Source organism: Vanellus vanellus (assembly GCF_965231255.1).
Source record: "Vanellus vanellus genome assembly, chromosome: 5".
Lineage (NCBI taxonomy): Eukaryota > Metazoa > Chordata > Aves > Charadriiformes > Charadriidae > Vanellus > Vanellus vanellus.
The window spans coordinates 30,322,379-30,444,274 of NC_138910.1; the positions used below are offsets into that span (position 1 = coordinate 30,322,379).

The window sequence follows — 121,896 nt, forward strand, 5'->3', positions numbered from 1 at the left end:
ACTCAGCATGGCTTCTGGTATATTCCCACTTATGCTAGGATTGTTGATGGAGCTAATGAGACTTGAGAACAGTTAGCACTGTCAAACCACAACTCTGGAGTCCAGAGAATTTCAGAAAAAAACTTTCTCTAACAAAGCTGTGAAAGCTGAAGATTTGGCATACTGAGAGGAACAATGATTCATATTGCAGACCACACAACACACTACTAAATATTCGTATGCTACAGAATTAAGACTATATACTTAATACTGTAGAACAAATTGGAGTATTTTGAACACTGCTCAGAAAGACAGAAATACCTTTTAGTAGTTATAGAAAAAGACAATACCTATAGAATAAGCTATGTCCTATGACAAATCAATGGGAGACAGAACTGTAACTTCATTGTGTGCTTCCTCCAAGTAAAGCTATAGTGATAACCAGAGGATACTTTAGTAAAACAGCTGAATTATACACATACCCCCTTCTTCAGTGGAGCAGAAGACTAGGATTTAAGGCATATTAGTCAGCATGCTACTGCACTGATCCTACTGAATGATGATTCTGCCTTGAACATATACCATGAGTTTTCCGCAGCAATGAGAGAAGGAGTTTTACTGGAGGATGATTTTCTTTGAATCAAGGTGATGATTTAAAAGGGTTTATCATGTTGAATTCCATCTAGTTCTAGTTTGGTTTTTAGTTCAGATGGACTCAGTGCAGGATTTAGCTGTGGAACTGGGAGAGCTTAACATGATGTATTTGTGAAGACACACAAGTTTTTTGTCTTTCTAATAAGCTCTTTGTCCTTGAAAGTTACATGCAGCTCAGTAGGGAATTTGGGTGCAAGCAGCTACCAGGATCAAACTCACCGCTATATGATAGTTGTTTAAAACGTGGTATGCTTCAGTATGGAATCTTTAAACAAAACAGTTCTAGCTTGCGGCTGTTGCTACACAGACTGTATGCAGATAAGTCACAAATAGCTGAGCATATGTGTGGTGCAAGGTTAAAACAATAACAAGCAGGTCGAATCATTCAAACACTGGAAATCACTTTGACTCCAGGCCAAAAGCTTAGCTTGAGATGATATCAGTATGGGATAAAAAGAGGATAAACTAACAGGCTTAGCAGCCAGCTTGTTGGAGTCAGCATATAGTATCTATACTTCCAGCAGGAGAGCAGATGGTCATATATTTAAGGAAGCACCAGACAGGGAGTCAGAAGATCTGAATTCTATTCCTGGCTGTATAGCAGTGTTCCTATGTCACCTTGGGGAGTCACTTTTTTCCCCTTTTTTCTTAATCTTTTAAGTAGTGGAAATAATATTTGCTTGTCTCACAGGGCAGTTGAGAGTCTAAATTGAGGCTGAAAAAATGCTCTGAAGCTCTAAGAAGAGTGTATGGAAGAACTGCAAAGTAAACTTGTTTGGAAGAAAGGACGCTGCATGGTTTCATATGGCATGTTTGTGCCATATGTTTACAACCTTTCCTTTCCCCAGAATGTCCCATGCCTTTTTGCACAGTTTTCAAGGAGGGAATAAATGGATTAAGCTGCCTTCCACATTTGCTAGAAAGATAAGCAGCTGCCAGTAAGAACCTGACCAAAGAACAGACTTTATTACTGAGGGAGACATTATTTATGCCCAAGAGGGCAATAGGCTTGTTGAAGTTAACTGTTCATCCCAAGATATTTTTGCACTGGTGGCAGAAAAACGTCTCTAATGGCTTTTATTCTGAAGTCAGCAGTGCTGCTTGCAGGCTGAACGCTAAATACATACTTAAGTATTGTCTTTTATGAACAAATCTTCTGCTGAAGTCCCAAAACAAGTCAATTTTTTAAATCAGTGAGAAATGTCCATGATTATTTGCACAGGACTTTAATCTAAAGCCCATTAAAATCAACTAGACTTCAAAGGAATTTGAATCAAAGACCTAGCAAGCAACTGTCATTGCTTTTGAATCCTATGCCCATTAAGCAAAATGACCCTATCTATCTTCATAACTATTTGACATCATAGGAGTAATGTTTTCACCACATAATAAACAGTTTCTTCTTTCTGTGTGGAGGTGTAAGCTTTGGGTTGGAGTTGAATTTTAGTGCATGTCATGATTTGCTCCATTTGTGCACATCTTTTTTTCAAGAGAAAAAAAAAGAATGAAGCTTTTTGTTTTTTTCCTCTATGCCTCCATTTTTTTTGTCCCTGTCAAGGGATCGAACCCCAGTTCAAAGCCAGCTCTCGTAAAAGGGCACAGACAACATTGCAGAATGCTTCAAAACATTAGTCCACCTCATAGCAGTGGTGGACACAAAGGAACCAAAAGCAAAGGTTATCTGAGCAGACGTCCTGTGTGTCAATATGGAATATGGTCTTCCAACATGAGTTTGTTTTTCTGATTCCTCTCAAATGGAGCTGCCTCTAATCCTGTAAACTGGACTTCCTTCAGCTCTTCTGGAAGTCACTTTTGAGTTAAGCTGGACCTCTTTTATACTGGTACAGTTCTGCATGTTTCCTTGTTGACAGTCTTGGTAGTAATGTCAGAAGACTTCATACTTTGCTGAGAAAGATTTATAAAGATACCATAATTACAGGTAATGTCCATTGCATGTGTACACAAACAAACTGACTTACTGGACTCTCTTCACCCAAAATCCATGCAATTTTCTGCATTAAATCACTGTGGGATAGCTTTAATATAAGAGAGAAGCTGAGGGAAACAATTTCTTTCTGAAGAACTGTGCTGTATATCTAACTGTAGTCTATTAAGGAAGAAATTCAAATGTTTACTCTTCATATATGAACTAAGCAAGAAATTAAATTTTTCAGATAGTAACCAGCCCTCTGTTTTGAGTTTATAAAAACCCTGCTCTTTTGACAGTGTAATGTTGATATTCTGTGGCCAGAGACTGATCTGGTCCAACTAAAAGTGGTTTAGATGAGACTCCAATGTCCTGGTCTTCCCCTGTTACAGGAATGTTGTTTTTTTTCTTTCATGTCCTCTTTTTGGCTAGGCAAATGACAGAATTGCAGTTAAGAGGTCAAAGAAGTGCTTGACAAAGACATAAACACAGGAAGGAAGAGAGCAAAGATGGAGCTTGTTTTAACAGTGTTCTCTTGTTTTTCCCTTCCCTATGATTCTTATAAGCTAATCTTCACTAGTTGCCATGAACCTTGCAGGTAACATTTTCTCCAATGACTATGAACTTTGTCGCATAACTTTTTCAAAGATTTGAAGGTGTCATATAGAAAAATCTTCTTAGAAGAAGTACTTTGGTGAGAATGTTGCTATTTGTATGTGTTTGTGTTTTGGGGTGTGGAACAGAGAGCTTGAAGAATTAAGAAAAAGTAGAAATATTAAAAAGTGAAGTTAATGATTCAACAAGGGCGGGTTCCCTTCCAGGATAAGTCTGGTTATATATTATAATTGTACAAATAAAGTGTTTGGTCCAGATCTATCCTCCTCCTCTCTGGTCATGCACGGTTGGGGCTGGGTTCTTTGCACAAAGATGTGGCTTTTTCTTGGGATCACCTTTTCTCTGGGGATGCTAATTCCTGGAAAACTCAGCTTGAAATTGCAATATGACAGGTGAGTGTGAATGGGGTATCATGAAGAATTGTGTATGCAGTGAAATTCTCAGGAACTGTGAAGAATAATAATAACAATTATGAACTGAAAACCTGGAGGTAGGGTTACTAAGCTGTAAGCTTTGTAAGATTTGGAAAGAAAATATAAAGATGGGAAACGAAGAAATAGTGAACCAAATCCAAGCCAACAAAGATATGTCTGCAGCCATAGGAAACACAGAATGCCCCTGAGATGGACCTCAGGATGCTCTGCTTCCATTAGCTGAAATTAATTTGTCTTAGCCTCTTTCATAATGAACTTTGAAATCAGACGCTGTAGGATAAAATGCCTTTTCTGAGTATAAAGCAGAGGGTGGGGGTGACTGAGCAAAATTATACCCATTAATAAAAGTCAGCTGAGGTTATGTGAAAAAGATGGTGTCTCAAAAAGCAGCCCAGATACTGAACCCCTGTTGGAAATCTGTAGAAATAACAAAAATAAGCTAATGAAGTTGGTCCAGGCAATCATCACCCCAAGGTGTTCAGAGAATGAGATTATCACATTTTTTTATTACTGATTAACATTTTTGAAAAGTATGAAATATCTAGTTTTGCTGTATTCTCCATTCTCAGTTCTGCTTCATAAGAAAATAAGTGATATAAAATTATGGTTTTTTCCTATCTAAACTATTTTGTTTCATTCACCCTCAACTTTATGAGGGATGATAGGTCACTCTGCCGTTACAGCATCTGGGATTTGCAGGAAGGGCACAAATAGGGTGCGGAGTCCAGCTATCCACATATAACTTTATACATGGAATTTTCTAAAGTAAACTGAGAAAGCAGCCCCATGCTGAATGCCTCTAGACTAATTATATCCCCTGAATATAGTTTTAAAAGGGAGAGAAAACCAAGCAACACCTACTGCAAGTAAGTTCCTTCATAGTACACCTGTTTAACAACTCTCCTGCCAAAACTCCTGGCAGAGCATAGAGTTACCACCTCTCTCTTTAAAATATATTATTTCACTTGGGTAATATTTAGTCTTTAGATTTGCATCAGGGACTCAGTCAGAGCCTATCAATTTCACTGGACAGAATTCAACAGACGGTTGGTAATGTAGCGTTCACTTTTCTATCTAATTGCTGTCCAGGAGTGAACTTGTTGAGTATGTGCATGGGATTTAAAAACACACTTAATAGAATGGTCATTGTGACTTTGGGTGGGCAGCACCTGCACAAAGATGAAATGACTAGTAAATCCCATTTTTGTTGTCATTTGCTCTGTTCAACAACTTAAATGAAATATCTGATCTGTGAGCATTCAAGGAAACACAGCTTCTGCTGAGAAAAGTCCTTTAATTTGGTGAGAAAGCTTAACTGTAGCATTTAAAAAACTGTTGTTCTCGCATGGTCACATGGGCTGACTTTGCACTTCTCCACTGAGAACCCTAGTCCATAATCATAAATGAATGTGTGCTTTCTAATCTTAGTTTACTATTAAAAATTATTTGTCTCCACACTGGCTATTGTAAAAGGTTTATCAGTAAATAAGAGCTGGCCATCTGGCAGCAATCTGACTGTCTGGCATTTCTTTCATTTGGTGTAATTAAGACATAACGTCAATGAGAATAGAAAGATATTACAGGATATTGTTTCCCTTCCTGATAGACAAAAAGCAAAGCAAGCCCAGGCATTTAGAGAGAATAAACTCTGAACTGCAGCTGAGATGTTTATTCTCCTAGCAAAGATGTTTATCCTGCATCTACAAGGTTCTATTACAAAGATATCATGGCTGTTGTAGCAAATTGTTAGCAATGCAAATGTAATCACTTTGCCCCATAGATAAGGGTGCTATATGCTAACAGCATCTCCTGAACTAGTAGTAAACAGCCCATTTTAACTATGAAGTTCTACATTTCTCTATCAACAAAGGTGATATTTTCAAGAGAAATGTAAAAATAAAAAACCAATCAAAAAAAAAAAACAACACGCAAATCCCCCTATTTTTCAGTGAATAATGTGAATGAATAGTGAATTCTATTTGCATGTATATTAAGCTGATAATTGTACATTCGTGTATGGAAGCACAAATGATAGCAGTTGCAATTCAGATGATGAGAGCATATTATATTGATGACCATAATGATTCATCATACAAGGCCTTTGCAACAAGAATTTCTGTTACAAAAGCTTTAAAATGTAAAATGTTCTTTTTTTGTACTTGTCCCGTAAAGGTCCATTGAAGTCACTGAAGGAGACTGTGAAGCAGTGGTTGTTGCTTACTAACAAATACAAATATTTCTAAGGTTCCTCATTCTGTCACATGAGTAGTGCATAACTGTTATCTCACCTTTCAGTAATGTAATGTAGTCATCAAAATCTACTCCTCATTATGAAATGCTTTCATTAGAGATGTCACACTTGCTATCAGTTCTGGAAAACTGATCTGAATGAACACTGAAAAAGAATTAGAAAAATAATTACAAAGGGTTTTTTTAATAGAACATACAGATTTGCTTTCTCTGCATTTCCAAGCATTTGTTTCCTGCAAATTGATTAAGAATATGCAATTCTGGAGACTACACTATTCACTATTTGTGGAATAAATTGGCTATTTTCATGGCAAGTAGTTTGGGAACATCTCAAGCTCCTAGCAATGTTCATTTATCATGACTATCTAATGTTTTTGCATGCTCAAGTAAATCAGAAAAGCACCAAGTCTATCTGGAATAATTGAATAATTCCCAAACAAGAGAAAAAAAAAAGTGACATCTTATCAAATAAATATTTTATTACATATTACCAATGATCTTGGTTTGGCCTTGGTCCTGCCAAGGCAGAAACACATACCAGGGCTCATGCAAGCAGTTGGCTTCAGTGAAGCTGGTATGGTGAATAAAGAATTGCTACTGTCAAGGAAGCAGAGTTAACCTAATGCTCCAGCAACAGAAAATCCACATTGTTTCATTCTGTTTGCAGCTAAAACATTCCAGGAATTCATCACTCAGATATGCTTTTGTTGGAATAGCACTCAGTTACACGCTCTGTCTTCGTTCTACATAACAAAGTATCTCCTTTTGACTTATGAAATCATGGATACTTTAACAGACATTAAAACTGATCTTATTTCTCTGCTGAATTTCTAGGGATCAGGTTTTTCATATTATGCCAGAAACATTTCAGCAAGTCCAGCATCTTCAGCAGCTTTGCAGCACTTTACTGGTGAGTAAGGATAACCACGTGTGTCCAAAAAGCAGAGTGGGGTCTTGTGCTGTAAAACAGATTTGCGTGTAACTTTGAACAGGAATGAAGGTTAAAGTAAACTTGAAAAAGCTTTACATAACTTTTTTTTTTTCTTAGTGTAGGGTGGAATTGCCCTTCCACTACCCACAGGAATTTATGGGAAGAAGTTAGCTTCCTTGTGTGGCTGTGTGAAGGTGCTGCTCCTTATCAGTGGTGCCTGAGTCAATGGAAACACTAAGCCTGTGCTGCATACTCTATGAACAGATGGCTGGAGAATAGTTAAGGGGAGAATTTGAAGAAAAACTTCTTCCAGTTACTGATATGCAGCTACTCTATCTTAAATATATTTTCTCGCTTCGAAAACAGAGCTTCATTCATGCTTTTCTTTCTTCTCCTCTGCACAGCTGGATTTGTGGAAGCCCCAGCTGCCTGAAGACATCTGGGCTGGAGAAGACCTGCACATAAGGGTCCCAGCCTCTCTGGTGCAGGAGGTGAAAGACAGCTTAGATCATCATATGATCTCTTACAAGTATGACTTCTAATTTCCTGATGGGAAAGGCTGGTTCTAACAATCTTTGCTATCACAAAAGGACCTAGCCCTTTCCAATGAACAGTCAGCAAGTATTAACAATAGGACCCAATCTTTGTTCCAAGTACCTCCAACTTACCTTGACCTGTCCAATGCACAGATGCTATATATACCTTTGAGTTTTAAACGCACATTCCCCTATGCCCTGTTTACTCACCTTCCAGCTAGCCTGGACTGTGAATTTTGAGTTGGGATCCGAGACAGCCCAATTTGTCCTGTTTGCTGCTGTTGCCTTCTCAGTGGCAGATGATGGCACTCAGAAGTATGATTCAGTTTTTTATTCTAAAAACAGGATGCCAAGCTTAGTACAACCACTTCTTATAGGAACATGTTTTGCTCTTGGAAAGTATGGATACTTGAACACAGGGTTCTCCCTATTGTGGAAAGCCCAAAGATTTAAGCAGTGTCACTGCAGAGAAGCAGTTTCTGTAGCTGTCCTTTTCCCTTCCCTGTGTTTTGTTGCTCCTCTGGTTTGGAGAAGAGCCCTTTCAAAGTGAATATTCAACCAGTTTCTTCAAAGCTGTAGTTTCCACTTCCTGCCAGTCTGGTGAGAATGTCCTGGCACCATCCAGCCAAACAGAGATATCCCTGCCTGGGGCAAAGGTCCTGGTGGCAGGTACCCACTAAGCACACAACTGAGAGCCACAAGCTGCAAATGGCCCATGATGTTTTATCACATCTAACCAGCCACACATCTTCACTAACTGCCATGCTTCTACTTCCAACCAGAAGATCTAATCCAGATTCAGAGAGTGTTTATAAAGCCAAATTGGATTAAATAATGTCTATTCTTCACACAGTCCCATTCCCATTTGGAACTGACTTTTTCAAGTAACCAGTAGCTAGCTATATTTCATATTAACAGTCCTGTAGTCATTCAGGGCTGGTGACAAATGGCCTATGGACATACACTGACATTTACCAATCAAAGTTAAAGGAGGATTGGTGCCACTTCAAAGCTGTTTAGAGTTAAAGCTGATCTTGACATCCTGCATCTTGCCTGACAAATTCTTTTTAGTAAGTGTGATGCCCTGACAACCAGAGATGGAGAGAGATGAGGTAGGAGCTAGTACAAATGATCTAGCATCAGGTTTATGTATTCACATTCCAGAAGATATTTAACCTGTTATATATATTAAGGCTCTTCATTCTCTAATGGTTTCAACTGATTACAGTGGAAATTTAAAGACTAAACTGAAGTTAGCAGCTTATTTTTTTTTCCCCTTTGACTTTTTTTTCCCTTGGATTGGGGCCAGAACTGTATCCACCTTGTGTAAGGCCCTAAAGAAAGAAGTGGGTAATTTAATAGCCAAGCTGAAATTTTGGCTTTGTATTGCAAAAGGGTTGAGATGAGTACAGCAATGTTAGAGTTAAAGTTCCTATAACAGATTCAAAGCAGGAACCACCTTTTAGAAGGCAGTTGACATGCAAGGAAGGTAACGTGACAGTTAGGTATAAAATGATAGAGACATAAATGACAAATTATAATCAGGACATCAGTATTCTGACTGTGTCAGACTCTGGGATTTCAATTCTCCAGAGCTCTGATAAGACATTTTGCATGTGTGGTTTCAGTTCATGGGAATTTGCACTGCCTAAATTTTGGTTTGAAGTTCAGATGTGAATAAACATCAAAGCTCAGAGTGAAAGTCAGCTGTAACTACTCTTAAAAGTTTCTTATGTGCAGTTTCCAGAAATGCTACTGTCAGCAGAATAGCCTATTAGCACTTACAGTGTTTGAAATCAACAATGTTTAAGCTACCTTTGCAATTGTCTTATCGCAAGTATTTACAAGCAGCACAGATTTGTAACAGTGTTAGAAGGGGCTGATTGCAGTGAGAAAGCACAGTGTATGATCCAAAGTCCTCTGAAGCCAAGGAAAAGGTTTTATTGACTCCCTTGATCATGGAATCATGCCTGTGCTATGCTCATTTCTGAACTAATTTGCAGCTAAAAAGCAAGAGCTTTTTGAAGGAAAGAGTGTGTTTCTTCTGATTTTTGCAGATTGCAACGAATACTTCTATGAAGTCTTTGCAAATTAAAAAATGTCTCCATAAACCACAATGAAACATTAATCTTAAATTTTTCACTTTCCCCCGCTTCTCCCAAAAGATGGTATTTTACTGTTTTGCCCAGAAGTAGGAGTGGTGAAGAAAAGAAAGATATTGAACATTTTTTTTGTATAAAATTGTCAATCTTTAAAAATATACCTGGTAAAATGATTACTTTATTGTTAAAACTCACGGAAAATCTCAGTAGTTTCAACTTTCTCTTACACGAAAGTAATGATTATGCTGGTGGTGATGAATTTGCCAGGCAGTCCACAACAGAAGGGGCTAAATCCTTTCATTTGTTGACATAAACAATGTACCCACCATAATAGTTTTGCAGTAATTGTTAGGGCTTGTTTTCTTTTTTATCTCCCTCTTTTCCCTCCTCTCAGAGTCCTCATACCTGATGTGCAGGAACTTGTAGATCAGAGCATGCCAAAGGAGAGGAACAGCCACAGTCAAGTCCCAGAAGGTTATATCTACACCCAATATCATCCAATGGAAGAGGTAAAGAGGAACCCAAGTCTGTTTGCTTTCTTTGTTGCTGCTATTTTGTAAATGCCACAGCAAGCAACTCTGTGCTTGCAGAAAGCTCAGCTGAAGTCAGTGAAGCTTTTTCTGGCTTTCTTTGCAGAATCAATCCTTGCTCTTTGACTGGAATCTTGGCCTGGCTGAACATGAATCTGCCACTGATTTTTATTAAATCCTCAGCTCCTCCCTGACCAAAACCTAAATGTTCTGTGTGAAACAGAGTTCTGGGGCTCTGTTGATTGGATTACTACCTTTCTACCCTATTATGCTTTATCATTATCTCTAGTGTTTGTTCATTTAAGACTCAGTATGTTTGATGCTGAGCCAAATGTGGAGTGCAATGACTATTGTGGTCTCTGCAATCTCAGTGAGAAAGAAGAGGTGAATAGTGGGAGACCTGTAGAAAGAAGTAATTTAAGTTTTTGACACTTCAGGAGATGATAATGGCATGAGGTTGGGCAGTGAAGACTTCTTGGTGCTATGTTTCACAGAAGAGTGAGTAAGCAGAACATGGTGGTATTCTTCCTCCTAGCCAAATAATAAGAGTGAGAGAGCAGAGTCAATTGTCATGTATATGTTGTTTGAGCTACCTATTGGGGATGACCGCTGCTGAACTCAGATGGGAAAAAACTGTACTGATAGGAAAGAAACTGTAATACTGTTTTGAAGATTTGATGGTGTGCCTCCATGTCTGGTGAAGGCAACACAAAGATGCTCAAAAGGATAGGCATGTTGAATGAGTTCCAGGACAGAGTATCAGTGTTGTATTGCAATTAAGTTATCTTTTAACACCCAGTGAGATATGACCATGACTTTGCTCAGAGGAAAGTGAAAGACCTTCCATGAATATTAAGTGGTATCACAAGTTGAAATAAGCTCTGAGGAAAATGTTGCTTGTCTAAGCAAAGAAAAAAAAAAAAAAGATTTAATCTGCAAATGGAGAAGGGAAAGAGAACAAAAATCCCACTTGAACCAAGAATTCTCTGCAACTTTCAGATTTATGAATGGATGACTCAGATCCAGAAGAGCAACAGGGAGCTGGTGACTCAGCACTACCTGGGGAAGACAGTTGAGAATCGACCAATGTATTATCTGCAGGTAAGGGAGTAATTTCTTAAAATTAATAAAAAGGTATCTTCACAAAAAAGTATACAGAAGACAGGATTCAGATCTTTCCTAAGACAGTGCTCATCCCAGTTCACTGAAATAACAGGAGATGGTTTTACTCCTCTACACTATGGTAAGATTTGCCAACTTTCATATGTGCTATCACCATAACCTTGCTATTATGCAGTGAAAATAAATCTAACTGAAATCTTATTTACAAATACTAATCAAGCTGAAACTAGCTTGGTAACAGCTGTGTGTGAGGATAAAGAGTTTTGTTTTGTTGGTTTTATTACTTTCTACAGCATATAGCCTTTCTGCTAGGAGTATTCCATGACATTTTTAATCAGACACTCTAGTAAAAACCGTAGTCTTAATAATTGGTTTAGTTATTGTCTAATCTGTTCCTATCACTGAGTAAAATGAAATTCCCTGCCTTTTTGTGCTTCCCCTTTTAAAAAAAAAAAAAAGAATCTCAAAGTAAGAACAACCAGTCCTGTGAAGGACTAATATAAATGAAAAAGGGACTGTTTTATTGACAGTCCTGCTCAACAGTTTTTCAAAACTCTTGCTTGGTGATACTACAGAGATGGGTTTATTAGGACAGAGAGCTTGTCCTAATGATGTCTGTAGTAATAATAATCTCAGATGGCTTAATGTCATATCAAGGCACATCCCTTTCTTTCTGTGTTACTCTAGGCTGTTTTATTGTAATGTAACAGTTTTCCAAAGGATCATTTTTACACTCTCTCAGATTAGTCAACCATCAGGTAAAACCAAAAAGATCATTTGGATGGACTGTGGGATTCATGCCAGAGAATGGATCTCTCCAGCCTTCTGCCAGTGGTTTGTGAAAGAAGTGAGTCCTCACTTTTCCACTTACATAATAAAAAAAACCCATATCACTTTGGATACTTCAGTTCTCCGTTGTTGTACCAAGAATTATGCTTTTTCTGTTAAAACACGATTTTCAAAATTAGTACATAGTACAGATACCTGTGGAGACCTAAGTGCAAACCACAGTTTGAGATGAATACTTGTTAGTGCATTGTTTCCTCCACCTAAACTGATTCCAAAGCCACTGAACATGATAGCAATCTCTCCAATTGCCACAGTGGCTTTTGGATCAAGCCTCTCTGCATCACAAAGCCACAGTTGCCCTGGAATAAAGCAATCCTAAGATATGGTTTAGCAATGTTCCACATGTACTGAAAGTACCTAGCGCACAGGTACACTATCATGCAGCTTTCATACCTGCAAGACTGTATCCGTATAACTATACACTGTCCCTTTGTTAATGGCAAAAGGTAGATATCTCCACATATCTGGGGATCAAGTAGATCTTGGACACCATGATGATATTCAGGAGTGAGTGATTCCCTGATGGTAGTTCTAAACTAGCTCTTTCCAGTGATTACAAGTAGATTCTCTGCTTAGTCCTCTGTATTTTTTCTTTTCAGATTCTTCAAAATTACAAATCTGACCCAAAGATAAGCAGATTTCTGCAGAATTTGGACCTCTATGTCTTGCCAGTCCTCAATATTGATGGCTACATCTATTCCTGGGAAAAAGTAAGTAGTGAAAATACAGGAACTAGATTAAAAGTTAGATGTGCATAGCATGTTTTGTTAATTTTAGATAAAATCATAGCAATTATATTTAAACAGAGAACAGTGACAGAATCATTACTCACACAAATCCTCTCATGGCAGAGAGGTTTTGTTTCTTCTGGTAAATCAGCAGTCACTTGAGATTACAGGGCTAAAAATTCCTAGCAAATGTCATGAGCCTTGGGAAGCGAGAAGGAAAAAACCACAGGATCAATTGTTTTTGGGTTTCTGGGGATGAACTTACACCCCTGATAACAGCTCAAGGCTTGGTTGATAGAGTTAAGCATGTCAGGAGGAGTCAGTCATTCTTCGCAAGAGATGTCAACGAGCAGATGGGTCTAAGCACATTTGCAGCATGGGACAGGAGAAGAATTGGTCAAATATTGGGGTATTTGGTTTTGAAATAGGTGTACTCTCCCAAATAATCTTCCTTTTCTGATATGGAGGATAATGCAAAACGCTGGACTTCAGCAACTCACATCATGCTTCCAGCCTAGTCGAAACACATTTTAATGCAGGACCTCAGCATGGCACAACAGGCTCAGCCTACCATCATGTGGATCCTGCTGTCTCCCAGCTTGCTTCTTGGCAGGTTTGGGGCATACCACACATTGCACTTGGATGCACAGGTAATTCAGCCAGGAAGCTCATACAGGCAGTGCAGTGAGGTCTGCAGAGAAACAAGTATAGCAATGAGTATAGTAGGGAACCAAGGAGCAGCTGCAAGATTAGCTAACAAAAAAGCATTCATCTTCTTTAATCTGAAACAAACATAAGTTCAGTTACCGTGTCTTGGACACAAAGGTATCTCTCACAATGCCAAGACTTTCTTAGGAGTGCAACACTGCATGGAAGCAGTTGAGTACTACAGAAAAAGCATACTTTTTTTTTTTTTTAAAGCTCGTGAGGCTCATTTCAAGGTGCATGCAGGCTTGTGTAGTATGACAGCCTGGCTGTAGTAGACAAAATGTTCCGTCACTAAGCTTTATCACTCTTGCACACAGAGTTGCAATCTTAAAAGGCAAGAGTTACTTAGAATGCAAAGGTCTAAAATAAAGGAGTCTTTACACCGTATTACCACTAGGCCCTATGGATCACTGAGTTGTTATAATGTAACTGAAGTTACTTTTGTTTAGGATCGTTTGTGGAGGAAAAACCGTTCTCCACATATGAATGGCACCTGCTACGGAACAGATCTCAACCGAAACTTCAATTCCTCCTGGGGCAGTAAGTTCAAAGTATTTCAGATAGCAACACAAATGTAAAGCAAGAGTAATAACTAGTCTCTGAAATAAGATGAAGTCCTATGAGAAAGGAATACTCATCTTCTTGTCATCAAGACATATGTAAAAATAAAAACCTGGTTTGTAAAAATATTATCAGTGAGTTTCAACTGGTATTTATTCTTGTGAGCAGAAAATTGCTGCTTATGTAACTATACCTCCAATTCACCACAGGAGCAAGCATCAGCTCTAGGCAGCAATGTTAGGAGTTAGTCACTTAACAGCCAGTAGTTGTGTTTGCTGTGAATTTCAAGGAGCCTCTATAGCTTCCCTGGCAGGTGGTACACTGTGGTGGTGTCAAAGTGTTTTTGTTGCAGCCAGCCTGTAAATGTGCATTAAATATTTCAGTCTTAGCAAATTTTAGTTTCTACCTACAGAGTAAAATGTTAAAGTCCCACTGAGCTGTCTAGTCTCCCTGCCCGCATAAACACATGCCGTAACACTCCAAGGTAAATTTCCCTCTTCCCTCTGAACTGATGTCTATATGTATCTCCTTTGATTCACATTTTGTATTCTTCTCCAGGTATTGGTGTTTCTTATAACTGCAGCAGTGAAATCTTCTGTGGATCTGGACCAGAATCAGAGCCTGAGACAAGAGCTGTGGCTCAGTTTATTCAAAGGAGGAAGAGTGACATTTTGTGCTATTTAACAATTCACTCCTATGGACAGTACATCCTCACTCCGTATGGTTCTACAACTAAACCTCCAAGTAACAGTGAAGAACTGGTAGGGCAAAACGTTAATCTTCTACACTTGTAGAGAACAAGTACAGTCAGTACACTGCATGTGGCACAATTCTATTTGCACTCTTGCCTTTCCTTCAGAGGAGCTGGTCTTACTCAGGGGCTTGACTTCCAGAGTTACTGCCACTCCTCACATTTCCCACACAGTGAGAACAGGCTATGGGCTGACATTGGCCCCTCTCCCCTGCTCAGCCACAAAAGCTGGAACCATCCTGCACAGAATTTAATATCTGCATTAGCTCTGTGTATTTAGAATATCTTCTCTGGGTTTACAACTCCTCTCATGTCTATCTAATAACTTATTGAAGTTCTTGGCTTCTATTTAACACTGCTTTCCTATCCTCTAAACAGAACCTCTTGTGACAGTGATTTAGTGTTTCTATGGAGGAAAGGTCAAGTAACAAGGAAAAGAAGTAATAAGTAACTTCTTTAAAGAAAGCTTCCTTTGAGGCAGGTCTCCAGGGCTTTAGCTGCTCATTTCTCTAATGTAGGACTGTGGTCTCTTCATCTTCCTTGGTTGCCTGTTGTATGTGCAGTATCAGCAAGGTTTATTTGCCTCAGAATTAGTCCGAATCCTTCATCTTAAATGAGGAAAACTGAATTATTACAGACAGGGTTACTGCAATGCAAGTTAAATAGAGAAGAGCACCAAGTTCCTGCTGCATACAAGAATGCATTTGCACTTCAGGAGGCCAGCACATTATACATACATGGTTGTCACGATTGTGTCCAGAAAGGGTAATCCAAATGTGTTCACTAGGAGGATGGGAGCAAAGTAGGCACCTGCCTCTTGGTTACTTCACTGAATCACTGAATCACTGAATTTTCAGAGTTGGAAGGGACCTCTAGAGATCATCTAGTCCAACACCCCTGCTAAAGCAGGATTGCCCAGAGCACATTACTCAGGACTGCATCCAGGCGGGTCTTGAAAATCTCCAGGGAAGGGGACTCCGCAACCTCCCTGGGCAGCCCGTTCCAGTGCTCTGTCACCCTCACCGTAAAGAAGTTTTTCCGTGTATTTGAACGGAACTTCCTGTGTCCTAACTTGTGCCCGTTACCCCTCGTCCTGTTACTTGGAACCATAGAAGAGAGCCTGGCTCCATCCTCCTTCAACCCACCCTTTAGATACTTGTACGCCATAATAAGGTCTCCCCTCAGCCTTCTCTTCTCCAGGCTAAAGAGTCCCAGCTCTCTCAGCCTTTCCTCATAAGGCAGATGCTCCAAGCCCTTAATCATCTTAGTTGCCCTTCGCTGGACTCGCTCCAGCAGTTCCCTGTCCCTCTTGAACTGGGGAGCCCAAAACTGGACACAGTAGTCCAGTTGTGGCCTCACCAGTGCAGAGTAGAGGGGGAGAATGACCTCCCTTGACCTACTGGCCACACTCTTCCCTATGCAGCCCAGGATTCCATTGGCCTTTTTGGCAACAAGGGCACATTGCTGGGCCATGGATAATTTACTGTCTACCACAACCCCCAGATCCTTCTCCTCTGAGCTACTTCCAAGCAGGTCCGCCCCTAACCTGTACTGGTGCCTAGCATTCTTCCTCCCCAGGTGCAGGACCTTGCACTTGCTTTTGTTGAACCTCATTAGGTTCTTCTCTGCCCAGCTCTCCAGCCTGTCCAGGTCATGCTGGATGGCAGCACAGCCCTCTGGGGTGTCAGCCACCCCACCCAGTTTGGTATCATCAGCAAACTTGCTGAGGATACACTCTGTCCCCTCATCCAGGTCACTAATGAATATATTAAACAAAATTGGACCGAGTATTGACCCCTGGGGGACACCACTGGTTACAGGCCTCCAACTAGACTCTGTGCCGCTGATCACAACCCTCTGAGTTCTGTCCCGCAGCCAACTCTCAATCCACCTCACTGTCACCTCATCTAGCCCATACTTCCTCAGCTTCCTAATGAGGATGTCATGGGAGACAGTGTCAAAAGCCTTGCTAAAGTCAAGGTAGATGACATCCACGACTCTCCCCTCATCCAGCCAACCAGTTATAACATCATAGAAAGCTATCAGATTGGTCAAGCATGATTTACCCTTGGTAAATCCATGTTGACCACTTCCAATAACTTCCTGTTCCTCAGCGTGTTTGGAGATGACATCCAGAATGAGTCGCTCCATTAACCTTCCCAGGGACAGAGGTGAGACTAACTGGTCTGTAGTTCCCTGGGTCCTCCTTCTTGCCTTTTTTGAAGATTGGAGTGATGTCGGCCTTCCTCAGGCACCTCTCCTGTTCTCCGTGACCGTTCAAAGACAATGGACAGTGGTCTAGCAATAACACCTGCCAGCTCTCTCAGCACTCGCGGATGCATGCCATCAGGGCCCATGGACTTGTGAATGTCCAGCTTGGCCAAGTGGTCTCTGACACGGTCCTCCTCAACTGAGGGAAAATCTTCCTCTCTCCAGACCTTCCCCTTTGCCTTCAGAGTATGGGATTCATGAGGGACAGCTTTAGCAGTGAAGACCGAAGAAAAGAAGGCATTCAGTAACTCTGCCTTCTCTGTGTCTTCCACTAGGGCACCTGGCTCATTCACCAGTGGGGCTACATTTTCCCTAGTCTTCCTTTTTCTATTGATATACTGAAAGAATCTCTTCTTATTGTCTTTAACTGCAGTGGCCAAGCTGAGTTCTGATTGAGCTTTGGTCCTTCTCATTTTCCCCCTACATAGCTTTGTTATATCTTGATAGTCCTCATAAGTTGCCAACCCCCTTTTCCAGAGAATATAAACTTTCCTTTTTTTCCTGAGGTCCAGCCAAAGTTCTCTGTTTAGCCAGGCTGGTCATCTTCCCCGTCTGCTCGTTTTTCGAGACAAGGGGATGGCCTTCTCCTGCGCTTTTAAGAGCACCTGCTTGAAGTATGCCCAGCCTTCCTGGGCACCTTTGCTCTTCAAAACTGCCTCCCAAGGGACACTCTCAACCATGCTCCTAAACAGGCTAAAGTCTGCCCTTCGGAAATCCAAGGTGGCAGTTCTGCTGGCTCCCTGCTTTACTTGATCAAGAATTGAAAATTCTATCAATTCATGATCACTCTGCCCAAGGCGACCTCCAACCTTTACATCCCCCACAAGACCTTCTCTGTTAACAAACAGTAGGTCCAGTAGGGCACTTCCCCTAGTTGGTTCCTTCACCAGCTCTGTTAGGAAGTTGTCTTCCACACACTCCAGGAACCTCCATGACTGTTCCCTCTCTGCTGCATAGTATTTCCAGCAGACGTCTGGGAAGTTGAAGTCCCCCACAAGAATAAGGGCAGATGATTGTGAGACCTCTGCCAGCTGCTTATAGAATACTTCATCGGCTTCTACATCCTGATTAGGAGGTCTATAACGAACTCCCATCATGATGTCTGCCTTATTGGCCTTCCCCTTAATTTTTATCCATACACACTCAGTGTTGTCATCCACACTGTTAAGTTCCAGACATTCAAAACTGCCCCTAACATAGAGGGCCACCCCACCACCTCTCCTTCCTTGCCTATCCTTTTTGAAGAGTTGGTAGCCATCGATTATAGCACTCCACTTGTGTATGTCCTCCCACCACGTTTCTGTGATGGCAACTATATCATAGTTTCCTTGCTGTACAATGGCCTCCAGCTCCTCCTGTTTATTCCCCATGCTGCGTGCATTAGTATAGATGCACTTCAGCTGGGCTAATTGTCCTGCCACTTTCTTGGGGGGACAAGCCCTAATTCGCACCTGATCATACTCAGACACTACTGTAGTTACCAAATTATCACTACCCCTCATGTCTTTGCTGTCACACAATTCACTGCTTCTTCACTTAGTTTCTGAGTGTTCTAATTTGAGTTCATTAACATTTGTATTTATGAATATTTCAGTAGCTGGAGCACTAGTCAAGGGCATAAGGCACTTGGGTTCGGACTTCATATGAATCATTGGAGAAGTCATGTAGTCTGTCTATGGCTCACTTTCTGAAGATGGTGGCATACAGAGTCTATGGCAATATAAGATGTGTAAGGGATCAATCACTGCTGTAGTCAGCACCAGTATGCTATACAGCATAGACTCTAACTCTCTAAAACACAGCCCTCTAGCTTTACAATAAAGCAAATACCTTCTCTACCTAATAGCAGAGTAATTTAAAAAATTTTAACATAATTTGTAAAAAATCAAGAACAACTTGCCCAACTGTTTGTGATGGGTTTCTCTAAAGTTCTGAACTAACAATATCAAAACTTAAAGATGATCATATGTAAATGTAAAGCTGAAAGAGACAAAAATTTTGGTCCACTCAAAATAATTGCCAAATGTACTGGTCCTGATGACAATGCTGTTCCTATTTTGAATGTACAGATGCACGTTGCAGAGAAAGCAGCTGCTGCCCTGATGGGAAAGTATGGGACCAGTTATAAAGTAGGATCAACCTCTTTAATTTTATGTAAGTGTCTTTATGTTTCCCTTTGATTGTTCTGTTTTTCAAAGAAGAGAGTAATTCTTGTGTCACAGGCATCAGTAAGTACTGTTTTGCTGAGTTTCCTCTTTGAGTAATATTTAATGGGCTGGTTCGGTGGAACATCTAAGCAGCAGTCATTTGAATACAAGATAACACTGTACATTATAAAGCTGACTGCAGGAAGGAAAGAAGCATTGATCAGAAGCTAGTTCCTACATGAATTCCTCACAGATACATCACAGGGGACAGAAGGAGATTGGTGATAGATCATCCTGACCCTGCTGAAGTCAGCAGCAAAACTCCTATTTGTCTTCACTGGAGTCAAGCAAAAATTAAAATCCCAATCAGGTCTATAGTTACTCCATCAGACATTATCACACGGCAGCTGCTTGCAGTTCTGCATGAAATATGTTGGTTTCAGTCTTCTTCCTAATGACTGGACAGCCACATCATGAACACACCATCACAGCTGATACTAGTTGACAGCCTTTACATGGAGTACTATAGGGCCCTAGAGACTGCCTGGTAAACCCAATCTTTCCCCAGTAAGCAATAAGTCATGCTAGTCACTGAGAACAGTAAGTAGTTGGCTCCAGTACCCATGTGTTTTTGCATATTCACAGCAACTGTGACAGTCCTTGAGTCACACAAGTCACCTACTGCATGAGCAGTGTGGTGCAAGTATAAGGTAACTTGTCCATGCCTAGGACTGCATTTTGCCAGGGTTTGTACTTATACTGAACAGGTAAGAACAAAGATCCATGAGGCAGATGAACAGTTAGTAGCCAGAATCTTTTCAGACTTGACCAAAATTATGCTTAAAAACAAATATACAAAGAAATTCCAGGCAGTGTCAATGTAGGAAATCAAGTACCAAAACAGACAAATGGCCAATCCATCTTGTACTCCACACTAATCACAATAAAACACTAAAACCACAGAATCCCTGGAACTCACCTCCTCTTATTGTACAATACCATCTTATGGAGAATCATTTGACTTAGGAAACTCCACAGAAGACTTTTAGTATAATTAAGAATTGTAGCACCTAGAAACTGCTCTCTATGTCACAGAGATAGATGGTTACTGCTTAGTTCAGGGATTTCTGTATAATCTTGCATTAACTATAGCAAGAAGTCTTTTCAAAGAACTGTGCTTAATACATATATCTCCCCTCTATTTTTAAATTCACAGACAATAACTCAGGCTCCTCACGGGACTGGGCTCACATGATTGGCATTCCTCTCTCCTACACATTTGAACTGCGAGATAAGGGTACTCATGGATTTCTTCTACCCAGTTACCAGATCCAGCCCACATGTGAGGAGACTATGTTGGCTGTGACAACTATCATAGACTATATTGATCAGAAGTACTTCCCCGGTGGGGCTCTGATGCTGACCTCCGGCAGCCTAGGCCTGAGCCTTTGCCTGAGCGTTGTACTTACGTGGACTGTTTCTTAAAAATGGCTTAGATAACCCAGCAAGAGACTCCCATGCAAAGTATAAAGTCCCTTTGAAAAGACAAGATTCCATGAGCAGAGGAACTAAATGTCAAGTATTTCAATAAAGGCTCATCCCACAAAACACAAGCATCCACTTGGGTTTTTGATAGCTGTGTTTTATGGAAGGAGAAAAGGATGAAGAGCTGTGACAATTTCCCAAGCTCCCCTTGCTGCCTCTGCAAGAAGCCAGATTGAGTACACATGGGGACAGAACGCTATTAGTCCCTGGTTCTTCAGTGTGTTTTCAGGGGCTCACCTGGGCCTATGCAACTCTTCTTTCAGTCACAGTCCTGCCCCATCACATTTCTCCCCACTGCCTGATCCCACTGGCTGCTGGGTCTTTGCTGTCATCCCCAGTTCCCACAACAGAAAATTGAACAGCTTCCTTGACATCCACCCTCCTTCCTTAAATTGGCACATTGGGATTTACCAGAAAATACAGGGCCTCAAAAGCTGGTGAAAGGTCTTAATCAGGCAACCATCAACAGCAGCATGAAACAAGTTGAAGAGTTGAGCTCGTGTAAAGCGTGTGGGGACAGACAAGAGGTGTAGCCCTGTCACTTAGGTGCAGTAAGATTAGCGATGACAGAAACTGCCCAAATCCTTCAAAAATACAAAAGGGAAAGGGAGAAGGAAGATGAGGACGGGGTGCTAGTCCTATCTCACAGAGCAGACCAGAGTGATTTCTTTGCATCCCGAACTACCAAAACTGTGTGACCAGTGGCTACAAATACTCAGGAGAGTCAGATTCCTAACTGATTTCATTACAGATGGTACATAAAGTCTATTTATAGAGGTGTGCCTTTCTTACAAACCACCTTAATCCTTTGGGGCCAACTCTGCAGAAGGATTGGGGCCCATTTGCATTGCTCTCCATCACCTGGAGGAGCCTGCAGCTTGCAGGGTTCTGCCTGGGATCCCCATGCGAAGCTGGAAGCTTAGTGGAGTGCCAGAGGAAAAGGAAACGTTTCATCCCATTGCGCAGGGCCCCTCCGCCTGAGCCACTTGAAAGGAAATGCCAAGGAAAGAGCTTCTGTGTCCTTACAGCCAACACCAGAGGGTGCAGGGCATTCACTGAAATAGTGAAGACCTATTTTAACCTGTACTCTGCCTGCTTTTGAATCCAGGTGTCCCACATCCCAGAACTATATCCACCAAGCTTGGCTATTACAGATAATAGGATAGATTATTTTTTTTTTCTGATAGAAAATGAAGAGTCCAGGGGAAAAAATAATAATTAAAAAAAGGATGTTGTATGAAGTGTCTGATTTTCTTAGCAAATTTCAAGATTCCGCTTGAAAATTGAAAGTTCTAACCAGAGATTTTCAACAAAATATTTCCAACTTGGGAGAAGAGAATGCTTTTTCTCCCCCCCGATTGCTTGAAGGCCAGTGATGGCAAACACAGATCAAGTGCTTCTGCCAGAAAACCCACAGAAAAAGGACATTAAAAGAACTGTAATATTACTGTCTTCAAATTATAAAGTACAGCAAGATTTAGTGACTTGACTAAGATCTCAAAGAGGGTCTGTGCCAGAACCTGGAAAATTCTTTTCCAATGCTGCCAAGAGAAGGATGTGTATCACTTGAACACGGTACTGTTAAAAAAAAAAAAAAAGACGAAGCCTTGTGGTCATTTTTCCAAAGCACATCTTATTGTCATTTTGTCTGTAATGTTGGTTGACAAATATTCAAATATTAGCTCCTGTGTTCATTGTCCACAGATTATTACCAATTGGTGTAGCTAAATCTGTCTGACTCCTGCAGGTTCCCCAGAGGATAGTCCTTCCAGACCAACCACTCATTTACAGTAAGACCCGTCTGTCGCTGTGCTCTGTAGCAGAAGGTGTCACTAATTAGCACTTCTTCCCACAGGAGCATCGCTCCCTAAACTTATATTTAGTTTAGGATGTGACTTGTAAGCCTTTAAATTTTTATTTGTATATTGTGTCTTTGGAACTGTAAGAAACAAGACAAGTCCATCTGGCCCATCACTGTGAGCTATCTTTAAGCTTCTGCCAAGAAAGGTTGGACCAGATGATCCTTGAGGTCACTTCCAACCTGGTATTCTATGATTCTATGATTCTGAGTGGAGTTTGACCATAAGTGTTTCGTCGCCATTTGCTGGCATGCAGCAGTGAAGCTCCCAGTGCCACCAGCAGCAGATGGCAGTGCTCTCTGGGGACCAAAGTCCACACGCTTGCCTTGCCAAAGCTAACTGAAGCTTGGGCTGCCACCAATCACTTTCCAAAACTAACTCATGACTACACTGGTACAAAAATGCTGCTGGCCAGGGCTTTTTTACTGGATTCAGAGACATTGCACAGCCTGGATGTCTAGAGCCAGAAAGGAAGGGAGCTGGTTTTGCTGATCTTGAGTATCTTTTGATAAAATTGTTTACCACTACAAGATACAACCAGGTATGTCCCAAAGGTAATTAATAGGTTTCTGTGGACTGGCTCAGTCTGTCATTAGCTCCTCTTGTTGCAAAAACGACCACCAGGCAGGGGAAGATGCCCCTGCACATGGCACGTAGGCAGGGGGATGAGAGGAGATTTTGCTTCCAGCATTCCCAGTATTCAAGAATCATAGAAGTAGAGAGGAAGGCTTCTCCAGGATTAAAAAAAAAAAAAAAAAGGAAAAAGAAAAGAGGTATTTGGCAATAATCATTATTTAGAAGAAAGTCTGCTGCTGTCAGCACACTGATCATGCCTGGGCTTACAGCTCCTTGGATCTGTCAGCAATGACTCACTGACTTTGCATAGCAAAACCACAAATGAAGGTTGTGTGGAAGCAGCACCTTGCCTCCCATTGTCACTGCAGAACAGATGTTCTGCAATGAGTGCTTACAGCCGTTATCATTGCACAACCACTAAAAGGCCAATGCTGCAGCAAATTGATCTTTACAAACATTACACAGGCTCTATATTTCACACACCCTCCCAGTTTGCTAAATTCTCTGTACCTTTTGTGCTCATACACGAGTGATATGTATGGCTGACAAAAATCACTGCAGAGAGGGTGTATTTTATCAACCATGTTTTACAAAGGAAGATTTTAAAGAAAAAGATAGTATGGATGCCTCTATTGAAACTCCCCTTATGTTATGAATCCATTGCCGGGCTTTCTCTCTCCCATGTTCCATTGTTGCTTTTTCTGACCCTTGCCAGGTTTTGTTTTATGATGAAGTATGGAAAGACCTGCTTTCTGATTTCTTACACGTTAGCAGAAGCACAGCATTATCCTACTGAGACAACAGTGTGACTTTCGATTTACTTGTGTAAACACATGCAAAACTAAAAGTTATCATGCAAAACCAAAAGATTCTTTTATTCATTATTGTTTCTCCTCAATAATTTTATGAAGACCCATGCCCCTTCCCTTTTTTTCTCACAGTTAAACACCCAAATTATGCTTGCTTTATTATATGATTAGTATTGCAAAGGATTAATTACTTTTGGTCATTCAGGTTATTGAATAAAAACAAGGGCATCCCAGTTCTTACTAAGAGTGTTCTATATTATCCTTGTTAGCACTTTGTCTGTAGTACAAAAATAAAGATTGAAGAATGGGCCATCAGTGATCTCATTCTATTTCATGCAAGGAGCTCCTCTCTCTGTTAATTTCTCCTCCATGCTATGTTAATTTGATACAGTCCTCAGGCTCCTAACAAGTTACCAACACTGCCCTCATTAAGGAAAGTGAAGATATCACAAGGGAACTATAATATTAAATGAACGTGTGTAGCCTCATTTCTTAGAGCATCACATGATGGAAGAGCAAAAACCTACAGTTTTGAGGGGAGAGTGGAAAACACCTCTGTCAGTCGACCTTTGTGGGTAAGCACTTGCAATACAAGTTGTTACTTCCTGGTAAACTGCTTATGCTCCAGAAATGCATTCAAACATTTTTCTTTTGTGCAGGTTCTATTCCAAGCGAAAAACTCTCAGTCTTCAACATCTTAGACTGTGTATGAGAATTGGAAGCAGTCTTAACTGGAACAAACCTGCTCAGAAACACAGAAAGATGTTCTCGGTGTGTTCCAGACATTATTGTAGATGGAAATATATTGATTTATGACAGCTGAAGACCTAGTCATTTGTGTCCCAAATCCCTTTAGCCAAAACTCCCCTTTTTCCAAAGTAGCCTGGGGAACTACTTCAGACAGAATGGTCAGGCTCTGTATGGAAAAAAAAGTATCCTGAGCTGGTCTTGGGTTTCCTCAGCCTACAACCTGTTAGGTATTCACAGTCCTGGTAAACTTTGTCTGATTCCCTGTGTCTTCTTTTGGCTTCATCCAGAGCTGATTTTCTTGACTAGATGGGATGATAGCCAGTTATACCATACACAAAAAACACAGAAGAGACCATTGCTTTGATGACATGTATCGTGCTCACAATTTCCTTCCACATAAATGGCTGGCCAAGGCTGCTTTGTTTTCATTGCCACTAAACTGAGAGGGGACCAATAATAAGAAAAATAAACAGAGGTTATGACTGAGCATTAGAATTAGCAAATTTGGGCACTCTTAATGAAAATCTTGTCTAAAATGCATTTTATATTTCCTGCATCCTGCTTCCAATTAATCTGGATGATCCTTGTCGGTATAAAGGAATAATTTGATGACAACCTGTCATCACTTGTGCCTGTCCGCCAAATCTCACAGTGTCTGTTTATGTGCATGGTAAGCATTCATAAAACTAGCTTCTTTTCTGCAAGTTGGCAAATAATACGAGTGTGCTATTCACAAGGCAGCAAGAGCAAATGCAGTGTCATGCTCACACCTTTTAATTCACCTCGGTATATTGACCCAAGGTACATCCAACCACAGCTGCACTCTGTTGTGTGGGAATGCCTAAAATGAAAGAAATGTAATTTAGGGAGAGGTGGTTAGGATCGCACAGTACCAACTGCAACGGAAAATCCCTAGAAGAGAGAGAGCATTTGCAAAAATGATGGGAATTTATTGTGTTGACAAAGATGTAAGTAACACTGGCTTTAGCTGTGGGAAAGAGGAAATGGGTAGGTCACAGATGGACTAATAATGCCATTTCTTTTGCGTGAGTGTCTAAAAGAGACAGCCCTTGTTTTGAAAATACAAAGTCTTCCTGTTCTCAAACACCCATACAGCTTTACCTGGGAGAGGGCTGAGGAGGAAAAGGATTATTGATGAATGTTAGTTAGCTCTGATTAGTGAGGCACAGGCCGGAAGAAGGAGTAAAACTAACGAGGGAGATACTGAGCACAAACATAACCAGGCAGCAAGGAACACATGAGTAGGCAGCACACTCCATGATAATTAGGTGTAAAATTCTATTTGACAGAGTCACATATCAGGAGTTTCCATTCTGACACTGCAGTGTAGGCTTTTATGTCATTTACTGCTAGTGCCAGGGCAGGTCAATCAACTGATTGTAGCAAGGATCCCCCATCCACTTCCATCCTCTAACACACAAAAAGTAAGTCTGTATTTAATGTCTGTGTTCCTAGTTTCTAAACACAAAAAAAGAAACACATTAATCTATGAGAAAGGCCACTTTACTCCAAATCCTCTCTTCTCACTTCAGTCATTGTTTCTGCATACTCTTTAGATTCGCATGTTGTGACTTTTTTTTTTCCCTAGCTACCTAGTTGGAAACAAAAGAGCATTGGTGGGGTTTTTTTGTTTCGTTTTGGGGGGCTTATGCTTTAGCTTCTACTTGAAAAATGAATCTTCCTTGGGATAAGCAATGTCCCTTGTGGCGGAACACTTGTGACACTGGAACTGTCTCTGAATTAACTGCTGTTTGCTTCACCAGTTACCTATGACATTGACCTGAACCAATTACGGTGTGATTTTGAAAACACTTAAAGGGATCATTATCGAGAGGTAGAAATCTGGGAAAGTCAGCTCTGTGTCAAACAGTTGACTAGGAAATATTATAAAAGGGTCATGCTCAGGGGTGACAAACCTTCCCACACCAGAAGAATGTAATTCTCCAAGGGAAATGATTGCACAAGAGTTTCACAGCCAAAATGCATTACTTGGCATTGCTCCCTTCTCAGAGGCAGGTATCAAGCTACTCATGCATGGAGAAATCTATCCAACTGTCTTTTGTCTGCTACCTACAGGATCGCATTAATTTCATAAACTTGTTATTGCTTTAAATCCCCAAAACATTATCCAGGGATATTCTTAGCATCTAAGCAACTGGGAATCAATAATAGTCTTGGGAAGGGGCAAGAAGGGAAATAAGGGTTAATAGCAATTATTCATGGAAAGCAATCTAAACCATTTTTAAATTTAATTTAGAGTGCCAAAATTAAAGGATTCTTGAATGCTAAGGTCATTTTCATCATGCTGATCCTGTGTCTTATTGAGTAGGACCAGAGTATTACTCATTTTTTGTGACCCTGAGTTACCAAGGACATGCTGGGCAAACAGCCAAGGTAATACGAGCTCAATAATAATAATCTATACTTAAAGTTAACATGATGGCCATTACATGATGGTTGTGCTGATTGGAGGAAGGTTAGATCTTCCAGCTCTGGTAGCTGCTTGACTTAGCACTTTTTTTAGTGCATAAGAAACGTTATAAAATAAAGCATATATCTTACAAGTGGGAGAAAAGTCATGCAATGTAAGCAGCAAAGAAATGGGAAGAGGTAGCAGAATGATGGGGGTGGGAAGCAGTGAATCCAAAAGCAGTCTGGACATGTTTTTTAGGAAAAAAAGGCAGTAAAACTCCCTTGGCTCCATCTGCAGATAGGACTGTCGTGTGTGCCAGGATAGCAGATCAAGAGATTGATAGGAGCCTTGTTCTATTTAAAGGGCATGGAAATGTGTGGAATCAAAGTTAGAAATTACAAAAAAGGCCAATGAAAGAACATCTCTCTCCTAGGATTGCTCTCTGGGGTACCTTTCTGGGGGTAATTGTCTAGTTGAGTCATTAAAGTCTCAATCTCCCCTCTTACATGTCCCCCTTGAAGCTGTGGAGTTGTACTTTTACCTTCAGTTTTCAACCCTTTCCAATATGTATGACACTGTTCAGCAGAGGAAATAGATATTTCAAATATATATGTTTTTTTCATATATATACGTTTTGTTTAGCAAGTCTTACTTGTCTTAGTTACTTCTGCGGATCCCAGGAACTCCCAAGGATCCAGAGACAGCCACTGGCTTCACCCATTAATTAGCTGTCTTGTGACCCATAGTGTCCCAGGGACTGAAAAAGAGTAAGTTCCAAAAATTGTCACTTCCTTTAGACTATGTGGATAAGATGGTCATGAAGCTTTTTTTCAGCTGTAATGTAGGGGTTTTGTCCAGGTTACCAGGAATCTGGTGTTGTATCTATTGTATGCTTTCTTTATAATATCAGCAGAAGATTGAGCTCCTCCAAGGAAAATCATGAACTCCAGCTGAGTTCTCTAGACCAAGATAGCTGTTGAGACAAAGCTATTTCTAACCCTACACCTACTCCATGCTCAGGCTCACTCAAATTAGGCGGTCTGGTCAGTCCCACTGATCTAACTATCTTATCCTTCAGTGATCTGCCAGGTGAAGATCCTCTCAGAATGGCTATGTTGATGAAAAAGTGACCAGGAAAAAACAAGCTATTTATTTTCTGAATAGGCTAAAATGGCACTTTCCCATACTGTAAACTTTCAGTGCAGAACTATTCTGGAGTTCTATGTTATTGAACAGCAAAAATATTACCTTTTATGTGACTATAGTACCTCCAGTGAGGCAAACACAGTGAGGCCCACATGACTATTGAAAGTCTTACTCTTAGCATCAAGAGAAACTACTCAACAAAGCACACGTGAACTGAGGGGAAAGAAAATCACTTGCATAAGGGTACCTAGCAAGATGGACTGCAGAACACAGCATGGGCCCAGATCTTTGGAGTCACAGTCAGTGACCTACTCGCTACCTTGTAGCATTCAAACTGAGCCACAGGCTTTAAAATAAAAAATGGCTTCAAAGGAAAAGAAATTGCTTCTAAGCACAGGTCTACTTTAAAAACCCATAGCATCCTAGAGCTAATCAATATTTTTTGCCTATCACGTTTCTCTTACACAGTATTTTAGTAATGTAGTACAAATTTCTCATTTTGCTTTTCTACAGAAAAAACATGAAAAGTACTTGATAGTATGTTTAACAGGTATGCTAGTGAAATACACCCTGCTTAAAGGTCACGTTTTTTTGAGAGGGAGCTTAGATTTCTATATGAAGTGCAGCAGGTTTTCCTTAGAGGACTAAACCCAAATGTTGACATGGTGCTACAATACTCTGTGAAATTACTGACTCCACCTCTTCCTCAGCTTCAAAACACACAGCCATTTTAGAGAAACCCACCAGCAACGTTAATACAATGATGTGTCAGGAGAAGACTACAGCAAGTGGGTGAGGAGTTCTGACCTCACAGAAAGCTGAGTGTCTCAGAGGGCTCTTCACTAAAGAACAGCAGCATTTTCCAAACACAAGAGTGGAAACAGAACCTGCTTAAAAGGAAATCGTGATCTTTGTTGAGCAGTCATTTTTTCTAGATGAAAAGGAAGAGAATTTGCAAAACCACATTTTAGGATAAAAGATAGTTGACTATAATTTAAATGGCAATGTTAAACTTGCTGTAGAGTATTCCAAATTTAGGCTTGAAATTAGTCCAGCACACCAGCAACATCTCAGAAATTTCTAAGGTTTCTGTCACCATGGTAGCTAAGTGGCAATGGGCTTAATCCTGTACTCACTGAGTCCATAGTCAAACTTCTCCTGGCCTTAGCAATGCTGGATCTGACCCTGTAAATCCTAACGTGCTTGAGACCAGAGTTTGATTTCTAAAACCTTTTTACCCAGTTTCCCACGACAACTTGGGTTGGGAATTCTGTGGGGACCATTCACTTGAAAGATGTCTGGGGGAGATTTCTTTCATTCAGCAACAAATCCCTGACTGATTAAAAGAACTACGTTGACAGCCCGACAGGAAGCCATGCCATCCACTCCTTGGGCAGCGAGCACTTTTGGCAACATGAGCCAATTTAGAAGACAAGGAACAGTAAGGGAGGGGAATCAGGAATCAGGCAAGGTCCCTGGAAACTTCCAAGCTGTTTAAAAAAGAAGGGAATTGTTTGGTTAAATGTAGTTTCCAGTCTCTCACAGCCAAATGGACAAATTAACCATTATACTAAAACATTTCTATTGTCCTCAGTGGATGATGGCAAAATGTAATGATTAGATAATATGTGGGAATATACGCAATAAGTCATCAACAAAATCATCAGCTCTGTGGGATAAAGACACCCCTAAAAACCCAGGTCAATAGATATAAAGACTTGGGCTTCTAATAAAAGAGTTTTATCCTCTTTTCCTGAAGAAAGGGAGAGAGCTCATACTGCCTATCTCTCAGCCTCTCCTTAATAACTTGTGAACCAGCTGACTGCCTTCAGCCAAACTGGCAACGTGAAAGAGATCAGAAAAGTAAGCATTTCCTACAAGCTCTGTAAAAAAAGGTGGCTGTGTGGAGTACAGACCGCACGCTAGTGCCTTTAAAAGGGAAAGGGGGGTGTGATAAGGTCAGTAATTAGGTCTTGTCTGAAAAGAGCCGGGGGTGGGGATTGGGGGGTGCCCTCTCTAAGAAGAGAGCAGAGGAAACTGAGGGTGGGTTTTTGGCACACTTATGATGGAAATTGAGGGTTACAGACTGTGTGTGGGTGGGGACACAATTTCTGAGGAAACTATACTTCGTTAATTCTGCTGCTTGGTTGTATTATTGTTTTCTGTTAAAATGATGAGGATTATTAGACATAGCTGACTCAATTGCATTATCAATATGAAAAGGCCTGAACCAAATGACAAGAGGATGATGAGAAAAGAAGCTCGAATGCTGAGAAGCCATGTAGTATGTAGTCATACACAATAAGAGGCAATATCAACGTATCACTGCATGTTAATTAAAGCGATGCATGTACTGAAAGCCCTTGAAAATAGAAAAGAACCTGCAGGGCATTTAGAGCAAGGGTGGCACCTACACAAATCAGTGTGCATTTTCGGATATACCTGAGTTCAGTCAAAGGCTATTCTGAGAGTTCTTTGATCCTTCTGGAAGTAGGACAAACCAAAACACCTGATTATTGAACTGCAGCTTCCTGTGGAAGTGTTAACTCAGAACTGACCATTGTATTCTCCAGAAACACACTTGGACAGTTTTCTGGTTTGTAGGAATATGCTTGGAACATCAGCATAAATGCAGATAAAGCAAGTGTCAGCCCTAAAAAACCTCATCCTTCAGATAGAAGACATCTCATATGAGGCCTCTGTAGAGAAATGAGGAAGCTATAAGCTATACAGGAGCTGCCCTTATGGAAGTGACTGAAGAGTCAGATTCTGCTCCTACTCGTGGCTTGAAAAGCAAGAGCAAGCCTGTAGAAATGCCAGGCTTTTTTCCCATTGAAAGACAATCTGGGAACAAAATCTGGCTTCTATGTGAATTTAGCTCCTGATGAAGTGAGGACTGCATCGCTCTTCAATTGTTAAAATACTGCTTTATTAAAAGCAAGCAGAAGGCAAGGCAAGGAGAAAGTTTTGCTCTACAATTAGGAAGACCATTAACAACATACTCCATATCTTCATCAGGTGACAGGATGATAATCTTGAACAACTTTTTCTGTTGAATAAGTGTCACAAGTCTCAAGGGGACTGCTAATTCCCTATCCTACAATGACTCAGGCTGGGATTTTCCCTAGTTTTGTTATTAGCCTAGTTGCTATTTTTCCTCCTACCCATTTTGTTGCTTAGGAGACTGCCAGTCATAGAAACAAACAAAACAAACAAACAAACAAACAAAACAAAATAAAAAACCCCAAGGCCCAGTCCTGCCGCTGGGATCCCAAGTTATGAAATGCTGAATGCTCTTGCCTCCTGGGATCTGCCTGCACAGAAGGAACATGCTTTGTTAGTATAAAGAGTTGCCAGGGAAGTAATTTACCAGGTACAGCCACTGTTTGCTCTCCGAAAGCCAGGTAGTTTAGATTCATTTTTGATGTTTTTGGGGCAGTAACAGAAGTTTCTCCAGCAGAACAACTGGGCAACAATTTATTAGGCAGAGGGTTGGTTATATGACAGTTATAGGACAGAGAAGCAATTTCCCTGTCATTATATAAGGACTGTGCAGTCCTATAATAATTATACTTACATCTGTGTATAAATATAGGAAAAAATTCAGGGACCCCTTTTCCTGGGGAGCTTCTGACAAGCCTATTTGTACACATTCTAGTCCAGCATGAATATGGTGCCCCATAATAACTGCTGGCTCTTCTGTCCTGTTTTCATCAAGAGTTCTCAATCTGCTTCATAAATCCGATCACCATAATTTCTTCTTTTCCCCTTACATTTTTATCCCCCCTCCCCACCTTTCATTTTATAGAAAGTGAAACTGCAACCGAGAGAACAGGTCAACAGTAAGAGGTGCTGAAAATTCCTGGACCCTGGTCCAGTCCTCTAATGGATGGATATCACTCTACAGAGAAACCAGTGTAAAATGCTGTAAAACACTTCACACAGGGTAGAAAATGAGCCCTGCATTACAAGCCCTGTCTCTTTCTGGCTTTTCAAAAGGACCAAATACATCATTGCTTGATGTGTGTTTGAAGCTATTTAGATTTCATCCCTCCTGAAAATGTTGGTGCTTATTTTTAGGATCTCAGCCACAGGTTTAAGAACTTAATGTCAAGATCCTGTGCTTGACATCTGAATGTGTGGGTTTCTGGCACACATATTTAAAAAGAGATATGTTATAAATTGGCTTCCTGGGGCCTGAGGACTTTGGAAAAAAGAGTTATTAAAAGATATGCAGCATTAGAAAGCAGAACACCTTCAAAAAACTGCTGCTGTACAAGATGACTCATAAGGTGATACCACTGATTTTGCTAGTAACACCAGAGAAGAATTATGTTCTAGATCAAAACCACTCACATGTTGTGGACTTGTTCCTGGGGAAGACATATGACACGTTTTACCAGACTTATTTCCTCAGCTGAATAAAGTGACTGAGAAAGTAGATAATACCAGCATATTCAGTGCAAGTGGCAGGCAATGAGGGGATAGGTTCTCATGTCTTGATCTTGCTCTTATTTGTAGATGCTGACACATCTCCCTTGGACTTTAAAGAAAGTACGACTGACACCAATATAGCTATGCTTGATTTCCTATCTCTTGCTCACTGTGACTGGTCTTTTTAGATTCCCTCTCCAGGAAGCTTGTTCATGTCTTCCTATCTGTTTGCTTAAGCCAGTGGAGTAGTCTATGTAGCTCTTCACCCTTACATACCATTTGATTACTGTTCCGCAATACCTTTGGCACTTTCATTGATCTATCAGAAGCATGTACAAAATGATAGACTGTTAATGTCCTTCCAAAATTATTGCCCTCCCGCTGGCAGAGGCAAGGATATAAGATGGGTTCTATCTGAACCAAAAATATGATCAAGAAAGAACAAAGAGACAGAGGCACTTTCCCACAAGGAGAAATCTGGTGATGTTACATTCAAAAGATGGTAATATGTGTTCCATCATGGAGTGGCAACCTAGGGTTGAAGACTCCTAGGGAGGGTGGGAATATGCATCACGGGGTCATGACCAACCCACCCTTCCTTTATTGTTAAGGTGGGAGGATTTATGTATTAATTTCTATTTCTGTAGCTCTTAAGACCAATACCAAGAGGTCAGGGCCATGCTGGACAGGGTATGATAGTGACATTTAAAATAAAGACAGCGCCTCTTCCACAGTGCACATACTTTGCTACCTAGACAGTACGCAGCACAAGGAGAGAGTGACACATAATGGGGAGACAAATGGGGGGCAAAGCAAGAGCCAAGCCAGGGGCACTAGAGGAGGCTTGCTGCTCAGTCACAGGCAGAGGCAAACATCCTGATTGATGTCTGCTGCAAGTTAACTGGGTCATGCTGGCTGAGGGTGTGAAGAGGATCTCATTTTCAGTACCATACTGCTTGTGCTACAGACAGCAGTAATAGCACAATTCAGCCTATGTGAGTTCAGGAACCCAAAGATAAATTACTGGAGCCGCCAGTACAATCCCCTTGCCTCCATCAAGGGGAGGGCACCTCCATCAGGTACGGGTGCTTTAATCCCCCATCATTTCAACATGAGTGAGAACAATTGAGTCAGATTTGAAAGTCAAGTCTTCTGGCTCTAGGTCCTGGCCTTTGAGCTCTCCTCTGTCACCTCCCTCAGTTAGGAACTGCTCAGCTCAGCTGGGAATACTTCACATTCATTTTCTCCACTAATTTCCTTTGTAAACCTGTTTTGCCTCATCTCTTTAGATAAAAAGCTCTTCAGTATCCTCAATATAGTCTGTACATCCAGTGCCAAACATGACATGGCACCAGATACCTACTTGGGGTGTCCATACTTTACTAAAATGCAAACAGAGCCATAGGAAAGGCAGAGTAGAGAGAAACAACTCCAAGAGGCTACGGGAAGCATAAAAAGAGCCAAATTTACCAGTGTCCCATTAGCTTCTGCCATGAGGAAAGGGGCAAGAGCATGTGTGGGAGCAGCTATCAGGAATGTCCTTGGTGAGGGAGGGGACATGATAATTGCGGCAGTCGGTAAACTAAAGGGACCAGTATATCTCACAGCAGCATTCCTTTTCTACTCACTTTAGCTTCTTTTTTGACAATTCCTAGGTTTTTCCTTTTATTTTAATCAAATAGAAGCAGTTGGAACTGGGGCCACTTCTGAGTGCCCAATGGTTTGTTTTGGGAAGCTAGGGAAATACAGTGTCACCTCCATCTTGTCTGAAAGGGATAAAAGACATCACAGACCTAACATAGGCTCCTGCATCCTTGTCTGTTATTGCAGGGTTAAGCCCTGTGTTTTAAAAATGGAGAAAACCTTGTATTAAAAGTGCCTGGGGCTTTTGAACTGGTTTATAAAAATAGCTGCCTGAAGAAGAAAAAGAAGAGAAAAAGAAATCTGAAAAACAAATCCAACACCAAATAGTTTCTAGTGTGCCCATCTATTTCAACTAGTGTGATATTAATAGAACACACAACAGCAGGGAGTGGGAAAATAAACGTATTTTCACTCACATAAAGGGACTGCCTAAATGACTCACAAATACAAAAATAAATAAATGGCTCCCCATGATAATCGGAAACTATATCATATCCACAGAAACAACTCAGCTTCTTAACTGTAACCTAACGTGTTAAATTCACTCAGTTTTATTTGAGGCCATGGACAGATTGAGTGATCAATCTCTATTACCCTGAGCTTTTTTTTTATCCCATCCTTACAGTGCCATTTTTCTTCTCACTAGACATTTCAGTTCATTTCCCTGAGCCTTCTTCAGCTTAATAGCTGAATTTCAGACTTACTGGAAAAAAAATAAAAGGCACTCAAACTTCCAGAGGGAAGTGAGCAAGTAAGTGCATGTTGTGCATGGGAGGGGGCAATTTGGGAGGGTGGGGGTGGGAAGAAAAGAAAAAAAAAGAGCAACTGTTAGCATTGCATATGCTGCACTTAGTGGATAACAGTTATGTATTCTAGTTTCATAATGGAGATGTTCAGTGTCAAACAGGTGCTGCCTTCAGATGTTGTAAAATCAAGAGGTGGTTGGTTAGGTTTTTTGTCTTGTAGCATTGGCAAACAGGTATTCCCCTAGAGAAATGGAATGAGGACATAGCAATTAACTCTCCTGTTCCTGCAATCGGAGTGTTAATCACATCCTTAGCAACTGCATGGTCACTATGGTACCGACACCATCTTTTGCTCAAATCCTTTCTGATTCATTCTCCTGGTAACTTTGGTGATGGTCAGAGCAGAGGTTATGTACACTTGCTGACACTGTGCTGAATGGTTCCATCAATCTCCATTCTGCAATATTGGACTCAGTTGCAAATGAAAATCAGCTGGGAGGCTAGAAAGGAAGCCAGTAAGTGTCCAGAGAATCTAGCTGTTTGCTTTTCAGAAACACTGTGCAAATGACAAACACAATGTTCACTACAGCCTCTCTGCTCTAATAGTCTTAAATGTGAGGCTAATGAACTTTAGCTTTCAACTCCATTGAACCTCATTATACTGTAAATACCCTTTGTGTAACATCTTCTTGTGACTCAGCTGCCAAAACCAATAACGAAGCTATCAGAAAGGAAGGAAAAGAAAAAGCTACAATCTTAAAAAAAAAGTCAACTAGATTCATCTTTTCACAGCAAATATTTGTCCTGGGAGAAGCAGTGACAAATTATAGAGACTGTAATGGAAAAATGCTAGATGTTGAGATATTTGTGCATGCTAACAGAATCAGAAATTAGCATACGGGAAACAGACTAACGATCTGTCCCTGATGGAGTCACTTAGAGTGTTCACTGAATCTCTCTTGTAAGAAGTTCTGTCCCATGCATTGCAGACACTAACAACTGGAACCAGAATTCATTCACTGAATTTAGGGTTAGAGTCACTAATCTCCTCTAACTGCTTTGAGTGCTCCAGTGACACACAAGACCTGAAGGTCCAGTTCTCACAGACTGAAGAGGCACTGCTGGTTCCCTTGCCTGCCTCTCTGGTGGTCTAAAGTGGTGAAGAAGAACTTACTCAAGATCCCAGCCCTTTATTTTCAAATGTCTATGTTTTGGTACACAGGAAGGCTAATCTTAGCATCAGTCAAGCAGAGAGAAGGAAACAAGTGTTAGCAGGAAGACAACGGATGTCATGTAATCAAAGTATATGAAGTCTATGTCAGAACACCATACAGTTAATGGGAATAGGAGGAAACTTCTCTGGGAGCATATTTTCAATACCTCCTCAGCTGCAGTATTATGTCCTGTGATAGAGCCGGTACAGAACAGGTGGATGCTGTGTGGATCTAGAGTGACAAACATTTATTTTCACATGTGGGAGATAATGTTAAAATGGAAAGTACGGATACTGCGAGGTAGTCAACTAGAGGGAGTTTCAACTGAGAAGCTGATGAATGCATACCTTCAGAAAGATTCAGAGTGGACATTTTCAATAATGTCAGCATTTATTACATAGTTCTAATTGGAGGACCTCAATTCTCCATTTTCCTAATTGATTCCTGTAACAAAGATGCCCTGAGTGCTGTATACCACTCACTGATTGCTGGGCAAACATCATTGGAGTGCCAATATTTGCTTTTTCTTAGAGCTATCATTGTTTGAGAGGGTATAAGTCATTTGGGGTAATGCTCTACTAGTGCTGTATTAAACACGCATGTAAAACATCTGGTATGCTCACTCTGTGGGGTTTTTTTTCAGTTTTTGTTTTAGTTTGCAGTGAAAATAACTGCTAGTCAGTTGACAAAGCCAGAAGACAAGACAAGGTATTTCAAAGGAAAAAAATTTTACCTATCCTCTTGGTATCCCATTACTGGGGCCTTAGGTTCAGAAAGGATGAGAATTCTAAATCTTTACCCATTTTACATTCTCAAAGCTGGTCTCTATAACCATGTATTCCTCTAACTCCCCATCTCCTTCTACCCTGGGTGCTGATGCTTTGTCTTTAGAAGTCAACATCTTTATTACAGATAGTTTCCTTCAGAAGTTTGTGCAACACCTAGCGTAATGGGTACCCTGTCCCTAATTATTTCTTCTTGGTGCTACCATGACACAAACCTCTGTTTTCATGTAGGAGGTGAAGGTTGTATTCTTGGATGGGTAAAATAAAGCCTAACTGTGTATCTGGAAAGAACAAGGAGAAAAATAGATGGTGGTTTCTTGTTAAACAAGGAGGAACTATTTTCTGGTCTAGCCACTATATAATGAGGCCTTCCAGTTTTTCCAGGGGCTCATCTTTTCAAATACCACATAGATTTTCTTGGTAGCCCAAAGCCTTCACCACAAACTTTATGAAAAATACTGCTCACTATTTATGTGAAAGTTGTAGTACACAGACTATGGTACTTTTGACAGGCTGACTGAGCTGCATAGCTCTGGAATAATACTTCAGATGATCCTATTGGTTCTTTGGTCATTCAATGTATAAGTAACTGCATTTCATATAACACCATCCCAAGGTTGAAGATCACTATGATTTCTGGTAATGAAATGCCTGGGGAGTCTCCTGCTGTGCTTGGAAAGGTGACAGAAGAAAAGTGGATTGCAAAATCCAAATGCTATGGTCTTGGCTCCATGACATAGCTGAAGAAGATGTTGGATGGAGGGTGACTGCATATTTCAGATCTAGAAATCCACACCACAGGACCAGAAGTGTTGAGAGGACAGCTTTGTTACCCATGGTTGTTTTGCTAACTTCAATGTTTTTCCTTTATCCTGTTCTATAATCAGGATAGATTTTGACCTTGTATATGAAAAATGTGCCTGTCAGCGCGTATTTAAATTAGGTGATGATTTTTGCGCAAGTCAGGTGGAAAGGTGTCTAAATCCACTACACATTGTCTTTTTACATGTGCAGAAATTTGGTTTCATGAATAGGAACTCCAGGCATCCAGAGTAGATAAAAATCTATAGTAAGGATCTGAGAAGAAACTTTTGCCTGTTCTGCACTAGAACTTATATTCATATGAAACATTACCAAGATCATGTTGAATAGAAATTTGTCTTATCATTAAACTGACTGTTCAGTAACCGCTGGTCAGTGTAAGTCATGTTTTTCTTTTCTGTATAATCTGAAGAGACTGAGAGCCTCTCACAGCTCCACTTGCAGAGGGTAAGTTCAAATATAAAAGCTCATGTTTCCATCTCTCTGTATGTTCTAGGGACATTCCCCAATGGATCAGCTATTTCAATGGCCATCACAACACCACAAAGCTCCTTGCTTCCTCTTTTTTTCAATTCTGATGGAACTTCCTCTATCACAGAGCAGAGTTAATGGTCCAGATTTAATCAACAAAAGCATTTACATTTCAAAATAATGAGACCCACTCAGCTGGTAACTTATTAATTGGTTCTAAAGCATTCTCCCTTTATCCTCTTGTGCTGCAGCTCCAAATAGACACGGCTGCAGCCCACAATCCTTCCAATAATAAGGGAGGTAACTTGAGCAAATGTTATCTCAGAGTCCCGTCTTGTTCCAGGCTCAATTTACACCAATCTGTTGATTTCAGGAGATTTACCTAGGGGTCTTAATGTATCACATGGTCTTACTTTTCCTAACAAGTTTTTCCCTTCTATTTTTGCATGAGGAATGTCTGCAAAGCAATTACATGCTGGATCTTAAGCCTCTCTGCCCCTTTATTTTTTAACAATGCTATTCTTTCACTCTGGAGCTCCTAATACTTGAGGTCAGATTCACACTTACAGAAAAGTTATTTATAGCACTTTATAGTTCAGTACAATATTTTTTCTTTATTCTAACATGAAAGCCCTTCTACCCAGCTATACGTAGGTACCAGAATATAAATAAGAATCTATCGATTAATTTTTTTCTAGCACCCAGATACCTGCAAGTGGGGATGAATGTAAAGAATGAGGATCTGTTCCCAGTTTCTGTCCCTGTACTAATAAAATCAGAAATATATATGCTGTCTTTCCCAGCAGATTTCTTAACAACTGGAGAACTCCACCAATTAGCCCCCAACGCAAGATATGCTACAGCTGACCTGCTGGCAATCAGTTGCTCCAAAGCCTAGATCGATTTTGTCCTGTGATTATCAATTCTCTGGTCAGACAGAACAGACAAGATCTTAAAGACAAGAAGACATTTTAGGAAATAAAATCAGGATGTTTCACTCAGCACACAATTTCCTCCTATATCCAAATTTTGCAAGGCACATAAGTGTGTGCTTAACTTCAAGCACATGATTAATAACCTCTTTGGGAACAGGAAGTCTTTCCTGAACTGGAGACTATGTTTTCTCTTCTGCATCTCTATAGAGGAATGCCTTATTTTTTTTCTGGTTTTCAGTCCTTTTTTTTTTCTCCCCCCCCTCGGCCTTTTCCCATTTTCTCCTTTTTTTTTTTTTTACCTTTCCCCTTTTCTTCCCCTCCCACCCCCCCATATATAATGCATCTGTGCAAAGTTCCTCACTTTCCTGAATATGGCGGGTGGGTGAGGGACTGTAGGAGGCAATTATTTAAATAAGGTGGGGGAATAGGTTATAAAAATAGCAGCACATTCCCAATTTTTTAACTGGAATTTGTACTTCTGAATAATTTAAATTTTTCTGGAAGCCTGAGGACTAAGTATATATAAGACTAAACCTGGCTTTTTTATTGATGTTTGTCTTCTATAAATGAACTACTTAACTATGTTTTTGAAAACCATATATTAGCACAAAGGAGCCTTGCAAACAGCAAGTAAAAGAAAATTAAACAAAACAAAAGAGGAAGAAATAAAACTGCCATACAAAACTTCATCCTTCCTAAGTCTCCAGGACGTCTTTTGAATACCCATCTAATTTTATGAATTTGTGACCATGGCAAAAAATGTTCCCACCTGTTGTAAATGTGGAAAAATGTTGCAGATACTTTTAAAATGTTTTAATCAGACATTTAGAGGCTGCATGTCTTGCCTGTAAAGCCAATGCAACAATTCTGATTTTCACAGAAATATGTCCCAGCTGTAGGGTTGGCAACAGTCATGATTTTGGATCTGATTTTGGAACAAAATTCTAGAAATGTAATTCATGAATTGGAGGATCTCAGGTTGGGTGTATTTCACTTGAAATACTTGAAAGGAGTCTAATCACTTCCTTAAGGGTAATCTCATGGGTTTATAAGGGTTACTCACAAAGCTTCATTCTTTTGCAAGGTTTCCAGCTTGATAATCCATAGGAGGCATAAAACCTACAGAGAATCACCTGATAGCCAAACTTATGACAGTCAGTGTACTAATTGCCTGTATCTGAAAAAAACATTCATCTGGATAAAACTCCCTGATTAAATAGATGGTTCCCTAGAATAAAGAAAAGAAGTAAGAACTCTGTGTGTGTGTGTGTGTAATTAATTAAAAAAAAAAAATCTTTTTAATTAAATATTTTTTCATGCTACTCCTGTTTGTTTTCTTCCTGGCTCCTTTTTCTGTACTTTTAAAAAATATTCATACTCCTAGAATCAATAGCACAAGCATTCATAACATATTAGTCTAGATGGGACCTGATGCACTTTTGCTAAGGCAAAACTTCCACTGATACCAATGAGTTTGACCCTGGTATATGCATTCGAATTTGACTTGTCAGAGCTCAGCTTTGCTGCCTACTTGGCGTGATGCACACCGTGCACCTATTTACTTAGGACCCAGAATGAGAAGTGAGAATTACAGAAAATCTGTTCTGAACTTCTTTAGTTTAATTTGGATATTTGTGGGATTCAGTAGGGAGACAGAAAGACTAACCTAGTTATGGAATAAGAATATTAGCCATTGCAAGTTGGGCTTTGGCCAAATTATTTTTCAAATACAAATAATGTTTATTGTAACTATGAATTTACAGGTTTGGGGTTTTGCTGTTGTTTTTTTCTCTCTCTCTTTTGCATGAGATTTGGAGGCTCGGTCCATACAAAGACTTGTGCATATATTTGACCTAACCCTCTGTGGAGTAGCCTACCACCTCCCCCCACGCTCCACACACACACACACACACACCCCGCACCACAACTTTAATTAGATTCCTTGATTTAGGCATGTGCAAGGTATAAGGTTAAGCAGCTCAGCGATGCTTTGGGGCATTCTAATCTATCATCTGTACAATGGTGTGGGAGTCTTCTGCATATATTCACAGCAGTGAGAAAACAGCTGGACTATTGCTATAACAGTTTTGTGGGAGATATATATAAAGGGGAACAGCAGAAGGAAGAATATCTTGGAAAATGGTTCAGTGTAATGTTAAGGTGTGAAGTGGGAAGGTAGAGAAGCAGGCATTAGATAATCTAGTCTTTAAAACCTACTGTATGTGGTTTGTAATCACTGTGAGTTACTCAGAAAAAGCATCCTTGCTCAGCCTAAGGTTCCGAACATCCTTACTTGCAGTTTTATGGCTTGTTCACCAGCTTCTCTATTTGATTTTATATTTTTTAATAAGAAAACTCCTCCTTTCCAAATTCTAATATTGGCAAGCTGCTCTTACCATTCTTACCATGAGGTTGCTCAGAGTTATACTGCAGTTCCTTTTATTTACTCCTAATATAGAGTGGCTTCTGTCAGCCATTAATAGATAAATATTTTACTATCTGTTTTTCTTCACCTACTAAAATCTTATCTATATAGAGCCAACGGTCTCTTGCAGCTGCAGAGTCCCCTTCCTCCCACTCACTCTGTGACCTAATGTGTCCTTGCTCTAGAGATTATAGTAAGTATTGCAATATCCCATTGATTTTTGACACTCCCTCATTCTTCAGAAATACCCATTACGTCAAATTCTCCTTCCACTGTCATACACTCAGCTTTCACCTGTTATTATTTTTAAGCTTGTGGTATGTAGACATTGATAGCATTTATTTTTGGTCATCTACTTATTTTTAAACAACTCCTCTGCCTAGCTCCCTATTTCAGAATATACCACTGTGATTTCAATTTAGTTATCCTCAAGGTCATCTATCATCCCTGTTCCCATCTTTTAGAACTGAATACACAATCAACATGTTAATGGAGGAAAAGGAAGGTATGTGGAAATGCAGGCACTCTTTTACCCAAAGACTTCACTATCCACATCCTACCCAGTGCAGACAATGGGCTGCCTGATCCTGCATGGTGTGATGAGGTCAGAGCTGTGTGGCTGCAAACCCCTTTCCATAATTAGATCAGGGCTGCATTTTCCCTTGGAAATGCTTCTTCTTTATCATCAAGACATTTCAAAGCTCACTTCTATTTTTTTTTCCTTTTCTTTTCTTTTTTTTAAAGCAGTGGGACAGCTGATTTTTCCTAGCAATTTTTTCCCTGTCACGAAAATGATAATGAAAAACAATTTCTACTTTGAATTTTTTTCAGCTGTTCCATTACTGATTTTTCCATTGGCTCATTGGAAACTGTGAGAGAGGGTTTGATTCTTTTCTGTGGAAAGAAATGGGAAAACCTTGTTAGGCTTTTTGTAGAAAAAGAACAATTTTTCTTTTATTCGGCATTTTGCTTGCAATTTTGTATAACATTTCTTTGAAAATACATGCCCCAGTTTCCTTTTAAATTTCTTTATTCTGTTCTGCTACTGAAAAGGTTGCAGATGGAAGGGGGGAACTAGGAACTCCCCATGTCAATCAGCTCTATTCATTCACTGGCTGTATTTATTAGTTTCATTAAAAACATATTGAGCAGCCCCGGTTCCTCAGTTCTGCACGCCTACACAATCCCGACTGCCTTGTCGTCCCCCTGTCAGTTAGCTCTCTATCCTGAGGCCTCTCTCAGCTTGAGATTCCACATGAAACATGAATCCAAGAGGATATCACATGTTTTTAGGTCTTGCTGGAAATATTTCACACAGCTTGACGGGAGGGGAGGGGGCTGGGGGCGGTTAGATGAGAAAAAAGAAGTGCTCAAGGTGAACTGATAATTAACTTTAAAAAAAAAAAAAACACAAAAAAACAACAGAGGAACGGGAAGAAAAAGCCTGTGTAAAGCTTGGAAAATATCTCCATTGTTACTGCCATTTGGTAATCTTTGACATAGATGTACGTGTAACATCTGACCAGCGTTTTAGTTATGAACTATGGTTTTGTAGGAAATATGGCACACTGGACTGTCATCATTCAAAGGAGCAGTTCTTAGAGAAGACTGTTAATTTGCTACATTATTAATGCCGAGGCATGGACTGGTCCCCTGCAGACGATGTTACGCTTTCTACATGCCTCCTCCTGTTCTTATTAAAATCAGACCTATGTGTAATAGCAGAACCATGGCAGGAGTCTGCTCCTTTTGGGGCCAAAAGAACATGTGCTGACAGAAATATTATAATTGGATTTGCTGTCTTTTAGCACTTTTGTTGGTGTTGTTTTTTTTTTTAATCTATTTTATTGTACAACAAAATAAAAAAAATATGACATGAAACAAAAAATCTCCATGCTCAGGACTAAGAATTAAGATTGCAGTATAATACTTAAGTTGAAAACCCACCTGGTAGCTTTAATGGTCTTTGGATCAGATGCCAGGCTAGGGTTAACTTTTCAGAAAAAGGATTTTTTTCTGTATTCAGCCCTGGAGAGTGATCCATAAAAATCTATCTGCTCAGACACAATGGAAATTAATGTCTTCCTCTCTTTGGAGATGATCTCTCTTTCAAAAAACATCAGATTGAATAACTGTTACCTAAATACCCTATTTTCCTTTTTTCTCCCTATATATCTGTGGACCATGAACTCTAATGCCTCCACCCTACAAGTCTCCAAGAAAGGAAGAGACTGGAGTATGCACTGATGCTCTCAAGCACTCCCAAGGATATATAGTATACAATGTCTACATATCTTCTTTTTTTTTTCCTAAGTGGGTCACAGTGTGTTAGCACTGGTCTTAGAGTTTCTTACAGAATCATGATACATTTTTACCTTTGATGGCAATAGACATTCAGGGATACAGCAAAAAACTGCTTACTACCAAACAAATAATATTCTTGGCAGTTACTTCCCTCCCTCAAAACATTTGATCCTCACAGTCACCCTTGACAAGGAATTCTTAGTATTGCTTCCAGTTTCCAGATGACAGAGCAAAGGTGCACTGGCATCACAAAATAGGGATCAGTATCACACAGAACACATCAGCATGGCCCCAGCCAAGACTCAAATACATACGTTCCCTTAAATTTACATGTCTCCATGTGAAAAGAAACAAGTCTTGCTGAGATGGAGAACTCATCCAGTTCACAAGTGCGTGCTTGGCCCTTCCCAGAATACGCACAGCCACTGTGTAATGCATCACTCAAATCCAATAAAGAATACAATATAGAACACAAGGCAGAGAAGGAGAAGAACCATGGTAATGCGGTACTTTCACCTATTGTATTTGAATATCATGGTGTTGCCACTGAAGCTATCGCTTCATGGTTTGGCAGTTAGCTAAGGAGAAGCTGGTGTTTAACAGGATATAACTTGATTGAAGGTGATATTAACCAGGCCCAACATGGTCTTATAAACAGATTAGCATACAGGTGACACCAGGGAAGTCAGTCTGGGGCCTCTGTCTCCTTGGAATCTGATAGTCTCATTAATACAGGTACCCCTGTCTAGTAGAGGAATGCTATCATTCCTGGTTTAGGGAGTTGTTGGGAGGCCAAAGCCTCCCAATACCAATAAAGATATTTAGGCATTGAATTTCACCTATGAATTTGGACTGAAGTGACAGGTTTATAGTGTCACAGGGATATCTCTTTTGGCAGACAAGGCCTCTTAACACCATACTAGTATTACTCTCAGAAGAGCTTTGTTAATTTCCTCCTCTCACATCGCTTAAGTATAGGGATGGGGGGTAGGAGAATGTTCTTAAGGATTGTGTTATAGTACCACCAGGAAGGTCAGGAGGGAACATAAGAACTTGAATATGGCTAGATACATGTGTGTATACACATATACAAATGCATATGCACATGGGGAGGACAACATATAAAGCAGTAATCATGCTAACAGTGATTACCTGTTCACTCTGACAGTTGCTAGCACACACAATAGAAGTTAGTCTGGTTCTTAATAGATGTCTATCCAGCTCCACAGCTGGCAATGCTTGGCACAGCTAAAGGCAGTTAGAATCAATAAGCCCTGAATTTGAGAGGTGCACAAGCTGTTTTAGTCCTCCATTTCAAATAGTTCTTCTGGGTCACGTGTGAGGCATGTGGCATGTGAAGGAAGAATCATAAACTTCCTTGATTTATCTAGTATTTTCACCAGCCATAATTTTTCCCTGAGCAAAGCAAAACCAAAACCATCATGAGCAGATAGTGATTTTGGCATCAGACTCTTTTTGTTTTCAGTCCCATCACACTGTAAGATAATTGACGCCATAATCAGACGAATGAAAATTATGGAGCTGTCTAAGGGTCATTCTACTGGAATTATGTTTTTTTCTGAAACTATTTACAAATTCTTTTCAGAAAAATCAACACACAGTAATGAAGTCACTCCATGCCTTAGAGAAAACTGGTTGCTGTACTTATAACAAAGTGTAACCAATGTAACCAATGGCTACAGTTGCATGAATTTGGTTTTGGTCAAGGAGAGATGCCTTTCCCAACTTGGTGTCAAAGTCAACTCAAGTCCTCTGCAGATTAGGCTGTAAATTCCTAGAGTCTGGATTTAACATAGAATTCAGTAATAACAAACCACCCAAACATCCTCCTTGGGCTTGGCTACTGTCAGTAAAAACCTTCTCTCCACTGCTTATTGCTAATGTTTGAACTTCTATTAGTGGACCATCTCTACTTCCCTTGTGGAAAGAGGAAACCAGCATTAGCCTTTCACAGCAGAATCACCCAAGCAAAATGTCTTACACAGATATTAACACCTTGCTGTGCGTCTGCTAGAGCCATGGAGCAAATGAATTCCATGGGCATACTATACTTGTGCTACATAGGAGCATACAGAGGAAAAAGGGGTGCACATCACTCTAACTGAGCCAATACAATATTTTATATTTAGTTAAATTTACCTAAAATGTCTGCTATGTGTGGCATAGGTACAATCTGGTACTTCCAAATCCTGGTATAGTTCCTCTCCATACAGCTCACTAACATTTTGCTCCATTTAAAACCAAACTTGAGCCAAGATTTTCTTTGCATGTTTTGCCTTCAGTGTCCTCTTCATCCCTTTCTCTTCTGTAAAAAAAAAAAAGTAAATCGAGAAGGCATTTAACTGAGTGTGTATTTCTCTTTTAAATTGACACAAACATACAGGCAATTTTCTCAGAGTTGTTGACTGTTTTTCATCTGTTCAAGCCACTTCCAAGCAAGTCCTTCCCTGTGTGGAAGTAGGGCTCTTCTGAAGAGTGAAGGACGAGTAGCCAAAAGCCTTTTGATGCAGTGACTCGCTGCCAGTGATTTCCAATTAATCAGGGGCACATTCTACCCTTGGTATGTTTACAATGTAATTCCCACTAACATCAAAGGGAAAACTGCCCTCCTTAAGTTTGTCAGACAGCAACTACCCAGGGGCTGGTCTTTTGTTCAGGGGGTGAACAAAATTGCTCAGCCCCTGGATGTTTTTTTTTTTTGCCTGCTCACTGTGGTGGGTCAGCTTCCTTCTGGAGCATGAGCTTACCTCTCCCTGCCCAGTACCACCAAGCACATGCAGTGGCAGGAGAAGAAAGAGGTCTGCCCAGCCTGGCGGCCATCCCGGCTACTGTTGGCACAGCCACCATCTTGAAGCTTCTGCACTGTGGCGGACATCTGAGGCACTGAGCCAGAATGGCCTGGCTGCCGGGGGCTGTGTTTAGAGAGCAGCACAGCTACCTTCTCCCCACAAATCAATTAGTTTTGGGCAACACCTGATCAGAGTGACACAGCTCCCCTGAGCCCATTGTGATTTCCTCACAGACAGCTGTGCTCAATGAAAGAGCCCAACAGCAACTGCTGGAGGGAATGGCCCTGTGTGGGAGTGCTGTCAGTGGTCATACAGACAAGTAAATGCTCTTGGGATCTGCTCTGGCCCTGAGGCTATCTGGCTCAGCACGTCTCACACCACTGAAATCTCTTTCTTACCTTTCCCCACGTGATCTCCGAAAACATTGCCCGTGTCTGGGCTGTCTTAGGGCACCTGCTAGGCCTCAGCCATACCCAGGCGGTGTTGTGACAGGGCCATACCAGCAATTTAACAGTACAGACAACTGGGCTATGGCCCTGTTGGGTTTACTAATGAAAATGTGACCCATGGATGCCCAGGTGGCTGGTTTTCATCCGTGCCATGGCTTGGGAGGGCAGGCACCCAGCATCAAAAATGCTGAGACAAAAGCAGACAAGGGGTTAATAGCAATCCCCACCCTGAAAAACATGGAGGCATTTTAGAATTCTTTGGTTACCAGCACTGTGAAAAGAAAATCCTCAAGGCTAAGCAGAAAGCCTGGCCAGCTTTGCAAGAAGGACCCCAAAACAGTGAAGTATGTCGAACGGACAGAAAGGTAACAGAATCACTGTTAACAGAAGGCAGCATGGCCTCCATTTGCTGGGAAAGGACCCACCTGACGGGAGGAGAACATTTCCTCCAGCGCTTCCCTTAAACCTTAAACCGCCTGCTGTTGCTGCCACCGTTTCCAGTTGCTTAGCCACTGAGCAGGGCTGGCACTTGCAATCGATTCCAAAAGGTGCCTGAGGAGATAGGCTGGTTGCTGCCAGGGGAGACCTGAGGGGGGAGAGGCGCCATTTTGAGGGGCGCTGTGCCTCTCCTCAGTGTGGCGACCGGAGGGGCCCCTGCCTCCATCCCTGTCCCTCCAAAGGGCAGCAGCCTGTCCTCTGGGGGCCAGGGAGAGCATTTCACCCCCTCTCTCTGAGCTTGGGCTCTGCTGTGCTGGGGCCCAGGCACAGCACTTAACTAACGTTTTAGGAATGGGTTCTTTGAGCAAGGGGAGGACAACACTCCACAAGGACATTTGTCCCTTGGATGTCATACCATTGACTCACCAGTATGCAGTCATATTCTCCGAGGTCCACAGTGACCCAGCCACAATAGTATTTCTTGGGTCTCTGAACAGTGACCACTTTAGCTCCCTGTAACTCATCCTTCACTATGAAGAAAAATTAATTTATCATTTGATAAATATTTAATCAATAAACATCAGTTAACCAGTTAAATGTAGAGGGGTGATGATGGTCTTGGGCTAAGAAGGCAAACTGTCATCTGGCAGCATAAAAACCTGAGAAAGGAGAGAGATGAGAAGGTTCAGAGTGGGCTGAGAGGATTCAGGGAAATGTTTGCAAGATCAGCTTCAGGAAAAGGAAAGCAGAAGAGACACAGTTAAGGTTTATTAGTAACGGTTACTTGGGATTTCAGGGTATTTGTGGCGATGCCTTGGAGCTACTCATGTGACTTTACGTTGAGATAAAGATCTGTATCTAAGACCTTCCATTCTGTGCCACAGCTCATGAGCCGTATTGAGGTTATACTCCAGCAGCTCGTGCCGTTTCCCAGAGCATTAGGTGTTGTTCTGATTACAAGGGCTGTGCCCTCCTTCCTCTTCCAAATTACCTTCCTTGTAGCAGTTCTTTCTGCACCATCAGCTAGCCATAGTATTTCAGGGTCGTGGGAAAGAGGCGGAAAAAAACGTATATTTCAGGGACCAAAACATTCACCTGAGAAGGCCAAGGTTCTCATCGCTGACTTTTAGGAACTGGTATTTATTTTGCAGCTTTCTGTCAAAAGGGTAAAAGGCTTTTGTTGAAAGGCAGGAAAGCTCGTATTTCTCAAAGATACTTCCTGAATATCCCAAAATACTTTTTAAATGGTATCACTCAACCATACTTCTCTTTACTTATGGGATTAGTACTGGTCCTAGATTAGCTAATACCAGTTAGACTGGATCCTAAGGGCAAAAGTGCCTTCTGAGTACCTTGGTAAATTAGAAATATTAGATAGGAGCCTCGGACCAGAAGGTATTTGCCTGGATTGGGACTCTGGTTTCTAGTCCAAACTCCATAACATTTGGGGAACTCAAGTTGAATTTCAGATACAACTACCTGTTCCACTTGTTTGAGATGCTTTTGTCAATTCAGCACCACAAAAAAGTCCAGGGGTAATCCAGCAGATAGAGGTAAATTTGACTGAGTTTGGAAAAGCCTCCAAAGCCCTGAGGAATTTTAAACTCAAGACTAAGTAGGTATAGTACAGCTTCATTATGCTCAGTTTTCCTGCCTCTCCATCATTGAACATTAACCAGCCAGAACATAAGCAAGCGCTGAATCTGAAACCATGTGCAGGGGTACATGAGGAAGGGTCTCTGAAAATAGGATGTGTCCCTCAGTTTCAGACAAAAGATCTCCAGAAAATTGAAGTCAATGGACAAGCCATGGACTCAGAAGGTCCCTAGAAGCAATAGTTCCAATAACCCTCATCAGGTCTCAGCACCACAGAAGTACACGATAAGGCACAGAATGGAAGGTCTTAGATACAGATCTTTATCTCAACGTAAAGTCACAAGCTCTCAGTCAGAAGACATGGCTTGCAACTGGGCCTCTGGAGAGACTTTCAGCCAGGTGGTCAGAAATTGTTCATGAAAAACTGTTTATTTCATATCACAACTGATTGACATCTTTAAAAAATAATTAGACCCAGAAGTATTACAAATATTTGTAAAAAGCACTAAACTGGCATAATTCTGGTGGCAAACACTCATTTCATTCACTTTTAATTCTGCTCTCATTATTTACTCTCACTAAGAAAAGGTAAGGTACACCTAAAAATAAATAAGGGGGGGGGGGGGAATTTATATTTTTAAGTTTCATAGGAAGCATTTTTCTTTTTTCAGCTGAAGTAGTTTGGAAAAGAAGACAGTTGAGGAAACGTGCATCTGGCAACCTCCTCTGTTAGAGTAAGCTGCCCACCAGACAGCCATATGCTGCAGAGTCATGCCTAGACACAGATGAACTCACTCAGCCTCCTACAGCCCTAGAAAGGGGTAAGGACTCCTCAGTCCCTCCCTGCTTCACCTGAGATGCGTTTGAAAGAGAGGAACTATGTCTGAAAAGTCATGTGAAGTTTGCACACAATGAGTTTGCATCAGATGAGCTCAACAGGATGGTCATACCCAGTCTAACCCTAGAAGTGAGTAAATTTTTCTTTTGTTTCCTTAGAGAACTCCGCACCCTGACAGTGGGAGTTGCCCAAGCTGCATGACTGTGTGTTACCTGAACAATTTCAGAAGGAAGTTCTTTCACAGTATCTCTTTTCCATGGCCTCCAGCCCAGGGAAGTGTCTGACAGCTGTTCCTGCCGACTAATAACCTACCTGCTTCTAAGAGTAAATGTGTGATAGTAAAGCATTATATTTTCTGAAAGTTCCTGGAAAAGAAACTGGTTGTATGTTTATATGTAATTGATAATCCTCCCTCCAATTCATTCCAGTTGAACACACACCAAAAAACCAGCTGTGCTGCCCCAAAGTTTCCTTCAAAAAGGTTGTTCCAAAGCTCTCTGGAAGTCCCTCTCACAGGTGGAGAGCAGAATACTAATTTACACTAGACGTATCTTTGTCTAGACACATAGACATAAAACAGCTTCCTGAGGTTTTCAAGGAACAGAGAAAGTGAAGAACTTGGACCTCATCTTTACAAGAAAAAAGCTACAAAGTCAAAATTCTATTTGCAGAAAGAATTCTGTATCACACATAACTCCATTCATACCTACATCACACAAATACTTCAATCTGTAACAAAGAGACCATTTTTTTTCAGCCTTGTATTTTCATGGTAGGATGCAAAAAACTTAGATGAGTCACTGCCTCGCTTACCACTTCATTTCAGTGACCTGTCCGGCCCAAACCACGACAGCTTTGTAAGAGTGACACCAAGGTATCACTGCCATACTGAAGCAGCCAGAGCACTGTGCAGTTTTGACCATTTGGAACACAAGCCCAAAATGTCAACCTCTGCTGAGCCCTTTTCCAGTGCTCAAGAGCTGTTCATTAACATAAACCCAAACACTACAAATTACGTCCATCATCAAACATCTGGTACGACCTGAGTGACCAGAGCAGCCATGGGGATCACTGGAACTTTTGTCTTCCAACTTACAATGTGGCTTTGCAGAAATGTTTGACATCACCTCAGCTCCTTTTGCATTGAACTCATCCCCTGGACTAAGTCACTTCTGGATATGGCTCTCTCCATTAGCTACAGAGGGAGTATAAACAAGTAGGTTAGAATGGTCATCTGGCTTCTAGACGCAGATGTCAGGAGGGGAATCCTACCCTCTGTCTGTCTGACATGAACAGTTCTAGCAGGTCTCCCAACAAACGAAGTGAGGCATGTTGTCCTAGAAATAAAAGCTAGCAAGTTTTCATCAGATGAGCCCTGTAGGATGTTTGTGTGCGGTGTCCACTGAGGTCGCTGCAGTGCATGAGCACAGGACAGCAAAAACCTAAAGGGATACTGGCCTGACTTGAAAAAGTAATTTCATTTTATGCCATGACACTGCAAAGTAGTTGTGCTCAGAATGACTGTTTTTACTGCCTAAATATATTTTTAGTACTTGAGCATCCAGGTAGATTCAATTGTGCTTGTAATTTTGCAGACATTAAAGAGAGAGACTAAATGACTGAGGCAGGGGAAAGAGCACTCCTGTGAGACAGCCTGATACACAGACTAGAGCATAGCACTAGTGCTCAGGAGCCTCAAAGTCTAGTCCTATTTTGACCACTGACTGACAAATGTTTTAAAGCTAGGCATGGAAAATGCAATGCAAGTGTTCTCTGTGTCTTTTACAAAAATAATACTGGCTGAAATCTTCAACCAGGGTAAAACGTGAAATAACAGAAGACACTGACTCCAACAGAAGCAGTATTACGAGCCAGATGGAAATGTGGTCAGCTTTTAAGAATGAGAATTTCCTTCTTGAGCATCTTTTCCAAAAGCAACACCTGATATGTCATGAATATAAGCAACACTTGAACTGTTATAAAATACATTAAAAAAAGAGAATTATTTAAATCCAAAAATGTTATTCTGATAAGCTAAAGCATACTTAGAAGTTATATATTTTATGTCGATAACTGTTTACAGAACCGTAGCGTCAACTGATATTCAAAAGCCATTCCACTGTTCACAGAAGTCTTCATTTAGAAATAATATACAAGGCACACTAAATACTGTCGGGCCAAACACATTCTACTGTTTATTACACATATTACATTCTTAAATAAAAATGCGTCACATAACATTTTTGCATAGATATCTTACAATATACCAATTTAAAAAAGAATTATGAAACAGACCAGTAACAAAAATAAATTTTTCTTCATTAATAATTTTGTAACATTAACATACCACCATCATATAATACAAATAATATTTTTAAATCTTAAGACTTTTTGTACAGCAAAAAAACTGACAAAGTAATATATTTATATATATATATATATAAAAAGCTTAAAAAAAATAAAATGTCAAAAAAAGGCAGAACTGAGGGCTACAAGATTGGGTACTTCTGTGATATATTAGAAATACCAGAATAGGCCTGAGAGAACGTGACCGAGGGCATCTCCAAAATGCACTTGTCAGACACATCTGGTAAAAGAAAAATTATAGTGCAAAATGAAAGTCCTTCAAGCAACATTGTTTGTTTTTTGTTTGTTTGTTTGTTTGTTTTAATAGGGAGCATTCATACTTTTTTTGTTGTTGCTAAAAAAAAAAATCCCCCCCACAAAAATCTAATGTGTAGTAGAGAGCAAGGAAGGTTTCAAACAACAAGAAAGAAAACAGGCCGCTTTTCAAAGCTAGGAAAAAAAATATCTCAGCCTGCATTATTATTTTTTCAACTAGATGAGTAGACATGCTAAACTAAGGCCTTGTTTCTAAGAGAAAAGCTGTCATGGTTTATACGCAGTGATTTAAAAACCAGGTACTTAAATTGGTGCAAGAACCCAGAGGTATCTTAATCAGTTGGAGCATTTCTTACTCTTTAGCTTAACTGCATAGGATGCCAATGCAAACTCAATCCAGGCAATCAAGTAATAGGTGCAGCTAGAAAGTGATTTTAACTAGACTGATATTTTAACGTGGGGCAACTTCCCTGGTAGAGACATGGCCTTGGTTACAAAGTAGTGTTTAAACCAGTGTTTTGATCTACTTCCAGAATCTGACAGGCCTGGAGTTTAAAATACAGAGCGACGGGTAAAATGTGTGTTGCAAAATATAAAGATCAGCCCTTCAGCCATCAGGCTTTCCAGGGACTGTGTGTTAGCTTTTCATTTCCCCGAGCGCCCAACAACAAAGGTCAAAATTGTCACCTTTCCGTCCATTCTAGTTCACTTTTAGTGTGTACATGCTAAGCCCTCGTCCCCTTCCCTTCCCACCTCCCCTCCCAACCCCCAAATTTGCAGCCTACTCATTCACAGTACACAGCAACATATATTTCCCAGCATTGTTGAAAACTTTCCTACAGAAGCTGACATGATTCCTAAAATGCAGTGGCAACAGCAAGTGCCCTCCCTAAATCAAAGCAATAGGCACAGTTGGCTACTACAAACTGTAGGTCAGTAGCTCAGTTTCCTCTTCTGTGTAGGTATATACGGTATACTGTTTGTACATCCACATCCACACAGAGACAGGGTGGAGAACCTGTTTTCCGGCAGTATATAGAAGTTAGGACCAAAGCACTTAAAAAAATCATCAAAGCTTTCGTTTTGAAAATCGCAGAGTTCCAACTTTAATTATTACACCAAAAATGCCATTAACAAGCATTAAGGAAAACTATAAAACCCTGTTTGAAAAATGACACCTGCATTTGAAAGCTTTCAGGTAGGGAAATCCATTCTTGAGGTGATAAAGGCAGGCTGACCCCTATCTCCACATTTTTATGTATATAATTTATATATACAACTATATAATTATATATATAACTTATATAGCACAAGTATGTCTCAGACTTCTTCCTCTAAGGAGGGATGAAAGTCTCAGCTTTACAAGACACATCTTAGTACCTGGTGGGCCAGATCCTACAGTTCTTACAATGCTAAATCCTGCCACTGAAGCCAGTGTAGGGCTGGAGAGGAAGAAGACTGCAGTAGTCATCCCTAAACTATTAATAAAAAGAGATACAAATATGACAAAAGGAAGAGGAATATCCAAGCTTGATCTGGAAATGATCATTCAAGAAGGCGTAGATTTAATGCTAATGAAAGACAGGCAAGACTTGTCAACGAGTAGTTGTAATATCTTGGGAGGAAATTATTTTCATTTTTCAAGACAGAGTTAAATAGAGTTATTGTCAAGCATCATTTTTTTTCTTGTTGTTGTTCTTGGTATGTGGGGATCTTTGCAAGAGCAATTCTATATGAAATCAGCAAAAAGTACTTTAAAAGAGTGTTGGGTTAGAGGCGTCACCCAGGATATAAAAGCTTAAAAACAGTCTTACTGCATGGAATGACAGGATATGCCAAGTCCTGAATGAAATCAAGAATAAAAGCCCTTGATCCACTGGGTGCTGGCCTAGTAACATTAAATTATTTACAAAATTTTCCTCTTTTAAATTTTTTTTTTAGATTTAAAGATTTTGACACACATTAAGGGAACAGGCAGAGAAAAGGAAACATTTAAGCAAGTTGAATTTTCATCAGTTTTGTCAAAAGCACCAATTATGACCTCTTTTGGACACAGATAAACAAACCAGTACAAATTACATAGGAGTAGCGACCTTTGTGTTGGAGACAGCTAAAAAGCCCAAATTGTCTAGGGCATGGTAAAAATGAGGGAGAAACCCAATTCTGTAGATATCACAAAGGTCACAGATAAGATACACTCAATCACCGAAACTATCATATTGATCAACTCCATTTTAGCCACACACCTTACTGATTAGTTATCTTTTTACTCCTTAAGTTAAAACAGTTCCAAAAGCAAGGACCGGGGGCCTCCTCTTGCATTCAGGTTCTTCTTCCCCATCTGTGTTGGGTCAGTGTATTTTCCACATGTTAAGTGAAAATGTGTGAGCCTTAAAAAACAGTAAACCCAATTCCAAAAAGTATGAGGAAAATAAGAATGAATGAAAAAAATAAAAAGAAAAATTTAATGTTAACCTTTGTAGAAATATATGTTGGCTTAGATTTCAGGTCCTGGAAACCATTTTTGAGACATCATATGGGTCTTCCAGACTAGCAAACCTGTTTCCATAATATCTGGTTGGTCCCTGCAGCTGTGATACATCTCATGGTATGATATTGCTTCAAACTGGTTTGCTAAAGGTTTGGGTTTTTTTTAAGATTTGCTCCTCTCTAAGTCTCCCTCATGAAGAAGCATTATAAAGTTTAATAAAGATGAAACTATCAGAGTTCGAGAGAAACCCTACAGACCTGTCCTACAGTCTGTTCCACCAGCACTAGACTGGGAAGAACTAGAACCAGTACGCACTTAATCAGTGAGAGCTTTGAAATAAACCAGTCATAGAAACACAGAAAAATTAATATTGGAAGGTACCTCTGAAGGTCACCTAATTCAACCCTCTGTTTAAAAAACAGTTTAGTTAAATTGGACTGCTCAGGGCCTTGTCCAAGACATTGAAAGAATCTAGGCTTTCAGTCCTTTCTTTTCTTCATTTGCCAATTTATCCAGGTAGTATAATTTTCTAGACTGAGTACTGGCTATTGAAAAAGAACAACTCCGGGATAATGAAAAATACTCTGGACTCCAGAATCCCCTTTTCTGTTAGACCAATCTTTATAAAATACATGTGATATTTTCGGTTGCTCTTCATCTCCTAAGTGGAAAAACAAACAGAAAAAAAGATGCACTGAAGTGTTGTTTTGGTCTAAAAACTGACTAAACAGTATCATGTTTCTTCATATTTGATATAGCATGAGTGAAACAATATTTTTTTTTTAGTTTTAGGTAAAGCAGCAATGATTATGTTGGAAAAAAAGAATTTTCCTTGCCAGGCCTCAAGCTGGCAGTATAGAAAGCATATATCTATAAGTATATTTGTATACATAGATTCAGCAAATCTGATTTGAAAAATCTTTATACTGGTGCTTCCTAAATAATTTTTCGTAAGTCAGTTTTCAAAATAGAATCTCGTCATAGAGTATAGCTTGTCTCAATTAGATAATGGAAAAATCCAGAACAAATAAACTATATCAACGTTGTAACATATGAAGTACATCTTGATCTAGAATATTCTGGCTAGTTTTGGTTTCCACATTACAAGAAAATTATTGACATATTGGAGTGAGTCTAGGAGACAGCCACCCTGGAGATCAGGTTCTGGAACACATGATGGATGAGGAGAGGCTGAGGGACATGGTTCACCATTAGGAACAGAAGGGTAAAGGTAGATCTTATTGCTGTTTACAAATACCTAACAGAGGGTATAGAGAAGAAGGCAGACTCTTCTTGGAGGTGTACAATGGAGGAGGCAATGAGAACAAGTTGGAACATGGAAAATTCCTACTTGACACACGGATTTTTAAATTTTTTTTTAACCATAATGATGGTCAAATATTGGACCAGCTTGCACAGAGGTTGTAGAAATTCCATCTTTGGGGATATTTAAAACTCAGCTGGATATGGCCCTGAGCAACCAGCTCTAGTTGGAGGTTGGCCAAGACAGCCTCTGGAGGCCCCTTCCCACCTGCATGATTCTATGATCGACTGCTCTGCTCCAAAATACTATTTAGCTATTCACAAAAACTCACATTTGCTTTTGTTGCTTCCTCTATGTACACTAATTTTTGAGACTTTTGTCTCAATTTGTTGCCATCCTACAGTTCCACGGACTTGGAAATCACAATCTGACTTTCTTATAATGGCTTCTTTTCTGCAAATAGGCATAAATCTAGCATGAAGGAAACAAGGTTAAGCATCTCCTTTCTGCAGCTGGATAACTCAGTCCTCAACTGTTACCAAATCATCTATTTATGGGTTTGCTTCCAAGAAGCCTTACAGAGAGTATTAGCCTTTCCTCATTAGTCTGTTTCTACTCATAGTTTACAAAAGAGGACAACTGTACAACTTTAGCCAGGAGGCACAGGCCTAAAAAGGATCTAGCTATAAGAGATTACACAAGTTTGAAGTGTACAGCCATTGTAAAAAATGGATCCTGGAATGTGTCACTAATTATGCCTTTCAAAAATGGAGACTTCTACAAAATACCAGCCATGGTTCACAATTTTAGTAATGACTAAGACACTTGCATATGAGCACCCAAAAACTGAAGTCCAGAGATTGACTGAGTACACCAGGTATACAGGTGAAAAATATCTCCCTTTACAAACAGAAGAGATGGTCCCAAAGCCCAAAATTTGGCTTCAGAGTTCAAGACCTGCTACAGAGAGAGCCTGAGAAATCTGAAATATGGTTAAGTCTTCTATCCCCCTTTTCTCTGTGTTTTTCAGGCTATTTGGATCCATGATTTAGATGTAGGCCTGCCTCTAGAACATAATAATCAGACATTTCCAGCATGTTTTTTTTCCATGGGACCCTTGTTCTGCCATATTTAAATAAGATGTCAACAAGACCATAAATGACAACTAGAAGTAAATAAACAGTCTTGCTTGATTTTTTTCCATTTTAAATAGAGTCTGGTACTTAAACTGTCACTTAGTAATTCAGGTTTGTACACTATTGATAGCATATCTAAAGGCAGGTGTGTTCAGAGGTCAAAGGAGGATATTTATGCAGGTTCACAGCCAAAGAATATCATAGTGGTGGGTTTGAGAGCACACACTTTAGGACACTACAGTAAGGAAATTCTAGGATTCTCTTACCCTTTTTTCAACCTAATGCACTGACTGGATGCTCTACAGTTTCACACAGCTGAGGTTTCAGTTCCCATTAGACATCTGGCAGGATGCTCTATATATTCCAACACAAATTGGATTCCAGGGCCCTCAGTCCCAGTGGAACAGCTGGGTGGAATGGCCATAAAAAGTATGCAAATACAGAAGTAGAGAAATACGAGATTGTCAGCAAGCAGTGCTTTGCAATTTTTAAATGTATACATATATATAAGCATATATATATACACATATAGAGTATGTTTAGTTTTAAATCTTTGGAATAAACTCAATTTTCCATCTCTCTCTCTTTCTCTCTGTCTGTCTTTTCTTTCTTTCACTCTCTCTCTTGCTCTCTCTCATGCTCTCACCATGAATGTTACATCACTGTCCCTAAAAGATGGTTGGATTTTGGTCCATATTTCATGCCATATGGGCCAGACATCGTATTTCCCCCATGTCCCCAAAGTGTTCAGTTGACAGTCACAGTGTTTTGTGAAAACTGTGAGGGAAAACAGCATCTTTTGAGTAAATTAAATCTCTCACTGGAACCAGAGGTTGCAAAAGGCTGAGAATTCAAGTGCCAAGGATCCCGGTGACGGCTCTTAAACATCTATCAAGTTTCTTGTTTGTTCTTTTTTCCCCTAAGAGTACAGTTTTACCTCTCAAAACATAAATTAAGGGAAATATTTAACAGTCAATAAGTCAAAACAGTCAAAGAAGGGCAGTTGGCTAATACAGTATAAAAGAGCAGCAACCATTTGTGGACCACGCGCCACTTTGTTTCATTTCTAGACACATCTTGTAGGGATGGTCCCAGAATATACAAAATATACAACCTAATGACCACCTGCCTGCTTGCATAGGCCATTTTTAGGGTCCTAAATGCAGTCTTTGGCGTCAGGGCCAGTGCCAAATAGTTTCAAATGCAAGTAATGGCAAGATACGTTTTTTTGTTTTTCTTTTGTAATGAAGACTTTAATCCATTTTGAGCCAACGAAATAAAATTATCAATAGGACTGAAGGGGGAGCATGAGATCTCCACTTCTCCTTGACAGTTCACACAGTAGGCCAAAATGGACCTCTAGGTTAGTAATACTTCAGACCAATCATTTGGAAAAGCCTCACTGTTGTATGCAAAATCCAACCCTTCCTTCACCATTCACACTGTTACATTTTTTCATATAGGAGTGGGCTACAGCATCAACTTGATGAATGGAAAAGGAGGACTTTGATAATTTCTTTAAAAGGCTAGTGCTGAATGAAGCCATTGTACTTGGAGGAGGTTCTCGATTTCCCACTCAGAGACTGAAGTAGGGTTTTTGGTTTGGTTTTTTTTTTGTGTGTAAGATGCTCAACAAACATTCGTTTAAATTAAAATGTCTGCAGGTGCTCTTTACACAAACAAAAGTCTAATGTTTTAAATTGGTTAATAGAAGAACAGCAAGAAAAAGCAACATAATTCATCACTAAGTCACTGCAGGTTGTGGCTAACATGCTCACATGATGTGGAAGGAATCCTGTAGTCATGCCTGTGTGGCCTGTCCCAGACTGATATCCAGGTGAAGACAAGGAGTTCTGAAGATCACTTGTTCGTGGAGAAAAGAGAAAAAAATGTTTAAGCTTCCAAGTAAGCTTTTAAAGTTTTCTGTTCAACATAGAAACAAGAAGTCCTAGCTATGGCAATACGGTGAGGCCTACAGAGATATTAGGTGCTGTTTCTCAGGGGTTTATCCCTTGGCCACTTAGCCATCATGGCAGCAGCTTCCAGAGTCCCTAGTGCATATGTTGTGCAATAGCCAAAACAAAAATTAAAATAAAAACAACCAACAAAAATATAGTCCTCCGTGAAGTCTACATAAACTCAGGCCAAAAAGAGGATATTTGTGTCACAAGTGTCACTCCACAGTCCACTGCCATTAAGGCCACTGGTATTGACTTAAAAGGATCTCAATAGCTCAGTTCTAGGAAGAAGAACCAAAACCAAGACAGGTCAAAGTGTCTGTGAGAAGTCTGACGCACTGAACATTAGGAATTCTCAGACAAAGAACAAATGAACCAAGAGGTTAATTTTGGCTACCAAACTGGGATTTGGTTTTCTAGGTCATTGTTTCCCCCCATCTATTTAAAAAGAAAGTTAGTGCTACAAATATGCAACTTCAAGACGACATATTATCCTATTGAGTTGCACTGAGAAGCAAGTTAAATAAGCCCCTCCTACTGCCGTCCACCTGCAGGGAAGCCTCCTCTGTTTTCTTTGATTTCCACTGGCAAAACCAGGATACAAATCCAAGAGGAACGAAGTACTGTAAGCAATTGTTCCTTATCATTGACTTCACCTCTATACCATCTCCTCGCCTGCATCTTCTCCCATCCAGCTGGGGCAAGGCATAAAGAACCAATGTACGTATTGAAGTATAATTGGGTGCATGACAGTGTGAGTGTGTGGTCTCTGTACAGAGGATTACACGTGATCAAGTTCTCTTCTCCTGCAAGGCAGCACATTGTAACTTGAGTTCCACTTTCATCTCACAAGACTTAGCCCAGACGACATCCACGCCAAGCTGACTGATATTTAGATGTGTCTCTTCATGTGGAGGGCGAGGTGATCAGACCTGGAAAAACACCTGCAAAACAAAACAATTGGGAAATGAAATAAATACAGGATTTGGGAAAACAGGGTTCCTGCTCCTTCCACCTTATGTACAGGAGGAAATATATATCTAGGTTTAGGGACATTCCTTAGATTATCCATGGATCGCCACTAAACCCTGTGTAATTGACCTCTGTGACCACAGATGATCAACTATCCTGGCTCTTCAGCAGCTAAACAGACTAGTCTTCTTTCTCTGTTCCTCTCCCTCCCCCTTCTTTCACCAAGTCCAGCATCATGGAAGAGGGCTCATCTGTAGTATAAAATCAAATATTTAGTATAAGTGTGTGTGCATATAAAAAAATGAAATAAAACAAGTCAGTTTTGCTCAAGTACTCAGCAACACCAGTTTAAAAAAACACCAGCTTTCTCAAGTGGCCAGTATCTGCAACGAGCACCAAAGTATGATGCCAGTTTTGAAAGGTAAATTCTCATTTCTAACTCCATACTGGAAGGAAAGATGATTCAGAGTTTGGAGGCTGACAATCCATCAGGCTACACATCTCTCCCTTTCTTTCTGCTGGGAATTTGGGTGGTAATAGGTGGATGTTGATGAACACTATCTCCCTGAAGGATGTTGAGAGAAGTTAAGGTATTATACTTATTTTGTAAGAGTGAAAATTGAGAGACATAGAAGGCAAGGAAATTGTAAATCACACAAGAAGCACAGTAAAACCAGGAAAAAAATGCCAGGAGTTCAGTTTTCAACTTCTGTTCTTTAATGACAAAGTCATTTTTCTCCATCTCATAAGAAAACGTAATGTTTTGACATTCTGAACATGTAGATGGATGCTGATGAGACTGACTTAGAGCGGCAACCCTAGAGAACTAGTTGAGTCTAAGGGCTGGTCTAAACATGCAGTTAATTGAGAATAAGGTAGGGCATGAATTTGAAAAGAAGCGTCTATTCTCGATTAACTCCCTCTCTAAAGGCTTATGACTGGCACCTTCTCAAATGACTTAATCCACTTGGGAAGTGGCTTAAGATACTCAGAATAAAACACACTTATTCGAGGAGAAGAGCAACCCCATGAAGTGTTAATTGGTAACTACTATTCTAGAATAGCTGCCTTGCAGTAGACATGCTGCAGGGCACTCACAGCAGCAGGAACAGCAGCCCAAATTCAGGCACTTTACACCACCAAGATATTGTCAGAGTGATCAGGGGAATGCGTTCTCAGGAGAACAAATGCTTTTCTTCCCTGTCCTTCAATATGGACCCAGTTTTATCAAGACTGCCAGTAAGCAAGAATATTTTTTCAACTTCATACTCATTAGAAATGGAATTGAAAGCACCAAGCCGTTTCACACCCACCATCAGAGTGTCATTAAAGATATGTATGGCACCAGCGAGCAAACCACAGGACAAGCGGGCACTGGTTCCAGCTGCCTACCCCAAAGCCCTAAAATGGAGCCTGACTGTCAGTGTGGCAGGACTCACAACACTCTCAAAAATTAAAATTCTACTAGATACTTCAAATTGAGCACTAAAAAACAGGAGGTTTCCAAGTTCCCTGCAAATCTTGGCTTGCCTTCTTTTGACCTTAAGCCATAAGACACTGGCTTATTTATTTTTACTAATATCAGAAAACATCTATTATAAATATCACACAGACCCCCACGTATCTGTGACTTTTGAGTAAACTGTTTTTGTAGGCTCCAAGGGCACCAAGAAAAGCTACTTCCAGAACTGACTTGACTCTAATGTCTTTTCACTGCCCCACAGATTTAGGATATAAAAGAGCCACTGACACTGCTCTGAAGAATATCCAAGTGGCTTATTGTGAGAATCTGGATAGCTCATATGTGGGCACTGAATGTATTTCCAAAAAAGCAGTAGTTGAGCATTTTGTATTTTTCAGAAAGAAAGTAAAAGAACAAATTGAACTACTCAGTAAAAAAAAGCCCAAAACCAAAGATTAAAAAACCCCCACTCAATCTAAACACCCCGAGGACAAACACCCTAAACAAAGGCTGAGAAAGAGAAGGACTATAAAAATGAAGAGATTTTAAATAGTTAGGGGGTCTTTTCTGTCCTACTGGCAGTATTCCCCTGCATGAGCAATCTATCTGCATCTACATGCAGAGATGAGTGATCAAGAGGTGCATTTTCAAGACAGAGAAACTTCATAAGATGGTGACTTTCGCAAAAAAAGCTACATACTCATCTTCTGTATGCTCAAGTCAGCTGTTCCCTACTGATTTGTAGCAGCTTACATGGGGGTTAATACCTTCAGAGTGGCAAAAATTAAGAAGAAAGACTTCAAAATGGGATGGAGACTGCACTCCTTCAAGCTCCTACATGAAGCACAGCGAGACAGACGCAAATCTGACAATGGACACTCGGCTTTCAACACCGCAGGCTCAGCACAGCTAGAATTTTCTAGCCCTGGGGTGCCAAAATACACCCTTGGACCAACATCTCTCGTCAGTCTAAACTGAGAAAGCAGCATGCTCTGGCTACAAGGGATGCCAAAACAAAACAACAGCTTGAGTGGCTGCCAAAAAGACATGCACCAGCTGGCACTTCAGTCTAGGACTAGTCATAAGACCACCACCCAAGCACGGCTTTTCCTCTTCAATTGTCTTTATTATAGATGCAACCCAGGAAAAAGTATGCTGAGTCACAGCACAGCAAGATCTGTTAAAAATATGGATTCAATAAATTGTTTCACATCAATAAACACAGTATGATCATCTAGTAATTTTTTCAGCCCTAGAATATTTTTATAGCTAATAAAATGGTACCATATTTGCTAATTTATAGCTAATAAAATGGTACAATACTAATTCTTCACATTCTCCTGCTGACTAATTTGATTAGTTCTATCTCTTGGTAAGACTGCTGGATGCAGACAGTTATTTTCAAAAGTAAAACAGTCCCTACAACATTTTGCAGCTAAATCACACTGCCAAAAAAAGCTATTGATCAGTAGACACATTTTTTCCCTTCTGGAACCAGAGGCAGCAATGGAAGAGGCTCCACAGGATAAGCTGTCAAGGGAAACTCCTTTCTTCACAAATTAAGAAACAGCAGCTTGCTGCTCTCTAGTCCTGCCCATGAGACAAGACCTTGTTCCACACCTCTGGCTCTACACCTCTTCCAGTTCCAGACTAGCTCTGCACATTGTACGCGGGTCCATCATAATCTCCCCATCATCCCTCCCCGAGTCCAGGTCTTCCTAGAAAGGGTCAGTTTAAGCTAGAGTAAGATACTCTAATTCTGAAAGTCATACAGTGATGCGTGATGCATAAATTCCCTGCTCCCAAACACAATTCCTTCCTTTCTCTTTTTGCTTTATCTCCTTAGCAACACAGTACTGCTCAGCACCGAAGCCTTCTGCAGGAGAAAGAGGGAAGAACAGAATATATTGCTTAGCCATTGTTCTTACCAGCTGTGGATTCTCCACTGTGGGAAGTGTTCATTCCAGCTCAGTGTGCTCTTAGCTTGCTGTCAAAAAGGAAACCACGCGTGCGCGCGCACACACACACAGAGGAATATATACCCCAATAGTCTGGCACTAAGCTCCTATCTCCTAAACACATATTTATGCAGAACAAGCGAATGCCAATACCCTGTCATCCTCTTCCCCTTGGAGTGCTGAGGGCTTACACTGTCTGAGGAACATAACCTTAGCCTGTGTTTCTGAAGACCATAATTCCTGGGCAATGCTAATAACCAGCATATCCCTGGTGTCTGGAAGGCACTAGGGACTTGTATGCTGCTTTCCACACCACTTTAGCTGATTCTCCTTTCTCCCCTGCTGCCATCAAACCACACACCATTTGCAGTACATATGGTGCTACTCAAACCAGTAGGAGTTTGCCAGCTATAAGTAACAATGTGATCTGTGGGCTGCACGGCGTTGGGATAGGGCTGGAACAAAAGAGGAGAATCAATTGACCTGTAGACAGAGGACATTAATACCCCTTTGATGTCAGCCAGAAGGTCAGAGACACAAACATCTGAAAACAGCCTGGAAAGAGAACTACAGCCAGACTGTGCACAACATTCCCCTCCTTTGCTATTTGATTCACCACTTTCATGCTCTGATTGCCAAGGTATGGCCTTCATCCCTGAACAACAGGCATATCCTTTGTCCTATGTCACTGTTGTTAAAAGTAGCTCCAAAAGGCTCCCTAAAGTTTAGCAGCCAGGATGCCTTAAGTGAGTGACCACAACTCCTGTCAATAATAGTGGGTGCAATAAAGGGTTCAAATACGGACAAACTGTTCTCAAGCTGGGAACCCAGGCTCAGGAAGGAGCATCTTTAACATTAAAAGTGCCTAAATAGCTAAGGACAGATTTAGGCACGTGTTTCAGTGCTTGCTTGACGTGACATCTGCAATAGGTAGTAGTAGAGAGATCTGTGAATAAGAAAAGAAGGAAAAATAGTGGTATGGCAGTGGGTCAAAAGAAGAACAGACACTGTCACTCTGTGAGCTTGCAACAAGTGACTGGGAGAGCAGACATACCTGTTTCCTACCACCACACACAGATGGTATGCTCATGGAGTTAAAAGTGCACAATCCCCACCACTCAACTTATTAATAAAGATTTTTCCTTCATCTACAGATTCAGCTGAAGGGCAGAAAATGCATTAGATGACTGCAGGAATATATCTCTCAACTGCAGTGACTGAGTTGTCTGCCAAAGAAAACACCGAGGTAGGAAGAGATAATATGTAGAGGGAGAAGAATGAATACTTAACAGAGGGCTGAAAGAGACTGAGGAGTTGAAAATACTGCCTGTATTTCTTTAGATCTCTGCTAAAAATATTGTCTGTCCTGACACAGAAACCCTGGGGCTTTGTGTGTGTGTGTGTGTGTGTGCACGTGCGCGTGTGAGTGTGTGTGCATTTGTGAGGCCAGGGTGGTTAGTTTGTTCTTCAGAGGAGAGAAAAGAGAAAGGCAATGCCTTACATTTAAAACAGGGGACATAAATGTTCTCCTTCACAGAGGTGCTTATACAAAAGCAGAACTCCAGAGGTCCCTACTTGTCTTATCCTGTTCCTCATTCTGAGCAAACAAAAGATAATCCAGGGATAAAACAAAAGATAATCCAAGAGGAAGCCCTCTGTGGGGGAAGGGGGATGGGAAGAGGGGAAACAAGGGGAGAAGAGCACTCAAGGAGATGAAGCTCTTGGAAAGGCAGGATGTGAAAATGATCGAATTTCCTTCCCATAAAAGGATGGGGTCCCTTGTTTATGTCCCACACATCCTCTCTCTATGCATGTTCTCTGCTGGTCTGGTGTACCCAGAGGCTTCCTAGAGCCTTTATTGTATTACAAAACGTTTCCTTATCAGAGCAGAGAACCTTACTGCTGCATTAAAAAGATGGGTAATTTTCTTAAGCCTCCTTTAAAAATACATATAAATAGGATTAGCTGGATAACATGTTCAGATGCAAGCACATTATTTGATTACTCAATAGTGGATCCAGGTTTCACCCAGGGCACTGCCAATCTCCAGTTGGGGGGGTGCGAGGGGGAGAATTGCTCATTGTTCGATCCTGTCAGTGCTGTCAAGAGTCATTACAGGGGTAATTGCTTTTGCTCCACCCTAATTTCTTATCAGTTGGGATTGGGGATGGGGAGGAGGGTTTTCTTTTGGTTTTGTTTCTAAATTCAAAGAACTCAGCTTTCAAAAACACTCAGCACCAAGCAAGAATGATCAGATTTTTCAGATGAGTTCATCATTCATTCAAGCAGCTAAAGCGGTAAGGACTGCAAAAAGGAATCGGCAGAGAATGGCAGCAAGCATGGCTCTCACTGGGAGCTGCTAGGTGCTCAGCTCACCAGGCAAAACTGGTCCCTCATTTCTGGGTGCCCAGAGGAGGACTGTTGCATGACCAGCTATTCAGGAACCCTGGCTCTGGGCACCTGTCAGGCTTTTAAATCTGGGCCCACACAGAATGAAAGTGCAGACTATTTCCCACATCAAATAGATGTCAAGGGTGAGATTTAAAACTGCAGGAAAAGATTCACTAATTAGCACGAATGTGCAGAGATGAATGATCCTACACAAAACAATCTCATGAACTTGAATTGTCAGTTGTGCCTAAATCACTCCTGTGCTTTTGAACATGAAGCCCTTTGCTGCTTTCATTGACTCTCTTCTGTTTCATCTGGGGAAGCATGGAGCCCTGAACTCAGTAAGAGAAGACAATGATCATACAGAAATTAAGTGCTTTTTTCCTAGACATTTCCTATAGATTTGTGGCACAACAGCCACTCATGCTCCCCACCCCCCTAGTTGTACACCCATGTATTTGTGGGGTGCATCAGTTTCTGCTGACCACCCTGCTGAAATGCAGGGAGCCAGCGGTGGTGCTTGGGTTAAGCCCCTAAAGCAGAGCAGGTAGAGGGAGCTCTGCCTTTGTGAGGGCACCATGCTTAGGCGACCAGGAGATGGAAAGCTGTGGAGATGCTTTTTTGAGAGGTCCATCAGTGAAGTGGTCTAGGGCCCTCTGTACTTCTTTTCTGCTTCAAGAGTACTAAGAACAGCTGCCCAATGGACTGAATCCTGTGCCCACAACAGACACCAGCAGGTTTCAGTCAGACCTACACCTGGTCCCACATCTTTCTCTGTGCTGCGGAATGGAAACAGCTTAGGCTGTTAGGAAGTGTTCCCCCTCTGCCAGCCTGCCTGGCCACTGAGGCAGAGAGGACAGGGGCAGAGTGGAGGGTCCCTCCTTGGCTCGGGGATCAAGGCAGTAAGACAGGAGGCCAGAAGGGGCCCCTCTGCTGGGAGCCAGGTCTCTTGTCTTGGGGAGCTGGCGGCTCCATGCTACTCACGAAGTCCACATATTGCTTGAACACCGTGTTAGGAGGCTGCATTACCTGTCACAATGGTTGCATTTAAAGGGCTTTGCACCCGTGTGCTTTCTGTAATGCCTCGTGAGCTCGTCACTCCGTGCAAAACGCCACTCGCACCCTTCCCACGAGCACTTGTAAGGCTTCTCACCTGCAGAGGGGAGGAGAGAACAGTCAGCGTGGCAGCAGGATTACTGAGCACTCAACTTGCAAGCCCTGTGTCCTCCCACCTTGCCTCTGTCCCACTTGGACAAGTTAGCCCATCACACAATTCATGGCCAGTATGGCATAGGGACAACTTAGGGCTTATGATGCATTGTACTGAGGATGGATCCAGCCCAAATTTTACCACTAAAATTCTTGCACAACCTTATTTCCCATTTCTAACTAAACCAGTCAACTACTCTTCAAAGAAGCCCTCAGAACATCCCCAAATGCCTGTCCTGCTGTGTGTCTGAAGCCTGATTTTCAGTTGGCTTTTCAGCTCACTCCACCCTGGCCAGAGGAATTACTGTGGTATGTGTGAGTGGCTTTAATAACACCTTAACACATTGCAGGTGTGCACCCCTCCAGAGTGACCACCACCACTGCATCGCATGTTTTTATCCTGGCTGCCATTTACCACTTGCATGGCCAGACTCACATCTGTTCCCCTCAAGCTTTCACACCCACTACCCCCTAGGATGGCAACTTCTTTGGTTGCTTCTGACAAGAAAACCTGTTCCTTGATTCAAGAAATTATGCATCGGGACAATGAGTGGGAACAGAGAAATGTTTTCTTCTTTGAATCAGCTGTTATTCTGCCCTGAAATATTAACCATACCACTGAAGGCAGCAGAACAGTGCAGTAATAAGACAGGAGAGATTCTGGTCTGCCATGTTCACATTTCTTCTAATGCAAACCAGTCTCTGTGGATCAAAGTCTGCCATGGTGTAACATCCGTGCAGTCACTAACACCTTCTGATGGATAATTCCAAGGTCTCATGCCTCCCCTTTTCTTCTGCAGTGCACATGTATTCATGTGCATGCAAATTTATCATCTCCCCCCAGAACAAATGCTCCAGTGCATCTCCTCTGATATAAACTGCATGTCACTATTTCCCACGCAGTCAGCACTGTATGGATGCATTAGAAGAGGAGGGAGTTAAGATAAAACGCGGGCAAGAAATCACTTTCACTACCAAGCTTCTAAGCTGGGAATTATAAACAGAGACGGGATTATTACTTATTTATTTGTTCTGAAAATTGCTAAGAAAGTGATCTTAAAAATCCCACCACTGACCAAACTGAAGTTGCAGTCTATATGACCTCCCTATGCCAGTCATGTGAAACAATCACTTGGCCACAGCAGACAAATTTCTCAGTGCACGTTTCTATATTTAGCATGTCTATTCAGCAAGTAAAGGAGTGAGATGAGATTATGGGAGACCTATGAATTTCAAGGTGACAAACTGGGGAGGCCAAAAGAGCAAGAAAAGTGAAGAGGGCAAGAGAATTGCATCAAAATACATGGAAAGAAAAGCTGTTCTCTGGTGAGTTTCTGTGGACTTCTTATTGCACAGGCAGCTCTGCTGCACACTGGTCATCTGCCCCAGAGAGAACAGCAGAGTGGACTGAGACATTAACTGGAGTCGAACCATTTTACTGGCCTCTGAGAAGTTTCTTTGGCTCAGTAGCTCAACTAAAGGATCCACTGGGGTGAAGCAATGAAGAGGGGGCAGCAGCTGGCAAGACTTCACCAAAATATCCATTTGCCCCTCGGTCCCTGAATGCAGAAAGGGAAGCCTGGATGTCTCTGTTGTGTGCCACAGTACACCACGGGAAAATGCCCAGCAGGGCAACGGACTGAGCCAACAATAACACCACCCCACTTACATTGTGCCTGCCTGATCATCTCCGCAGACTTGCCTTTTGTTCTTTTTTTCTTTTAATAGGATTGTTACAGAAAAAAAAAAAGGCAAGAAACTTCTTGTTAGTGAGCCAAGTGCTGGTGTCCTGTTTCTGTGCTGGTTACTCAACCGTAATTCAAGCACCATCACCAGTGCTGGCCCTAGATGCTAGAGTTGCAGTTGCTGCAGCGCTCTCCCCCTCCCAGCCCTTGATGTCCTACCTGGCATACCGCACCTGCTCTCCCCTCTCAGAGAAAAGGGACTTCCCCAGCCCTGGTCATGTCTATGATCACACACTGGTTTTGTCTGAACAGTTCATGCATTATTTTTAAAAGCTGTCAGTAAACAAGCCTCGATGATAATTCAGCTTCCTCGGTTCTCTGACGCTCTCTAGTGCCTGCCTTACAGTGGAAACAGCAAGGCTGTATGTTTGCTACACACACTGCAAAGCAAATGCAGAAGATGACTGCTCAGCCAAATCTGGCAGGTACAGCCAGTCTGAAGGATACAGTCGCCTACAGAACAGAAGGGTGAAGGAAAAACATCCTGGGCTTTCTGCAAAACAAGGGCTATTAGGACTGAAGCCGAGTTTGGTTTGTTAACATTTGTCAAGAGCTTTGAAAATGTATAATGCTATATATAGGTTACAAGAGGCAGAAATGCCAAGCATGATTACTGGTAAAACCCATGGGATGCCACATATCTCTGTTACTTGCTGCAGGGGCTCCTCTCTTGAGTGTTCCTGGTCTGGCCTTGCACAGCCCTGGGCTGGGTTTTGTTTTCAGATGCTTTTCCTCTGTAACCCAAGCCCTGTTCCACAAAATGTCAGACAGTACCTCTTTGTGTTCCAGACAACATGCTGGCATACAGTGCTCCACGTGGCACAAGATAAATGCAAAGGAGCACGGTGACCTTTAAAGCCATGCCAGACGGCTCCTTGACCTAGAGACCTTGAAGAGGTTAGATTTCCTGCCCTCCTGCAGCTACTCAAAAACAGGAGGAGAGATATCTCTGTATCTCTGCACATGAAGACTATGAACAAAATGCTTCTTTAATGGCTGCTTTCACCTTACCCGAAGATGAAATGAAAGCGTATCTTGCCGAGGTGCACATATATAGGAAGCATGGGCATGGAGAAGGGGGGGAGGGTCTTCCTACCTCGCTACTGGCAATGGCAGGGAGAAGAAATGGGAAGGATCCTTTCCACGTGCCAGGCTGCTCTTCTGTTGTTGCAGAGGATTAGTGAGAATAAAAAGATAGATGGTGAAATCCTCCTCTGCTGAAAGCAATGGCAAAACTCCCACTCACTTATACAGGGCCAGGATTCTCCCCCTTTTTAGCAAATTAATTACGAGCTTCAAAATCCAATTAAAAATAGGAACATCATGGAGCTGTGCCACACTGACTTTTTTTCAGGCTCTAATTCCTCAAAATTAATAACCGCACTTAAAACTCGTGCCTGTGAGCCACTCCCAGGAAGGAGGCTCTACTCTGTAAGTCACCTTTGTTCAACACAAGGATCTGTGCAGTGCTTAAACAAAGCCATAACTCCACATTTATACAAATGCACTCAACGGAGGAGCCAATGCACATCCAAAAAGAAGCTGATACCCAGATATGCAGCTGTTAAATACTCAGCTGTTTCGGTTCAGAACATGCTCTGCACCGTGCGGTCGGTTCAGCTTTCACACATCCACAAATGCACCTGGAAGGGCAGGCAGCCAGCAATGCAGACATATATTCAAGCAATCAATTATGCAGTTTTCTGACATGAGCACTGGTGTTAAAACAATGTACACATGCTTATGGAAAATCTTCTAGAACCGACCCAGGACAGTAGCTTTCAGCTTTTTCTGAATTTTTGCCTGGGAGGTGGAGACCACTACCTAGTGATTTCAAGCTTACTGACCACACTTGTTTCCTTGGGCAGCATGTGCATCAGCAAGCACTGCAGCACAGTAAAGGCGAGCTGATTTGTGAAACAGCGGGTACACAGGACCCAACATCTACATGGTGTGCATTTGAAGGGTGTTATTTCTGGCTAGCCACAGCCTGGTCCTGTGGCCTGAACCCATCCGTAGGCAAAGCGTGCCAGCTGTGCACTTGCGGAGCACCTCCCGGGACAGGCCATCCAAAACCATGCGTGCACTCCAGTCAGGCTGAACCAAAGCACAGTGAATGGGGGGCAACCAGAAGACTCACCTCAAAAGGGGACTCTTGATCACCAGAAAACACTCACATAGGCACATCCCTAGCTGCCTGCTGAGGATCCCAAAAAAGCAGCCTGAGCATGCCTGCAAGCGCACAGAGCGCTGTGCTGAAACCTACTGATCTAGAACAACCCTATCATCAGAAAAGTTAGTGGTACAGAAACTCTTATTAGCTCTTCAGATACTCTTTAGCATTTCAGTCCATCGTGACTGCATACATGTGAAGCAGCCTCTCTTCATTCGTGGCTCTGTCCTGTAGTCCATAGCCCATTTTAATCTTTTCATCTTCCTGGAGCATACTTTCATACCCTGACACTGGGATGCTTGAGGAACAGGGTCTTTGTTCCACTTCTGTTTATGGGACCTCACACAACATAGCTCTTCTTCTAAAAGTACCTCCAAAGCACACTTAAGTACAGTCTGGCCCTCCATTCTCTTTGTTTCATCTAGCCTGGTCCAATCAGGTATCTGGAGGACAAAGACCTTTGCAAATTGTTGGGAAACATGCAATAGTGAAGCTAGAATTTATGAGTCATAACAAAAATCCATTAGACTTTGGCAGCCCTGAAATCACAGAATCACAGAATCACAGAATCACAGAATTATCTGAGTTCGAAGGGACCTCTAGAGATCATCTACTCCAACTCCCCTGCTAAAGCAGGATTGCCTAGAGCACATTACTCAGGACTGCATCCAGGCGGGTCTTGAAAATCTCCAGGGAAGGGGACTCCACAACCTCCCTGGGCAGCCTGTTCCAGTGCTCTGTCACCCTCACCGTAAAGAACTGTTTCCGTGTATTTGAACGGAACTTCCTGTGTTCTAACTTGTGCCCATTGCCCCTCGTCCTGTCACTTGGAACCAATGAAAAGAGCCTGGCTCCATCCTCCTTCAACCCACCCTTTAGATACTTGTATGCCATAATAAGGTCTCCCCTCAACCTTCTCTTCTCCAGGCTAAAGAGTCCCAGCTCTCTCAGCCTTTCCTCATAAGGGAGGTGCTCCAAGCCCTTAATCATCTTAGTTGCCCTTCGCTGGACTCGCTCCAGCAGTTCCCTGTCCCTCTTGAACTGGGGAGCCCAAAACTGGACACAGTAGTCCAGTTGTGGCCTCACCAGTGCCGAGTAGAGGGGGAGAATGACCTCCCTCGACCTACTGGCCACACTCTTCCCTATGCAGCCCAGGATTCCATTGGCCTTTTTGGCGACAAGGGCACATTGCTGGGCCATGGATAATTTGCTGTCTACCACAACCCCCAGATCCTTCTCCTCCAAGCTATCTCCCAGCAGGTAAGCCCCTAACCTGTACTGGTGCCTAGCATTCTTCCTCCCCAGGTGCAGGACCTTGCACTTGGTTTTGTTGAACCTCATTAGGTTCTTCTCTGCCCAGCTCTCCAGCCTGTCCAGGTCACGCTGGATGGCAGCACAGCCCTCTGGGGTGTCAGCCACCCCACCCAGTTTGGTATCATCAGCAAACTTGCTGAGGATACACTCTGTCCCCTCATCCAGGTCATTAATGAATATATTAAACAAAATAGGACCAAGTATTGACCCCTGGGGGACACCACTGGTTACAGGCCTCCAACTAGACTCCGTGCCGCTGATCACAACCCTCTGAGTCCTGTCCCGCAGCCAACTCTCAATCCACCTCACTGTCACCTCATCTAGCCCATACTTCCTCAGCTTCCTAATGAGGATGTCATGGGAGACAGTGTCAAAAGCCTTGCTAAAGTCAAGGTAGATGACATCCACGACTTTCCCCTCATCCAGCCAACCAGTTATAACATCATAGAAAGCTATCAGATTGGTCAAGCACGATTTACCCTTGGTAAATCCATGTTGACCACTTCCAATAACTTCCTGTTCCTCAACGTGTTTGGAGATGACATCCAGAATGAGTCGCTCCAATACCTTCCCAGGGACAGAGGTGAGACTAACCGGTCTGTAGTTCCCTGGGTCCTCCTTCTTGCCTTTTTTGAAGATTGGAGTGATGTCGGCCTTCCTCCAGTCCTCAGGCACCTCTCCTGTTCTCCATGACCGTTCAAAGACGATGGAGAGTGGTCTAGCAATAACATCCGCCAGCTCTCTCAGCACTCGCGGATGCATGCCATCAGGGCCCATGGACTTGTGAATGTCCAGCTTGGCCAAGTGGTCTCTGACCCGGTCCTCCTCAACTGAGGGAAAATCTTCCACTCTCCAGACCTCCCCCTTTGCCTTCAGAATATGGGATTCATGAGGGACAGCTTTAGCAGTGAAGACCGAAGAAAAGAAGGCATTCAGTAACTCTGCCTTCTCTGCGTCCTCCACCACTAGGGCACCTGTCTCATTCACCAGTGGGCCCACATTTTCCCTAGTCTTCCTTTTTCTATTGATATATTCAAAGAACCTTTTCTTATTGTCTTTAACTGCAGTGGCCAAGCTGAGTTCTGATTGAGCTTTGGCCCTTCTCATTTTCCCCCTACATAGCTTTGTTATATCTTTATAATCCTCATAAGTTGCCAACCCCCTTTTCCAGAGAATGTAAACTTTTCTTTTTTTCCTGAGGTCCAGCCAAAGTTCTCTATTTAGCCAGGCTGGTCGTCTTCCCCGTCTGCTCGTTTTTCGAGACAAGGGGATGGCCTTCTCCTGAGCTTTTAAGAGCACCTGCTTGAAGTATGCCCAGCCTTCCTGGGCACCTTTGCTCTTCAAAACTGCCTCCCAAGGGACACTCTCGACCATGCTCCTAAACAGGCTAAAGTCTGCCCTTCGGAAATCCAAGGTGGCAGTTCTGCTGGCTCCCCGCCTTACGTGATCAAGAATTGAAAATTCTATCATTTCGTGATCACTCTGCCCAAGGCGACCTCCAACCTTTACATCCTCCACAAGACCTTCTCTGTTAACAAACAGTAGGTCCAGTAGGGCACTTCCCCTAGTTGGTTCCTTCACCAGCTGTGTTAGGAAGTTGTCTTCCACACACTCCAGGAACCTCCATGACTGTTCCCTCTCTGCTGCATAGTATTTCCAGCAGACGTCTGGGAAGTTGAAGTCCCCCACAAGAACAAGGGCAGATGATTGTGAGACCTCTGCCAGCTGCTTGTAGAATACTTCATCGGCTTCTACATCCTGATTAGGAGGTCTATAACAAACTCCCATCACGATGTCTGCCTTATTGGCCTTCCCCTTAATTTTTATCCATACACACTCAGTGTTGTCATCCACACTGTTAAGTTCCTGGCATTCAAAACTGCCCCTAACATAGAGGGCCACCCCACCACCTCTTCTTCGTGTCACTATTCCTTTGGTGACTAAGACAAATGCAAGACTCTAAATATTAGGCACCTAGTTATAAACATAAACAAATGATTGGTATAACTTTCTCATGAAAGCCAAAAATTTTTCATTTGAAAATATGAAAGAGCCAAGCACACAATCCAAGCAACACTACCATGGTAGACACACACCAGGTTCCCAGCAAAACATGATTGATAAAGCTGGGCTGGTTCTGTGATGGAGATGCTGCACTGATCCTTGGTACTTCTACCTCCATTTTCCAGCCTTGGGCCATCTTGGTGAGTTTCATCTCATGCTACTTGAAAGCCATCATCTGAAATAGCCACCTATGGCTCTTTTTCAAGTTAATGGAGATGCAAAGGCATGCGTGGAGTGTGACACTCCGAATTTGGAGTTTGGAGGAATTGGAGGCGAATTTCTCTCCTTTGATGGTACAGGGGGCTAGGCAAGCAGCTCAGCTGCAGGCAGCTCTATCTGCTCTCCAGGCACAAAACAGAGAACAGGCTTTCTCTCCAACACATACTTAGATTGCAAACCCTACACAAGCCTTCACAATAAATACTCCCTCACAAAACACAGCAGTGGGGATGTTGTCTTTTCTCAAAATCCAGAGATCCCCTGTCATTGCCACCTACACCCCGCAGTCACCCTCTAGGTCCCAGGGATATTTCTTTTGTACGAGGAGTAAGACAGGTTTGCTACAGACATCTCGCAGTGGCTGTTTCAACAGAGTGATTAGTAGAAACATTAGGTTACAGGACGCAGAGGTACATAACTGAGATCAGCTGAGGACACCATCATGATCATAAAACTACAGCACACAACAGACACTGGGCATATTATACATCTTATAACTGCCTTATTTATTGCCAACCCCAAGGGTTAAAAAGTCACGAGTCCAGTCTCCCATAGAAATAATGAGATTTTAAAGAAGAAAACAATAATATTTAGAGAGACTTCTGCTTTGTAGATAACCTAGGGTCATGATTTTAAACTTCTCTTTGCAGCCCTGCAGGATAGAAACATTTATTATGAAATACAGAGAAAGGAGTTTGCTCTCTACTCCCAGGATTTCAAAAGCGGGGACTCTAAGAAGAAAGCCCTCTAGATTTTGGTATGTGCACGATAAGATCACACGAGTTGGCAATACTGTGGGGTGAAATCCTGGCTCCATCAAAGTCATTGGAAAAATGCCCATTAAGGTTTGAGTTTCACCCTGTATCTTTACAGAATTAAAAGTAAACAAAGATATTATGATTATCCATCTGTATCTATTTCCTTATCCCTCCCCTGCACTCCACTTTAAACACCACAGCACAAACATACGTTGATTACAGTACACTTAGTAAAACAATCAAGTAGTTTAAGTCTCCAGTCCTGCAATAAACTTCAGTAAGACAGACCAACCCCAGAAAGTAAAGAGAAGAATCACAGTCAAAATCCGTGCTGGTATCTCTCTGTGCTATAATGTGGTACAGTTGTGGGACTCCTTTTGTCAGTATGACCAAATTCTGCCAAAAATGCTTAAAGAAACTGAGGGAAAAAACCCAAATCCTGTCTGTATGCACATCTTGAAGGCCATTCAAATAAGACATTTGTTGTACTATGTTTTAAGAGCTCCTTAATATCATGTTACATAACTACACAAAACTAGCCCGAAAAAGCGTCTTTAAGAAAACAACAGAAACACCCCCTGAAAAATCACCATGTGTTCCAATCCACCGTGAAATATTTACATATAGTTTCAGGATCCAAAAAACCAAAAAGTTTTATGAAAGAAACACAAAACATTTCCTTCCTTTTTAAAATCTGTGATTTAAAAACTATTCAAAATGAAACTAGTTCTAAAAGCCTGAATGTCTAAAAATATGTATTGAAAGACAGCTTTAGCTATGCTTACTCCAAGACTGGTGTTCCTGGAGAACTAGACAAACTGCAAATTACAACCGAAAAAAGGAATTAAATGTAAGATTTCTCGCCTGGATTTCTCCTATAAGAAAGCTCTGGGGGCCTGAGGCATGCAAAGAAACGTGTGAAGAATCAAGTAGTCGCACTCGCTTTTTAAGAGGGTGTTTTAATAACTTTGCTTGCCACCTTTTCTGGGAAATCCTTTTGGGACCTGCTGTTCCTGCACTGGTGACTGGGACCGTGCCACTGCAGCAAGCTGTGGTGTCACTGCGAGATGACCCAAGGCATCCTTCATAGGCTGGTGCCCATGGGGGTGTCGGTGCAGACTCAAGTCACTCAAAAATACCAGAAGCCAGTGCGGATTTTCGTGAGAAGCAGCCCCCCAGATCGCTTTGCACAGAAACACTAGGCAGGCATTTGTATTTGCTTTGCATTTTATTACGAAAGTCTGCACAGCACAATGGGATGCCTAATGTGGAACATCACATTAGCAATATTTTATATTTATGCAGCGCTCTTCATCTCCAAGGGTCCCTGAGAGCTTTACAAGCTACATACATGGCATACCAATGAAGCCAAGCCATAATTCTTCTAATTAGCTGAACATCAGCACACAGCACATAGCACAACAGAAAATGTTATCGGTCACTCCTCTCTTCCTATGGAAAGAGCTACATGATATTTAATAGAAGCATGTTGCAGAAGGACATTTGGTTTTAAGGACTCCTGGAAAAATGAAACCTAACCAGAACAGGTCTCCTTAACACCCATGCCTGTCCTCCCTCATTACATACACACACTTTGTCAAACATGAAACACAGAAGAGGAGTAGCTCAGGACCTGCTTCTTGTTAAACATCCCCACTTTCGTACTAGATTCATCAAGTTACCACCACACGGCTCAGGCAGCTGCTCTGCTGGTGAGGTTAAAGAAAAGCTAGTGAGCAGCTGCAGTTCAGCACACAACCACATCACGCTCTTTCTAAGATTAATAAGTTAATTTCTTTAGCAAAAAGGAAGAACAGGCTATTTAATACACACATCCTCTGGAGATCAATGCTAACATCTAAGCGTATGTGCGTGCAACCCATCAACCAGTAAAACTAATTACAAAAATCAATTTCAGATACTTTCTTGAGCCTTTCATTCCTCAATATACTCCTAATTGATTTTTGTTGGAGAACGGAAAGCCTAATTATTATTTTTATTATTACAAAGGAATGCAAGGGGGGCCAGTGGTCAGTGCTTAAGTGGCTCACCCCAATGCTTTCCAACCAAAAGAGAAAAAAGAAAAAAAAAGCATTTTATTCACAGTTTTGCCACCTGCTGGAAAGATGGAAAAGCCTTTGAAAGGGTGACAAAGCACAAGAGAAAAGCTGGCAGGAGACAGTACAGGGCAGAAGAGGAATGTGACAGAATTGTGAAATACACAATGCAAGAAGGTTGTACCTATTTTTAGATGGGCAGGGATGATCAAGTGTAAAAGCAGTACATTTCCATGAACGATGTACAGCTCCTTTCATCCAGAAAGGTCAGCGGTGCCCTTACAGAGAGATGACTCTGATCATGTCTATATTAGAGATGGGGGAAAAGAGGTTAAGAACCAGACCCAATGTCCAATCAGTCTTTTTACAAACTTCAAAGCTCTGGATTAGTCCCTAAGGGCCTTGCCAAAGCTTGTCTACCAAGCCAGCAGCAGTCTTCGGTATGGAGCCATTCAGGACACGAAAAGAAATGAATTTTTGCAGCATTATGTCTTACACACACACAAGCACCTAACACACATCCACAAAGCCCACTTGCCTTGCTGAAAAGCAGAGAAAAGCAAAGCATGAAGCAACATTCAAAGAAATGGAAATTTTCCATTTTCTACTCTACTTAAGAGGACGCATTTAATGAATGCCCATTGCCATATGTGCCAAGCACTGAAGGTGGGGAGGAACGCCACACTTTATCTCCCCGGGTCTATGCAAGACTCCCACGAGAACGATAAAGCCTTCGAAACACCGCTCCCCATTCAAACCCCTTCTCTGCAGCTCCTCTCCGAAGGAAGCTCCCGGCTGGCAAGGAGCAGGGCCGGGGGACGGATGCTGGCGCCAGCCCCGGCATACAACCCGTGCTTCTGCCCCATTAATTGTCGGCGCATCCTCCTCCAGCCCTGGGCCCTGGGGACAGCAGCTGAGCAGCAGGCCCAGGCGGGGGCCCAGCAGCAACACCAGCAGCAAAACTACCCAATTAAGCCTCCAGAAGGAGAGGGGGGCAGGGGGGAGGAAAATTTAAAATAAAAAAAAAAAAAAGAAAAAGAAAAGAAAAGAAAAAATAAGGATGGGGTTGCTTGGCAACAGGAGGGCAGAAGCAGCTGTGCAGCAGGTCGGGCTGGTACCCAGGCGGCGGGCTGGCCCATTAGCACCCTGCATCTCATGCATTTTGTGCCGGGGTCTCCTAGTAACAGCCTGTGCACGCCGGGCTGTTGCGCACTTCCCCTCCTCTCCTCCTGTTTCTCCCCATCATGTGAGGCATCGCTGTTTGCCCTAATTACACATTCTCCGCTGCTTCAAGCTGCCATTACTTCGGTCCCCAGAGGAGAGGGAAGAACTTTAAAAAAAATCTCCTCTAATAAGGCCTTTTAGTTTCAGATTCAGTGGAGCTCTGTGAGCTCAAAGATGCAAGGCAAGGTAGCAGCAGCAGAAGTAACAGATGAAAAAGGAGAAAAATTCTGCAGTTCACTGGGTCAGAGTTTTCCAGGACCCTGAAATATATTTTTTCCCTTTGTTTTTTGTAAGTTATCCCGGAGGGTGAACAATGAAGACAGCCCTTTATGGGACATGGCACATATTTACATTAGCTGGAGCAGTGCACCAAAGATGTGCTCTTTGGCCACACGCGTTTTAATCCAAGAGTTTCTGAGAAATTCCAGGCAAAACATAAAGGTAAATATTCCAGGCAAAATATAAGAAATATGTATCAGGGACTAGAACCGATGAAAAGTTAAGGAGGAATGGACACTCCCTTTTCCAAATGCTAACATTTAAAATGGTTTTACTCCACATTATTGCTAATGAATGTGGGTTTTTGCTTATTCAAACTATTACAGTGCTGATGTTTTTCACCACTTCCGTGTCACTTCATTTTTTCCCTGTTGCCACTGAAAAATTGGAGAAAGATGACCAAAAACAAAGGATGCATACTGGCAGAGACAGCACAGGAATAAAACACAAGGGGAAAATAAAATACATTCCTTTCTGTTTCCCAGTTTTGTCAACAACCAGAAGAAAAACAGAAGACGACCCAGGATGCTTTCATTCACTCAGATATTGGATTTGATTTGGGGGTGGAGGTGGAAGGGCAACTGTGCTTGGGCTTAAAAAATATACAGGCAAGTTCTCCCAGTGAAGGCTGTGCTGGTGTCAGGGCAGGGCCACCTACGCTGCAGCCAGCGCGCGATGTTTCTGAGTGAGATTGCATCCTTCCTGGTGCTCTCCCCCTCTCCTGGGGCTGGAGGTTGCAGGCTGTGCCCAGCAGCGCGGGAGCTCCTCACTGCTTCACGCTGAGCAGGGCTCAGTAAAAAGGTCTTGGCAACACTGCTGGGCAAACCTTGGTGAACCAAGCAGCCCACTCTCAAGAGCACAAGGCAGTGAGTAAGGACAATTCATTTTACCAGCTAGGAAGTTTCGTCATCTGGATTTTGGAAAAGGCATAGATGATTACCTGTCCTTAGCTCTAAGGGAGGTACAAGCACCCAGCTGGAAACCACCCAGGTCATTCATGATGCCAGATGAGTGTAACTAAAGGAGGACACAAATGTTCTATGAAATTCCGTTGCTGGGTGATGCTGCACCTTCAGGGAGAAAATTTTAAAAAACAACAAGGTTTTCTGTATGAAACATATTTTTCGACACATTGAAAACCAAACAAAGCCCAGGAAAAGAGCTGTCTTTGGGATTCTATGGGTTTTGCAAAGAATTAATGAAAAAAATGTATCACATATACCACACTCACACAAAAGTTAGTTTACAACAAATCATAGCTTAGTATATTCAAGTTAATTTTTACCCAGATATTCACAGAAGTCTTCTACTCAAAGACTATTTTCTATTACATAGGCCACTTTTTTAGCTAAACTTGTTACACTGAGGACAGCTCTTTTCTCCCTGCCCCTGTCCAACACACATGCCACATTCTCCTAAAAACCAAGTATTTTTCCTCCAACTTCTAAAATAACAAACAGTAGCCACACTGGAATAGGATCAAATGTTGAAAATTTCACTTTGAAGAAGGAAAAGCTTTGCAAAGCTACGTGTGACCAACAAGAATATGTCCAAAAGGAATTTTATGCAAAATTAACCGTAATACAGTTCCATGCAGTTACATATTGAACAAAAGATGTGCATGCCTGTATTTTTATAACATTCATTTCCAAGAACTAATACAAGCTTCTAGTGCACTAATGATCGCTTATGGTCATCATAAAAAGCTAGAATGACATTGCAAAATTGTCCAACTGATCTATTAAGTTCTCTCTGTCGGCGGTAAGAGTCCAGACGTTCAGGAGGAAGGAATAAATCCCCTCTAAGCCCCTGAATGTGCACCGCCATACAGTGAGGACACCTTTCTTTCAGAACTCAGCTGGGCATTAGCTTTTATCTTGAAACACATGCTCGCCATCGTTAGCTTAGCTAGCATGCCTGCAAATGTTTTTTCAGCATTCAGTTTTTGCAACTCCAGCTTTCAGTCCCAGGTTTTTAAGGCCAGACACCTTCGGGAGCAAATCTGCCCAATGCAACATTTGGGTGCCTATCTACAAATTGGGACTGCTGGGATTGTGAACTGGCCTGCAGTGTTTTAAAGACTTTTCATTCTTAATAAGCCTTCTTATGATGTATAAAGCTGACCTATGGAAAGATTTTAGTTCTGCAGTGACACAAAGGTTTTGGACACTGTCAAAGACCTGTGGATAAAGCAGGTCCCACACAGTATGTTGTCTTCCCCTTTCCAAAATGGCTGCACCAGTCTTTAAACTGCCCTCACTTGATGTCCTTGTCTCTCTCATTTCCATCTACTGCAGCACATTGCCCTTCACTGCTTGACATGTAGTAAACAACCGGTTTTTGAGAGTGGTGTTACACAGAATCATAGAATGGTTTAGGTTGGAAAGGACCTTGAAGATCATCGAGTTCCAACCCCCTTGCCATAGGCAGGGACACCTACCACTAGACCAGGTTGCCGAAGGCCACATCCAGCCTGGCCTTGAACGCCTCCAGGGATGGGGCCTCAACAACCTCTCTAGGGGCAACCTGTTCCAGAACCTGCCCTCTTCTAGTTTAAAGCCACGTAGTGGACGTAGTGCCCTTGGCTTTTCCTGCCCAGAGCACTTCAGCTCTCCCAGCCTGCTCAGGCACTTCTCGTCCAGCAAGCCCACCTTAGCCTAAACCAGCATCTCTGAGTACATATCTCTGATTCAGGTCTGGTGTGACTTCAAATACTTCTTAAGTGCCAGTGCTTTGGACAAATGGACAAAAAGGTCTTAGCTTGTCATCATTAACCTGCCGTTTGTATCCAGTGTGGGACAGCAGCAACATAAAGAGAAACCGGCAAAAGATAAGCTGAGCATTTTTCCTTCAAGTCTTTCTCTGTGATCCCTATCATTTGCCCCCTTGCTGGGTGCCTCACAGGGGCTCAGGGGTGGATGAGTATAAAGAAAACACTAGATGACAAACTAGAGATGGCTCCTCTGTGCCTTACCAAGGCAGCCTGCCATAATACTTGGAGGCGCCTGCACTATCCCTCCTGCAGCTGCTGAACAGACAGCAAACATCCCTTTCTAGGTTTCCCTTGTGCCAAAAATCATCTCACATGGCAAACAAACAAACAAAAACCCAATACCTATTTATATTTTCAAACCCAAACAGTAAGACTCTCCTGTGCTATTGATTTGGCAAACGACGGAGCAGAAACACAGAACTGAGAATTCAGGTATTGGCAACTAAGCAATGGATGAACACCACCATTGTTTTAAATGGCAAGGGCTGCTTTTGGCAGGGCTTCTCCTCCTGCCGCCTGGGAGGTTCACAAAGCTCGTTCCCTCAGCCTAAGCTCTCACTGTAATAATGAAGTGAGGCTCTTGCCCTCCACAGTCAAATCTCAACACTCCCCTCCAAACTTGCCAAATGGCTAAAAGGCTTCAAAAAGAAAGTTCTAAAAGTTCTAAAGAGCTCATGATCAGGTTTGGCTTATTTTAATCAGCTTTGATAAATTCTTGTTATGTTTTTACTCAAAAAAAACTCAAAAAACCCCCAGCCTTGCAACAAAACACTAATTTCTAATTTGGCAATGCAACTGTACCCCAAAACAAATTCAGCCCTGAATGAACGTCTTCCTCACACGCCCCTTCTCCCTCAATTCCCTTGCTCTTTTTTCCAGTGTCAAATTCACCTGTCACTTCAGCTGCTGCCATGGGAACTTCAGCATCCTCCGTGTCCCCCCCATGTCCCCTTGCGGGGTTGCAGCCCTGTACACAGAGCTGGGGACTTGCTACAAAGCCATGGGTCTCCGTATAACAAAAAATCTTGGAGTTCGGCTTTTGTTTCTCCTATGCTACCTATACTGTTCTCTCAAATGCTTTTCCCTAAGTCATTATTCAGTACCTTGCATCCTGCAGAACTGGTGTTGTGCTTGGCTATTTGATTTTCCTTTCTCTTCACTGCCTTTCTGTTCATGGGTTCTACCACAATACAGCAATGCAGCTTCCCATTCATGTGCTATCACTGGCACAGATAGTCTCATTTTCTCTATTATTCCTTTACTTTGTATTAATCTTCTTTATCTATCATCCAGTCTACTTTCCTCAGTTTGGTCTTTTCTGATCGTTTCCAAATTCTGGACGTTTACTCTTCTATCTCCAACACTTTGGGAAAGCTCTTCTCTGTTGTTTTAAATCCCATCTCAAAAACCTTCCTGATCATTAATGCTCTTTCTAATACTCTTGTGTGTCTCGTCTTTTTCTTGCAAACGTAGTAATTTGTTTTCCTGCAGGGTGGATTTGTTTGTTTTAGTTACTCTCACCCAGCACTTTGGATTAAAGGACTATATAATTTAAAATAAGATGTCCTGACAATGTGAAACAAACTCCACTTAAATAAGTGTTATCTTAAGATGGCATGTAGACTCGTAACATCTGTTTACATGGGTATTTCCCACTTGTTTTAGGCTTTAAAAATCTAAATATAGACATGAGGTGCCCACCTGCTGTTTCTCAGACTTGATCTTAGGTTGTATCAGATCCTAGTTTTAGACGGAAAAAGAAAAACCCAAAACCTTCTGATATGCATAAAATGCAAACCCCAGCAGAACCCCCTAGGGTCATTTTTTATCACTATCCCAATCTTAAGGATTTCCTGGTCAATTTATATGTGAGGCTTTATCTCTGGCCAGAAAGCACCCATGCCATCTCATACCTTCCCCTGTACATTACTGCAAGGAAGGCTGATATGAATGGTTTTGTCAGGAGATAGAAATCTCCTCCAGAGGTCTTTGATCTGGGAGACACAGCGACGTCCCATGACTAATCTTTCCATAGGTCACAGGCCAGCTCACCCTTAGACTTATTTGCATCCAGACACTCACCAGCAATATCCTGTTTTCTAATTTAGGAAGTACTGATGACTATGCCCGGGTTTTGGCTCATTCTAATTCCTTCCCTCTCCACTCTCCATTACATTGGCGATTCATCTCCATGCATGTGTGAAGGCTGGATGAAAATTTCTGTCTCTCAAAAGAGACAAAATGTCATTGTTTGCACTGATGTCTGCTCCATGAATAAGCGTGAGAGAATGCACTAGGGCTGGATTACCATGCCAGTCCTGGTGGCTCCTTCTTTAGATGCTTTTACCTCACCCTCACATTGGCAGCATGGCCTTTCCAAACCTACAGCTCACTTTTTCCTCCTGTTTACAGCTCCAGATGCTATTTTACCCCTGAGTGGCTTCTTTGCTGCCCTCTGACAGTCAGTCCCACCACTGCTCTTAGCTCCTTTACACACCCTTCATTTTAGATGCCCCAGCTTGCTTTGAATTCAGTCAAATATTTTCATTTCCCTTTCCATCCAGATAATGTTTTTCCCTTTCCCTTCCAGATTAAATTCTCTCCCACACAGATGATTGTTTTTCCCTCTCCAAAGGTCATCCAGAAGGTGGTTTCATAACCAGTTCAACCATTGATGGGCCCTACATCACTGCCCTGATTCTCTTACAGATGAGATGCGGGAGAGTAACAAGAGAAGTGTGCACAGCACCAAGTACAATGTGGGGGCTGACTGTCTCTGGGCTCCCCTGGTGAAGCAAACCCCTAAGAGAAGATCGGCTCCAATCTAGCAAGCTGCTATCAGTCTGTATTGCCTCCAGCCCAGCCTGGCTCATCACACAGCAGCGAGGAACGCCAGCCAGTGTCTGTCTGGTCAGCCTTACATACGAACGAAAGGAATGCAACCTCCTTCCGCTGCCTTCCACCCTCCAGCTCCCCAGCCCATGGTTTTCTTGTTTTCATGCACTGCAGTAAATCCCTTTGATCCAGCAAGTGGACTTTGCATGTGCAAGTTGGGTGACCAGCCCGCATCTCCCTTCCTGCCTGTGCACCCCACACTGAGAGCTCTTTGTCTGTCAGGGCGCTCACACCCTTTTACACAGAGCCCACACTGGCAGGCTGTTCTTGCATGACATACTAACAAGCTACCAGCCAAAGGAAAATATCTTGCAATCATTTCAGACCCTCTGGCTCAGCCACTGACTAAGCCAAGTGGCTACTAGCCATTGGCACTGCTGGGTGCATTTGCAACCCACAGCACACTCAGCTCACGGTGTGAAAAAAACAAAGCACCGATGGAGAAAAGGGCTCCTTGTCCCTAGCCCTGAAGGCGTGCACGGGAAAGAAGGCAGCCTTGCCATTTATAATTCAGTCCCAAATTTCCATAGCTATTCCTCTCTGTCCCTCTCTTTTACCAGAGGCAGGAGCTCCATGTGGGGAAACCCCAGTCCAGAGGTCATTGTGAACAGCTTTAATGTCTTGATTGTACTAGCTGATTTAAGGCATCCCAGCAGTCAGTGATTTTTAAGGGATGAAGAGGTCTGAACAACTTTGTGTTTTAGACTCAAATAAGCTAGTAAGATAAGCCTATCACACCCCTCCCCTCAATTCACTCAGATTGCTCCCAAGATGTAAATGTTCAAAGGTATTTAGGCAATTTGCTTTCCACAGAGAAAAATGGTAGCCAGGTGCCTACCTGCTTCCAGGTTCTGCATCAAAGATGTATTTTAACAACAAGGCTGCATTCGGTCCTCATCACAAAATGAAACCATGCTTTCTACACAGCTATGCACAGCTAGGAAGTGGTCATGTAGAGGGTGCTTATATGGCTGCAAAGACAGGAGAGCTCTTCATCCATGTTCTATTCCCTCTTGTATTTTGCCTTCCTGCTTTCCTAACAACCTATGCTATCTGCTGAGGACTTGGTGGATGGAAACAGGAACACTCCCATAAAGTAGTAAATGGTTTAGTGGCTGGCTCAACCACTGACGGTTTAACTGGCAAGATCAGAAGGGTAGCTGAACCCACTAGGTGAGGTGCTGGAAGTGGGAGGTACGGGCACTGCACTCTGGCAGCTGCGGTCTCATCATCTCATACAGGTCTTCCCCATCTGCCAGCAAAGGTGGACTTGCCTTTCTCACAATGTTGAGCATTGCTGTGGATGGGCAGACACATACACATCCACGGCACCATGTACAGTCTAAGGCTATTCAACAGAAGTATCACAAGGTCAATGAGAAATATTTCTCGCCATGGATTAATTTTAAAAAATAAGATTTCACATGCTGATGTTACCAATGGGAAAGGTTTTGACCTCAGATACAAAATTCAACCAGACCTAAGGCTGGGTTCAAAAGCACACAAAATCTTGCAAGATTTTGGCTCCAAAAGGTGGAGGTGTTGAAATAGTACACTCCCAGGACTCTTTGTCCACATCCCCACCTACTGGGTGACAAAACCAGAAAAACTCCACAAGTTCACCCTTTCTAGGTGATCATGTCACATCCCTGACTAACTTCAGGAAGAGCCATATAAAACCCACCACTCCCAGCTCAAGGAGGAACACAGGGGTCACATGTGAACAGACAAGACCACTGCGTCAACAGCTCTCATGCTCTGCATTTGTGCCTTCACAGGAGCCCCGTTGCCTGCTGTAAGGCCAGGGTTGGGAGATCGCCCTGCACAGCCCTGGCAGGGGCCAGCCTCACAGCAGCACCAGTGCTACATGGAGCGTCCTGACCACGTTGCTGCCAATTTTAAAATGACTGCACTACTTTCACTGGTTTTCAAATCACTGGATCACAGTGAGGTCACTTCTGGCAAGGTGGCTATCCCCAGTAAAAGCACTAGAAAGCCCATATAAAAAGATCAAAACCAATGCCTTTTATGTCTCAATATGATTGATACTTCAGACCATGTAACTTTTACAGGGCTGTCTAGTATTTGATGGATGCAGCTCTCTTAACAATCCACACATTTGTTTGATTTACTGTGCTGGTCCAACATGTTATTTTCTACCTTGCAAGAACAACCTCGCTATTAGGAATCTGCCCGCATGATAAGATCGTGAATTAAATGTGCAGTTATCGTAAGAGACCACACATTTTACAGTAAAATTGAGAAAACTGATTACAGCAATCCCTCTGGAAACAAGAATAATCACATGATAAGACAGTGCTAATGGGAATTTATCATCTCTCATCACATGTGAAGCTTAGAACAAAGCAGCAACGTGAGCGAACTGCACAGCTATTACTGCCAATGAACACCAGCCGAAACGCTACTGGGGACTATGAACAACTGACAGGAGAGTGGGGATCCTGAACAGCCAAACCTAAGCCAATTTGGTATGCCTCAAGAAGCTTATGCAGTGGAGCTTATATGCAACATTAGTAAATATTACTGAAAGTAACAGCCTGACATCTTTCCATACATCCTATTCCCTCTCCACTTACACTACTCCATTCAAACTCCATGTCATTCTTTAATTTCTCCTTACTGTATTTTAGACCATGAGTATCTCAAGCGCATCTATGTGCATCTATTCACCTACATATCTACATCTACACACACGCTCTCTCACGCACATATTATTCCTAAACTCCATATCTCAGATCTGAAATACATTTTTCTCTTTCCCCCATACAAAAGGCAACAAAAAACTACCCATTTCTATTTTCTACTTGAAGCAATTAACACTTGACTAAAATTAACATTTTTAAAGTTGTCTTGAGGAAGTGAGTGCCAAAACCCCAAACTGGCATGCCCACAGTTTTAACATGAATAATACATCTATACCCTTAGGTATCCTAAAATTATTCTGCATCAAACCCCATAAGACATATGAAACTCCAACAGTTTAATGGTAGACAGTGAACTCCTCCGTTCTATTGAATAATGGGTACGTTTGCTAGCCCACCGTATTTTTCCACTGCCCTGTTTCACAGATAGAAGCTTGGACTTTCAGAAGAGATTTTTTTTCTTTTCTAAATGAGAATAAAAGGAGATGGTTACGGTTAGGTGGCAGGAGGACAAGATGAGAGAAGCATCCTACACAAGTACCTGTATGAGTCCTCTGGTGAGCCTTTAAGTGGGAGCTCTTTGTATAAACCTTCCGGCACCCATTAAATTGACAGCGATGAACCCTCTTCTTGTTTTCTGGGGATGCTTCTGCCCCTGTACCTCCTTGTTCACTGTCACTTTGCCCGCTTTTTATTGTCCCCGCAGTCGCTGTTGCTACACCCACTTTCACAGAGCTGAGTGAAGTCTTCTTGGCCACCAATTTCAACGTCACAGTGCCATCCACCGCTGAGAGAGTTTGTGAGGTTTTTACAAGGTGGCGGCTGAGCTCTGGAGAGGAAGGGGGCGTTAATGAGGTTACTGCATTGAGTTGGGCCTGGTTGACAGCTGTGTAGCTTTCTGTGGAAGAGCTGGTGGACTGCAAGTTGAGGCACGTCTCAGACAGCAGCTTGTCCCGTGAGAGGATAATGTCCATGCTGGCACTTTTTTCGCATGTACTCGTCTCCACTGGTAAAAGGATGGGGTCCAGCCGTCGGATATTGTCCTCTGCATCTGGGACTGAGGAGGCATGAAGGAAGCAGTCCAAATCCTCACCAAAGGTCTCAGAGATCTTCCGTGGTTCAGTCTGAAGGTATCGCTCCAACTCCAGGCATGTCTGTAGGAGGGGAAGGGAAATGGGAAGGAGAGAAACCACTGTTAGAGAGAGGTTACAGCACAGCTCCCACCTAGGGCAGGAGAACAACATGGTCCAGAGCCATTCAGAGACAGCACTCATGCACACCAGCACCTTCTTGCAAGGTGGTCACATTTTGGGAGACATGAGGATTTGGCACTTGCTTGATGCTGCTCCGAGACAGAGTGTGGGAATATTCATGTATGGTAGTGGCTATTATGGTAGAAGTGAAGATATGATGACCAAAAGCATCCACTACATTTTCATGAAAGTCTGTACATTGTCCCATGGATACCAGGTCCTTCCCAATTTTAAGTGCAATCTGGCCAACAGTTACTTCCATATGAAACTATCCTAATGGCCCCAACACCTGGCCACGTACAAACAAAAAGTCACCTCTCCAAAGAACCACTTCCTCTTCCTTCACAAACATTAACTTTCACTCCAAATTTAACTCAGCGTAGCTAGCTGACGCCCAATCTGTTCCTAAACCAGGACAATTCTGAAACGTAGCATTTCAAGATAGGAGACAAACTTCCAGTGACACCACAGCTTGTTTAAAGGGCCTGACAGAAGGAAAGATGTGACAGAAAAAAAGGGACCTACTGTCAGTTTTAGAGGGGTTTTGGCATATCTGGTCAAATGGGGCTTGCTGTGTAGAGGACACCAGACTTGCACACAAACACACCTTATTAAAAAGTAGGTGAAGATGCAGTCAAAGAGGCTACCACATAAAAATGTGTTCATGCATGTCCACAGCAGTGATCATCAGCACGAGGATGGGGTGAGCCTCCTACTTGAATTTACCTTATTATGAGGTGCCCTGAGCTAGCCCCAATAAAGCCTCCAGGCACCATCACACTGCCCAGTGTTCTCCATAACCAACATTATAAACTTTTATTGTTTATAGAAAACCGTTTGCTGTAGTGTGAGGAGCTTTTAATGGAGTTTATTAGTGCTATTTTTCATTTCTCCCTGCCTGAAAGGCTAGCTGGTTTAATACCACCACTGAGATTTTACAGGACTTGGAGAAAGAGACATTCTAACTAATACTTTTCAGGAACCTCTGAAAACTACTCCTCAATAGAGATATGCAGCACCAGATCCTTCAGACTGTACAGTCTTCAGCCTGTGGGAGCTCATGACCCAACTACATCTCAACCTGGAGAGCCCAGCATCTGATCACAAGAAACAAAAGCTTCATACGACCAGAGGAGAGACAGACTCCTGCCTTCTGCATATAAAGGTCCCATCAACACGAATGTAAAGAGGCCCCACTCACAGCTCTCTAGGAGCTACCACATAACTCAAAAATATTACTTTCAATGTAGCACTGCCGGTTGCAGACACAATTTGCTGGGATGATTTTCAGAGTTCAGAACTGAATTTGTCAGAAAGTTGTCTTTTGTTTCTTTTTAAAATAATAGCTGATTATAGACCTGAGCTGTAGAGTTGGACTTTGACAAAAAGCTATGAAATGGCAACAGAGGCATGCTATGATTTTAGCATGTAGGTTATCTTCAGAGGCATGACACTGTATATACGATGTGTATGCACACAGTCCTGGAGCTGGGACACTTACCAGTTAGTGCTCTGGCTTAAGCAACCTTTCCATTTTCTTTTTAAAGTGCATTTCTGGGATGGTGAGGAATGGCTTTAGCTTGGGATCTGGTGTCTGCCCAGATGAATCTTAACAGGTTTTGGGGGCTGTGTTCCAAATGTGTTCCACAGGCTTTCAGGAATAACCGTCGTCACCAAAAGAGGTGATGCTTTTGAATTCCCCACATCGTGTAATTTGGGCTTTCTGGCCCACTTAGCTTTCACTCAGTGGGGCAGAAACAGGTTTAGGGGCCAAATAAATAAAAGGATTCCAAGGGAAAGAGCAAGCGTAATCGCAGATTAGGGATAGAAGGGGGCGGGAGGGGGGAGAAAGAGACAGGGACTTGAGGCCATTAAATCTGATGACAGTGACATGAAATTTCAATTGCTGCAGGATCAGAAAGCCGCACGCTGGCGCCGGGCTGCCCGTGGAGGGGAGGCAAGCAGGAGGTGCTGCTCCTTTAAGGCATCACTACCCCGTGACAACAATAGTGGGCCTGACAGTTTTTTCCAGCTTCACCATTAATTTTCCATAAAGAGCAGTTTCTCGATGAGCCCTTTTCAGGCAAAGCCTGATGCTTCAGAAACCTGTAATTATTCCTGGCTCCCCCCTCCCGCAGCCATTGCACCTGTGCCATTTCAAGACACCAGCTGGTCATGTCTTGCCTTCTGCCTCTGAAATCCAAAACCAGTGGATCAAGCCCATCTCCCCATGGGGGGGGGGGGGGGACGACGGGGGACGGGACACAACTCAAAGAAACAATATAATGCAGTCCCTCCCTCTTGCCCCCCCTCAGCCTCTCCACCAAGTCAATAGGGGGGAAGAGCCTAGCAACGCTGAGCCAGAAAAGCCCTCCACCTAATCTGCATGGCAGACAAAGCCTGTCGAGGGGTTACGGCCACAGCCCTTCCTTTAACCCCCTGCCAGGGCCCTACCTGCTGCTGCATTTGCCAGACCAGGCAATTGCCGGCACAAACAAAGCGTCTTTCCCCATATGCACTTCCCAGGTTCTGCCAAGTACCTTATGCGACCTTCCCTCCTCCTGGCCCAAATCACCCAGGGAGTGGTGAGGCAGGGTTTTGAAACCAGCTTGCTTTCTTCACTCCTGCCCTGGCAAGACAATTTTTAGGCCAAATAAGCTCACTGCCTCATCTTGAGCTCTGACCTGGAGAAACCAGTCAGGCTGAGACCATCACTCAGCCCAGTGGACCATCAGGAGGGGCAGGAGAGTTCTTTGGTCTCCATTCCCACAAAGCCATTTGCCAGCGAGCACATCAAAAACTACCATTTTTTTGTGGGAGCAGCAGGATATTGACCACTATCCACAGAGATATGCACCCAAACTGCTGGATTCAGATGATGGTGAACCCCTGTAGATTTCCTACTTCCACTACCAGCCTAGTAGGAAGATGGTCCAAGGATACCCAAGACAGGAGCGAGCTGCTCTTGTCATGCTCTCAGCATAGTTCTGTTGGATGTCGAGTTTCTCCTTAACCACTTATGCAAGAGAGAGGGAGCTTTATGTAATGGATGTAATACATGTCACATGCCACATCAAGTCTGACTATCCTTTGGTTGCTACATTGCAGGCAACTTGGTGGGTATTGAACTTTCTTACCCAGTGCCTGTAGGATTTACAGCTATAAAGACTTCAAAAATTGCAATGGAAAGAGGAAGATGGCTCCCTTTGGGAGCACAAGAAGATTCATAGGATTGCTGTTTGCTGTCAAGCCAGTTTCGCAAGCTAGGGATAAAAAGTGAGCCACTACTTCAACCCCTCTGCCCTGATTAACAAAGGTCATTCTCCTTGCACCTTGCTCCTCAATTTAGCCAGTTAAAACAAATGATGATTCATGGCTGACAAAGAACAGAATCTGATTTTGCGAGACCCCATGTACTTGCAGAAAGCCAGCTAGAAAAGGATGGCAACCTGGCACGCGGACAATCCTAACAAGGCCTCGGCCTGATTTTTCAGTTTTGGATACAATTGCAAAAAGGCTCACTTTTCCATCATCTGCAAGAAACACTGTGTTTCCTGCCTACACACTGTTAACTCTTAACATCTCTTTGCTCCCCAGATCATAGAATCTATGTCTTAGAATAGTTTAGGTTGGAAGAGACCTCAAAGACCATCTAGTTCCAACCTGCCTGCCATGGGCAGGGACACCTACCACTAGACCAGGTTGTTCAAAGCTCCATCCAGCCTGGCCTTGAACACCTCCAGGGATGGAGCTTCCACAACTTCTCTGGGCAATCTGTTCCAGTGCCTTACCACCCTCAGCGTGCAAAATTTCTTCCTAATATCTAATCTAAACCTACCCTCTTCCAGTTTGAAGCCATTCTCCCTCATCCTATCACTACATGCCCTTGTAAATGTCCCTCCCCAGCTCTCCTGTAGGCCCCTTTTAGGTACTGGAAGGCTGCTATAAGATCTCCCTGGAGCCTTCTCTTCTCCAGGCTGAACAACTCCAACTCTCTCAGCCTGTCCTCACAGGAGAGGTGTTCCACCCCTCTGATCATCTTTGTGACCCTTCTCTGGACCAGCTCCAACAGGTCCATGTCTTCTCTATGTTCAGGGCTCCAGAACTGGATGCAGTACTGCAGGTGGGGTCTCACCAGAGCAGAGTAGAGGGAAAAAATCACCTCCCTTGACCTGCTGTCCACACTTCTGATGCAGCCCACCACAACCTCTGAGGCATATATAGCAACAGAACACACGTAAACTGCACACCATGACACTTCCACATGCAGCATCAGATCCTTCAGACTGTACAAGACAGCCACTGTTGTGCTGTCTTGTAGTGCTTTTAGAATTTGTGGTACCATTGATCCAGGGAAATTCAGCGTTCAGTACGTGTGCCAATTCAGAAAGGTATGACCTCTAATCTATCTGAATTCTTACCTCTGGAGCTCATCTAAAGTTCGTCTACAGGTACAGATTATTTACCAAACACGTTGAGTATGCTCACCACTATGAAATACAACACAAGCACGTGCCTCCAATAGCAGAGATGTGATCCATGCGTACCGTTTTCAGCAGAGTTCAGCACTCACCTAATTCTGCAACCAGCAGAAATCAAAACAGTTTTGCTACAACTACAACAACAAGACAAACCCCAGATTTTCCAATCCCTCACAGACTTGTAGATACTCGGTTTGGCTCAGACAGCCTAACTTTTAGGGTGCTTGTCAGCTGTCCAGGTTAAAGTGCAATCCAGAACATTCAAAATCCAGATATGAAGGAGCTGGGGTCACCACTCATGATGCTGATGTTTGACTTCCCCCAGAGAGCAACCAGCAGGAAGGCTCTAGCTGGGACCACCACCATCATCAATCTGTCAAGCCTCGAGGCAGTTTAGGAACCCGACGTCTCTGTCTCTCCTTTCGAGAATGATGGGGGAAAGATGTGCCCATAGGCCAGGGACCTCTGCAGGGACACAAGTTTGGCATCTGGGTTCAGGTCCAGACAGCTCTGGAAAACCAATTCCAACTGATGACCCAAAATGAACTTTCAGTTCCCAGGGTATAACTCTACACTTGCTTCAATGAACTGCAGAAAACTGGTTTCGATTGGCAGCCATGTTGTTGATCAGAATTTGACCCATATATACAGGCTTTTGAAAAATCACAGGTCACTTCAGAAGCACCTGCCTATGTTGTGAAGTCTTTACAACACTCAAACTCCTGGGTGTTTTGCACAGCTAAAGACAGGACAATGTGGCAACAGTAAAGTTCTGTCAAGGGTGAAAAAAAAGCCCAAACACAATGATTTGAGGACAAGAAGTCTGGAAAGACACCTCATCAACATGTTCACTGGGTTCCCTTGTTTTATTGATGCAGAAGTATTTTATAACATCTTGATTTTGAATTTTTCTAGCAGATCATAGGAAGTTCTTATCTGGAAGAGCTAGTTACTTCTAAGTGCCATTTCACTGCAGATATAATTGGACATCAAGCACTAATCTTGGAAGTGATCCAAAACCTAATTAAGAAGCTAGATACTTAGATCAGGCTGTGACAGAGAATGAAAATGTCGAATGTGGTTGACAAGCAGGTCTGATCTACCAGCTCTGTTCACAATACTTGAAAGAATTCTCTTTGCAGCACAATTTATACAAGCAAAGCAAAATTATACATGCAATACTCAAGGCCAAATTCCAACCTTCATCATTCACTGGCACGTAAAAACAGGGTCTCATCTCTAACTTTAAATAATTGTGAAAGTCTCAAGACTGCAAAGGAAGAGAAAGTATCCTCAACCTGAAGGTAACTCAAACCAATAATTCTAAGCCCAGTGCCACCGCACTTCACTCAAGCTCAGAGCAAACAGCACACCAGGTCCAGTGCCCGGTGTCAGTATTTCACCCTTCAGCAGAACAGTGAAAGCTTTGAGCTACGGTGGCACTTGGCGTTGCTGATGCCAGAGGGAGATATTGAACTGGATGTTCTGGGGCAGCCCTGAAGTTGAGAGGAGTAAGATATTCAAAACTCACCTGCCTTCCCTGAAATGCCATGCTATTTTTGTCCTTAACACTAAAACAAGGTTTGAAAGATGCATCTGCTTCCCACTGCCAAAAGCTTTCATTACTTCCTGAACAACAACAAAACCCAATACTCTTGCCCATCTATTCCAAGATTGTCATCTGTTCCCACCCAGCTGCCAAAACCTCCAGCTTTTCCTCTTGGCAACCTCTACTGGGCAGTTGCTAGTTGTCAAAAAGCTGCAGCACATCAGAAGCTTAACATTTGGGACAGCACAAAATAAACAGAATTTTAGTATTAAAATAAGGAGTTTTGCAAAATACACTTGGGAAAATGGGAAAACTGCAGTCTGAAACGAACAAAATTTTTCAGGCAATAGCAAATCATTTCTATTGCAAAGGGTTTAAGACAAAAGTCCTAGTCATAGAATTGTAGAATCATAGAATCATAAAATAGTTTGGCTGGAAGGGACCTTTAAAGGCTATCTAGTCCACCCCCCCTGCAATGAGCAGGGACATCTTCAACTAGATTAGGTTGCTCAGAGCCCCGTCCAACCTGACCTTGAATGTTTCCAGGGCATCTACCACCTCTCTGGGCAACCTGTTCCAGTGTTTCACCACCCTCACTGTAAAAAATTTCTTCCTTATGTCTAGCTTAAATCTTCCCTTTTTTAGTTTAAAACCATTCCCCCTTGTCCTGTCGCAACAGGCACTGCTAAAAAGTTTGTCCCCATCTTATAAGCCCTCTTTAAGTACTGAAAGGCTGCAATAAGGTCTCCCCAGAGCCTTCTCTTCTCCAGGCTGAACAACTCCAACTCTCTCAGCCTGTCGTCATAGGAGAGGTGTTCCATCCCTCTGAACATTTTTGTGCCTCTCCTCTGGACCTGCTCCAACAGGTCCATGTCTTTCCCGTGCTGAAGGACTCGAGAACTGGACTCAGTACTCCACGTGGGGTCTCACCAGAGCGGAGGGGGCATAATCACCTCCCTCAACCTGCTGGCCGCACTTCTTTTAATGCAGCTCAGGATACAGTTGGCTTTCTGGGCTGTGAGCACACATTGCTGGCTCATGCTCACCTTTTCATCCACCAGTACCCACAAGTCCTTTTCTGCTCAAGCCCTTCATCCCCCAGCCTGTATTCATACCAGGGGTTCCCCCAACCCAGGTGCAGGACCCTGTACTTGGCCTTGTTGAACTGCATGATGCTCACACAGACCCACTTCTCGAGCCTGTCCAGGTCTCTCTGGATGGCATCCTGTCCCTCAGGCATGTCAGCCACACCACTCAGCTTGGTGTCATCTGCAAACTTATTGAGGGTGCACTTGATCCCGCTGTCTATGTCACTGATGAAGACATTAAAGAGCACTGGTCCCAATATGGACTCCTGAGGGACACCACTTGTCACACATCTCCATCTGGACATTGAGCAGTTAACCACTACCCTCTGGATGTGACCATCCAACCAATTCCTCATCCACTGAATGGTGCACCCATCAAATCCATATCTCTCCAATTTAGAGAGCAGGATGTTGTGGGGGACCATGTCAAAGGCCTTAGAGAAGTCCAGATAGATGACATCCGTAGCTCTTCCCTTGTCCACTGACGTAGTCTCTCCATCATAGAAGGCCACTAGGTTGGTGTTATGATTTGAAGAACTCACAACAATTTATTGTTGTTTAGACAATTATTCTATCACTTGATGACCCCTCCCCACCCAGGAAGTGGAATCAGAAAAACAAGGAAACCCAAGGGTCGAAATATAAACAGATTTAATAGAATAATACTAAATAATTAACATTAATAATACTAAAGAACCAATATCGATCCCAATACCAATATAAGACACGAGGATTATACTCAGCCAATTGTATCAGTAGGAAGCTGTGCACTCCCAGCAGTGGACAGTAAATGCTGGACACTGTGAGCACTACGGCTTTGGGAGGAAGGGAAGGCCTCAGGGGTCTGGCACAGGGGCAAGAAATTCTCAGGATCACAGCCATCACAGAAGAGAGAAACTCCTCAGCAAACTTTCTGATTTATATTGAATGTGATGTGCATGGTATGAAATTATCCTGTTGGCCAGCTTGGGTCAAGTGTCCGGGTCTCGCTCCTCCTCATCCCCGCACCTGGCTAGCTCAAAAGCACTGAGACCTTGAAATCCACATACCATAGCTGGCTATAACATGAATATTTTCATTGATTCAGACACTAGAGTCTTCTAGAAATGCAGTTTTCCCAAGCATTAGAGGAGACCTTACTGAAAAGTAAAATTACCGAAAGAGTAATTGGTCAGAGCAGTTGGTCAGGCAGGACTTGCCCCTGGTGAAGTCATACTGGCTGTCCCAAATCACCTCCCTGTCCTCCATGTGCCTTAGCATAACTTCTAGGAGGATCTGTTCCATGGTCTTCCCAGGCACAGAGGTGAGGCTGACAGGTAGTTCCCAGGGTCCTCCTTTCTACCCTTTTTAAAAATGGGTGTGCCAGCACATTTCGCTTATGTGTTGTATAGTTCATTGAAAAAAAAGACAGCTTAAACCACTTTTCAGGTACAACAACAAGACACTTAATGACAGCTAACTTGTAAATATCTGCATGCGTGTTCTTAATCCCTTGTATATATGAAGCAAATCAAGTTAACTGTACACTTAACGAACAGGTTTTTGCCAAGAGCAAAAAGCAGGCACACACATAGTCAGCAAAGATCCTTTGATACACAAAGACTTGTTTTCCTTTGGTAACTTCACCATAAGCCTGAGCCATCAGGCTAGTCCTCTCTAACACCGGCTGGACAGGTCTCACTAGCCACCAGAGTTTACAATGGACAAGTCTATTAACTCTTGACTATGCTACACAGGACCCAAGCCTCTGTTTGCAAATTTCTTCAATATAATAATGGCCCGTGCCCATTTTCCCCCTTGGTCTCAGCCTAAAGAATGAACCTTTAAGGAAATGTATTTAGCCAAACCAGCCCATTCACTGTTATTCATGCACAACATTGCTCTCAATGAGCACTCTCCTACCACGACCTGAACAGCTTTCTCCCTGGATGTTCTCCACAGCATTTTTCTTCAGAGCATAAAAGATGTTCAAAGCAGAAGCCTCAACCACGTTCAGCAAAGAAACATTTTAATGTGAAAAGTTATGCGGATTTACTTAAAGGACAGAATCACAAGCCATTTTCCTGTTGCTCTGGGGCATAATGTAACCAGGGTTATCAAAGACTTTGATCAGCCTCTAAAGCTCAAAGGATCAAACCCATTTTTGCCATAAATAAGCAATTTTCACCAGCAGAAATGGGTGGTAAAACAAACAACTCAAACAGAAAAAAAGTCTGAACCTATAAGTCTAACCAAGGCGTCAAAATCAAGACTTGTTCCCAAATGTAGTGATAATGAAATACATCTTCTCTAACAAATATTCTTTTAAATGGACAAGCAAAATTTGTTCACTAAAAATCTGTGGTATTTGGGCTCTAAGCACAGATAATTTCAGTGCATGGTTGTGAGATACTGAACAAAGGACTGCAGCTAAGCATTGCTGAATTTGATAGGCATCTAGATTAAAAAAAAAAAAAGGATGAAAGAAATCTGCAAACACTGAACCAGGGCTTTGGAGGCCTTTTGTTGTTTTTTGACTGTTTAATAAAGACAGAAAAAATATTTGCAGCCAGTCACAACAACGAAAAATAGCATTGGTGTCAGCAAAGGATTAAGGATTGCCAAATCAAGAATTCAAAAGTGCAAGCAGTGCATTGTGCTACTATAAAATACGATAAAACCCATGTGTGCTTGAACACCAGCACATGCCCTGCATGCTGCCATGCAATCTGTACAGCAAATAGCCACACAATGACCATTTGAGAAATTATATATATGTAACATAAGTGTGGCTCAAAATCTTGCTGAAGAGAGCATTTATTTATATAACAACGTTGAATGGCTTTGAGTGAGCTGGCTAGTGGCCCTCACTCCAAACTTTTCTCCAACTTCATCAAGTGTGTATTTAACCTGTTGCCATCCAGTTTGGAAGCAGCTTTAATTTAGCATTATAAATAGCAAAAAGGCACAATTAGCTCCTTGAATTGCCGGTCCTAGCTCCCGCTGAAATCAAAGGATCAGGTTCAAAGCATGCCCCAGAGTGTGGTAAACTTCTCACAGGAAATGGATATGCAAGAGCAAATGCTGACGGCTGTGGAACGTACAAAGCAGAGCAATATTTTAGGTCTCGATCCTCAATTAAGATTCATCCTTACAAAGTATTGCAGTGGGGTTGCACAGCAGAATTGGATTCCTTGTAATTACTCTGGATAGGATCATGAATGAAAAAATGTACTCTTTAGAGATGTTTCATTAACATCCAGAGATGTCTTAACATTTCCTCCTCAGCAGCTGACATAAACGTATACACCAGTTGTGTTCTCACACTCTCAGACAACAGCATATTCATAAGCACAATTCTTCACAATTATCTTATTAAATCAAACGTGGAGATGTGATCTATACACTCAATATATGCTACATTTCAAAGGAGTCCTCAGTTGCGAGTAATCTCTTCTGCTCTGACCTAAAAACATATTAAACAAGAGGATGCATAACACTGAATTCCTATCCCAAAACCATGCAATTCCTCATCTAGATTTTGCCTGTTCAACATTTTTGCACTGAGACTACTGTATCTACCCTGTACATGATGCCCATTCATTATCACATCTCATGGCTCAAAAAACCTTTTGTATGTTCCCTTTTGTATTATTTTTGGCTGTGGGGAGGAAGAGGTGGGGACCTGTCTGGGAAACAGGAAGCAGGAGGAAGGAGGGGAATGTGTTGTAGAATAAGGTCAGAACAAAAAAGAATAAAAGAGCATTTATACCATTTCTAAATGATAATAAACATATAGGACCAAAGCCTGCCTCCAGCGATGCAGGGAGCAGTGGGCTGTTTGGTTGAAGTTTGAACTTTAATATGAGCACAGCAACTGTTCAAGCACATTTACAAAAGCCATTTGCTGCTTTTTTCTTTGATTTTTTTTTTTTAAATCATTCAGGCAATTTGTTATCTTACAAGAGCAAGAAGACGCATGTGCTACTGTGATAAATATGCCAGTCTGGGCAAGGAAAAGAGAAGACAACAGACTTGAGTTTTGCACTGAGAAAAAAACCTCAGACTCAAAACAAAGCAATGGGAAACACAACCGGATTCTCAGCTGGGGTAAATCAGCACAGAGCAGCCCTGATTTCATGGTTCCTGTTTACATCAGCTGAGGACCTTGCCAACACTCAAACTCCACGAAATTCTGCTTTTGATTAGCGCCATTTAACTCTGTAGCTTACGTGAAGCAGAATTTGATGTGTTATTTGATGGCTGGAGATGGTTATTTTATATTACAAATCTTGTCTACTTTATTAGGAACAATGTGACCCAAATGGAAAAATGGGAAGAATTTAAAAACATCAACTTCAGACATCTTGATACTTGGATTTGTTTCTTTTTTCTCTCTCTTTTTTTTTTTTAAATTTGGGCAGTCTATATGGTGTTATTCACAAACTGGTTTCTGCCACTTCTAGGCCAGAGTTTTCATCATCTATGCATAGAAACAACAGCCTTTGTGCTTGAATTTCTCACTGCAGATAAACTTGCCTCTTACTCTAAAGCCAGATACCCTCCAAAGGATGCTCCCTTACAGCCAAGGATGTTTTTCCATTGCTTTTCTTTTCTACACTGCCTTGCCAAAGCGCTTGTCCCAAAACTCTAGCCACCAGGGATTTTGATCAGCCTCAGAGGCAATGCACTTGGGCTGCTACACACCCTGATAAAAGCAGCATGGTATTCTTTAAAAGCAATTTGCCAGAGCACATTGGTAAAGCGCCTGCCAGTCTTGGCCCAACCACTCAGCAGCAACCCGGGCAGCTGCCCACAGGCATCTGAGGAGACCTGTATCCCCAAAATGCCTTAGATCAAACAAAAGGCAGATCTGGCAGGGCCTTTTGTGGATATCATTAGCAACCCAAGGTGCACTGTCAGAACTGTTCCAGGCACCGCTCACTCCTCATGAAAAGATCACGAGATCAGTCTCGTGTCAGCGTGGTTTCCAGCAGGCTGTACAGCTACCGTCGGCAGCACGGCATGGGAAACTGAGAAATCCCATTAAAAGCCCTGTGTTTTATTGACTTGAGAAAGCTCGGCAGGTCAGATCACCAGCTGCTCAGAGTCAGCACACCTCTGTGAGCCAATTTACACAACCACGGCTCTCGTGCTGGCTCGCTTTCTTTGGTCTGTTGACTGTGGACACCCACCCAGTTGTTATGGATTTTAATATGCTGCAATATGAAAGTGCTATTTCAGGACAAAGTTATTAATAGCAGAGCAGCCAGAAAATAGCCTAGAAGGAATGCAGTGTTTTGGTATTCCTGGAAGATACGGCAACTTCCCAGCATCCAAATGTCCACCATGGTTAATTCAAGATGTTTCTGTGCACAAGACTTCCTTTTGTTAGAGGAGGTAACTATATGATAAGCCATCATGACCTGCCTTCATAGAAATGCCCTGTATGGGTACCTGCAGGCTCCCAAGTCTGCAGAGACTACAACACAGAAAGGCCTGGAGAGTGGTACCCTGTTACTCCAAGCAGGCTGGTAAAAAGCAGAGGCTGGGCTGTGATGAAGCATCAGCCAAAAAAGAGGCCAGGAGAAGCTCAACTCTTCCAGAAGGTGGAGAATGGGATAGGACCTGTTTGAGCCCTGCTCAGAAACCTATCGAGCTCCAGGACCTCAGAGAGGCTCTTCTTTTCAGCTTCCCTTCCCTACGAGCACCCTCTCCATCGCTTGTTTCTTCATGCTGCATCTCCTCAGCAACACTCTTTACAAACGTATTGGAGAATACTGTGCAAAACTGCTAGACCCTGCCTCAAGTTTATGTTGGCACCTTTCCCCCTAAAATTAATTGGGAGGGTTCACAAATTAATTCCAGGTACATCACGGAACACAACGCTCAGCACCAGCTTGTGGAGATGATACCAGATGAAGGCATCTCTCTTCTGGCGAGGCCTTTAGCATCCCATCTGCCTGCACCCACATTGCTGAGAGGATCTCCATGAGGCCTTCAGCTTTCCGGCCCCATCCTCAAGTACCCTCTTCGAGTACACCCAATTAAACTCAACACTACATCTTTTCCTGAGATGAAAAGACCCAAATGATGATGCTGGGAATTTTAAGATGCCGTGTTCACAGCACTACAACCTTACCTATTAAACCGCCACAGACAGCTCCAGCTCACTACTGAACATGCACTGCAGGGAACTGCAGTCCCTCACCACTGTCCAGAAAGGAAACAAAAAGCCACTTGCCAACAAGGAAAAGAGGAAACATATTGTAGTCAGCATAATCCCAACAGTGGACATGTTATCTGGCATATGTCCAACTCAGACATTTAAAAAATGTAGTTAGTTTACCTTAAGTGTCCTATTTTTCCCAATTTCCCTTTTCCACATCTATTTAAGCCTATACAGCATCTCACAAGATAAGCCTGCCTTTGTGGGTTGGCTGTATACCACTTCTTCCCTCTATTGTCTTTTTTGAGATGGGATGGAAGTCTCCAATGTCACGGCTTGGAAGACTGCAGCCAGGCTCTCTTGGCTCTGTTTGTGGGAAGGGGAAGAGCAGGAACTGAGGAAGGACAGCCTCTCCTGCTGCAGGAGGGGGGTCCTCTTCCTCACGGTACAACCAATCCTCCTTGGCATTTTGTTTATCATCAATACTGCTTAAGTAAACTTGTTTTTAGTAGCCCCCAAAGGCGGAGTCTGTTGCCAGCTCTCATCATCCCAAACACTTCCAGACCTCTGTCACCGTGCTTTGGTACAATCCCTGCAATAGCTAAACACAAACATTATGTTCCCCCAAGTACAAATTATAGCTTTCAGGAGCTGCAATTTTATTTTGGTTATAAACATACAAAAGTAACCTTTATGCTGGGAGAGGAGGAGCCACACAAGAGACCACAGGCTGAGTCTCTGCTCCGCAGGGAACATTCCTGGGAGCACTTTGGTGCTTTGCCTCCAGCTAGCTCTGCTTCCCAAGTGGTTGTGCTTCCCAAGCAGTTGTGCTTCCCAAGTGGTTGCATGATATCAGAGCTGAAGCAAGAGCCAAAATGCCTTGTGGTGGCTGGGGCTGCTGAAGGAATCTGCTCCAGTCCCTGCAGTCCATGAACTGGGACTCAGAAAGGGAGAGAAATGCACTCAAAGCATTCTGCTTTAGCCATAGCCGACGCTATTGGCAGCCTACTCATTCAGGACACAATTTTCCACGCACAATTCGTGACTCAGTTGCCACCCTGAGCCCTTGCAGAAGACAACGCAGCACTTTTAAACGCATGGGTTCTGTTCAGGGCACCCCAGGGTTGCTCCCGCCATCACCAGAGCAAGGTTATGGGGTTTTCCTCCATTTCAAATGTCTCTAACCCTTCCCTGCTATGCAGATGTCCCATCACTACCCAGCACCAAGATCACGACACCTGTCAAAGAAACATGATGTCAAATTGCCCCCGCAAGCCCCTGAGTGACCCTAGGCATTTCAGTCCTCCTGTCAAGCCTGCTAATGTGTCCCTACCCCACCACGAGTAATGGTGCATTCCTGGAAGCAAAAACTGCATTAAAAGTCTTCTTTACATGCGAGCTAAGAGCTTTCTTTGCCTCGTACCATTTTTACTCATAAATATAATATCAAGGTGATTGTGTTCTCTTCAGACTACTCAGAGCGTTCTGTAAGTAAAACCTGCAATTGGCAATTTATCAGATGGAAAAATAAAAAGCCACATTCAGTTTCTCCCTACACTTAAAAGTGACCACGTGCAGTCTCTGAAGCAGACTGATCTTTTTAACAAGGTCATGAATATTAGGCTGGGCGGGGGAGGGAGGGAACAAAACCACCCTGCACATGTTTTTCCTTCTACGTTGCTTTCTTACCGATGTTTTGCTCACTTTCTAAGCAAAGAGGAAGCCTCTCCTGTTCCCGTCACCCTGTGTTTATCCACATTCCAGCAGCCAGCGGCTGCTCCTCCATGATGTCTCCAAGGGCAAACAACTGGATCTAGCTGCAATGCATTTTTGAACTTGAGACACATCCAGCTCTGAGTGGGAGTGAGGTGGGAGCCCTGAGAGCTGAAACGATAAAGGCAGCGGATGGTGGGACACCATGAAATCTTTTGAAAGCATCACTCCTGCAGGCTAAGACAAAAAGCACAACACGGCCTTTGCCTAGTGAAAGGACTGGAAAATGCACTTTAGGAGGCACAGCCTTAGGAGTCAGAATAAATCCTCCCAAATGTCCCTGGTGATAAAGCAGCCCAATTTGATCAATACGGCAGCATTATTAACATTGCGCTACCTTACATGAGGATAGTCATATGTTCTTGCCTCTGCTGAGTGTGGGGGAAGGGGTGCAAACTCCTACAGCAATTCACAGGGGAAACGTCTCTCTCAAAATCATTAAGATTGCACAAAGAATCTCTTACCCATTTCCATGCAAGCTGCTTTTTTGGGAGAGCTCTGCTTCATTAGTATTGAACAAGCTCAGGTGGAATCCCAGAAATAGTGTGTGCTTTATGGTTTTCTCAAAAAGAAATTTTGTTTTTAACAGCTTTAGGATCCCTACCTCCAGGCTTTTTTCTGCAGCCATGAAAACCCTTCCTTTTAGGGGATCACTACAGACACATAAATGTAGGTGGTTAACAACAGAAGGCAGAACTTTATGATTAGCAAATTTTGTAAAATGATTATGAGGATTACAGGTTGAGTTAAGTGCATTTGGATTTAAGCAGAAGTAATGGTAGTAAAAGGGTATATATTGCGGCCGCTCCTGAGCCCCAGCCAGAGTCATGGCCTTTCTGTATTTGGCTCTTGATAAACACAGTTACAGACAATCCTGGTGAGTAACTCGGGAATTGGCAAGAGAATGGAAGGGGAAGAAAATCAGTCCTATCTAATCACCTGCTTAACCACAGCCAGCAAATCTGAGGATTTTGTAAAAACCAGGTCCTGTGCGTGTCTCGTGATGAGTTTGAAGAAGGCTGGAGAGGTACCACCCCTACGCCAGGTGACTTAGTGTGGAAGAAAACATAGCAGAGAAGCTAATTGCCGACTGGTAAATACTGGTGGCATGGGAGGAAGGACTGACTATAATAATAAACACAAGACCAGAAAATGGCCTTTAAAACCAGGAGAAAGACCTTCTTGCCCACAAAGAGAGGTGTGTCATCCATTGCTGGAAAGAAAAACTACAACAGAAACACTGCATTGGCACCAGCCATCTTTCTTCAGCAATCATCTGGGACAACACATCATCAAAATGGGGGGAAAATGACAGACTCACTCCCCCTCCACAGGGAAGAAATGCTGCCATGAACCCCCTCTGCCACCCCTCCACCAAAACCCACTGAGACTATCAAAGCCAAACCCTGCCCCATGGAGGTGTAATGCTGAGTTTGAGCACACCAGGCCACCTCCACACTGTATCTGCTAAGTGTTTCTCACCAAAGAAGTGTGGTGCTGCTCCAGAGCTGCTGGCACAAAGTCCTCCCAGAAAGGGGTGCTGCAAAGCTGTCTAGACAGACTAAAATTAAAAAGAACAAATTATATGACACTGCCCACTGTCTGCAAACCAGGGCCAGATTCTCAAAGGGAGGAGTAAATCACTAGTGCTGTAATTGTAGCTAGCGGAGTCATCTTAATTTACACTAAGCAAGGATCTGACCCAGAAAAATATTCCTGTCAAGTTTGCAGCCAAAAATTCCTCTGCTAGACCACATTCCACCAGTTAAACTGCCAGGGAAGACAACTGCAGAAAGGATTTAATTAAAATGGAGATCAGGGAGCTGGTATCCTCTTCAAGCTCTGGTCTTGACTTCGTCTCTCCAACAACTGAGTGCTTGGGTGTCCCAGTTTCCCAGCCTGTAAAATGGGCGCGCTACAGTTTCCCTGCTCTCTAAGGGCAATGGCTGCGAAGCATCTTATCTGTTCAAAGCCCAACCATCAAATCAAACAGACATCCGAATGCTCTAAACTTCTGGGTCTTGGATGAAAGAGTATGTATTTTTCTTTGCTGAAACAGCTCTGTCATTGCTCTTCGAAAATTTGAGCCTCAAAAAGGCAACTTGCAAGTTTTGCCTCCAAGACTGGTAGGTGTCAGGTCCTCTGACTTAACAGGGTACTGCTAATGATTTTTGCTGCTCCAGACTGCACAAATTTGGCGGCACAGTCCCTGGTACTGAAATAGAGGTAGGCAAAGAGAGTATTGCTTTCCCACAATTTTCTCATTCACATTTTATTTCTGAACTTCACCTTTGGTACTGATTAACACCTGGGTGAACAGTGGATTTTCTGCATACCCCTTTGTTTTGAACTCTTCCAGGAAGTCATTAGATGGAAGAATACACCCAGGATGTAGACCAGTGCAATCACACCATCAAGTCATAAGGATGGTGCCACATGGTGCCTCATTGTAGCAGGTCCCTTCTTTGTTTTCACTCCTTAATTTCTGCTAAAACATTTGGCTTTTTAGATGCTGGTCTGCAGGATTACTAGCAAGAGCCCATGTAGGGCCTGTTTCTTCACAGTCCTCACGTTCCACACAAAAACCCCTTATGGACACCCACAGCCTAAGAGCATGCTGAAAAAGGGGAGAAAGATGACAGTTCCTGTGAGAAGTTTTCGCAGAAGCAGAACCAAGCAAAACCCAGCACAGCCCTGCTGCCCGCAGCCAGCTGTGCACCTCACTGCTATTTGGCAAGGCCCCGCTGTTTTGTTATAACCCTGGCAGACCCTTTATAGGGCAAGCAGCTTTTCTCCTGCACAGGAAGAAAAGGGAATCACCCATTTTTTGAAACACCAGGAAAATATTTCTTTGCCATGCGAGCAGCCAAAGCTGACTCAAAGGAGCGGAGATGGTTAAAAGCAGCACGGTGGACAAACACAGCAGGAAGGTCCAGAGCTGGGAGTGACCCACCAAGTAAACCAAAGAGCACCTGCAGTCCAAAGCAGTTAATGCTCCCCCCAGCTCAGTCAGGCTGCTTTGCCTTACGCTGGCCCCTTTGGCAAACCCTCCTCTAAGGTGGCCCAGCCAGGGTGGCAGGGAGGACTGCCTGCTCAAGGACACCACAGCCACCCACCCCGACAGGTGGTGGCAGAGGGGGAACCTTCCAGAGGGACAGTGGTGGGACCCTGCCGCTGACCCCCCAGTGTTTCACGCAGGCCTGCTCCCTGCCCATGTCAGAGCATCTCCCTTTGCTGAAGAGAAGGGCAGATACGCTGGGTGGCCACTGAAATTCAAGGGGTCTTTACCTTTTAACCACGATCCAAGTTAAAAACCCACCTCACACCCATCAAACACAAAAACAGTGGTCTTCAACTAACTAACCAGCCTATAGATACTGTTTCCCAAAGGGCAGCAACTCACAGCAACCCTGCTGCATGATTTTCAACTCTACAGTTGTATTTGTGTTTTTAGGCTCTTCAAAATGCTGAGATCTTCCACGACTCACAGTCAATAGCCAGCACTCAGAACCAGCTACTATCAAGTCAAGTCATCAGCACCAACGTGACTTCATCCCGTTTAAAGTCTGATCTGTTTCGTTAAACAAACAAACAAAAATTTGGCATCAATTTTTTTGTTTCCGTTTACTTTGATGGATCACAGCCCTCACTATAAAAACATGCTTACTAAAAACAAATCGGAAAACTAAGGAGACTGATAAAAAGCTTTCATTGTGAAGAAAAGCAGGGAAAAGGGCTTAAGGCGGAAATGTTAAAATTTTGTGTGCTGCCAGCAGAGAGAGGCAGTATATAAAGAAACCCACACAGGGGCAGGAAATAAATCCTTGAGATTGAATTTGGAAAAAGACAAATTAATGCATTTATGGAAGAAGCAGCAACACAACATGCACACTCAATACAAAGCAGAGATCCAGTAAGGCTGAAAAGAGACCTAAAACAGATAAGACACAGAGAAGACCAATATAGCTTCGAGGAAACATTCTTAGCATCTGATATACAGAAAAATTGAAAGGAATACAGAGATGGAAAGCATGACAAAATTGAAAGGGACATGCACATTTATTACTATTTATCATGTCTGTTCCACAGTCAGTGTTATAATCTCCAGTCATTGAGCAGGGGTCTCATTTCACATTTAGATAAAAATCCTTGAAAGAGTTAATATAGATAAAGATGGGAAAAAGCGTCACAGACTGTGCAGTTATGAACAGGGTGAACGCAAACAAAGCAATGGATTTGCTCACGGAGAAAAGAGAGAATATGGGAAGGGGAGGAATTAGACTCAGATAGGAGAGAGAACAGCCATTCCTCCCCTAAATTAGGTTTTAGCATGTACTTCCAAGGAAAGCACGGCCTCATGCTAGGTGGATTTCAAGTGAGACTGGAAAGCACCACCGAGGCATACAATAAGAAATGGCACCTGGGCAGAAGAATTTCATGATCCAACAGTGCTGATTTCTGAGCTTATTTGTTTCTGGACCAGATCTGCTTATATGCATGGTTTATCGTTGCTGGATGAAGGCAGTGACTGAAAATGCCTTTTCATCATGTGCACCCTACTCCTGAACCTCATTTGCCTTCAAAATTAGCCAGTAAGACCTCCTTGCTGAACACAAGGTCTTCCCTGACCCTTCTCTAACCTTAATGGCCAAGCTGCAGTCAGAATGAGGCCCCACACCCATGACATGACATGACATGACATGACATGACATGACATGACATGACATGACATGGGCTCGCTTTTGATTCTGGCCAGCACAGGAGGAAGCCCCCACCTCCACAAACCTGGTCTCTCCTCTGAGACAGACACACTTCCAACCTGACCCACAGTATGCGTGTGATGGATTCTCAAAATGAAACATGTCTGGCCGCCCATATGTGCACACGCAGGGACCCTTCGTGACTCATATTTGCACTACAGCTTTTGACATCAGTAAAACAGAGCAAAAAAAGTCTCAAAGAGGACAGACTTACAGAAGCAGATTTTAAGGTCAAAAAGGGCCATTCTGATAATTTAGTCTGACCCCTGGACGACACAGCTCACTGAATTACACAAAGGGCTCCCTTAGACACTCATTTACACCCACATTTAGGTTGGTTTCCACTGCTGGATATGAAAGCCTGAGGGTAAATCTGAATGGGATACTTCCTTCTTCCTATGCACTGAGACTGTTCAGAAACCTTTGTCATTTGTCTTCATTTCACAGATCGGTATTACTGTCCTGGGGGAAGCAATGCCCACACCAGACATCACCCTACCTTGCAGTATTGGGGAGAGCACATTTAACGCTTAGAAACATCTTCTCTTTCCCTCCAACCCCCACATTTTCTTCATATGAAAAACCAAAGAAAACAAATCATGCTACATTCTTTGTTTTATAGAGGGCAGCTCAGGACCTCCCACTCTTTCATGGAAAGAAAATTTCTTTCCGGTACAGTTTCCATTATTTATTAGCTGAAGGTGGAGGGGAGAAATGGTATTTATAGGATGCCTAAGGCTACACTCACTATAAAGCTGAAATAAACCAATCTAGCTAGAGCACAACTTAGTGGCCTGTTGTGCAACATTTTAAAAAATGCACTCTCTCATTACAGCACTTGAGAATATCTCCTCCCCTCAACACCAGTGGAAATACATTTATGAGAGCCATAGAGCGGCAATATTGTTTTAATCAAATCATTAAAATGGGTGTGCTGGTTTTTGCCCACATCCAGATACTTATTCCACATCCTGACAAGACCTGGAATTTGTATAAACCATTCTCCTGCAAGGTGTCAAGTGATTTCGTGGACACTGGGCCAGTGTAAATCCATGTATCGCCACTGTGACTTTGGCACATCTGCATCAGTTTGCATCAGCCCAGGATCTGACTCACTGACCGATCTGAAATCTACAATGTGGTGTGGGTACTGTTCTTCCTATTTACGAAAAGAAAAAGCATTCATAAATGAATATCAAAGGTTTCCTTGACCTTTCCTACTTAAAGAAATGGAAAGGAGACAAAATTTTCCATCTTATATCACAGCACAACAACATCTGACCAGAGAAGCAGCTTGCTCAAACAAAACACTGACTGAATTCCCACGCCTTCCCGCTGGTATAGCTCTCACTGCACAAAGATAATCCATGTGAGACAGTCCCAATGAGGAGGAGTCTTCAACCTAGGGCATCCACTCAGTGTCCAGCTCGACAGGCACTCAAGAGTTGGAAGATGAGTATTCAGCATTTTCTAAAAGTCACATGCGCTGGATGTATTTGGGAGTAAGAAACCACCCACGCCTTGCTTCCTTTGCTCTCCTTCAAATTTGTTCTTCAAAGAAATGTAACATGAATTTCTCATGTCAGAAAAAGAAATCCCAATGCAGCTTTTGTAGGGGTCTGTGCACCTATTGGTATTCTTCTCAGCACTGAGAAACTATGCTGGGAAATCACCTGTTTACCAAGTCCTTCACACCAGAAAGTAACGCTGCACTGGCATTCTTCTGTTCCCCCTCAAACAACTGGGGCTTATTCATGTTTTAAACAAACCACCAAAGCTCAGAAAGCCCAAGACAAGCTAGGCGCATTCAGTAAAGAGTATTTAAATTGGGTACCCTGAAACTCATTGGCCAGCATCCAAGAAAGATTAATAAAGGAGTCAGTCTCGGAAAACACAAAACTGTGTTGACTGAGCAGAAAATCAGGGCTGCCTGAAGAGAGAGCACAAGCTTTGCAGCCAACTCAGAAGTACAATGTGGCACCATGGGACCAGGCTGTCCTGGAGGCATGCAAGCCGAGCAGAGCAAGGCCCCTGCATTACCTTCTTTAACCCCAAAATCACCCCAGCTCCTGAGGCACTGATTTAAGAAAACATCTTCATCCAGGGAAGCACTGGAGAGAGATTTCAGCCTGTGTCTGGAAGGTTTCATCCTGTAATCAGTGGAGGAAACACCAAAGCTCCTCCTGACCTTAACTATACAATCAAACACCAAAAGACTCGTTCCCTCTAGAAAAAAAAACTCACTGGGCCCTTCCATTTTCAAACATTGTATACAACAATCTTTCTTTTCATTATAAAATCACAGGAGAGCTAAGGGATGTGCTGATATGAGAAGTCTATACTGTTTTCCTGCAGTAGACAGCAGGAAACTACCCCAGGTGACATCCATTTACTCTGAAATTCTCAAACCTGCAAGAGACACACCTTACAAACTCTTTCACTGGGTCACATCAGCCCTTACAACAGTCTGTCTCTTCCTCCAACATAATGGAGACCTCCAAGACTGTGCATGTTTTCTTCACCTGTGCATGGTCTGATCAGACAGAAACACACCTTACTCTCACTCTGACTGGAACCCTCACATGTTTCTTACAGCCACAACTCTCAGAGGCTTCTGGTTTTATCAGAAGCACCTTTCTCAGAACCAAAACCCAGCTCCTGGTTTCCTTGATTGTGCAGGAAAGGCTACAAACATGACTTCACACTATCCTGAAAGATCAGCAACTAAAAACAAACAGAAGGAACGTGCACCTTGCTAAGAATCTGATGTACAGAAACCTTCAGATGTTCACAGCCACTCTGAGGTGCTGGCACAGCTTATGATCAGCTGGGGGAGGGCTGTGACACCACCAGAGTGACCTGGGACAGCAATATCAGATGGAGACAAAAAAGAGCTATTTTCCCCAACCTGGCTGTATTCTCAAATCAAGTCAGTCCAGTGCCCTTTGCTTCTTATTATTTTAAAATACAAATTTAATAATAAAATCAAGAGACACCAAAGTCCCTCCCTATCTGATCTAGTCACTAATGAGGGAGGTTTCTCTTAACCGGCACAGATTTTCCATTGAGCAGCAAACGCAGCCTCTCCACTGTCCACGTGTCAGAAACAAAGCCACTTCTGGGCTGATGCTTTCCATATGAAACACCAGCTCCCATGTTTCTTCTCCCTTCTCCCTTCCTTCTTTCCATATTTTATTACTCACACGGCAGCTGTAGTAGGTTGCAGATGAGTGCAATGTTTTCTTCGGAGCAGCATAAATTTTCTAGGCTGACAGGGGAGGCCAAAGAAAGAAAAGAAAAAACCAAACCCCAAATCAGGATTATTTAGTACTTTTCACCAGTTTGAAGCAGGCAGCAAGCTCTCCAGAGCTTCAAACTGCTGTGCAGCCACAGGAAAAGAACAAAGCCCCTAAGCCGCTCACCTCTCCCTGCACCCTGGCAAGTGGGGCACCTCAGACCCAGCGGTAAGCCAGAGGTGTCAAGGGAGGGTGAGTGCACTGATTTCTCACCAACAAACCAGCACAGCACCTTGCTGGCAGCAGCTGAACAGAGGAGAGAGAAGAGTGACCACCAGTTGCGAGAAGCCAAGGAAAATGTATGACTGCACCACTCTTGGGCATCTGGTGCATCAACACACTTTGCCAGACCCTCGCCCAGAGGGAGGGAGAGCAGGCCCCCAGGTCAGAGACCACAAGTAACCTAACATTGCTTATGACATCACGTAGCTTTGTGGCTGCAGTTCTCAAAAGATGCAAGAGAGTCACAGGATGCAGAGAGTCTGGATACCTTTTACTAGCCAAATTGCTAATAGCTGGGAAAAATTAATCGAGCTTTAGGGGCGCAAGCCCTGAAATGGAAAGCTAAAATTGACAACAAAGCTGAAGATGTTAGTCAAACCAAGTCTTTCACACCAAAATCAGGGCCAGGCTCTCAGGAAAACTTCAAGAAAGTAGAACTGCTTGAAACATTTCTACCAAATATTCTAAAACAAATATAAAATACATTTTTGTCCAATCAAAAGTGTTTTATTGGAATATATTGGTTTTGGAGCCACCACGTCATCCACTGAAATTTTACACACCCAAGATGTAATCTGGAAGGGCAGACCTGAATCAAGTAAAGCAGCGACTCAAATCTGGGTCTCTAACATCACAGCTAAGTGCTGTGATGTGGCCAATGTCCATTTTGGGTGTAAAAAGCAAGCAGACAGGAGCACCTCTTGCCCCCTCTACTCTTCTATCCACTGAACATTTTTCACGACCTTTGCTCACTGGAACCTTTGTTTTCCATACAGCGCTGGTGGAGAATAAAGGCAAGCGATTAAAGGCAGTCCCCTACTTCACCCCCACCAGCACAAAGCAATTCAGCGCAATGCTGATTCCCCTCCTGGGCTGCAGTGAAGACAAGTCAGCAGAAATCGCAAATGTTTACAAACCCAGGAACTTTCCTTATGCTTGAAAATGAACTTTAGCCACTCCAGAGTCATGATTAAAAACAAATGCCTAACAGCATAGTAGTCTATTAGTAGTGAAAGCATTTTTTAAAACTAATTTACTTGTCATGCTGCATGCATTTTTCCTCACTGCACAATCCAAACAAACAGTCATTTTTACTTTGATTTCCAGTCACTTCACTTCAGTTGCACCAGAAGAACACTGCAGCGTGAGAGCTGCAAAGGCAGCAGGTGGGCAAGACGATCCTGTCCAAAAAAACACAAACGCTACATCCAGGGCTTTTTAAATTATATAGATGGAGATACTTCCATTGAATGCAGCTTCTCTCAGAACACGTTGGTTTACAAAGATCCATTGTGGTCAAATGTCAGCCCTATGCCAGTGTCCCTTTAAAACTGACCTTGGGAGGCTGCAGGTTTAAGGGCAGAATTTGTAAATCAGGACACTAATTGGAATGTCTCAGAAGGGCCTCTCACAAGCCAGCGTCCTTCTCCTTCACATCCCTCCCCATCAATCACACTGTCTCCCAAGCTCACCTGTGTCACTGCCTACTTCTCTATCCCTTGCAGAGTAGGAGCCGTTAACCCCCACGCATGATTTAAATGCCAGCTTTGCACTCGGGTCCACAATGCTGGGAAATAACCAAGAGGATTAGGACATGCGAGACATGGTCCGTAAGCACCATGTTCAAACCTGTTATGACACTTAAATGAGTATGCCTGCTGGACATTCAGCAAGCATTAATACACAATCTGTGCGTAAATGACTCAGACTCTTTAGTTTATGTTGTAAAGTATACCACATGCATCTTAATAGTTCTCCAAACAATAACACATGTAATGAATATACAGTTGCACTGAGCAGAAATGCTCTGGATTGGAAAAGATCCTTCACATGTAAGAACAGGGAGAGGACAGGTACCTGTTTTAAAGGATTAAAAGCATCAGAGCAGCTTAATATATCAGAACTGATATATTAAACCTTTTAAACAAAAAAAACAATCCATGCCTTCCTGACTGAACTTGCTACACCCAACACCTTTTAAAAACCTAGAGAAGGGGTCAAATTAGTGCTGCGCACAGGTTGTCTCAAAGACAACACAGACGTCTGGGAAGTTGGATTTAATCTTACCTTATCTTCCTTATTTTCATTTTTTCAGAGAGGCAATGCTGCACCCCGCGGAGGGCTCCCTGAGCAGGAGCTGTCCTGCGCTTTCAGCACCTGACGGCTGGTGTGGCAGGATTTGGGCCGGCAGCTTCAGAGGGGTCGGCTGCCCGTCTCACCCATAACCTAGCACAACCCCCTCCTGCCCCAGCCCCTGTGCCCGAGCACCACAAACTCCTAACATGAATCCTTGCCGGCTTATAAGAAAGAGCTGCCAACTCATCTTGTAACTGAAGAACCAAGAAGCAAAGGATCGGTGTCCTGATGAAATCCAAGATGTCTAACTATCTTTGAGCGTAAAGGCTGAAGCGATTTCTTCTAAGAAGGGAAATGAGACATGAACCCTGCTCTCACAGGCAGCCTAACAACCTGAACAGCTGGGCAGCCTCCCTCACCAGCTGCTGCCAGAGCAGGGGTGGCAAATACAGCCTGGTGAGCGCAGCGATACGCGAGCTATTTCTGACATACACACCTATCTCTGCACTGCCAGCTCTCAAAGCGCCACAGTAGTGGCATTTTCTTAATGCTTGCTGGAATCAAGCAACTGTTGGAAATCCCAGCTTTTTTATTTTTGAGAATAAAAGACAGTAAAACAAATCTTCAGTGGCTCAGAAGGAAGTAAAAAGAACATCAAATTAAAATATAAAAAGTCCGTGACTTTAAAGACAATATCAGTGTCTTGGGAACCAGGCACACCATTTTTTAACTCAAAGTGGCGATGCTGGGAAGGAGACACAGCCAAGAGAGCACCAAACTCAGACACTCAAACTATCAAGGCTGAAGCCGATGGAGGAAAACTGGGACACGCTCAAATACAACAGCATCAGGCTGGGGAATATACCTATGTAACATCTATACTCCAAATATGTTCTCTGCCCAGGAAAATTTGGGAGGAGGGGAGGCTCTTTCCCCGGCAGGTTTGTTTTGTTTGTTTGCTACAGAGTCAGCTGAGCCCTGCAGTTGAAGTGAATACAGATTTATTTGGACCAAGGCAGAGGCACCCATAGTACAAAGAGAACTAGCAGGGAGAAGAAATTCAGCAATTCAGGTAGGTGATTCCTGCTACTTGAGCCTGAAAGACACCACAAAAACGGCACTCCCAGCTCCTGAGCACTGCTTGGAGTTGGAAGTGGTGGGGGCATTGTAAAGGAATACATAAGGGAACGGGCAGGAGGCATTTGAGAGTCCACAGAAACAGAAAGGAAAGTAAGAGGGACTCAGCACCATTCTTGAAAACACCTTTATTAACTCTCCAGAATTCAGGTTTACCATCAAAAAAGAAAATCGCCACAATACCTGTGAATAACTTTTTATGAGGTTTTGAGCATGGTGATCAAAAGCCTACAATTTTTCTTCCCCTCTGCAGAATGTGACAAACTTGATAGGAGATGAGGTGTATTATTACCCCATTGCTTAATATACTGAACACCAATGCTGCTCAGCCAGTGAGCAAAATCCCTTTGTTTTATAAGGACAACTGCAGTCAACGTCAAACAGAAGCAGCTTCCTTCTCACTTCCCTATAACATGTTTCCCAATGCAGAATGGAGAAGCAACACACTGGTTGTTTCTCAGTGGAGAGTCATTTGACAAGGCCTCAAAAAATATGACAATATCCAGAAGATACCATTTGCCTCCACCCTGGAGAGCTTAAGTGTGAAATTACTGCCTGGAACTGAAGACCCTCTGCCATTTCCACATGGATGTATCACATTGCAGACTAGCTATATATCATGATTTTTATGTAGCCTACTCTAATCTATGCATTGCCTATTCAATAGGACATACAGAAACGTGTGGGCTTGGGGGAGGGGAGGTTAAAGCATCCCAAGCAAACAAGAGAAAATATTTTCTATTTGAGTACCCACATTATGATTGTGCATTGCTTAAAGGTATTTACCCCATTTCAAAAATCACTTGACACAAGTCACACACATAATCAGATATTTAAGACCTGTAAGGTGGACTGCGGGGCTCTACACTTTCATAATGCTAAGAAATAATCACTTACAACAACAGATTCTATAATTAACGAATCATGAAACAATAGAGACAACAGTTTCATGTTTGTCTTTCCTCTCTTTCTCAATCTCTTACTGTAAGGTGGTAGGAGCGTGCTTTCAGCACACGGAGCAAGCAGAGAGCCTGCAGGTATAAATGGACCAGCGCTCAGAGTCTGAAATACACTGCATTACACATGTGGCTGTTCTTGGAAGTCAACCATTTCTGCAAGGTATTCTCAAGAGGCGTGATGTACTATAAGCACTTAAGAAATGTGTTACACTGTGACTGGAACCAAGATGAAATAGCAATATTAAAAGAGATGGTTTAGTTTATGTAGTGGCCAACTATGCCATTAAACCAGAACAATGGAGATGATGGGGAGGTAGGAATGTTCTCCAGTGTGATTTATTCCTTTCCAGTAGCAGTGGAAATTTTTCCTATAGGCCTGAAAATGACCCTGTCTGCCAAATAGAAGTCATCATTAAGATGTAAGAGTTCTGCTAGATTAGTCACCTTGGGATACTCTGCTCTCACACAGCACAGGGATCTCAAAGCCCTTTGCCAGCAAGGGTCAAAACTCAGCCTCCCAGCCCTGCAAAGACTATGCCTTAGCATCGTTGTGGTCAGTCACTTCGGCAAGAGGGAAACTGAGGCTTGAAAACTTGATTGAAAATATGCAAAGAAGGCTCTATGACAGAGTCAAGAGCAAAACAAAGGCTTCCTTGATCCTATGCTTTACAGGAAATGTGCGTCTCCCTTGCAAGGATCATTGTTTGCTGCAGCTGAGAGCAACCAGGTCAGCCAAGGCAAAAGGAAATGTTATCAGGGAATGGTCATCAGGCAAACGATATAATACTATTTCCACTTCTGCCAGCCAATTAGACCTGTTCTGCCCGATGGCACATGTGGGAAAGGCTGGCTCTTCTAGAATAAACCAGGGTTTGGCACCTGAGTGCTGCTGATTTTATACACATGCATCAGCTACACACATGGTGACCCTGTGCATCTACCTGCTCTTTGTGCTCCTGTGCTCTGACGTTATGGGAATTACCGTGCCAAAGGCTGCCCTATGACCCACACAGAATATGAAGAGCTCCAAAATGTCCCCTGATCAGACCCCTTCTCCACACAAGGATGGTGAGTCCAGAGTCCTCTAAGGGGCGTACGGAGAAGGATAATAGGGGTGGTTTGAAACGTTATCCCTAGGAAGAGAAATAGCTGACTATAAAACATACCTCCTGCACACTGATCTTTTAATGACTCTCAAATGACATTGTGAAGGCCCAGCAGGAAAAACAGACTGAAGCCTCATGTCCAGCCCTTCCCAATTCTCAGCCCTGTTCTCCCTCTCTTTGCAGCCTGACACGCTGAGAGAGGGACCACGTGCAGCTGCATGGGCTACGCTCCACACAGTCACCTCCCTTAAAAACAGCCTCCTACCCACTTCCTTCCTCTGCAGAGTAACGAGGCACTCTTCGGCCTCATGCTGTCTCTCCCAGCAGTCTGGTTCCAATCTCAGGGATGCCACATCTGACAGCTACCCCCAAGCAACGGCATGTGGCCAGAGGTCCTCCCACTGCACCGCAGCAGCCAGGCAGGTGCTGAAATCTTTCCTCCACCCTGGTCCTGATCTGCAGAGTCAGCTTGCAGGGACAGAGAGCAACTAGGATGGTTCAGTCAGGGCCAGGAGGAAGCGTCAGGCAGAAATATACAAATGCTGAGATACCATCCAGCTGAGTACAGTGAATGCCTCGTTTTCCAGTGCGCAGAGCCCACCTCTTCCTTTCATCTCCCTCAGTGCCGTGGCAACTCAACACTGCTGGAAAAGCTAAACAAAGACTAAACAAAGTTCTCTCTCTCCTGATGAAGTTGTGCTATGAATTACTCATTAGATCCTGACCTCCCCACTCCAAGAAAAAAGCCTCCTGACCTCAAAAGTGGTTCTGCCTGAAGGAGTAAACCCAAAGCTGACATAGTGAAGGTAAGCTTTTGCTGCCTAGAAACCAAGCCCTCCCTTCCCAACATGTGTTTTAAAATAAAGTGAAACACAAGATGGATTCAGTTCCAGCTTCCACTTCAGGTATTTCCACTGATACAATGTAAACTATGTTCAGGGCACAGCGAGGGGGTTTGTTTGTATTTTTTCCTCCTAAAAAAGATACCTACACAAGAGATGACAATCTCTTCCTACACAAAATCTGATTGTTTTGTACATATTGCTGGGTTTCTCTCATTCAACTCCGATGATAATTGTCAAAAGCACAGATATCAAACTTGCTCACATTTCTCTTGCAGTAGAAGGAAAAAAGGGAGAGAAGATCAGATGATTGCATGCAAGCATTTAGCAACCTGCCTGTGCTGTCAGTGCCCTCTATGAGTGATGGGTGTTTCACAATCAGAAATATGAGCAACTGCCCCAGCTATGTAGTCCTCAGCCAGCAGCTACAAAACTGTGGTCCAGACTCAGGAGAAAAGGAAGAGACGACTTGTGTGAGCACTTTCACCCCAAGGCACGCTGCAATTTTCAGTGGGGCAAGTACATCCTTTAAGGTATCACAGTAGACACCATTCCCAGCAGCAGGAACTGGCACAGACTAACCTCTCCACATCAAGCATTAGTAGCTGCTAATCACAAAACAAATGGAGCTCACAACATGGTAAGGAAGCCTGCTCTTGACCCACACAACTACCTCCCCCCTTTTAAGAGGCTGAAGTAATCTCCCAGGGCGCTGCTTTGCTGCTGGAGAAGCACAGCTCTGGAGTCTCTGAGCCTCTGTGGAGCTTGGGTACGGCACCGGAGCTTTTCATGGGAGCAGAGGCAAGACCCATTCAAGTGTTTTAACTCAAAATTAAAGCTGCTGCTTCCCAATCCCGATGCTTCCTGCAGGGATCACTCACTGCCCTGTCAGCTCTCTTCCCTGGGGTCTCAACTGCAGCCTGACAGTTTTAAGGGATACCTTTAGAAACACACACACGTGCACACACATCCCTTGTCCCCAAGTTGCTACATTTTGCCTAAAATAAATCAATCCCCAAGACCTGGCTACATTTGCAAGTGATTCCAAAGAGTGAAATTGGGGTCTCTGTGTTAGTGGGTCTGCCAAGCCTGCGTGACAGCATGCTCTGTACAGCCAGCTTCATCTGCTCCCACCACCGATACATCATTTTTGCTCCCTGTTGTTTGCAATGAGAGCCCAGGCAGCAACAGGGGAATAAAAACAAACTAAATACAGGATGTCTTATGAAACATCAGGCGCTGGTTGGAGGGCAAATAAGGGGAAATGTAATAAATTATTTTCAACTTCTCTTTTCAAAGATACGTGGAGAATCAGTGGGGTTTAACCAGGAGAGTGCGAGTTTAAATTTCACAATAGTAGCAGTGGGACTGGGTAGGTACATTGTACTGTACAAAACAAACTGCTGCTCTTCCACGCATAAAAGGCAGCAGCAGGAGACAGAGTATCACACACAGTACTGCCTAAAGCATGCTGGCTGTGTCAACAGATTATCTCGCTTTGGACTGTCTGGACTGTTACTAATATGCAAGTGAATATGCAACTGATGATGCTATGAAATTATTTTTTTTAAATGAAATTATATTAACCTCTTCAGTTTAATTAGCATGTTAAAAATATAAAAGCAAAGCAGATGTGACCATCGTGGATGTGCGAGCTGAATATTAATAACAAAAACCATCCCCTCCCCCTCTGAAGATAAAGCAAAGTTGGATCGGTCATTTTGCGAATTAGATCCTGCATGTGTTCACGCTGTAGCTGTCAATAAACCTCTTGTGTGTGTGCACATATGCACACAAAGCTGAAGCCAAAACAATGTTACTAGGGTAAACCTTTGAAGATCCAGCCCCGGTCCAGCTGGATGACAAAGCTACAGCCCGAGTGCTCCCCTGAAGCCCTACCATCCACGTTTCTCCCCACACACACTTCTAAGGAAAAATTAAATCAACGTCCCAAGCTGTCACTTACTGGAGACCTAACACACACCACCCTTACACTAGCCAAGACTTAAGGTGAATGCTGGCAAGATGAAATCCAGTGGCTCGTTATTCTCACACCAATAGTGCCATGGGTGCGTGCGCTGCATTAGCGCCACATGTCATCCCAGCCACACTCCACTATTCCTACCCACCAGTATTTTTTTTTTCTTTTAAAGAGACACTGTTTTCCAGAATTTTGCCTGGTGTATCACCTCTGCCAGAAAATCACACCAAGAAACAGGATTGTCTCACAATGTCCTGCCATAACGAGGAATTCTGTCTTTCCTTTTTCCTCAGTATCCCAGCTGATAACTATTTATAGATCTATGCATTCGGGCTCATAGTTCATTTTATACAACTCTCTTCTCTGTAACCTACTCTTCTCCTTGGTCTTATTTATTCACGCCACCAGTCATCATTTTAATGTATTCGTAATACTTGATTTCCACCTTTAGAAGTATCCTAATTCTGCCTGCTTATTAACCTTACTATGCCTCAACGCACACGGGTTTACTGGAACAAGCCTAAGGCGTCATTGTTTTAAGATACAGCAAGAAGTAAATGCTTCTCCCCATCTTCTAAAGAAAAAAAAAAAGGAAAAAAAGAGAATGAAAAATAAGTCACCTCCCTAGTTAAAGAATTTAGCCTAAAAGCTTTTTCTAGTGCTTCCACACACCTGCCCACCCCCTATCTCTGATTTAAGCTACAATTTTTATTGACATATACTAATTACCTGAAAATAAGAATGATCTATTCCGTTTCCACCAGCTGCCAGTTGTCAGCACTGGCTAGAAGTGATCAGCCTTGTTTAAAGGAACAACAACAAAAAAATCTAAGCTCAAAAATAAAATAAAAATAGTAGTCATCATAAAAACAAAACCCTAAAGAATGCCACCGGATCTCAGGTGCTGCTGGTGTGTTCAGAAAGGACTGAAGGCAGACAGATTTGAATGGACTGCTCAGTTTGACATGGTAAAAAATATAGAGAATTAAAGGTCTACCCATGCGGAAAAAAAAAAAAAAGAACCACCGACAAAAAAAACCAACCCTGAATTAAAGAACAAAAATAAAATAAAATCAGAAACGCAGCCCCAATGCATCAACTGTCTGCGCTTAAGAGATTTACAGGAGTAATTTAAATGATTCACCTGCTGCCAGTTTTCCTCCAAGGATGGCAAAGCTGAGAAGTAGCCGGTGTCGTGGACAAGCTGGAGTTCCTGGAATATACTATAACTAGCCAAGACATCCATGCTGCTGCTGAGCAAGACCCTTTTCTTTCTGCTTTTGTGTGTGTTTGTTTGCTCGGGTGGGGGGGTTGTTTTTGATCATAAAAAAAAAAAAAAAAGAGGAAAAAAAAAAAGAAGGAGGAAAATCAACCAATGATAGATCCAGCGTCCCTTTGGCTTTGTTTTGTTTCAGTCACACTTTAAAAAAAAAAAAAAAAAAAAAAGAGAGAGAGAGAGAGAGAGAAAGAGAG

General features: G+C 42.6%; 2 protein-coding genes across 2 annotated transcripts; one reads left to right on the forward strand and one right to left on the reverse strand.

The window, feature by feature from the left end:
• Positions 1–3,487: 3,487 nt before the first annotated feature.
• Positions 3,488–20,580, forward strand: CPO (carboxypeptidase O; the record flags this gene model as incomplete). The annotated part of the gene is made up of 11 exons (XM_082483981.1): positions 3,488–3,567; positions 6,694–6,769; positions 7,195–7,319; positions 9,823–9,937; positions 10,958–11,059; positions 11,823–11,927; positions 12,529–12,639; positions 13,815–13,905; positions 14,485–14,687; positions 19,018–19,102; positions 20,312–20,580. 11 exons carry the CDS (start codon positions 3,488–3,490, stop codon positions 20,578–20,580), a joined length of 1,362 nt encoding a protein of 453 aa, XP_082340107.1.
• A 39,884-nt stretch (positions 20,581–60,464) lies between these two features.
• KLF7 (KLF transcription factor 7) lies at positions 60,465–121,672 on the reverse strand. Its single transcript, XM_082484246.1, has 4 exons — positions 121,568–121,672; positions 88,294–88,906; positions 67,409–67,532; positions 60,465–60,540 (listed from the first exon to the last, which is right to left on the reverse strand). The coding sequence occupies exons 1-4, from the start codon at positions 121,667–121,669 to the stop codon at positions 60,489–60,491; spliced, it is 891 nt and encodes a 296-aa protein (XP_082340372.1). The 5' UTR covers positions 121,670–121,672; the 3' UTR covers positions 60,465–60,488.
• Between the last annotated feature and the right edge of the window lie 224 nt (positions 121,673–121,896).

Bases quoted from the DNA above. Each gene is read 5' to 3' on its own strand.
- KLF7 (XM_082484246.1), bottom strand. From the start codon at position 121,669: ATGGATGTCTTGGCTAGTTATAGTATATTCCAGGAACTCCAGCTTGTC. The intron at 88,907-121,567 runs GTGAATCATTTA...CCCCTCCTACAG, and splicing joins TGGAGGAAAACTGGCAGCAG to ACATGCCTGGAGTTGGAGCG. The intron at 60,541-67,408 runs GTAATGCAGCCT...TTTGTTTTGCAG, and splicing joins AAATGCAACCATTGTGACAG to GTGTTTTTCCAGGTCTGATC.